Source organism: Ovis canadensis, chromosome 14 (genome assembly GCF_042477335.2).
Source record: "Ovis canadensis isolate MfBH-ARS-UI-01 breed Bighorn chromosome 14, ARS-UI_OviCan_v2, whole genome shotgun sequence".
Taxonomy (NCBI): domain Eukaryota; kingdom Metazoa; phylum Chordata; class Mammalia; order Artiodactyla; family Bovidae; genus Ovis; species Ovis canadensis.
Window position 1 is genome coordinate 31,720,518 of NC_091258.1, and position 112,938 is coordinate 31,833,455.

Genomic DNA, 112,938 nt, shown 5'->3' on the forward strand with positions numbered 1-112,938 from the left:
TTCCAGAACCTGATCCTCCTTTGAGCTACCCTAGAATAATAAGCTTTTTTTTCTTTATTTTAAATTTCTTATTTTGTCTTGGGGTATAGCCAGTTGGTAATGTTGTGATAGTTTCAGGTGAACAGCGAAGGGAGTCAGCCATGAATATACACGTATCCATTACATGTATCCATGCTCCCCCAAACTCCCCTCCCATCCCAGTTGCCACATAGCTCTGAGGAGAGTTCCATGTGCTATACAGTAGGTCCTTGTTGGTTATCCATTTTAAATACATCCATGTGTATGTGTCCATCCCAAACTCCCTAACTATCCCTTCCCCCCGGCAGCCATAATTTTGTTCCTAAGTCTGTGGGTCTCTCTGAATAAACTATTATTAATAGCCATTCTCAATTTCTGCTGCTTGCAACCTGAAAACCCTGATCCTTCTAGTACTTTTCTGGGCACATCCATCTATACCTACATGAATATATTCTTTCTACAACAGGAACACAATGTTTAGCAGCTTGGCTTTTTTCTTTAACAGTAATTCAGAGATGTCATGTCAGAATTGTGTTTAGGTTTTAGGGTAAACCTTGCTTCTTGAACAGGAAAAATCACTTCATTTCCACATAAGAGTCTGTTAGATCTCAGTCTGATAGATTGGGGTGGTTTGCTTTTCTAGGCCGCCTCTTTTTTTTTTTTAATTGAAGTGTAGTTGGTTTACATGTTGTATTAATTTCTGCTGTACAGCAAATTGATTCATACACACACACACACACACACACACACAGACATGGGCTTCCCTGGTAGCTCAACGGCAAAGAAACTGCCTGCCAATGCAGGAGATGCAGGTTTGATCCCTGGGTTGGGAAGATCCCCTGGAGAAGGAAATAGCAACCCACTCCAGTATTCTTGCCTGGAAAATTCCGTGGACGGAGGAGCCTGACAGGATCCAGTCCATGGGGTCACAGAGCTGGACATGACTGAGCCTGCACACACATATATAAACATATATATACATTCTTTTTAATAATTCTTTTCAATTATGGCTTATCACAGGATATTGAATATGGTTCCCTGTGCTACACAGTAGGACCTTGTAGTTTGTCTATTTCATATATAATGTGGAATGGATATTTGCATCTCTAGGCCTGTTCTTGAGACAGCACTTTTAAACATTCGTTTGAGTCTTCCAGTGATTTGGAGAATTGAATCTCCTCATTTGTTGGAAGCAATCCCAAACTTGTATTAAAAATAAACCCAAAAGAACTATAAGATGGAGATGGAGCTTTTTAGAAATCTAGTACTTATACTATTATACAGTAGTAATTCCTAGCCTTTTCCAGGTCATTAATTATGCCGAGAGTCTGATAAAAATCATAGACCCTTCAAATAAATGCACTGCATTAGTAGTTATCTCCTGTGTAACAAGTTATCCCAAATTTAATAGCTTAGAGCAATAAAATTTATTACCTCACAGTTTCTGTGGATCAGGAATTCAAGAGCAGCTTAGCTGGGTGGTTCTGCCTCAGGGTCTCACAAGATTGCAGTAAAGATATTGCCCAGGGCTGCAGTCAGCTGAAGGCTTGACTGGGCTGGAGGCTTTCTTCCAAGGTAGCCCATTCACTTGGCTGTTGGCAGTCAGCCTCCATCCTCATGACACAGCAAGTGGCTTTCCCCAGAGTCAATATTCCAAGAGAGAGAGAAGGAGAAAGCGGTGATGCCTTTTATAATCTGTTTTCAAGAATATGAAAAAGAATATGTATGCATATAACTGAATCACTTTGCTGTACAGCAATTAACAGAACATTGTAAATCAACTCTACTTCAATAGAATTTTGAAATTAAATAAAACTGTTTTCAGAAGTAGCACACTGTCACTCCAGCCATGTTCCATTTGTTGTAAGCAAGCCACCAAATCCAGCCACAGTCAGGAGGAGGGAAACTAAGTCCCATATCTTGAAGAATGGAAGAGCAAAGAATTGGCAGACGTATTTTTAAACATACATACCTTTATTCTGCATCAGAGAAGAGGTTGTTTTTGGATTTTTCAACTCACTCATGGACATTAGGTTGAGTTTTGTGATTTTATACTGAGTTGCTTACTCTTCCAACTTTAAGTCAAAAAGTATTCTGAACACTGCTAGATTCAATTGTCTATTGAATTTTTTAAAATTTTATTGAAGTATAGTTGATTTACAATGTTATGTTAATTCCTGCTGTATAGCAGAATGACTCATTTGTATATATATCCATATTTTTTCATAGTCTCTTCCATTATGGTCTATCACAGGATATTGAATATAGTTCCCTCTGTTATATAGCAGGACCTTGTTGTTTATCCGCTCTATATACACCAGTTTGAATCTGCTAATCCGAAACTCCCAATCATTTTCTCCCCTCTTCCTTGGCAACCACAAATCTATTCTCTCTGGGCATCTATTTCTGTTTTGTAGATTGCAAATTGCAATAATGTAAACAGCATTATTTCATTCTTTTTTATAGCTGAGTAGGTAAAGAATCCACCTGCCAATGCAGGAGATGTGGGTTTGATCCCTGGGTCAGAAAGATCCCCTGGAGAAGGAAGTGGGAACCCGCTCCAATATTCTTGCCTGGTAAACCCCATGGATAGAGGAGCCTGCTGGGCTACAGCCCTTGGGGTCACAAAGAATTGGACACGACTTAGCAACTGAACAACGACAAGCATTCTACCACATCCTCTTTATCCATTCATCTGTCGATGGACATTTAGGTTGCTTCCGTGTCTTGGATACTGTAAATAGTGCTGCTATGAACATAAAGATACATGTATCTTTTCAAATTTTAGTTTTGTCTGGATGGATGCCCAGGAGTGGGATTGCTAGATCATATGGCAACCCTATTTTTAGTTTTTTGAGGAACCTCCATACTGTTTTCCATAGTGGCTGCATCAATTTACATTCCTACCAATAGTGAAAAGCACCCTCTCCAGCATTTATTTGTAGACATTTTAATGATGGCCATTCTGATTAGTGTGAGGTGATACCTTATTGCAATTTTGATTTGCATTTCTCTAATAAATTAGCAATGATGAGCTAGATGGAATTGTCTATTAATAGATTTCTTTTATTCATTCAACATTTTATGTTTTATTAAACAAATATTGCTCCATTGTTATATTTTCTCCACACTGGAATGAGATTAGTCTTTTTGAAATATGAGTGAACTCATGTTGCTTCCTTGCTTTTTAGTCTTAACATTTCAGTGGCTTCCATAACCCAAAAGATAAAAGTTTGAAATCCTTGCCATCACCTGCAAGTATGCCCAGGTTTGCCTATGAGTCCAGCATAATTACTAATAGGACTCTCTTTGACCATCAGAAGTGCTCTAGAATAAGAGGAAAGGAAACTAATGATCCAGTGTGAGATTCAGAATAGGGTCCAGGACCAGGGTAGAAGCAGCTGCAATGGACGTAACAGACAAGTGACCAAGTTGAACGTGTCCTGTGAACTAGATAATAGTATTTTATCACTGTCTAATGTCCTCATTTGATCACTGTGATTGTGAAAGGGGTGTTCTTATTGTTAGAAAATGTACACTGAATCATTTAGAAGTTAAGGAGCAAAATGTCTCTGTGTGTGTCTTAGTCACTCAGTCATGTATGACCCTTTGTGACCTCATGGATTGTGGCCCATCAGGCTGCTCTCTCTCCGTGGGATTCTGCAGGCAAGAATACTGGAGAGGGTAGCCATTCCCTTCTCCAGGAGATCTTCCTAACCTAGGGATCGAACCCAGGTCCTCTGCATTGCAGGCAGATTATTTACCATCTGAACCACGAGGGAAGCCCTTTGATTTACTCTCAAATGAGTCAAAGGGAAAAAAAATCATTTATATATAAATGTAGAGAGAAATAAAGCAAATGGGACAAAATGTAAACAGTACATTAGGTAAAGGGTACGTGGGACCTCGCTGAGCTATTCCTGCACTTTTTTCATCAAGTTTGAAATGTTATCAAAATTCATTGTTGTTCACTCAGTCGTGTCCCCCTCTTTGTAACCCCATGGACTGCAGCACACCAGGCTTCCCTGTTCTTCACTATCTCCCGGAGTTTGCTCAAATTCATGTCCACTGAATCGGTGATGCCATCCAACCGTCTCATTCTCTGTTGTCCCCTTCTCCTCCTGCCTTCAATCTTTCCCAGCATCAGGATATCAAAATTAAAACGTAGGAAAGTAATGTTTTTAAATTGGGGAAAACAAGTTCTTCAGTTTAAACAGTAAATTAAAGAGTCATCCCTACATAGTCTGGTCCTGCTTGACCCTCTCATGACCCCTGCTCTCCTACCTGCCTTGTTCTCTAAGTTTCGGCCTTCTTGTCCTTTATTTGATTGTTTGAATGTTCCATGTTCTTCGGTATCATGTGTATGCAAACCTACCATCTGATTGCTTTTCCCCCTTAATCTAGTTAAGTCCTATTCATCCTTCAAAAGTCAGCCAAATAGCAGTTTCACAGGGAAACTTTCACAAATCCTTCAGACAAGATTTAGACACTCAGAGGGTCTTGTATTGTATACCCTTCCTTCGTAGCACTTCATTCTTCATCTGAATGTTAGTGTTTGCCCAACTGTGTCCCGGGTCAGGTGGTCTGGTATTCTCATCTCTTTCAGAATTTTCCACAGTTTATAGTGATCCACACAGTCAAAAGCTTTGGCATAGTCAATAAACCAGAAATAGATGTTTTTCTGAAACTCTCTTGCTTTTTTGATGATCAGGCAGATGCTGGCAATTTGATCTCTGGTTCCTCTGCCTTTTCTAAAACCAGCTTGAATATCTGGAAGTTCACGGTTCATGTATTGCTGAAGCCTGGCTTGGAGAATTTTGAGCATTACTTTCCTAGCATGTGAGATGAGTGCAATTGTGTGGTAGTCTGGGCATTCTTTGGCATTGCTTTTCTTTGGGATTGGAATGAAAACTGACCTTTTCCAGTCCTGTAGCCACTGCTGAGTTTTCCAAATTTGCTGGCATATTGAGTGCAGCACTTTCACAGAATCATCTTCCAGGATTTGAAACAGCTCAAGTGGAATTCCATCACCTCCACTAGCTTTGTTTGTAGTGATGCTTTCTAAGGCCCACTTGACTTCACATTCCAGGATGTCTGGCTCTAGGTGAGCGATCACACCATCGTGATTATCTCGGTCGTGAAGATCTTTTTTGTACAGTTCTTCTGTGTATTCTTGCCACCTCTTCTTAATATCTTCTGCTTCTGTTAGGTCCATACCATTTGTGTCCTTTATCGAGCCCATCTTTGCATGAAATATTCCCTTGGTATCTTTAATTTTCTTGAAGAGATCTCTAGTCTTTCCCATTCTGTTGTTTTCCTCTATTTCTTTGCACTGATCGCTGAGGAAGGCTTTCTTATTTATCTCTCCTTGCTAATCTTTGGAACTCTGCATTCAGATACTTATATCTTTCCTTTTCTCCTTTGCCTTTGGCTTCTCTTCTTTTCACAGCCATTTGTAAGACCTCCCCAGACAGCCATTTTGCTGTTTTGCATTTCTTTTCCATGGGGATGGTCTTGATCCCTGTCTCCTGTACAATGTCACGAACCTCCGTCCATAGTTCATCAGGCATTCTATCTATCAGATCTAGTCCCTTAAATCTATTTCTCACTTCCACTGTATAATCACAAGGGATTTGATTTAGGTTGTACCTGAATGGTCTAGTGGTTTTCCCTACTTTCTTCAATTTAAGTCTGAATTTGGCAATAAGGAGTTCATGATCTGAGCCACAGTCAGCTCCTGGTCTTGTTTTTGCTGACTGTATAGAGCTTTTCCATCTTTGGCTGAAAAGAATATAATCAATCTGATTTCGGAACTGTGTGGATACCAATAAACTGTGGAAAATTCTGAAAGAGATGGGAATACCAGACCTCCTGACGTGCCTCTTGAGAAACCTATATGCAGGTCAGGAAGCAACAGTTAGAAGTAGACATGGAACAACAGACTAGTTCCAAATAGGCAAAGGAGTACGTCAAGGCTGTATGTTGTCACCCTGCTTATTTAACTTATATGCAGAGTACATCATGAGAAACGCTGGGCTGGAAGAAGCACAAGCTGGAACAAGATTGCCGGGAGAAATATCAATAACCTCACATATGCAGATGACACTGCCCTTTTGGCAGAAAGTGAAGAGGAACTAAAGAACCTCTCGATGAAAGTGAAAGAGGAAAGTGAAAAAGTTGGCTTAAAGCTCAACATTCAGAAAACGAAGATCATGGCATCTGGTCCCATCACTTCATGGGAAATAGATGGGGAAATAGTGGAAACAGTGTCAGACTTTATTTTTCTGGGCTCCAAAATCACTGCAGATGGTGACTGCAGCCATGAAATTAAAAGACGCTTACTCCTTGGAAGAAAAGTTATGACCAACCTAGATAGCATATTAAAAAGCAGAGACATAACTTTGTGAACAAAGGTCTGTCTAGTCAAGGCTATGGTTTTCCAATAGTCATGTATGGATGTGAGAGTTGGACTGTAAAGAAAGCTGAGCGCCGAAGAATCAATGCTTTTGAACTGTGATGTTGGAGAAGACTCTTGAGAGTCCCTTGGACTGCAAGGAGATCCAACCAGTCCATCCTAAAGGAGATCAGTCCTGGGTGTTCTTTGGAAGGAATGATGCTAAAGCTGAAACTCTAGTACTTTGGCCACCTCATGCGAAGAGTTGACCCATTGGAAAAGACTCTGATGCTGGGAGGTGTTGGGGCAGGAGGAGAAGGGGAGATCAGGGGATGAGATGGCTGGATGGCATCACCGACTCGATGGACATGAGTTTGAGTGAACTCCGGGAGTTGGTGCGGAGAAGGGAGTGGCACCCCACTCCAGTACTCTTGCCTGGAAAATCCCATGGATGGAGGAGCCTGGCAGGCTTCAGTCCATGGGGTCGCTAAGAGTCAGACACAACTGAGCAATTTCACTTTCACTTTTCAGTTTAATGCATCGGAGGAGGAAATGGCAACCCACTCCAGTGTTCTTGCCTGGAGAATCCTAGGGACAGGGGAGCCTGGTGGGCTGCCATCTATGGGGTCGCACAGAGTTGAACACGACTGAAGCGACTTAGCAGCAGTAGCAGCAGCAGCCGGGAGTTGGTGATGGACAGGAAGGCCTGGCGTGCTGCAATTCATGGGGTCGCAAAGACTCGGACACGACTGAGCGACTGAACTGAACTGAACTGTGTCCCAGGCACTGCTCCGAGGACACCAAGGTAAGGGAAATGTCTTTACAGAGCTTATGGATTTGCAGGAGGCAGACATAGTCAATTTAATATTACAAAAGTGAAAAGCGCTGTAGAGAGTACACGCTGCTCTGAGGCCATAAGAGAGACTTGCTGTAGATAGTGAGGTCAAGGGTCGTCTTACCGGGATACACAGCAGTAACCTGAGAGCTAGGAGCAAACCAGATGAACGCAGAAACGGGGGCACTAGGAAATGCTTTCGGGAGGAAAGGGCTAAGATTGTGGAATGTGGTTAAGATCCAGAAAGGGGAGAGATGAAAAGCAGCCACTGGTTTAGTGACTCAGATGTCATCAGTGTCAGTAGCAAAAGCTATTTCCGTGGAGTGGTCAGGTCAGAGGTCAGCCTAGGCAGAGTTAGGGGAATATGAGGAAATGAAGCTGGTGCAGAGACCGGTCTTTAGAGAGATTTGCGAAGAGAGGAAGAAATAAGGCAGCAATTGAAGGAAGGAGCCATCCTTGTTCACTAACGATAAATCAATGAATGAATGATTTGGTGATGCACTGAACGTGGTGTGTGAGCATGCTCAGTTGCCAAGTCTGGTCTGACTCTTTTGTGACCCCATGGATTGTAGCCTACCAGGCTCCTCTGACCATGATTTCCCAGGCAAGAATACGGGAGTGGGTTGCCATTTCCTTCTCCTGAGTATCCTCCTGACCCCGGTATCAAACTCACATCTCCTGCTTTGGCAGGTGGATTCTTTTCCACTGAGCCACCTGGGAAGTGCATTGGATATGGACGATAGAGCAAAAGAAAATCCAAGAATGATCCTGGTTTCCAGCTTATGGAACTAATTGAATAATGGTCTGTTTTACAAGATTAGAAGCAAGACCTAAGTTAGGGAGAACATACCTGTAGCTTCGGTCAAGGAAGCTTTTATCTAGAAAATCTTAATTTCCCTTTTAGAGAAGTTGGTTTTTATCTCTCCAAACCTCAAAACCTGCTTACTGCTTCTGTTGGTAACAAACATGGAGAATTTCAAAGTCTTTGTAAATGCTCTTTTAATCTTTTCCCTTCTTAGTTTTACCATCTAACCAGGATAATGTCATATTTTCATATAATGGAAGGTTCTCAAATTTTGCCTTGTTAAAGAAATTTATATCTTTTGTTGAAACCGTTTTGGTCCCCTCAATTGAGCATTTTCTTATTTTAATAAACAGAATTAACTTGAGTCATTTTTTTCTAGGCAGAGTGAGAAATTACAAGCAAGTGGTTTCCAATATTTGCTTAATATATTTTCATCCTCCCTAATATCCTATAGGAATCCTAATTATGAGAACACAGTTGTCCTAAAGTTTTAACATTTTCAGCAATGTATGCCTGTCCATGAAAAAAACAAATTCTTTCTGAATAAAGGAGATATAGTCTTCGATTACTTTCATTTACTGTTAATGAAACCAGGAAAAAATTCTTTCTTTCATTTGTAGGAACCAATTTCCTGAGGTTATTTAACATAAAGATAATTAAAGTTATTCAAGTAAAATAGGAAGAAATGAAGATTTTTTGGGGAACTGAGTGCTATTGAATTAAAAGAATGGTGGATTCATTTTTAAGGCCATGAGATTTAAAATTACAGATAGTGGAATAGGTGCTGAACATGGAGCAAAAATGATTTCACAAAGGTGTTGGAAGTAGTTGCCTTTCTTTTTCTTTTTTATTTCAAAGGTTAGTGTACAAAGTCAGAAAAGAAGCTTGACATCATGGCCATTTTAAAAACATTATACACGCTAAGGAAATAACTCCATATTGTGCAATTCTTTTCATTAAGATTTACTCATGAATTTAATGCGTTTCACAATTTGATAAAAGTAAAGCTGATAAGTCAGCCAGAATTTTTTAAGCCGTATGAAAGTTAACGAAGTTTTCACCTTGGGTCTTTTACTTTGACCTTGAAGTATAAGTTCTGAAAAATTTCATTGGGGGCTTCCCTGGTGGTGCAGTGGTTAAGAATCCACCTGCCAGTGTAGGGGACATGGATTTGATTCCTGATCTAGGAAGATCCCATATGCCTCAAGGCAACTAAGCCTACGCAGCACAACTGTGGGCCCCTGCATTGCAGTTGCTGAAACTCAAATGCCTAGAGCCCATGCTCCGCAACAAGCAACTGCAATGAGAAGCCTGCACCATGCAACAAAGGATTGCCCCCACTCACTGCAACTTGAGAAAGCCCGTGAGAGGTAGCAAAGATCTAGCAAAGCCAAAAATAAAATAAACAAATAAATCTTTAAAAAAATTCAGATGACATTTTCCATTGCTCTATTGGCAGAAGTTTTATTTCCTTTCAACTTTTATTATATTTATTTAAAATTTTTTTTTAATTTAGAAGATTTTAATTTTTGACCATACTGTGCAGCTGGCCGGATCTTAGTTCTCTGACCAGGGATTGAACCTGGGTCCCAGCAGTGAAAGCACTCAGTCTTAACCACTGGACTGCCAGGGAATTTCCTCAATTTTTTAAAGTTATAGTCAATAAAATAGGTATTACATGTGCATTATAAGCAATTAAACAATTCCAGAAAAGTCTTTAAAATTTTTTCTATCTCCCATTTCCTTTCCCCCAAAAAATGTACCCCTTCTGTTTTTACATGCATCCTTATAGAACCGCTCTCTAACTGATAAAGCACATACATGTGTTCTTCCCCATTTTGTAAAAATGTTAGTGTAGTTTTCACACTGTTCAGTATCTTCATGCTGTTAGTCAGTATCTTCAAGATATTTCCATATCAACTGTTATAGAACTGCCCTCATTTTTTCTTTTTTTTGGGGTCTGCACTTCACGGCATGTGGGATCTTAGTTCCCTGACCAGGGATTGAACCCATGCCCCCTGCACTGGGTGTCTTAACCACTGGACCACCAGTGAGGTCCCCCCATTTTTTTAAAAAAAGCGATGCCTTAGAATTCCATTTAAGTGTTGGAACCTTGATTTAATTAATCTCCCCTCAGAGGAGAAGACAGCATCCAGGTTAAGTGTTCAAACTCTGAAGCTGTATAGCCTGGGCTTGAATCCCGATTCTACCACTTCCTCACTGTGCTAAGTTGGACAAATGACCTAATTTCTGTGCCTCAGTCTTCTCACCTGAAAAAGGGAATAATGACATTAGATCCTTAATAGGTTTCTTGTTGAGCATTAAGTGAGTTAATATCTGTAAAACACAGAATAGTGCCTGACACATATTAAAGCTATACAAATGTTTCTTACCTAGATAGATGGCTAGACTGTTTCTAGTCTGGCTGCTACAGACACTGCTGAAGTGAATATTCTAGTACTTACACAAATATCTATGCACAAGATCCTAGAACTTGAATTACTAAAGGATAAGAAGTGTGTATATATATACCCACACATATGTATATATATATACACACACAGTTGTACATATATGGTACATTATATATAATTATAATACATATTAATACATCATATGTGTATGTATATATATATGCATTTCTTATCTTTTAGTAATTGTGACTAATATGTTTATATATAACATATAAAATGATGTCCCTTCCCACCCCCCTCATCTACAATAGCACACCCTTGGGAATTCCCTGGCAATCCAATAGTTTTGTTGTTGCTTAGTCACTCAGTTGTGTCCTACTGTTTGTGACCCCACGGACTGTAGCCCGCCAGGTGCCTCTGTCTGTGGGATTTTCCAGGCAAGAACACTGGAGTGGGTTGCCACTGCCTACTCCAGGGGATCTTCCGGACTTAGGATTCAATCCATGCTTCATGTGTCTCCTGCACGGCAGGCGGATTCTTTACCTTTAGGGCTAGGTGTTTTTCCTGCTGGGGCTATCTTCAATTCCTGGTTGGGGAATTAAGATCCTGCAAGCTGTTTGGCTCAGCCAGAAAAAGTAAATAAAGTAGCATACCTGATGCACACTGTACCGCCTTCCTCTGCTGTATGTTTCTTTTTTGGTACTTATCACCATATGATGTATACTTTTATTTGGAACATTATATTTTTAATTCCGTAAATCAGCCCAGATTTCTTCTCTTTATATTTGGAAAGAAGAATAGCAACCAGAAACCAAAGAAACGTCCTGCATTCTAGGGTTTTTCACTGCTTTAAAGAGGGCTTTAGAAAGAACAAGGCATCTGGAAGCCTCATGTTTTGTAATGCTCACCTGTGCCGTTTCCTGCTTGTGCAGGAGGTCGCTGCTGCTGCCTTTGGAGGCTGCAGCGTCCCTGTAGAGAAAGAGGTGTGTGAGCTTCTGTGATGTGTAATGACATTGGACAGCTGAATAAATTCTGGAAGAAACAGAAAAGAGGCAACTAATCCTGCTTAGAAGTTTTAGGAGGACAGATATGGTGATGTTGTCGAGCAGATCAGCCCTCATCCTTGCCCCTTTGGTGCACACCCGCCTCATATCCAGCTGCCAGCCCGTTCCTTTCCTTGCCTGAGGACTTGGCTTGGCCCCCAGGTCTTTCTTTGCCTCAGCATGACAGGCATGGAGGAAAGTTCCCCCTCCCCAACCCCTCCATCAGTGATTGATAGGAGGAGGCATAATAACTACCCAGCACACTTGCCCCTGGTTAGGGTGGCTCCGAGGTCCTCGCGTGCTGCCGCGGGGTTAAGTCTTAGTTACTCACACTGGTACCCTGCTTGAAAACAAACCCTTCACTTGCTGCCTCTCTTTCCCATCTGGCGTTCCTGCTTCCCACTGGTGTCTCCTGGGATCACCTCCCACATAAACTGTCTGGACTTGAAACCCTGGCTCAGTGCCTGCTTCTGGGAGAATCCGAAGCAACACAAGACATATTTAAGTTGTGTTCAGGGGGGAAAAACTGTGTGTGTGTAAAATCCATAAGTTTATAAATTTATGTTCTGGGTGTGCAAGAGCTTTGTGCATTAGCCACAGCCATGGAATGCAGGATGATGATCTTAGACTACCTGCCTTAGGACAGAAGGGAATTCTCATTTCTGTTTATCAAACTAATTTCCTTCTGCAGATATCAAAAATTAGGTCTCTCAGTTGTGTCTGACTCTTTGTGACCCATGGACTGTAGCCCACCAGGCTCCTCCATCCATGGGATTTTCCAGGCAAGAATACTGGAGTGGGTTGCCATTTCCTACACCAGGGAATCTTCCTGACCCAGGGATCAAACTCTGGTCTCCTGCATAAAAATTGCTTAGGTCAGCCCAAATCTCTATTTAACAGAAATTAATTGATGATTGATTAAATTACATTTCCATCAACTTAGAATCAGAATAATATAGCTATCTGAAAAAAAATGGGTTATAAAATACTTAGTGGGGAAGTACGATGGCACTCCCCACCCACCTGTCATGTCATTGGCAATTTCAAGAGGGAAATCTTTCATCCTAAAGCTCAAAATGACTGGTGGATTCTGAGGATCAAGCAACTAACTTCAAAGCTGATTTTTGAGACCTAATCTTTGAATGTGTGAATGGAAATACTTGCTGAACTACATATGAAATTGCTCTTGAAAAGCTAATTGATAAGTTCTTGTCTAACAGGAATGAGAGGAAATGACATAGCAGAAAATCAGAGCTACACACCTGGTTTGAAAAGTAATGTTTTAATCCAAGAGAGATAACAGGAATAAAACATATAAGAACTTGCTTATCTAAATTGTGCCTGGGACTTCCCTGGTGGTCCAGTGGTTGGAGATCTGTCTGCCAGTGGGGACGCAGGGGACACAGGTTGGGTCTCTGGTCTGGGAACATTCCACATGCTTGGACAACTCCTTGTGGCACTACTACTGAGCCCGGGTGCCTTAGAGCTCATGCTTCACGACAACAGAAGCCACAAGAATGCGAAGCCTGCCCATCACAACTAGAGAGTAGCCTCTGCTCACCCAAACTAGAGAAAGCCCTCGAGCAGCAACACAGACCGAACGCAGCCCAAAATAAATGAATAAATAACTGTGCCTCCATTTCTGTATCTGTTAAGAGGGATCACCTTGATGATTACTTGCATAGGTCTGGGGATTTAGAAAAATAAAAGTCGCTATTAAAAGACCTGCTTTGGGGGCTTCGCTGGTGGCTCAGTGGTAAAGAATCTGCCTGCCAGTACAGGGGACATGGGTTTGATCCCTGATCCGGGAAGATCCCACATGCCTCAGGGAAACTGGGCCCCTCTACCCAAAGAGCTGAGCCTGTGCCTGGAGTTGGTTCTCTGCAACAGAGAAGCCGCCGCGATGAGAAGCCCACGCACTGCAACTAGAGAGAAACCTGAGCAGCCGTGAAGACCCAGCACAACCAAAAATAAATAAGTTAATTCATAAAAAAATAAAAGACCTGCTTTTAAGAGGAAGAGTGGCATAGGCTCCTATGAAGATCTTTACAGCAGTGCTTACGATAGCGAAAGACTAAGATGGGTGTGTGCCTAAGAGAATGTGTGCCTATGTTGAATTGTTACATTTTGTATTGTTTTCTCCCCTACTAGATAGTAAGTCCTATCAAATCACAGACTATGTTTTATGTGTGATGTTCACTGCTCTCTGTACCTTCAGTGTCCTTACCAGATCAGTAGTTATTTTTATTTATGTGTGTGTGTGTGTGTTCCTCTTCTCTTTTTTGTGGTAAAATATACATAAATATATATTTTAATGTATTTAAATATAATGTGAATTTATAATTTTAACGCTTTTAAGAGTACAGTTCAGCGACATAAAGACATTCACATTGTTGTGGAACCATCACCACCATCCAACTCAGATTTTCTTCACTTTCCTCAACTAGAACTCTGTACCGTTACGCATTAACTCCCTTCACCCCACAGCCCCTGACCAGCATGGTTCTACCTTCTGAGTCTGTGAATTTGACATACTCTAGGTACCTCCATGTAAGCGGAATCATAATATTTGTTGTTTTGTGACTGATTGATTTCACTTAACGTTACGTATTGAAGGTTTATCTATGTCTGAGCATGTATCATTTTTTTTAAAAAATCCATTTGTCTGTCACAGACACTTGGGTTGCTTCCACTTCTTGGCTATTCTGATTTCAGTTCTTTTGAGTATATACCGGAAGTGGAATTGCTATACAGTGCGGTAGTTCTATTTTTAGTTTTTTTATGAACCGCCATAATGTTTTCCACAAAAGTCTGCACCATTTTATATCCCCACCAAGAGTGAAAGGTTGCAATTTCTCCACATCCTTGATAACACTTGCTATTTTTGATGCTTTGATAATAGCTATCCTAATGGAAGTGGTCACTAGTTATTTTTTAAATAAACAGTATTTCTAAAATTCAAGTAATTAGGGTTTATTGGATGGCATCTTGTCTAAGGATATTAATGTTACAAAAGAATAACTGTTAGTCACTCAGTGGTGTCTCACTCTTTGTGATCCCATGGACTGTAGCCCACCAGGCTCCTCTGTCCATGGGATTCTCCAGGCAAGAATACTGGAGTGGGTTGCCATTTCCTTCTCCAGTTACAAAAGAATACTTGTATCCTTTTGAGATGCACTCTTTCAGTCAACAATATGAGCATTGGACTTTCCATTTTATACATGATATCTAATAGACCCTAAAATAAAATATAATGCTAGACCCAAATTACTGCTTTAACTATGATAAATATGGTCCATTGCCAGAGAGACCAGACTAAAAGATCTTTCAAGATCCTGTCATATACTGGTCTCATTTATGCAGGTAGCTAAATATTTAAATACAATAAAAAATAACATTGCTCCTCAAAAAGTTGAAACATAGACTTACCATATGACCCCAGAATTCCATTCCAGGTAGGTACCCAAAAGAACTAAAAAGAATTATTCAAATAAAAACATGTAAACAAATGTCCTTAGCAGCACTATTCATGATAAGCAAAAATTGGAAACAAACTAAATGCCCATTGTGGATGAACAGAAAAGCTACATGTAGAGTATTCATACAATAAAATATTGTTCAGCCATAAAAAGGAATGATACATGCTATAATATGGATGTACCTTGAAAATCTTATCCTAAGCAAAAGAAGCCAAGCAGAAAGGCCACACTTTTATGATTCCATTTATAGGAAATATCCAAAGAAGATGAATCCATAGAGATGCAAAGCAGATTAATGATTTCTAGGCTCTGGGTGGGGTGGGAGAGTTATTACTCATTTTGAGGGTGATGAAGATGTTTCAAACTAGAGAGAAGTGATGGGCATAATGCTGTGAATGTCCCTTAGACATTTATGCCCTTGAATTGTACACTTTTAAGCGGTTAAAATGGTGAATGTTTTTCTACGTGAATTTTTACCTTAAAAAAAGAGTAAGATGCCTTCACCTAGCAGTGAGGGTAGTCAAAGTACTAATGGTATGAAAAGGTATAAGGAACAAATTCTTCTTCCTCTTGCCCCTAGTCTACTCCGTAGAGGTAATGATGCCAATGGTTGCTTGTAAATCTTCCAGAAAATAGTGGTGCTTAAACATACTTTTTCTTTACGGAAATTGGATCATGTTCTAGAAACCGCTGTGCACTATGCCTTTTCTACTTAATGGTATAGTTTAGGGAGTTCTCCATGTCAGTGTGTTTAGGGCTGGCTCATTCATTTTAATGGTTGCATAGCAGTATTTTACTGACTGAGTATACCTTAGTTTGACTAGCCCCCCTCCTGATGGATGCTTGGGTTATTTATAATATTTGGCTACTGTAGATAATAGAATTTTAATCATTCTTATTTTTTTTAAGGTTTTTTTTTTAAAATGTGGGCCATTTTAAAAGTCTTTATTGAATTTGTTACAATATTGCTTTTGTTTTGCGTTTTGTTTTTTTTTTGGCCATGAGGCATGTGGGATCTTAGTTCCCCAACTAGGGATTGAACCTATATCCCCCTTCATTGAGGTCTTAACTACTGAACCACCAGGAAAGTCTCTAAACATTCTTATTTAAAGATCCCTGTACACAATGCAAACACAAATGCAGGATAAATCTCCAAAACTGGATTTGCTGGGTGTTATGAACTATACTATGCCCCTAACTCCTTCCCCCTGCCAAATTCACATCTTAAAATTCTAACCATCATTGTGTATTTGGAGATGGGATCTTTAGGGAGGTTAAAGATCCTAATTAAGGTTAAAAGAAGTCATAAGGGTGGGGCCCTAATCCAACAGAACTGGTGTCCTTTTAAGGAGAGGAAGGGACTCCAGAGATGTCTCTCTTCCTGTGTGTGCACATTTAGGACACAGGGGGAAAAAAAATGTTATCTATGAGTTAAAAAGAGAGTTCTCACCAGAATCCAGCCCCATTGGCACCTTGATCTCGGACTTCCAGCCTCCAGAACTTTCAGCCACCTGGTTTGTGATAGTCTGTTGCGGAAGCCCAAATAGACGGAAACACTGGGACAAGGAACACACTCACTTTTAACCTGATAGATGTGACCAAAATAATCCTCAGAAGTTCTGCCCCGCTTCACCCTTCCAAAGGGCTTCCTGGTGTCTCAGTCGGTAAAGAATTTGCCTGTAATGCCGTAGATCTGAGCTCGATCCCTGGGTCAGGAAGGTCCCTTAAAGAAGGGAATGGCAACCCATTCCAGTGTGCTTGCCTGGGAAATCCTATGGACAGAGGAGCCTGGTCCATGTGGTCCTAAAGAACTGGACACAACTTAGTAACTAGCCCACCACCACCACACTCTTCACACACACTGCATGCATGCGTAGTCACTTAAGTTGTGTCCGACTCTGCAACCCCATGGACCATAGCCTGCCAGGCTCCTCTGTCCATGGGATTTCCCAGGCAAGAATACTGGAGTGCCATGCCCTCCTCCAGGGGATCTTCCAGACCCACTGGAGGTGGATTCTTTACTGCTGAGCTACAGGGGAAGCCCTCCACACACAGTAAACAAGGATTTTTTGTCCGGTATCCTCACCAGTACTTTGTATAACCATACTCTTTCATCTTTGTCAATCTGAGAGATACAAAAATTGTACCTAATTTTAATTTATGCATGAAATTGAGATTTTTTTTTTCCTCCCGAAAGTATATGTGATTTTTAGAGTGAATCCTTTATCTTTCCTCTCAATGCCTGGAAGCCCATTATGTGGTATTACATGAAAGCTCATCCAACTCCCCAGGGACATTTCAAATAACTTTCTTATTCACTTTCCACTTCCTTTTGCTTCTTTAATAATTCATGAGTTTAAGTGGCTATAAAAAATAAAGGTAAGAGAACATTAAGTGGGGGGTCTCTCATATTTGGTAGTAAGATATTTAATTCACTATGATTTGGAAAAATGAGCTATAGATCATATAATGTAATTGATGAACAGAGTTTCCATAGAGTCCAATTTTGTCAATTAACTGATTGCCTTATGAAATGTATTTGAACAATTTTAGAACAGAAGTTGTAGTAACAACTGATAGAAGTAGGAACGAGGGAGATGTGCAGTTTTGTTCTTTGAGATATGTTGAGGTAGGTTAGGGCATGTGCCACCAGGACACTCTGCTCCAGGGGCTCCCAGGGGCTCCATTTAAGTTATGCATACCTTCTGCCTGTCCTCCAGGTGCTTGCATTCCAGCCAAATGAGAAATGTTGGGCTGCAATGACATATGGGTTCCCCTCTTGGCTCAGACAGTAAAGAGTAAAGAATCTGCCTGCAATGCAGGAGACCTGGGTTCAATCCCTGGGTTGGGAAGATCCCTTGGAGAAGGGAATGGCAATCCACTCAGTTTTTCTTGCCTGGAGAATTCCATGGACAGAGGAGCCTGGCAGGCTACAGTCGTTGGGATCCCAAAGAGTTGGACACGACTGAGCAACTAACACATACACACACACAATGACATATATTGACGAGAAAACATGCCAACACACCCATGGACCACTGGACTATGAGCAATGCCCCTGACTTATGCCTCTTTGTACATGAGTGTTTAATGTTCGCAGAATGAGTAAATATATATATATGCATGAGAGGATGGCAAAGATACCAATTAGGTAAGTTAAATGTTTCTTGGTAAGGATCTTACTTTGGCCAAGAGGCTGCACACAGCTTTTCACCTTCATAAGATTTAGTCGTGAACTTGTAGCCATATTGGTGAATTTCTTGGCTTGAACTAATTGCACAATCAAACTGATCTATGAAAAACTGAAATGTTTACATACACATATACACACTCACATGAAGTGAACTATGATTTGAGAAGCTGGACAGTGATGATAGAACTGTTTTTAGCCATTGATTCACAGATGTTGATTAATCATTGAACACTCATTATGATCGTGTGTTTCAGATTTAGAACTTTGAACAAGGTCAATAATCTTATGTTGCTGTGGTCATAGTCCCTCACTAATTGCTGAGAGTGAATAATTATGTCAAAACATTTTCTAGAGCACTAGGAGAAAGGCAACTCTTTAATTTGTTACATAAGCTAGTTTCAAAACAGATCGGGGCTACACACTTGAAACTATTTCACTAACCTGAGGTCCGTAGTTTGTTTTTTTAATTTACTCATGTATTTATCTCTGGCTGTGCTGGGTCTTTGTTGCTGAAGGGCTTTTCTCTAATTGGGGTGAACAGAGTCTACTCTTTGTTGGGTTGTGTGGGCTTCTCATTGCAGTGGCTTCTCTTATTGTGGAGCATGGGCTCTAGGATGCAAGGGCTTCAGTATTTGCTGCATATGGGCTCAATAGTCATAGCTCCTGGGCTCTGGAGCACAGGCTCAGTACTCGTGGCACAAAGGCTTAGTCGCTCTGAAGCAAGTAGGATCTTCCCAGACCAGGGATCAAACCTGTGTCTTCTGCACTGGCAGGCAGATTCTTTACCACTGAGCCATCAGGCAAGCCCTATAGGGGTTTTTTAAATTTTCTTTTTGTAAATGGTAAACTTGCCACTTTCTATTTGAGGCACACAGTATATGGCCTCCTAGAGCTCTATGCTATACTCTCTGACTCAGTTTTCCTTGTTGTGTAATGGGTCCATTTGTCCTCAGCCTGCAAATTTTAGTTGGTTTTTTTTTTTTTTCACCTCTTCCAAACCAGTATGGAAATTGACCTACTATCCCATTACTTTGGTCACACTTTTTAAAGCTTATCAGGCCATCCACCTGCCAAGCAGGAGATGTGGGTTCAATCCCTGCATCACAAGATCCCCTGGGAAGGAAATGGCAACCCACTCCAGTGTTCTTGCCTGGGAAATCCCATGGATAGAAGAGACTGGTGGGCTACAGTCCATGGGGTCACAGAGTCGGACATGACTGAGCAACTAAACTACAACAACAAAAACTCCGGGGCAACTTCATAAGTTAAATTATTCACATTTTTCTTGAATGAGATGCCTTTTAGACTGGATACATGATAACAATAAAGGAAAAACTTGGCACCTCTTGTCTTGAATTGTACTGTAGAAAAGGTCCTTGTGGCTTGGCTTACACATGTCTGGAAACAGAATTTGCCTTTCTGCTTCTTTGTGAGGCAGTCAAAGCATGATGTGCAAGTGCAAAATATATTTAGTTCTGTCTGTGGCAATTCTTTTGTTGAAGATGGTTGCCACGAAACATCCTGGAGGGAGATTGGGTGGAAATGAATAATAGACCAGGGTGTTGCTTGGGTGGGTCAGGCAGAGCCCTGCCTAAGGAGTAAATGCTGAAGAAATGCTTTTAGAAATCATTATAATTTGAAGTTACAGGAGCGATTTTGTTCAGTTGTGTATGTGTTTAAGTAATACCTTTATAGCAGAAAAGTATTTTTCAAATAGTTCAAAGGGTTTAAAATAAAAGTCTCCTCCCTTCATGGATTTCTAGTATTTTCATTTTCCTCCCTAGACTTTTGTCAGTTTCTCGTAGACCCTTCTAGAGAAATTCTACATTTATGCGGTTAGCTACACACATATTCACACATGAGTGCTAGCATATTATAGCCATATTGTCCACTTTGTTTTCTTTCTGTTTTGCTTTTTCATAACAATATGAAAAGCTCATATTGTTTGTGAAAACCTCAATTTCATAACTCATTCAACAGACATTTATTGAGCACCTACCTAATGTTGTATCCTGTTCTAAGGACTCAGGAGAGAACAATAAACAAAACAAATTATATTGGTTTTCTGTTGCTGAGTAACAAATTACTACAAATTTAGTAGCCAAGAACAACAGACATTTATTATCTCTCAGTTTCAGTGGACCAAGAGTCTGGGCACTACTTAACTGAGTGTTCTGCTTCACGATCTGGCCAGGCTGCAGTCAACACGTTGGCAGGGCTGCATTCTCATCCGAAGGCTCAGGTGGATTCTTCATCTGCTCCCAAGCACACTCCAGTTGTTGGTAGAATACATTGCCTTGTGGTGACTGGACTGAGTGCTTCAGGTTTTCAATTGGCTGTCAGCCGGAGGTCCTCAGTTCCCAGATGCCACCCTCAGACAGTACACAGACATCAGCTTGCTTCTTCAAGACCAGCAGGAGAGTGAGGGTGGATCTGTGAGCACAGAGGCCCCCAACCCCTGGGACACAGACAGCTCCCAGTCTATAGCCTGTTAGGAACTGGGCTGTACAGCAGGGGGTGAGCAAAGGGTGAGGGAGCAAGCGAAGCTTCCTCTGTATTCACAGCGACTCACATTCCCGCCTGAGCTCTGCCTCCTGTCAGGTCAGTGGTGGCATTAGATTCTCACAGAAGCACAGACCCTACTGCACTCGAATCATCCTCGGAACACCCCTGCCCTCCCACCCCTGACCCCTGGAAAAACCGTCTTCCACGAAACCAGTTCCTGGTACTAAAAAGGTGGGGGAACCACTGAGCTAGAAAGACAGTCTTATATTATGTAACATAATCATGGGAATGACAGCTCGTCACTTTGCCACATTCTGCTGGTTGGAAACAAGTCACAGGTCCCACCCACATGGAAGAGGAAGGAATGAAACTAAGATGTGAACACCAGGAGAAAGTGCCGATCATGGGTGGGGGGGTGCATCTTAGAATCCATCTGCCTCACAAACCAAGCCCCCACGGGAACTCTCCTCATTGCTCTGTGGCAACCTAGATGAGAAGGAAATCCAAAAAGCGGGGACACATGTGTACATATAGCCAATTCCCTTTGTTGTACAGTAGAAACTAGCACAACTTTGCAAAGCAACTATACTCCAATAAAAATTAATCTAAGAAAAGAAATAAAACTAGCAGACATTCTAATTAAAACACACACACACACACAAAAGCAAGTCCTTGCAGTCACGAAGCTGACACTGTAGGAGGGGAAGACAGACAACAAAGGAGTAGACAGATAAATGTTGGGTGCTACAAGTAAGTAGCTAAATGCATGTGTGCATGCTAAGTCGCTCAATCGTCTGACTCTCTGTGACCCCATGGCTGTAGGCTGCCAGGCTCCTCTGTCCATGGGAATTCTTCAGGGAGTGGGTTGTCATGCCCTCCTCCAAGCATCTTCTTGGCCTGGGGATTGAACCTGCCTCTCTTACATCTCCTGCATTGGCAGGTGGGTTCTTTTCCACTAGGGCCACTTGGAACAATAAAGCTGGCTAAATGGAGCAGATGTGCAGCAGTCCGGGCAGGCCTCTCGAGGGGCAGCCGTGTGGGAGCAGAGCCCTGAAGGAAGTGAGAGAGCCACACAGAGAGCTGAGAGAAGTGGGCTCCAGCCTAAGACAGCAAGTGCATGGGCCCTACCTTGTAGGCTTGCTGAAGGCTCCCGCAGCCAGGACTCAGGTGGTAGGACACGAGGCCAGAGAGGAGATGGGGAGAGATGAGGTAGGGCCTTGTGGGTGGAAGGATCTCTGAGCAAAACGCAGAGCTGTTAGAGGACTGGGAGCAGAGGAGAAGCACTGGCTTACCTTTGCAAAAGATCACATGGTTCCTGGGGTGAGAACAGCCTGAAAGGGGGCATCTGTGGAAGCAGGGAGACGAGTTTGTAGGCTGTTTTAATCATCTTGGCAGAAAACAATGGTGGTTTGGATCGAAGTAGAGCTGGTGTATTTCCTGGAAAGTAGGTGGCTCTAGTTTGAGGTGGAGCTTGTCGCCCTAAGGGTGGAATGGATGTGCTTGCAGTGGGAAGAAAAGAGAGCGGTATGGGTGACGGCAAGGATTTGGGTCTGAGCCACTTGAAGAATGGCATCACCATTTACTGAGATGCAGAAGACAGTGGGAGGAAGAGGTTTTGGAAGAAAAAAAATCTAGAACTGATTTTATTATACACTTGAAGGAGAAGAATATAGTCAACTTCGTACTTTTAAAGTACGGTTGACTTTTAAAGTCACTCTGGTTGCTGTGACACGTTGGATTGTGAGGTTAAAGTGTGGATGCTTTGCGATGACAATTGGAAAGGTATTGTGGTAGCCTAGCAAGGAGTGTTGGTGGCCCGGGGTCAGCAGAATAGGATGGGAGGAGGGACTTCTCTAGCGGTCCAGTGGCTAAGACTCTGTGCTTCCAATGCAGGGGTCCCAGGTTCAATCCCTGGTCAGGGGACTAGATCCCGCATGCCACACGTGAAGATCCCACATGCCTCAACTAAGGCCCGGTGCAGCCAAATGAATGAATGAATATATAAATAAATGAATGAAAAAAATAAAGAATAGAGTGGAAGGAGAGGGAAATGAATGGTCTTGCATTTTGTTCATTGTGCTTGCAATATGACCTCCAATGTGTAGAAGTAAAATAGGGCAGATCAGGAAGTTATCTGAAGGTAGTAGGAACATTTTTGTTGCAGGTAAGACCATACTTGTCTGACAGGCATAAAGCAGAAGGTGAGTCTCAAAGTCAGAACAAGAGCAGTTGTAAAACTGGATTCTCCACAGGGGCTTTGGAAACTTTTTTCATGAAGAAGTGTCTTAGTCAGTCCAGGCTGCTATAGCAGAATACCACAGAAAATCTTAAGGTGGGTTATAAACAATGGAATGTATCTCCTGCACTTCTGGAGCCTGGGAGACTGGGGTTGGGGTTCCAGCATGGTCAGGTTCTGGTGAGGATCCTCTTCCAGGTTGAAGACTGCCAGTTTCTTGATATACTCTCCTCTGCTGGAGAGCAGAGAGGAAGCTAGTTCTCTCATGATGCTTATAAGGGCATCGATTCCATTCGTGAGGACTCCATCCTTATGATGTCATCTAATCTTATATCCAACACCTTGGCCATCTGATGTGAAGAGCCAACTCATTAGAAAAGACCCGGATGCTGGGAAAGATTGAAGGCAGGAGGAGAAGGGGATGACAGAGGACTAGATGGTTGGATGGCATCACTGAGTCAATGGACATGGGTTTGAGCAAGCTCTGGGAGATGCTGAAGGACAGGGAAGCCTGGCATGCTGCAGTCCATGGGGTCACAAAGAATTGGACATGACTGAGCAACTGAGCAACAACAACAACAATCTTATACCCACCCCATCCCCCTACTCCTATACCATTACATCAAGTAGTTGAGTTTCAACATATACATTTGGGGAGGACATAAACTTTCACCCCATAATATTCTGCTCCTGGGTCCCCCACATTCATGTCCTTCTCACAAATGAAATACATTCGTTCCATCCCCCAAGTCTCAAAAGGTATTAAACTCATTCAACATCAACCCTAAAGTCTGAAGTCCAAAGTCTTTTCTGAATAGCATCCAAATCAGGTATGGGTGGAACCTGAGATATGATTCGTCCTGAGGTTAATTCCTTTCCAGCAGTGAAATCTGTGAAACCAAACAAATTATGTGCTTCTAACACATAAAGATGTGACAAGCATAGGAACAGACATTCCCATGGTAAAAGGGAGAAATCAGGAAGAAGGCAGGATGAAGGGTTCCAAGCAAGTCCAGAGTCCAGCAAGGAAAACTTCATGAGATCTCAAGACTCCGGAATAACACTCTTCAGCTGCATGCTCTCCCCTTCAGGCCCACTGGGGCAGAAATCCCACGTTTCTGACCCACTGGGGCAGTGGTTCCACCTCCACTGCCTCCAGAGCCCTAGGAAGCCCCATCCCTGAAGCTCTGGGGGGCCCTTCCCCTCTGGCTGTGGGCAGAGGGTGTCTGACCTGTTGGAAGCAAGGCAATGGTTATCTTTCCAGAAACCAAGGAGGCAGCCCTGATGATCTCTGAATTGCCTTTGGGGTCACTTGTCTTTAAAAAATATATTTTTAAATTAACTTGTGTATTTGGCTGTGCCGGGTCTTAGTTGCAGCACATAGGATCTTCCACCTTCATTGTAGGATGGAGGATCTTGAGTTGCAGCATGTGAACTCTTAATTGTGACTTGTGGGATCTCGCTCCCTGATCAGGGGTTGAACCTGGGACCCCTGCATTGGGATCACGGAGTCTTAACCCCTGGACCACCAGGGAAGTCCCACTCTTCCCTTGCCTTAAAGAATAGCACACAATCTCACCAACTAGGCCTATGGTCTCGTCCTATAAAATTCACGAAGTCTGACAGCCTTCCTTCAATTCCTTCCTATTTCCTTCTTCTTCAGTTCAAACTGGTAGTTTTCCTCCTGGGATGGCTGATTCCTCCTGTGGTTCACACCCCTACTCATTTCCCAGTGCCCCATATGGTCACTTGGCCATATCCTTAGTGTTCTCATTTGGGGTTTTTTTTTTGCAATATGGATAGGCTGAGAATTTTCTACATCATTAAGTTCGACTTCCTTTTTGCTTAACAATCTGTCTTTAAGTCATTTCTCTCTGCTTGAATTTTACTATAAGCCACCAGGAGGAGCCAAGCCATACCTTCGACACTTTTTTTAGAAATCACTTCAGTTAAATATAAAATTTCATTGGTTTCAAGTTCTATCTTCCACAAAACACTGGAACACAAACCACAGCTCAGCCAAGCTCTTTGCCACTTCTTACAAGGACTGCCTTTCCTCCGGTCTCCAGTAATATGCTCTTCATTTCTATCTGAGACGTCACCAGAACGGTCATTACCACCCATATTTCTACCGACATTCTGCTTAAGAATCCCCAAAGAAGACTGAGACTTTCTCTACAGACTTCTTTTCTTTGACCTCTCTTCAGAACTACCTTTAAAAAGGGGAATTCCCAGACCTCCCTGGACGTCCAGTGGTTAATAATCCACCTGCCAATGCAGCGTACACAAGTTCCACCTCTGGTCTGGGAAGATTCCAGAGCCTGTGCTCTGCAACAAGAGAAGCCACAGCTCAAGAGTACCCCAACTGGCTGCAACTAGAGAAAGCCTGTTTCGAAGACCCAAACATAAATACACAAACTAATAATTTAAAGAGATCAAACTGCCAACATCCATTGGATCATAGAAAAAGCAAGAGAATTTCAGAAAAACATCTACTTTTGCTTTATTGATTATGCCAAAGCCTTTGACTGTGTGGATCACAACAAACTGTAGAAAACTCTTAAAGAGATGGGAATATCAGACAACCTTACCTGCCTCCTGAGAAATCTGTATGCAGGTCAAGAAGCAACAGTGAGAACCAGACATGGGACAATGGACTAGTTCCAAATTGGAACATATACAGTCAATATACAATATACAGTCAAGGCTGTATATTGTCGCCTTGCTTATTTAACTTCCATGCAGAGTACATCAGGCAAAATGCCAGACTGGATGAAGCACATTGCAGGGAGAAATATTAATGACCTCAGATATGCAGATGACACCACCTTCATGGCAGAAAGCAAAGAGGAACTAAAGAGCCTCTTGATGGAAGTGAAAGAGGAGAGTGAAAAAGCTGGCTTAAAACTCAGCATTCAAAAAACTAAGATCATGGCATCCAGTCCCATCACTTCATGGCAAATAGATGGGGAAACAATGGAAACAGTGGTAGACTTCTTGGGCTCCAAAATCACTGCAGATGCTGACTGCATCCGTGAAACTAAAGATGCTTGCTCCTTGGAAGAAAAGCTATGACCAATCTGCTGCTGCTGCTGCTGAGTCGCTTCAGTCGTGTCCGACTCTGTGCGACCCCACAGACGGCAGCCGACCAGGCTCCCCCATCTCTGGGATTCTCCAGGCAGGAACACTGGAGCGGGTTGCCATTTCCTTCTCCAGTGCATGAAAGTGAAAAGTGAAAGTGAAGTCGCTCAGTCATGTCTGATTCTTAGCGACCCCATGGACTGCAGCCTACCAGGCTCCTCCACCCATCAGATTTTCCTGGCAAGAGTACTGGAGTGGGGTGCCATTGCCTTCTCCATGACCAACCTAGACAGCATATTAAAAAGCAGAGACGTTACTTTGCTGACAAAGGTCTGTCTAGTCAAAACTATGGTTTTTTTCAGTAGTTATGTATAGATGTAAGAGTTAGACCATAAAGAAAGCTGAGCACTGAAGAACTGATGCTTTTGAACTGTGATGTTGGAGAAGACTCTTGAGAGTCCCTTGGACAGCAAGGATATCAAACCAGCCAGTCCTAAAGGAAATTAGTCCTGAATATTCATTGGAAGGACTGATACTGCAGCTGAAACTCCAAAACTGTGGCCATCTGATGCGAAGAACTGACTCATTGGAAAAGACCCTGTTGCTTGGAAAGATTGAAAGCAGGTGGAGAAGGGGACCATAGAGGATGAGATGGTTGGATGATATCACCGACTCAATGTACATGAGTTTGAGCAAGCTCCGGGAGTTGGTGATGGACACGGAAGCCTGGCGTGCTGCAGTCTATGAGGTCACAAAGAGTTGGACATGACTGAGCGACTAAACTGAACTAAATAGTTTAAAAATTGAAAAATAATTTTTTAAAAGGAGGGGGTATTCCCTGGGGGTCCAGTAGGATCCCATGCTTTCATTGCCAAGGGCTCAGGTTTATCTTTGGCCGGAGAACTAAGATCCCAAAAGTCGCATAGCAGGGGGAAAAAAAAAAAAGAGTTACCTTTAAAAGGCCGTTCATGGCAGTGTAAGCTTTTCTAGCAATTGCCTCCAAATACCCTAGTCTCTACCCTTTTCCCAGTTTGAAAGCTGCTTCCATATCTTTAGGTATTTGTTAGAGCAGTACCCCTATTTCTTAGCACCAATAACCTGTAATAGTCAGGGTTGTCCAAGGAAACAGAACCAGAAGGATATATATATTGTCTATTTGGATTTATTATATATTTATGTAATATATACCCAGATATAGAGATTTATATGGAGATTTATTATGAGGAATTGACTCATACAACTGTAAAGTGTGAGAAGTCTCTTGATCTCCTGTCAGCAAGCTGCAGACCCAGGAAAATCAGTGGTCTCATTCAATTCAATTCTGAATAGCTGAGAACTAGGGACGCTAATGATATAAATCCTAGTCTGGGCTGGAAATCATGAGACAGATGAGATGTCTCAGCTGAATCAGCAAGGCATGCAAAAAGAGGTCAGTTCGTCCTTCCTCTTCCTTTTGTCCTATTCAGACACTGAACCCATAAGGCCTACACACATTGTTATTTTATTTTTATTATTTATTTATTTGGCTGCACAGGTATTAGTTGTGGCATGCAGGTCTTCGATCTTCACTGAGACCTGCGAGATGTTTAGCTGAAGCATGTGGAATCTAGTTCCCTGGCCAGCGGCCCCTGCACTGGGAGTTCGAGTCTTAACCCCTGGACCACCAGGGAAGTCCCCAAGGCACTCTCACATTGGGAAGTGTAATCTACTTTACTGAGACCACTGATTCAAATCAAATGATTGCTTATCTCATCCAAAATCATCCTCACACCCAGCAATAATGCTTTTAATCTTGGGCATTCCATAGTCAGTCAAGTTGATACCTAAAATTGGCCATCATACTAAATAACTATTTTTCAAGGAGAAATTCTGGACTACCTTTCAACTTATGTAGGTGCTAGCAAGAGAATGTTCTAGAGCAGCAGTCCCCAATCTTTTTGACCCTAGGGGCTGGTTTCTTGGAAGACAATTTTTCGACGAATGGCATTGGGGGATGGTTTCAAGCACATCGTGTTTATCGTGCACTTAATTTCTATTATTATTACATCAGTTCCACCTCAGATCATCAGGCATTAGATCCCGGAGGTTGGGGACCCCTGTTCTAGGGTGAGCCTTTAATTTTTAGTAAGAGTCTTTGTCTTTAGAAATGGATTTCTCTGCTTGAGTTGTTCGATGATGGCTGACAAAAGTAAATGTGGGTGAACACCTTCCAGGCAAGACTGCCTTTCCTGGGGTCTTCTCTCTCATCTACACACTGCCCTGCAGTGAAGAGTTATAAAAAGAGGTGGTAAAATGCAGAGTTATGTGAATGTTGGATTCTGACTGAGTTTCTGGGCTTTCTCTCCAGAGAGTGGTTGCCCAGGGACCGCCAGCATCTGCTTTGCCCGCTCGAGACCAAGGATGCTACTTCCCTTACAAACAGAAAGACGGTGGAAGGAGTTGCCTCAATAGCCTTGTGGAAACTTAAATTTGAAAAATGTATGGACTTTTTACAGATAGGTCAAGAATTATAGGAAAATGCACTCATTCTGGCAGTATTTTCTATTTTTTTTTTTTTCCCCATGGTCCATTAGGCTGGGCAAGCAACTCTTTGTTGGGGCTTTAGCAGCTACCATGATCATATTATATGAAAACGCCTCTGTTCTCTCAGAACAGAGATTATCAAGGCAAATCAATAGGGATAGAAAGTAGATTAGCAGTTGCCTGGGGCTGGGAAAAGGGACTGGTTGCAAATAGGCCCTAGAAATCCTTTTAGGGTTGGAAATAAACCAAAATTGGATTGTGGTGATGACTGCACAACTTTGTAAATTTAGTAAAAGTCATTAAATTGTACACTTAAAATGAGTCAGGACATCCCCTGGTGGTCCAGTGGTTAAGAATCTGCCTTGCAACGCAGGGGACATGAGTTTGATCCCTGGTACAGGAATTAAGATTCACCATGTCTCAAGGCAGCTAAGCCTGTGTGCCACAAACACTGAGCCTGTGCTCTAGAGCCTATGAGCCCAAACTACACCTGTGCACCCTAGAGCCTGTGCTCAGTAACAAGAGAAGCCACTGCAAGGAGAAGCCTGCTCATGGCAGCTAGACAGTAGCCCCTGTCTGCCGCAACTAGAGAAACCCTGAACACAGCAATGAAGACCCAGTACAGCCAAAATAAAGAGAGGGAATTTTATGGTATAGGAATTATAAAGATTTTAAACACACGCGTGTGTACTGTACACACACGCACACACACACACACACACACACACAGAGATACTTCACTTCAAAAATCCCAGAATGCACACAATTTGAGCCATTTTTTCCCTGAAAGTTAGGAGTGAAGAAATTTTCACTGTGCAGAATGAGATACAGCCTTTCACATTGCCTGTTGTGTTGAAGTCTCACTGAAATTTAATTCCCTACTTGGAATCCTCTTTGTATTCACAAGAGAGGAAACAAACATGGTACAATGGTGTATACTCCATGCAAAAAAGGGAAAGTTGTAAATGGTGCCTAAGCCCCAGGTTATTAATACCTGGAGCAAATGCTTCATTTCCTAAACACAGAAGATACTAATCACTATAACTATGTGACTATTATTCACGGTTTTGTGAACTCCGGAGTGGAGTAATGTAATCACACTAAGATTTAATTATAATGACAATTATTTATAATACCATGTAGTAGTATATGTATGTGCAATTCCCCTTCTGTTTTATTCAAGCTAATAAATCAGCAAAATCATATTTAAATTTGCTTGATTCTTGGGTAACTTGCTTCTCATTTCTCTATTCAATTTTCACTCTGCACAATCTTGGTGTTTCTGTAAATCTTACAAGTTGAGATCATCAACTCAATATTTTCCCCTCTAAGAATGACTAAACAACAACAAAGAACATGAATACTGAGAATGAATAGGACATTACATTATGCAGGAAAATGTCTGGGGTTTTGATAGCTGTATTTTTTGGCTCATCGATTTAATGAAGGTGGTTTTAAAGAATGTAATGTTCTAAATAGCAAAATGAAAAGGTTGAGCAATCAAAATTTATTATTGAAATTGGTATAGTCTTTCTCTTTGCTTACAGTAGTAGATTACTTTGTGATAAAACATTGCAGATTTGTTGAGGAAAGTGAATATATTTTTAGGTATTCTAAAATTCCCTGGGTACAGTGGATAGGAATCCACCTGCCAATGCAAAAGACACTGGTTCAATGCCTGGTCTGGGAAGATTTCACACAACTCTGAGCAACTAAGCCCAGGCACTGCAACCATTGAGCCCATATGCTGCAACTACTGAAGCCCATGTGCCTAGAGCTTGTACTCTGCAATAAGAGAAGCCACTGCAATGAGACTCCCATGCAGAAGAGTAGCTCCCACTAGCCACAACTAGAGAAAGTTTGTGCACAGCAACAAAGACCCAGGGCAGCCAAAAATAAATTCTCTACTGGTTTACTTTAGACCAGATGGTTTTGAGGACACTTCCAGAAGAGACACTCTATGATTCCACACATATTCAACACAACTGCACTGCCTTATCATCCTGCACACAAAGTATATTCCTGCCTCAGGGCCTTTGCACTTGCTATTCCCTCTATTTGATGGATCATTCCCTAGATGGTCATGGTCTACTCCCTAACTTAAGTCCCTGCTCAAATATCACTTCCTCAGAGCAGTCTTCCCTGATTAGCCCATCTAAAAATAGCACACAGTCACTAGCCTTTTAGCTTGCTTGCTTTCTCTGCACAGCATTTAGCTGTCTGTCTGACCTTATATGCTTGCCTTACTAGAATGCAAGGTTCATGAAGGCAGGGACCATATCATGTTCATTGCTATATCCCCAGATTCTTATATATTCCCCACATAATAATTGCTCAAGACATATTTCTTGAATTAATTAAGTGAATTTTAATTTGACTTTGAATATTTGCTTTTTGCCTTCCTAACCAGACAATACCTTCATGGAAGGCAGGGAAAAGTCCTGGTCACTTATGTATCATCTCTAAAATGATTAGTTCAGTTCTGCAAGGATACTAGACATTCAACCAAAGTTTACTGAATGAATGCCTTGGAACATGGGTGTGTGACATGGCTGACTGGTCAGTGTTGCCGGTAGGTGAACAAGAAGAGTAATATCTCACCGTTCAGCCCATATATTACAAAGTATATTTTTATGTATACCAATTCATCTGATCATTTTGTTAATACTTTATTAGGTCTCAAGGTTTGCCTGAAGAAACAAGCACTCAAAGATAACAAGTGTTGATTTCTGACATTTCAGCCAGTTCAGTCTCTCACTCAGTCATATACGATTCTTTGGGACCCCATGGACTGCAGCATGCCAGTCTTCCCTATCCATCACCAATTCCCAGAGCTTGCTCACACTCACGTCCATTGAGTTGGTGACGCCATCCAACCATTTCATCCTCTCTCGTTCCCTTCTCCTCCTGCCTTCACTCTTTCCCACCATCAGGGTCTTTTCAAATGAGTCAGTTCTTTGCATCAGGTGGCCAAAGTTTTGGAGCTTCAGCTTCAGCATCAGTCCTTCCAATGAATATTCAGGGTTGATTTCCTTTAGGATGGACTGGTTGGATCTCCTTGCAACAAGAGATGCCACCACAGTGAGAAGCCTGAGCACTCCAACTAGAGTAGACCCCACTTACCACAACTAGAAAAAGCCCGAGTGTGGCAACAAAGACCCAGCACAGCCAAAAATAAAATAAAAAATTAAAATAAAAAAAGCTAATAAAGACTGTCTTGAAACATATATATGCATGGAAAGATTTTTTGAAAAGCATTGATTAGTCCTCACGGTAGTTATTTCTAGACAGTGGGAACTTGCTATTACATTTTTTGGCTTTGCATTTCTCTCACTTGTATTTTTAAAGCCAATTTGAAGTTATGAAAATAAGTTTTTTTGTATACAATGCTTTATTTTTTAATTTGTCGATGTGAATAGCATAAAAATATCACTACTCATTTTCCTGACTATGTAATTCTCAGAACATAGCAAACTTCATTCTGAGACAGCTTTTAATACTGATTTATAGTAAAGCAATAACAAATAGAATGAACCAAAATTCTTTGTGTGTGTGTGTGTGTGTGTGTTTTCCATATTTATGCCCATGTTATTCTCTGAGCAAGAAAAAAGGTAAAGTGATGCTTTATAATATATTTTCACCTTGGCCAAAAAAACTTTTCCAGGATATTGAACTCCCCAAACAGGCCCAAATCAGGCGTTAGGGACTCATTCCGGACTTTGGACCAACCTTAGAGGGCACACATGAAACATGCTCATTTCTTTTCCTTTTTTCTTTTGATGATTTGAAATACTTAAAACACCCTTTTGCTTATCTTTCACCGGAGGGATTTGTGGAAAATCTCTACTGGTGCCAACAATATGGTCCCCAAATTAGGCTTAAAAGGTTTTGGGTTTTCTTTAATTCTGAACTAAGAAGGGTTTTTCATGGTTGCTGATGCATCTCTGGGCACGTGGTTTCTTCACACGCTGAGTGGCTTGTATGTCTGTCTCCCTGCCTGTGCGTCTGCGTGTGTTTATGAGTGCAAGTCTTTGTAAAGTGCGTTGGGGTGTGTGACGGTGGTTTTGAGCCTATGGCTTACGCACTCTACGAAGAAGCGTGTCCACCCCTGTAGGTGGGAGCAGGTTTCTCCAGTCTCGGGGTCGCGTGGTGAAACCCTCCACCAAGTCCTGCGGCTCCCAGTCCTGGCCAGGGCGCGGCAGGGAGGGCGCGGGGGGCAACCAGGTGGCCAAGCAACAGAGGAACCAGCGCAGCCTGCATCCGGGCAGGGTCCCGGACACGTGCTCTGCTGGAAAGAGGGACGCACTTTCCGCCCTCTGGAACGGTGCTTAGAGCGGAGATCTATCCTGGGAGGGGTTAGAGAAGCCCGAGGATCCGGGCGCTGCAGCCTGGGGGAGGGGACAGTGGGCGGGGCGGCACCGCCCACAATCTATTCCCTCCGGAGCTGGCGGCGACCGGCCTCCGTCTGGCCTCACCCAGCCTCGGGGGCCAGGAAACTGAGACTGGAGGCGGCACGCGCGTCAGGGGCGCCCTGACGCCCAGGTACGTGCGACCCCCGCCCCCCTCCCTAGCTGAGGTCGGGACGGTTAGACCAGGCGGTTGCGGCTCCCAGACGCGCCACACCGCAGCCTCTGTGACGCACGGCGCGGCCTCTGGGGCTGGACTGGCGGCTCGGCCCGGCGGGGGCGGGGCAAGCGCGGGAGGGAGGGGCGGGGCGGGGCGGAGCGAGCGGGGCGGAGCCGACGGAGGCCCCGCCCCGGGCCCGGAGGAGCAAGGACGCTACGGAGCAGGCGCGTCCCCCCTCCCTGCCGCCGCCGCCGCCGCTGCCGCGCCGCAGCCGCCGCCGCCGCCGCTAGCCCTTCTCAGGAGCTGCCGCTGCCGCCGCCATTTGCACGGGGACCCCGGTGACAGGGGCTCGGCAGAGGGGCGGAGGGAGGGGGGAGGGCCCGCAGAGCCCCCGAGGGCGGGAGCGACGCCGCCTGCGCCGGCCGGGCTCCTTGCGCGACCGCGCCGCCCGCGGCGGGCCCCGAGCAGCAGCAGCAGCAGCAGCGGCAGCGGCAGCGGCAGCGGCAGCGGCAGCAGCAGCAGCAGCAGCAGCAGCAGCAGCAGCAGCCGAGGCCGGGCGTGCGCCTGAGGCGCGGCGGCGGCGGCGGCGGCGGCCCTGCGGGCAGCCGGGAGGGGCGGGGGCAGCGGCCGCCGCCGTTTGATGGATCCGAGGATCGCCTGGTTCCAGCCAGAGCAGCTCGGACCGTCCAACAGTCTGTGGATGCAGATCTGGGAGACCACCCAGGGACTGAGGAACCTCTACTTCAACCACCACTGTCACAGCAGCGGCGGCGCGAGCGGCGGCGGCGGCGGCGGCAGCAGCACGGCCACCGGCGGGAGCGGCAGCAGCACCGGCAGCCCCAGCGGCGCGACCCCGGCCCCGGCCCCGGCCGGCATGTACCGCTCCGGGGAGCGCCTGCTGGGCGGCCACGCGCAGCCGGCGGAGCAGCGGGACTTCCTGCCCCTGGAGACGACCAACAACAACAACAACCACCACCAGCCCGCGGCCTGGGCCCGTCGAGCCGCCGCGGGCCCCTCGACGTCCCCGTCCCCCTCGGCGTCCCCGTCCCCGCACTCCTCGACCGCCGTCCCCGCCGCGGAGCCCGCGGACCCAGCTTCGGGCAGCAGCAACAAGAGGAAGCGGGACAACAAGGCTAGCACCTACGGACTCAACTACAGCCTGCTGCAGCCCAGCGGAGGGCGGGCCCCGGGGGGCGGCCGGGCAGACGGCGGCGGGGGCGTGTACAGCGGGACCCCGTGGAAGCGGAGGAACTACAACCAGGGAGTCGTGGGGTGAGTGGTGGCCTTGCGGCCTGGTGGCCTGGCCCTTGCACACGCGCAGCCAGGCACACGCCCACAGAAGGGGGGCTGGGAGGGGAGCCTGGGTGAGGCCCCCCAACCTCGGCCTGCCTTAGTTACTGGTCCTCAGGGGTCTGATGGCCGTCCCTCCTGCGTCGGTCCATACCTTCCCCCAACCTTCGTTAGCAGTCTACACCTTTGCCCCCTCCCTCTCAGCTCCACGCCTTTTCTGGACATCCTCTCAACCCTCCACATCCTCCCCTCACCTCCCTTAGTCATTCACATCCTCCTTCCTAACCGTTCACATCTTCCCTGGACCACCCCCACCCCCCATCCATCCACTCTTTCTTCCCATCCCCCCCTAGTCAAATACCTTCTCTCTCTTCTCTCCCCAGCCCTCCCCACCCTGCCCCCCATCATCACACCCCAAAATGAAGTCGCCTAGCACAGGCAAATCATTCATTCCCTGAGAACATTCCTGTGTTAGTGCCTTTTCACGGTACCGGACCTGAGGTGCTTTCCTTGCCAAGAATAGAAACATCCAGAAAGCTCCTCCCCCTCCCCCAATCCCAAACAGGAATCGTGGCAGCCCTGAAAGGCTTTGCTGGCTATTGACCCTTTGGCCCATCTCTCTATGTTTTATTTCTTAGAATTTCCTATGTTAGTGATGCCTTGCTGTGTCGGGAGTGAGGAATGAGGTGACAGTTAAGCTTAGGCTGGTGGAGATGGTGAGCTCTTCTTTCCAGGCCGATGGAACTTTCTAGGAGTTGATCGTCCTTGGCCGCAGTTTCTCACTGTAAAGTTGTCATCCTGGCAGAGACAGCCAATGCTTTTCATTCTAGGGGGTAACTTTATGCTAATGAGTGAATGTTGCACCACTAATGACTTTCTGTTTAAAGTTCAGCTGTTACAAAATGGAATCTTACCTGACCCCTAGTGAATTATGTACATAAGCAGGGACTGTTTCCAGGTTGATTTCCCCTGTGCTGGGATAGATTACAAAGTCTTACAAAAATTTTGTAAAATGAAGGTTTTGGGGGGTGTGTGTGTGTGTGTGTGTGTGTGTGTGTGTGCGCGCGCGCGCGCGCGTGTGTGTAGCTTGAGTACGGAGAATGAGCTTTAAAATTGCTTTTCACTTTTCAGATCCTTTTTTTCATCATGGGTTACAAGTAGGCAAGTGAAATCACCATTAATAGTCCCTTGTGGAACCTTTTCTTAGATTCACCCATTCATATCTGCCCCGCTTTGGCAAGCAGAGAGAGTTCTGTGTACCTTTTTGAAGGTCTGGTTAAAATGAGTTGGTGGGTTCCATCTGCTTCTAGTGGGCTGGTGTCTGTTCTATGCTACTATTACAACTCCCACCCTTTATGGAAAATCGCAGTTAAGCGTTTTAAGACTGGCATTGGGGGACATGTCAAACCTGTCCTCACTTTCCAGGGGGGATCATTTTGGATTGAGTCCTCTATTGCTAAGCTTCAAGGGCGCTCTCCATGGTCATCTTCTTTCAATAAAAGGCTCATGGTTCCATCCTGATAGCATTTCTAAGATGAAGCATAAACCTGTGGTTTGATGACAGGCAAATTGATATTGAGGGATTCTGATAGTTTCATTTCACAGGAATAAGCTCCAGTTAAGTAATCACTGCCAGTTAAAACCTCCAAGTTCCCTAGTTTCGTTTTACTGAAGCGTCTGCGTATGTATGTAACAAAGGTGTATTATAAATCCAAAATGCTGGCTGCCTCTCTTTGATAGCCTAGAAATTCCTTTTTACTTGCTAATTTAATGTTGAGGTTACTGTAAAAGGCTCACATTTGAACTTAGGTAGAAGCAAGATACTCTTAGTCCTGGATTCAAATACTACATTGTCCTCAAAGGGATTAAGGAGAGGAATTTCCATTTCCAGAGGAATTGCTGTTTAAAAACGGATTATAAACCTATCTTAAAACTGCTTATCGATTCATCATGTCATCAGTTAAATTTTTAAAATTTTCTTAAGTGGGACCTAAGTGTTTTTGTAAGAGTGTCTGCTTAAAAATTCTTGTTGTGATTTATGGACCCTTATTTCTTAACTTTTAGGAAAGTCTTGCTGTTTTTAATACAGGTATTTAAAAAAGTCTGAATTCAGAATGTACCTCAATGTTATGCTATTCTGAGATTAACTATAGTAAAACTATTGAGAGTTCTGGGGATGTGACTGACATTTAGCTAATAGGTTAAAAAACTGTTGTGGTCCTCGGCCTCTGAACTGGCATGACCATCCAGGTAGGGAGAGGAAGCAAAAGCGCATGAACAGTGGCCTGGAACCCTGGGGCAGCTGGATACACACTCTGTCCCACATCTGTGATCTATCTGTGTTCTGTTTTGCCACAGCAGGTTGACTTACTCCCTGAACACTCCAAGATGCAGTTCAAAATCCTGAGTTCATTGCTCATGTTCTTGATTTTTTTTGTACTTTCTCTAAAATCTTATAGTGTTTGTTTCATCTTGGTATAGTTGCTTATGTTTAATTTTCCTTTTATGTATATGTTTTTTCTTATCTACTAGGTCGCTAGTTGAGATGAAACTTCTTTCTTCCTTTCTTTTTTCAGCTGAGGTAAGATGGAAATTTCTTAAATGTGGAGTAAGATGTTTGCGTGGCATTCTGAAATCCTCATAGTCCTCTTTCAAAAGGACTCCTCTCATCTGAGCTTACCGTCTCAGCCTTCTCCAGGAATTGTCCCTGATGCAGGGAGTTTGTTTGTTTTCCATTTTTTCTTTATAAAGTTGCTTTCACTTATTCTACTTTTGGGAATTCCTTCCCTTTCAGTGCTGGCTATGGTGTAGGGAGAAGTCCACCTGCTTCTGGTTGTTCATGAAAATGAGCTTTAAGCCCTTTTCTTTTCAAAGATTTAATTGTTGATCATCATGGGGAAAGAAGAGCTGACAAAAAGTAGCAAACATAGGAAACTTTTGGAGATTCAGAGTCCTTGGTCCTGAGCCCAGGTGTCCAGAAGCTTCCTTTGGAAGGCACTTGGTGCTCAAGCTCATGAGGATAGGCTTATGTGGGCCACGTGGCCAGATCTGTAGATATTTTCCCAAGGCTTGCATGACTTGTTCAAAATAATGTTTTGGAGTATGAATTTGACAGTGGGACATCAAGAAGTCCCTGCTGGGAAACTTGGGTTTAAGGAATAATTTCTTGAACTGGAATGATGGGGTTGGAAATGGGAAAGAATGAATGTGAGAGGTACTACAGAGTAAGAATGGGAAAGATTCTAACTCCCTTCATGGATTTAAATCCATGTTATTAATAACAGCTTTGAATGTGAGTGACTGGGAAAATGTTAATGTTATTGTTGAACACAAGGATTAGGACCACTGGTTTGGAGCAAAAGGTACGGTGATGTTTAGATGGAACTGTCTAGCGGGGGCTAGAAAATTTGGGGGCGATGAAATTTGGGGGCTGAGATACAGTTGTTTTCACTGCAGTGGGGGCAGTGTCCTTCCTTGTGTATGTTGTACAGCGTAGCACAGTTGAGTCCAAGATGCTGACACTGTTCTTTAGCACTGACCTTATGGCCTCTTTCTATTTCTACACAATATGATCAGTGGGATTGATGTTAGTGCTGGCTCCAAAGTGATTGGGCAGATTAACATGAAAGAATTTAGAGGCCTTAGTCCAAGGGCTTGTTCTAAGTATAATTTGGTGGCGCTAGTGGTAAAGAACTCGCCTGCCAATGCAGCAGACGTGAGAGATGCTCAAGCCCTGGGTGGGGAAGATCCGATGGAAAAGGAAATGGCAACCCACTCCAGTATTCTTGGCTGGAGAATCCCATGGAGACAGGAGCCTGATGGGCTGTGGTCCATAGGGTCGCAAAGAGTTGGGCACAGCTGAAGCGACTTAGCACATAATTTTTATGTATTTGCGTATGTAGCCCACAGGAATTCTTCTGTGCACTAGGGCCTTCAGGTTATGGAATTTTTCTCTATTTGGGTGCTGAAGTGTGCTTTCAGGAAGACAGTAGGTTTTCTGCACTGTAGATTCTACACTAACAATATAATTCCTATTTGAGAATCTCACATCTGGTATACCGTGTACAGCTAAGCTGCTTCCATGCCACAACTCATCTGTCTAAAATCTGTGACAGTGAACAGTTGTCACCCTGTCAGAATCATTGGTTTTTTAGCCTGTGGAATTTTTCTGCAGTACCCTTTAAGTTTTTAGGTGTTGAAAGGCAAAACCGAACAGTGACTGGAGCTTTCTGGAATCTGCCCTGGGTTCACACAGAAGGTTTAGCTTCTTTTGGAAATGAAGCATGAGAAAGGGATACCAGGAAAGCCTAAGGTAGGGAGGAGGAGGGCATGTGTGTTCCAGCAATCTGGTCCTGGTGTGATAGATGGCCTTACGTCACAACTTCTTCCATGAAACCCCTATCAGTAAATCCTAGTGTTCGGAGTCTGCAGGGTCCATGGGAAGAAAATATACGCGCTCCCTTGCTGATACTGAACTGATCAAATAGTTGTGGTTAGGCTTATTCTTATACCTGTTGAAGCTGAGAATAAATTAAGGTACTTGTCTAAGGAAAGTAGAAAAGCAAGGTGTTGTGTGATTTTACTCAGCTTTCTATTTTTCCTTTAGAATAAAATTTAGTGGAGAAAACTGTTTCAGGATCACACCCACTGCACTGGAGACTGTTAATCATTAATGCACACTTGGGTATGGAGTAGTCTTGAAGGGGCTATAGGCCAGAGAGGATGCTCATTGGAGAATTAGGGTCCAGCTCCCAGTAGCTGACTGAGACTCCTGTTTTGACTCTTTCCTGCAGAGCTGGCTGAACAGCTCAGCCTGCTTCAGGAATTCAGAGGACGGCCAGTAGAATGTTCTTTGTAACCCTCAGAATATTTGTTAGGGACTCAGTTGCTACAGAACACCAAAAAGACTTTCAATTCATTTTTTACCATTTTTGACATGACACAAAATTATTTTTTTCTAAGAGTATTTATTGATGTTGAGGATGCCCTCAAGCTAGACTTTTCATTAATTTGAACCCAAACAGCAGCTGTTAATTTACTCCATCCTGTAAGTTACTTGATGATATTAGAGACCTCTGTATACTTAAGGGCGTTGCGTCATGTTGAAGTTAGAGTTAAAAGATTTTGGGAAAAAAACTGAATGTGGAGATGCTTTTGTTGTGTACTGGCTCCTTAATCACTTGAACAGTGCCAGAATGTGAAAAAAAATCTTGCCATGTGCATAAGAGATTTCATGTAGTATGTGATAACTGAACTCTGGAATTGTAGCTCAAATCATGTTTTCTGCTGAAATAGTTTGAATAGTATACAGAAACCTATGTTTTCAAATTAGTTGCTTTATGAAAAATGCTCTATTCTGTAAAAATGCTCATGGAGCCTTTTTACCATGTTCCATATACTAACATATACTATATTAAGCCTTTTGTATTTGTTATATTTTTCTCGTGCGTTAGCCCCATCTAATTTGTTTTAAACTTTTTATTTTGAAATATAGATTCCCAGAAAGTGGCAGAAAATAATACAGAAAGATCCCATGTTCCCTTCACCTAGTTTCATGCAGTGATAACATCTCATATAACTATTGTTTAATCTCAGAACCAGGAAATTGACATTGTTATAATCCATAGCATTATTCAGATTTCAGCAGTCCTATATATACTCATTTGTGTAGTGTGTGTGTCTAGTTCTGTAAAAATATTACATGTGTAGATTTGTGTGACCACCACCACAATCAAGATATAGAACTATACCATCACCTCAAAGATCCCTCATGCTATCCCTTTATTTTCATGCACACATCCCCTCATTTCTGACCTCTAGCTACTAATCTGTTCTCCATACTTACATTTTTTTAATTTTGAAAATGTTATATAAATGGAATCATATAGTACTTTGACTTTTTTCCAGTTACCATAATTCCTTGAGTTCTATCCAGAATTTTGTATGTGTTAATAGTTCCTTCCAGGTCTTAGTTGCACATGCCGGATCTTTAGTTGTGGCATGTGGAATCTGGTTCCCCAACCAGGACTCAAACGCAGGCCTGCTGCCCTGGGAGTGACTAGAGCACCAGGAGTCCAGTCGTCCCTTCCTCTTTAATGCTGAGGCACGACTGAAGCATCCCAGCAGCAGCAGCTGTGTTCCAGAGGGCTTGCTTGGTGGCTCAGCGGTAAAGAATCCTCCTGCAGTGCAGGAGCGGCAGGAGATGCTGGTTCGATCCCTGGGTCGGGAAGATCCTCAGGAGGAGGGCATGGCAGTCTACTCCAGTATTCTTGTCTGGAGAATCCCATGGACAGAGAAGCCAGGAAGGCTACAGACCATGGGGTCCCAAAGAGCCGGACACGACTGAAGGGATTTAGCGCGCATGCACAGTGTTCCACAGTTTGGAGGTACCACAGTTTAACGATGGAAGGACATTCAGGAAGAGTTTATATATCGTTTTTGGCCTTTGCAAATACAACTGTTTCATGAAGTATACATTTTTTATGTAAATATAAGTTTTCATTCTAGAGGGATAAATGCCCAAAAGTGCTGGGTCATTTGGTAAGCACATATTTTGAAAGAAAGGGGTAAACTGTTTTCCAGAGTCACTGTATCAGATTACATTCCTGCCAGCAATGTATGTGTGATCTGGTTTCTCTGCATCCTTGCCAGCATTTGGTATTATCACTTTTTTTATTTTAACTGTTCTCATATGAGTAGCAATAGTTTATTATGCTTTTATCATAATAACCTTCTCATGAATAACTCCACCTAATTTTATCTTTTTAATTTTTATTTTCAAAACTTCTTGGCAGTATTGAGAACGTCTGCAGTTAAAAATCTAAGTAAAATTGACTTAAAAGGGCCTTATTTTTTGATTTGCTTTGATTTTAGCAATATTGCTTGAACTCTCTTATCTTTGAACTATTTTGCAGTGTTTCCTTTGCATGTTTCTTTTTCTTGGAAACTGGCATGAAGTAGAGTTTTATTTTCATTTAACTAAAAACATATAAAAGAGTAACTGCAGAGTTTATTTCAAAATTTAGAGTCCTTCTTTTCATATGTTTTGAGTAAACTTTATTTTCTCTTGGCTTGGCTGGATTTTGTGGGAGTAAACCCTGTGCTTAGTGGTGATTTTTTTTGTTGATGGTGGTAGGAAGGGTTTGTTTTCAATAATATTTTTATATCTTAACAATGCCTTTAGACTGTGTAGAATAAATATTTTATTTTCATACCTCTGCTAAAATAAACTGTGTTTCATTGGAACCATTTTCTGGACTGAGAATTGGGACCTGGTCTTTTATTTTTTTGTTACCAGTCCCTTGGAGTCACTGTTTCGATTTTGTCAACATAACATAACTTTTAGCGCTGTCACGTTTGTATTATAAATTAAATTTATTACGTTGTAAATTTCTGCCAAAGCAAGAGTAAGAATGCATTAGGATTGTGGTTGTGGAGTTATCGTCTAGTAATTTGGATTTACTAAAATGTTTAGGCCTGTGATGAGGTTTTTAAATTTGATGTCTTTATTCTTTTATTCACCCTTTGTTTTCTTCTTCGTTTGAGGTGTTAATACCACTGTTTGTTAGGATACTTGTTTTTAAAACAGTATATATTTATTTGTTACTTAATAAGTGCTAATTGTAAAAAAAAAAAAAACACAAAAAAAACCCAGAAAAATACAGCTAAACCAAATGAAGAAAAAATAACCCCTCTAATACTACTACCAGCACATAACTACTGTTAGCACATTTTTAGACTTTTTCATGTATGTTTACATATATTTTGTTTTTTCTATCATTATGGACTCCACTATGGGTATGCTTAAATTTTTTTTTTTCCTTTTTAAGGAAAAAAATTTTTTAAAGAACAGAAATGTATTCTCTTGCAGTCTGGAGGCAAGAAGTTAGAACTGATTTCTAAGATTGTTTTCTACTTTGGGAGAAGGGCATCAGACTATTGTGGGCATACTTTTTTTTTTTAAGACTTAAAATTTTCAGAAATTCATTTATGTTTGGTTGCCCAGGGTCTTCGTTGCTGCTCACAAGCCTTGCGGCGAGCAAGGACTGCTCTTCATTGAGTGTGCAGGCTTCTCATTACCGTTGATTCTCGCGTTGCGGAGCACAGGCTCTAGCCACACGGGCTTCCGTAGTTGCAGTACTCGTGCTCAGTACTTGTGGCTTGCGGTCCCTAGAGTGTGGGCTTTGTAGTTGTGGTGAAGGAGGTTTGTTGCTCCAGGGCAAGTGGAGTCTTCCTGAACCGGGGATCGAGCCTGTTTTCCACACATTGGCAGGCAGATTTCCATCCACTCTACCACTAGGGAAGTCCTGTGGGCATCCTTTCTTTGAGTTAAAAAAATTCATTACTGTAACAAGTATCTTGCATATGAAATGCATTTCTACAGCATTTTTAAATACCTCATTACCTTTAGTATGACTCCGTGTACCTACTGTGTGTGGACGTGATATTCCCTTGGTTGAATGCACCTTACTTTATTTTACCAGCTCCCAGGTGAACATTTAGTTTGTTTTTCCAGTCTTTCGCTTTTTATAAAAGATGTGTTTTTAGCTAACCCTTTGCCCCAGAGAGGATTATTTTTTTCCTTATTTTTACTTAGATAAAATTCATATGCTGTCATATTTGCCCTTTTAAAATGTACAACTCAGTGGTTTTTACAATATTACAAGATTGTGTAATCATCACAGCTATCTAATTCCAGAACATTTTCATTACCAAAGAAAGAAACCCTGTACCCATCATCACTCTCCACTCTTCCCTTCTCCTTCAGATCCTGGGAGCCTCAGACAGACTTTCTGTCCCTGTGGATTTATGATTCTGGACATTTCATAAGAATGGTATCATGTAATATGTGGCCTTTTGTGTCTGGCTTTTGTTTCATGAAAACATGTTTTCAGTGTTTATCCATGTTGTAACATGTATCAGTCCTTCTAAATATCCCAGTGTATGAATATACCATATTTTATCTGTTTATTAGCTGGTGGACATTTGGTTTGTTTCCATCTTTTTGGCTATTATAAATAATGAACATGCATGTACGGAATCTTTTGTAGATATGTGCTTTCATTTTTCTTGGGTTAAGTGTCTAGCAGTAGAAATGCTGGATTATACAAAGTGACGATAGTATTTTTCATTCTCACCACCTGCAGTGACTGAGGGTTTCTAGTTTCTCCATGTTCTTGTCACCACTTGTCATTATCTGTCTTTTTGATTATAGCCATCCTAGTGAGTGTGAGGAGAAGGCAGTGGCACCCCACTCCAGCACTCTTGCCTGGAAAAATCCCATGGACAGAGGAGCCTGGAAGGCTGCAGTCTATGGGGTCACTAAGAGTCGGACAAGACTGAGCCACTTCACTTTCACTTTTCGCTTTAATGCATTGGAGAAGGAAATGGCAACCCACTCCAGTGTTCTTGCCTGAAGAATCCCAGGGGCGGAGGAGCCTGGCAGAGTTGGACACGACTGAAGCGATTTAGCAGCAGCAGCAGCAGCAGCAGTGAGTGTGAAGTGATGTGGTATCTCATTGTGTTTTTGATTGCATTTCTCTAATGCCCAAAGGAAGTTGTTGAGCATCTTTGCATGTGCTGGTAGGCTGCATGTATGTCTTCTTTGAAAGTGAGGTCACTCAGTCGTGTCCGACTCTTTGCGACCCCATGGACTGTAGCCCGCCAGGCTCCGCTGTCCATGTAATTCTCCAGGCAAGAATACTGGAGTGGGTTGCCATTTCCTTCTCCAGGGGATCTTCCCGACCCAGGGATCGAACCCAGGTCTCCTGCATTGCAGGCAGATGCTTTAACCTCTGAGCCACCAGGGAAGCCCTTGTCTTCTTTGAAGAAATGTCTATTCAGGTTGCTTGCCCATGTTTTCTTTTTTTTAGTGGATTGTCTTTTTACTGTTTATTGTAAGAGTTCCTTTTATATTCTGGATTATAGACCCTTATCAGATGGGTGATTTGTAGATACTTTCCCCCATTCTGTGGATTGTCTTTCTACTTTCTTGATAGTATCCTTTGAAGCAAAAGTTTTGTTATTTCTATCGTATACATTCCAATTTACCCATTTTTTTTCTGTTGTTTATGCTTTATGTGTCATATCTAAGAAACCATTGCGTAATCCAAGATCACAAAAATTGACCCTTATTTTTTTCTTTTAAGAGTTTTACATTTTTAGCTCTTGTATTTAGGTCTCTGATACATTTTGAATTCACTTTTATATATGGTGTGAGGTAGACAACCAACTTCATTCTTTTGCCTGTGGATATCAGGTTGTCTCAGCACCATTTGTTAAAGACTATTCTTTCCCCTTGCCACATGGTTATTTCTTGAGGATGAAGTTTTAGATTGGAGAATGTTTCTATCTTCTAAGGCTTTTGCCAAATTTTCCTGTGGAAGATCAAGTCAATTTACCCTAATGTCAGTAGTGTGCGTGAGTCCAAATTTTCACCAGTGCTACATATTACAAATAAAAACAAATACCAATACAAAAGAAAACAATTTCTTGCCAATTTTATAGGTAAAAAATAGTATCTTACTGATTTCATTTGTGCATGCCTTTCCCTGTCTGTGTATTTTTCTTTTCCGTTTCTTGTTTTCCTTGCCTATCTTTCTTGTGAAAATGTTTGTCTTATTAATTTGTAAGAGCCCTTGATCTGTCCTGTTACAAATACATGTAATTTAAAATTCTGATCTTATGATTTATAGTTTTTATTAGAATATAACTTACATAGAATAAAATTCACTCGTTTAAATTGTACAAGTAGGTGACTTTTGGAAATATATACAGTTGTGTAACCATGACAGTCATTAAGTAGGAAGAAGATACAGAATATTTCCATCACTCAAAAGGTACCCTCATGCCAATTCAGTCATTCCCTTTCCCTCCATCCTTTGCCCTAAGCACCCACTTTTGCCTTTTCTGGGATTTCAATTAAATGGAGTTAAATATACTGTAGATAGTATATAGTCCTTTGCACCTGACTTCTTTCTCTTGATGTTTTGGAGATTCACCCATATTGTGTGTAGTATTGTTGTCTGTCTGTTTTGAATGCCAGGTAGCATTCCATTGTATGGATCCATCACAACAGGTTCATCTGTTCTTTATGACCTGTAGATTTTGCGAACATACCCACTCTTTTTGGTTCTCTATTACTTACTATTTTGTGACTCATCTCTGAACAGACCAGAATGAGCCACACATTTTTTGGTTGGAAAATCAGCTGCTGTATGCAAGCCACTGTGCTAGGCTTTTTGTGGGAAGTAAAGACAGAAAACATTCTCTGCCTTCTAGGAAATTATGGGCTGGTTGGATAAACTATTAATAGATAAGGTGGAGAGGTTTCTTTTGACTAGTGAGATAAGGCAAACTTTGAAAAAAGTGGAGATTTTTGCTGTTTCGAAAGATTGGTTAGGTTTTGGAGGATTGGAAAGGACAAATTGATTATATGGGTTTCATATGATAAACGCTACTGAATAGGTTGGATATACAGCTGTCCCTGGGTTCCATGAGTCCCTGTCAATACCAAAATATGGAATGTGCAATCCCTTATGAAAAATAGTGTAGTGCAATGAATACAGTTGGCCCTGTCTATCCGTGGGGTTTGCATCTGCAGAATCAACTGACTTCAACTGAAATTTTGATCCATGGATATGGAGGACCAATATGTGGTATTTAGCATAATTGAGATAGGTGAGGAGCAGGATCTACTATGATGGTTGACCTTTCTCAGAAATTGTGACATCTAAAATTACTTCATTTCTTTAAACCTTTTTATTATGGAAAATTACAAACAGTATGGAGTTAGACAGAAGAGATAATGAACGTCCATGTCTTCATCACGAAACTTTGACAGTCACCAACCCATGACCAAACTCATTTTTCCTGCATGCCAGTCCATTTCCACCCATCTTTATTTTGAAGCAAATTCCAAGTGTCGCATCATTTTACATAAATATATGTGTCTCTAGATAAGGGTTTTAAAAGAAACCATTATCATAATACCATTATTACACCTGAACGGACAGATTACAATAACTCCTTAGAAAGTGAAAGTGAAAGTCACTCAGTCCTGTATCTGTTCGCTTCTCCAGGGGATCTTCCCAACCTAGGGATGGAACCCAGGTCTCCCACAATGCAGGCAGATTCTTTACCAGCTGAGCCAGAAGGGAAGCCCAGATAACTCCTTAGTTGCGTCAGATATCCAATGTTTATATTTTCTCTCCCATAATTATTTTTTTTAACAGTTTGATCAAATCAAAATCCAGATGAGTTTCTTGAATTGTTATTGGTTGAAATGCCTTTTAAGTCTTCTAATCAACAGCTTCTCTGTCATCTGTTTTCCCTATTAATTTCTTTGTCTAAGAAACTGGGTTGTTTTTCCTATAGATTTTTTTACTTTCTGAGTTTTGCTATTAATAATTGCATTCCTGTGGTGTCAATTTAATATGTTCTGTTGTCCCCCTGTTTTTTCTCTAAGTTTGTAATTAGATCTAGAGGCTTGTTTAGATTTTTTTGTTGTTTGCAAGAATGCTTCATAGACAGTGGTGTGTACTTTCCCCAGGAGAGACATAGTGTCTGAATGTCTTTCTTTTTGTAATATTACTAGTCAGTAATGATCATTGTTTATATGTATTAATTCATTATTAGGGTTGTAAACATTGTGATATTCTTATTTTCTTGATCTTTTCTCAGTTATTAGCTGGGACACTCGTAAAAGGAGAAACTTTTCCTTCTCAGCCATTTGGCTGTGTTGAAATACAATTCTCATAGGGAAAACAGGGTAAGAGTGAGAAAGGGGATATAACTTTTTAACTAGCTAGCTCTCTTAATGAGCTGTCATCCCTCAGGAAAGAGAAGCAGGGTGGGCTGCAGGAAGCTGAAGCGGGCTTTGGGCGAACTAGTGCCTGGTGTGTGGGAAAGGCAGTCATGAGCTGTCCTTGGCCTTTGGGCGGTGGCTGGGACTGTCAGGGGACCCCTTGGCCCATAGCCACACCTGACCTTTGCTTTCAGCTTGTGGTAGCTGAAGAAAACCACGATGGATGTAGTGGCCTGTGAGCCTCTGCTCAGGAGGCGGAATTCTTACAGCCTTACCTCAACAACCAGGAGTAGTACATTTGTTTTTTCCTTTAAATTAAACTTGGATTATGTTGCTTCATCTTGTGCTAATACTCTTTGGTCTTAGGCTAATGTAACCCATACAGCATGGAACAGGAAGGATTCCTGCTGGGAGTAAATCTTTAACACTTTCAGTTAAGTTCAGTTCAGTCGCTCAGTCATGTCCGACTCTTTGTGACCCCATGAATAGCAGCACGCCAGGCCTCCCTATCCATCATCAACTCCCGGAGTTCACTCAAACTCACATCCATCAAGTCTGTGCTGCCATCCAGACATCTCATCCTCTGTCGTCCCCTTTTCCTCCTGCCCCCAACACCTCCCAGCATCAGAGTCTTTTCCAATGAGTCAACTCTTCGCGTGAGGTGGCCAAAGTACTGGAGTTTCAGCTTTAGAATCAGTCCTTCCAAAGAACACCCAGGACTGATCTCCTTTAGAATGGAGTGGATGGATCTCCTTGCAAGCCAAGGGACTCTAGAGAAAGTCTTCTCCAACACCACAGTTCAAAAGCATCAATTCTTCGGCACTCAGCTTTCTTCACAGTCCAAGTCTCACATCCATACATGACCACTGGAAAAACCATACCCTTGACTAGACGGACCTTTGTTGGCAAATTAATGTCTCTGCTTTTCAATATGCTATCTATGTTGGTCATAACTTTCCTTCCAAGGAGTAAGCGTCTTTTAATTTCATGGCTGCAGTCACCATCTGCAGTGATTGTGGAGCCCCCCAAAATAAAGTCTGGCACTGTTTCCACTGTTTCCCCATCTATTTCCCATGAAGTGATGGGACCAGATGCCATGATCTTCGTTTTCTAAATGTTGAGCTTTAGGCCAACTTTTTCACTCTCCTCTTTCACTTTCATCAAGAGGCTTTTTAGTTCTCCTTCACTTTCTACCATAGGGGTGGTGTCATCTGCATATCTGAGGTTATTGATATTTCATCTGGCAATCTTGATTCCAGCTTGTGCTTCGTCCAGCCCAGCATTTCTCATGATGTACTCTGCATGTGAGTTAAATAATCAGGGTGACAATATACAGCCTTGACGTACTCCTTTTCCTATTTGGAACCAGTCTGTTGTTCCATGTCCAGTTCTAACTGTTGCTTCCTGACCTGCATACAGATTTCTCAAGAGGCAGGTTAGGTGGTCTGATATTCCCATCTCTTTCAGAATTTTCCACAGTTTATTGTGATCCACACAGTCAAAGGCTTTGGCATAGTCAATAAACCAGAAATAGATGTTTTTCTGGAACTCTTGTTTTTTTGATGATCCAGCGGATGTTGGCAATTTGATCTCTGGTTCCTCTGCCTTTCCTAAAACCAGCTTGAACATCAGGAAGTTCATGGTTCACGTATTGCTGAAGCCTGGCTTGGAGAATTTTGAGCATTACTTTACTAGCATGTGAGATGAGTGCAATTGTGCTATAGTTTGAGCATTCTTTGGCATTGCCTTTCTTTGGGATTGGAATGAAAACTGACCTTTTCCAGTCCTGTGGCCACTGCTGAGTTTTCCAAGTTTGCTGGCATATTGAGTGCAGCACTTTCACAGCATCATCTTTCAGGATTTGAAATAGCTCAAGTGGAATTCCATCACCTCCACTAGCTTTGTTCATAGTGATGCTTTCTAAGGCCCACTTGACTTCACATTCCAGGATGTCTGGCTCTAGATGAGTGATCACACTATCGTGGTTATCTGGGTCATGAAGATCTTTTTTGTACAGTTCTTCCGTGTATTCTTGCCACCTCTTCTTAATATCTTCTGCTTCTGTTAGGTCCATACCATTTCTGTCCTTTATCGAGCCCATCTTTGCATGAAATGTTCCTTTTCTTGAAGAGATCTTAACACTTTACCTCCAATCAAATACTTTTTTAAAAGCGTCTATTTGCATATTGAAAACCATGTAGCAAGCTGTGTAAAGAAAGCCCAATATGACCTCTGTAAAGGAAGACTCCAAGAAGATGACCTGAACTGAGCCTCTAGGTCATGGTTTGGCTTCAGCTTCCTTACGAGTTTGTGGTCACCCCTTCTGGGGAGTCAGTAGGCAGGGAAAACTGTAAGACCCGGCACAGTGGAGATATTTATGGACATTTCTCTTCTGCAGTGCTGATCTTCTGTCTTTTCTCCCCAAGAGCCCAGTGTGTGTGTTTTACATTTGTGTGTCTGTGTATGTGTATGTTTTACATATCTGTGTATGTGTAATTTTTTTCTTAAGCAGTTTTATGTTTATGGAAAAATTCAACAGAAATTACAGAATTCTCATATAGTCCCTCACTTCCCCACCCCCACCGCAGTTTCCTTTTAATTAACATACTTTATTTGTAACACTCGATGGGTCATATATTGATACAGTATGATTAATTAAAGTTCATCATGTAATTGGGATGAACTCTTTGTATTGTACATTCTGTGGGTTTGGCAAATGTGTATAATGACGTGTTTCCATCATTACACAGAATGATATCCCACAGGATAGTGTCATTAGCGAACTGTCCCGTGTTCTTCCCATTCATCTTTTTCTCCCCCCGAGCCTCTGGCAACCATTGATATTTTTGCTGTCTCCATAGTTTTGTCCTTTCCAGAATGTTATATCGGAGAAGGCAATGGCCTTCTCCGGTACTCTTGCCTGGAAAATCCCATGGATGGAGGAGCCTGGAAGGCTGCAGTCTGTGAGGTCGCTGAGGGTTGGGCACGACTGAGCGACTTCACTTTCACTTTTCACTTTCATGCATTGGAGAAGGAAATGGCAACCCACTCCAGTGTTGTTGCCTGGAGAATCCCAGGGACGGGGGAGCCTGGTGGGCTGCCGTCTGTGGGGTCGCACAGAGCCGGACACTGAAGCGACTCAGCAGCAGAATGCTACGTAGTTGGCGTTGTACAGTATGCGATCGTTTCAGATCGTCTACTTTCCCTCAGCAGCATGAGTTTACGGTTCCTCTGTGTCTTGTCCTGACCTGCTCGCGCCTCTTTTTTGGTTGCATAGTGCTCCATTGTGTGGATGTGCCACAGCTTATGTATCCAGTTACCTGTTGAAGGATATCTTGATTATTAAGCTGAATGCAGCTTTTGGTGTGAATATCAGTTTTCAGTTACTTTGGGCTAGTACCAAGGGGCGTGAAATTCCTGAATTGATGGTAAGAGTTTATTTAGTTTTATAAGAAACTTCCAAACTGTCTTCCAAAGTGGCCGCACTATTTTGTATTCCCACCAGCAATGAACGAGAATTCCTGTTGCTCCACATCCTCTCCAGCATTTGATGTCATCATTGTTTTAGATTTTGGCCATTCTAATAGATGTGTAGTGATAATCTCATTGTTTTAATTTGCAATACCCTAATCATATATGTTATCAGGTATCTTTTCATAGACTTATTTGGCATCTGTATTTTCTTTGGTGAGGTGTCTCCTCAGATTTTTTGTGTTTTTAAAAAATTGAAGTATAGTTGATTTACAATATTGTATTAATTTCAGATGTACAGCAAAGTAATCTGATATGGATTATACTCCATGTTTTGCTCATTTTAAAATTGACTTATTTATTTTTGAGTTTTAAATATTTTGGATACCAGTCTTTTATTAAGTGCGTGTTTTGTAAAATATTTTTCCCAGTCTTTGGCTTGCCTTTTCATTCTCTTGATAGTGTCATTTGCAGAGCAGAGGTTTTTACTTTTGTGAAGCCCAATTTAGCAATTCTCTTTCATATATCGTATTTTTGGTATTGTGTCTGAAAAGTTATGGCCAAACTCAAGGTCACCTAAATTTTTTCTATGCTGTCTTCTAGGAATTTATAGTTTTGTGTTTTACATTTAGGTATATGAGCCATTTTTTAGTTAATATTTGTGAAAGATAGACCATCTATGTCTAGATTCATTGTTTTGCATGTGAGTATCCAGTTCTTCAGCGCTCTTTTCTAAGAAGACTGTCCTTGCTCCGTTGAATTGCCTTTGTTCATTTGTGGAAGATCAGTGACTGTGTTTTGAGTAGGTGTATTTCTGGGCCCTCTCTTCTGTTCCACGTCTAATCTTTCCCCGGTACCACACAGTCATGATTACTTTAGCATCATTGTTAGGTCTTGAAGTCAGCTAATGTCATTCCTCTGACTTTATTCTTCTCTTTCTGCATTATTTTCACTATTCTGGATCTTTTGCTTTTCCATATATATTTTAGAATTAGTTTGTCATTATGCACAAAATGTCTTGCTGGAATTTAGATTGGGGTTTCACTGAATCTATAGATCAAGTTGTGAAGAAATGGAATAGCCCTGTTTCTTTAGGTCTTTGATTTCTTTCATCAGAGTTTTCTTTCGTGAACTTATGTTGTTAGATTTATACCTAAGTGTTTCTGTTTGGGTTTTCTGCTAATGTATATGGTAATTGCATTTAAAATTTTAAATTTCCATTTTTTGTTGCTTGTATTTAAGATAGCAGTTGACTTTTTAAATTAACTTTGTATTCTGTAACCTTACTAGAATGGTTTACTAGTCCCAGGAATTTTTTTGTTGTTTCTTTGGGATTTTCTACATAGATAATCATGTTAATAGCAAACAAAAGCAATTTTGTTCTTTCTTTCCAGTGCACAGACTTTTATTTCCTTATTTAGTCTTATTGTGTTAGGAGTTCCAATATGATGTAGGTTAGGAGTGGTGAGAGTGGACATCTTGCCTTATTCCTAATCTTAGTGGGAAAACATCTAATTTTATAACATTTTTGTAATATATTCTTTATCAAGTTGAGGAACTTCCCTTCTGTTTCTGATTTTCTGAACGTTACTTTTTTTCTTTCCTTTTTTTTTTGGCCACGCTGTGAGGCATGCAGGATCTTATTAGGTTGGTACAAAAGTAATTGCAGTTTTGGACCGTGAATTTTAAATCACTGTATTATAACTAGGCTTAAACAGATCTTATTAATCAAATACAATCAGCACATTTTTGCCACTGAGAAAGAAGTTTGTTTCTATAGTGTAAGAATCCGTGCTTCAGGCTTCAGTGAACTCTTGAAAAGCATTTTCTGCCTCCTGCTGGTTGTGGAACGTTTTGCCTGCAAGAAGTTGTCGAGAGGATTGAAGAAGTAATTCACTGGCGAGAAGTGAGGTGAATATGGTGGGTGAGGCAAAGCTTCATGGTCCAGTTCGCTGACTTTTGAAGCGTTGGCTGTGCAGCATGCAGACAGGCGTTGTGGAGAGGAATGGGGCCCTTTCTGTTGACTGATGCCTGCTGACGTCCTTGCAGCTTTCAGTGCATCTCGTCGATGTGCTGAGCACACTTGTCAGACATCACGGTTTCGCCAGGATCGAGAAAGCTGTAGTGAATCACACTGGCCGCAGACCACCCAGCAGTGGCCATGGCCCTTTCTCTGGTGCACGTTTGACTTTGGCACGTGCTTGGTGCTGCTTCTTGGTCCAGCCACCGAGCTGCTTGTCACCGGTTATCATATAAAACTTGTTGTCACACGTCACAGTCCGATTGGGAAATGGTTCATTGTTGTTGTGTAGAATAAGAGGACACTTCAAAACAACAATTGTTTTGATTTTCAGTCAGCTCAGGAGGCACCCACTTAGCGAGCTTTTTCACCTTTCACCAGTTTACTTCAAATGCCCAGTGACCGTAGAATGGTCAGTGTTGCGGTCTTTGGCAACTGCTTGTGTAGTTGTAAGAGGGTCAGCTTCAGTGATGGTTCTCAGTTGTCGACTTCCAGTGGTCAGACATTACCCTCCTCATCTTCAAGGCTCTTGTCTTCTTTGCAAAACTCCTTGAAGCCCCGCTACTCTGTATAAACGTGTTGTTGATGTTTCGAGTTGTCTCTGCTGCTTTATGACCCATTTTGAACTTGAATAAAAAGATCTCTAGAGTTTGCTTTGTTTATATTATCATTTTTACAGTAAAAAAACAAATAAAACAGCAAGTGTCATTAGCAAAAAACATAAAGCGAGAAATGTGCATTAAAATGATGTATAATGTAACTACATTTATTTAATAATGTATTTCAATATCAAAGAACAGAATTCAGCAGTGCAAAACCCGCTATTACTTTGGTACCAACCTAATAGTTCCTTAACAAGGGATTGAATCCGCGCCCCTTGCAGTGGAAGCATGGAGTCCCAACCACTGCGCTGCCAGGGAATTCCCTTGCTGAGTGTTTTTGATGGGGTGTTAGATTTTTTCCAAATGCTTTTTCTGTCAATTTAATATGACTACCTGATTTCTCTTCTTTAGTCTGTTGATGTGACGTAAATTTATTTTTGAATGTTGACTCAGTCTTAGATACCTGGAATAAATCCCAGTTGGTCATGGTGTATAATTCTTTTTGTACATTGTTGGATTTGATTTACTCATATTTTGCTCATATTTTTACTTCTGTGTTCAGGAGAGATACTGGTCTGTAGTTTTTTTGTTCTTATAATGACCTTGGTTTGAGGATTAGGCTGATGGTCTCAGAGAATGAGGTAGAAACGTTCCTCTGCTTCTATTTTCTGGAATAGATTGTGGAGAATTGAGATAATTTCTTCCTTCAGTCTTTGGTAGATTTCCCTAGTGAACCCATCTGGGGTTGGTGCTTTTTATTTTAAGTGGGTTGTTAATTATTTAATAGATAAAGGCCTATTTGTTGCTTTTGCATAAATTCTGGTAGATTGCCTCTTTCAAGGAATTGATCTGTTTTTCTAGACCAAAATTTATCAAATTTGTGGATTCATAATGTTCCTTTATTACCCTGTTAATATCCATGGGATCAGCAGTGATGACCCTTCTTTCATTTCTGATATCAGCAGTTAGTGTTGTCTGTCTTTTTTCTCAGTTTGGCCAGAGGCTTATCCATTTCATTGATGTTTTGAAAGAGTCAACTTTTGTCTCATTGATTTTTCTCTATAGATTTCTGTTTTTCTCTGATTTCTACTCAAATTTTATTTTTTTATCCTTACTTTGAACATAATTTGTTCATCTCTTTTGGTTTCCTAATGTAGAAATGTAGGTAATTGATTTTTATATTTCTCTTTTTTAATTGCATTAGTAAATTTATGAATTTTCCTCTGTGTTCTGCTTTCCCTGCACAGCACAAGTTTTGATAAGTTGTATTTCCATTTTCATTTAGTTAGGACAATCTCTTGAGACTTCTTCTTTGACCCAAATTTTATTTAATTTCCCAAGTATTTAGTGTCCAAGTTTTGTATATTTAATTTCCAGATACTGTATTTTGGGATTTTCCCACTGTTTTTTAATTACCGATTTCTAGTTTAATTCTGTAGTGGTCTGAGAGCATACTTAGTGTGATTCATTCTTTGGAATTTGTTAAGATGTGTTTTATGGCCCAGAATGTGGTTTGCTTATAGGACTTTTTTTTCTTTCCTCCAAAAGAATGTACTGGTATAAGGTTTTTCCCTTTTATTGTATGAGACTTCAAAATAACAAACAAAAAATCAAAATGAAACAACCTGAGTGTTCATTGATGGATGATGTGGTAATAGACACACAGTGGAATACCGTTCAGCTTTATGAAGGAAGGAGAGTCCAACGCATGCTGTGACATGGATGAAACCTAAGGATGTGCTGAGTGGAAAAAAGCCAGTCACAGAAGACAGATGCTGAATGATTCTACTTCTGAGAGATATGTAAGGAGTAGGTAAAATTCATAGAGACAAAAAGCAGAACAGTGATTGCTAGGGGCTTAAGGATGAGGGAGAAGAGAATGGGAGTCAGTGTTGAGTGAGTGCAGAGTTGCATTTGGGGAGATTGAAAAGCTCTGGAATGAATTCAGGTATGTAATATAAACAAGTTCTGAAGCTCTGTACAGCATATGGCTATAACTAATAATAATCTATTGCGTATTATGATTTGCTAAGAGAGTATATCATTTTTTTTACATATTCTTACAACACATTAAAAAATTAAAAGGGGGCAGGAAGAAACTTTTGGAAGGTGTTGGATATGTTTCTGGCCTTGTTAGTAGGTGATAGTTTTACAAGTCTAACATACATTAAATATTTTATGTGTCAATCATACTTCAATAAAGTAGTTTTTTTAAAAAGTTCTGTAGATAACTAGTGGTGATAGTTACACAAGGTGTGTATATCTTAATATCATAGAAATGCACACTTTAAATGATTTAAATGGTAAGTTTTAATGTATGTTTTACCACAGCTTTTGAAACTGGAGAAAAGAATTTAAATCAGAACATTGACAAAAGATTAAAGAGTTATTTTTTAAATTTCTTTATTCCAAATGTTTGTATTTGAGACATGACTAGTTTAATTTTCACTTGTGATTGATTTGCTAGAATCTAATTATGTTCACTTAGGAATTCTTACGGTGCCATGAGGAATAGAACTTTTATGTAGATTAGCACAGAACTGTATATATGATGAACTGATACTCTCAGAAGAAATTCATGCATTTATTTAAGGACACTCTGCCTATGGACTGGACTGATTTGTAGCCACATGGTAGAATCATCATGGAGTTTGAGATCAGAGACTCTTCAGAGGTAATTTGTTTCAGTCCAGTCCTTTAAAAAATCAATAATTTGAGCCTCAGAGAGGTTAAAGGACTTACCAAGTTTGAGAATGAAATTGGGGGTTGACGTTTCACCTCCCCCTCTGGCTGCCGTTGGGTCTCCTACAGCCGGTGCAGATAATGGTACTCTGCTTAATGAGCTTGGTAAGAGCAGTTCCTAAACCAGTTACTTCAACACAAGAGTTCTCAATCCGAGGAAGTTTAAAAAAAAAAATTAAAAAACAAAACCTCTGATGACTGGAAGCCATTCCTCAGAGACTCTGGCAGAATAGGTCTGCAGAGGGTGATGGGGCTTCCCTGGTAGATGACCCACCTGCCAGTGCAGGAGGTGCAGCAGAGGCAGGTTCGATCCCTGGGTAGGGAAGATGCCCTGGAGTAGGGGATGGTAACCCACTCCAGTGTTCTTGCTTGGAAAGCTCCGTGGGCAGGGGAGTCTGGCGGGCTCCAGTCCACGGAGTTGGCAAAGAGTTGGACATGAATGAGCACACACAGGGGGTAATCATGGCTGTCATGTCATATTTAAAAAATAGGAATCATATTCATGAGGATGCATGCTCAGCCATGCCGCGTGGATTGAAAAGAACTGCTTAAAAGGATCTTTTTAAAGCATGGTTCTCAAACCTGTCCAGTGGTCAGAATCCCCTGGGGAGCTCGGAACTCTCAGACCCCCTGCTGTTAGAAGCATTCCTAGTTGGGGGTGGGAGATGAGACGCTTGAAGTCCTTCATGGTTACACTCTAGATGGAACGGCTTTTGCCTTCCCACTAACTTTCCTGTATTGTTTAAAACCAGACCAAGTGAATGAAAGGACTTCAAGATAGTTCATGTGGGCAACAGACAGCATCTTAATGAGGTGAAATTTGGCTCAGGCTTTGTAACACTTGTTTTTTGGATGAAAAGTAAAAGTGCTTATTAAGGAATTTGAGATTATTAAGAGTTTTTAAAAACTGGATCTCATACTTGAAGTGCTTTCCCCCTTTTTTCTGTGAGAATGGTGTCTGGGTTATTTTTAAGGTCGAGTATTTATTGTTGGAGAGTCAAGTGCCTTTTTGTATTTAAATGTGAAGATGGAGCACCTTCAATGCACTTTATTAGTTTAGAGTCAAACCATCTGTGTTCATATAGAATTGAATTCCCTTAATGAAATATCTGATAAATCATGTACAGTTTATGACCCAGGGATTTTTGTTAAATTATTATTATGTAATAAGTAAGGCACAAATTTTTTCTCCTTGTAAAAACTCAAAACATTACAGAAAAGTCAGGAGTGTGGCCACCATTCTTTTTCTGTTCTTAGCCCCAGCTTCTCCCTTGGAGGTAGTGATTGTCTCCAGTGTCCTGTGGATCCTCCCAGAACTTTTCCTACCAGGTAGACTGGCCAAAGGAAAAAAAAAATATTATTTTGTAAATTTTCCTTTTTACCACATATCTTGGAAATTTTTTCATGTCAGTTCATGTGCTGTGTAGAATTCAACTGTATAGTTCAGTTCCGTCGCTCAGTTGTGTCCAACTCTTTGTGACCCCGTGGAGTGCAGCACGCCAGGCTTCCCTGTCCATCACCAACTCCCAGAGCTTGCTCAGACCTGTCCATTGAGTCGATGATGCCATCCAGCCATCTCATCCTCTGTCATCCCCTTCTCCTCCTGCCTTCAATCTTTCCCAGCCTCAGGGTCTTTTCCAATGAGTCAGTTCTTCACATTAGGTGGCCAAAGTATTGGAGCTTCAGCATCAGTCCTTCCAATGAATGTTCATTTCCTTTAGGATTGACTGGTTTGATCTCCTCGCAGTCCAGGGGACTCTTTAAGAATCTTCTCCAACACCACAGTTCAAAAGTATCAATTCTTCAGCTCTCAGCTTTCTTTATTTTTCAGCTGTACCATAATTTTTAAAGCCATTTTCCCTATTGGTGGTCACAAATGTTGTTTCCAAATGTATTTCCTATTCCAGTACTGCAGTGGACATTCCTGTGGATGCCTCTGTGTGCAAATGTGCTGTGGTTGCTGAGGCAAAATGCTAAATTGTCCTCCTGCCAGGCCATGCTGCAGACGTGTTGGACTGAGAAAGAGACTCAGGAGAATTTTGAAGTCCTTGAATTTGCAGATATTTGAGTTGAAGACACAAATGTAGCAGAACATAATCTTTTTGTTGTTGTTGTTTATAATTGTCAAAAACTTGAGGAGTGTATGGGGTTTTCTATGCAGACCCTGAATGTCTGCACGCCCGGTGTCAGTGTGCTGACTGCTGACTTGGAAATAGTTGATAAAAAATGCTGAATTAGGTTAGTGATGTGAAGATGATTAACAGATAATGGTAGCCAGAATAATTGTGTTAAAACAGCAAGAAATATCAAGAGAATTTGATGAGTTCTGCATTTTCTTTGGTGCTTGCCTTTCACAGTAATGTTAGAAACTTTATGTTGTTTAATAATTTTTCTTGTGTATTTGATTCACTTGACTATGAAATAACAACTATGCCATTTCAAAGAAGCTCTTCATTGAAAAGTATCAACTATACATTAGTCCCCATTAAGCTCTTTATTTATGTCATTGTAAAAGATCCATTTAAAATCTACTATTTTCTCCTACTTGAAAGATCTTATTGCTTCTCCTAGTTTACATTTTGCCTGGTCTTTTCCATGTATTTACATAGTCTACAATGTAGGTTTTTGGGGTTTTTTTTGGAAAAGGTAGAACATATTTTTGTAGGTGATTCTACCAAGGTTTACTTAAGCGCTCCCATATTGTTAGACATCTAAGTTGCTTTCTGTTTTCTGTTGTGAATAAAGCGTGAGAAATATAAGTGTTGTTTACTTTTTCAGCTAGCTTCTCCATCTGTCTTCCTCAAAATAAAATTGCTGGGTTTTTCATTACGTGTTGCCAGAAAGACTGTGAGGGTTAACAGGGGATGAGGGAACCTGTCACCACTTCTCTAAAGGCTCCCAGTCTTCTTTCCCCGTCCCCTCTCCCGCCACCAGTAAGTTAGGCTTTAACAGTTTACTTATTTTTGTCTTAAAATAGTGGGTTTGAGATTTTTTGCCCTGTGGGTTTGTTGGTATATGTGTTTGTGTTTTGAAGTATGTGTAAATGTGTTAGCTATATTTTTATTCCACTTTGAAGTTTCACTAGTGCGTTAATGTTCTAATTTTTCTTACTCATTTCACTTTCTTATCTGCAAGTAAGGTAATAGTGAACTTGGCACCGTTGAATTAGAACACTGGCAGTTTGTCCTTGGCCATAAGATCATATGCCCCAGGATCAGAGGTAAGACGAAGGATTCAGCAGTTCCAGAAACGGGTGGTGGTTGTGTCTTCCTATGGAAAAGAATGCCAAAGAGCTCTTCAGGTTTCTGTAACTTTCCATAAAGTGAGGCAGGGCTCCCTAAGCAATGGTAAATTTAAGGACGTAAGCTGTGTGCTCATTGGTAGGGAAGCTAATGATGAAAGAGGGTTTTGTATTTGCCTTTCTGTGAATGCTTGAAGATTATCTTGTGAAACCAGCTGTGCCCAGGAGGGAGCAGAGGTGGGCAGGTGAAGATTCAAAGGACAGGTGGGAAAGCTGTTGAGACTCTCAGATTAGACTGATTCTGCATTAAAAGTTCTGAATGCCTTATATACGTGTTGACCCTGGGATTTCTAGGCCTCTTTGGTGGTCTTAATATTTTCAGTATTTCTAAAAAGGTGACAATGTGCCTGTTACCTTGGTCCACGTGCTAAGTAAAATGTCAAGTTGTTTTGTTTTGGGTTTATGTTAAGTCATTTATTACCTGGATATACACATCTTCTTTTCATTGACTTACAGATTCTCCTTTTCCTCTTAATTTTGCTTTGTGGTAACATACAAGTTAAGGCAGAATCTTTTTAGGGCTGTAATGGCAGCTTGTCCTTTCTTTCTGTTTTTTCCCTAAACCATCTCATTGAGATATGTACAGTTCAGATATTTTCTCGTATATTCACAGAGTTGTACAGCTATCATCAGAATAAGTTTTAGAACATTTTCATCATCCCCAGAACAAAGCTCTTATCCACCTGCAGTCACTTTCCATCTCTGCAGGTGTGCTTACTTTGGACACTGCATATAAATGAAATTGCATAATACAGGTGTCCTTTTGCGTGTACCTTTCTTCACTTAGCATGTTTTTAAGGTTCATCCATGTTGTAGCATGTTATCATTTCTTTATGTGGCCAGTAATATTTCAGTGTGCCCACGTTTTGTTTATCCATTCATTGATTGGTGGACACTTGGATTGTTTCCACTTTCTGGCTATTGAGAATAATACTGCTATGAACAGTTTTTGCGTGGGCATACAGTTTTAGTTCTCTTGGATAGATACCTCAGAGTGTTCCCACTTTTGGTTCTTGGTGTCGTTTTGAGCCTCGTGTACTTTTACATTTCACATACTTACATGGAAATAGTGTTTTAGCTAAAAGAAAAGAGGTCTAATCGTGTGTGTGTGAGAGAGAGAGAGAGGAAGAGAAATACAAACGACTATGGATGGCGCTAGGATTATTTCCACCCTGATCTTATTTGTATGGTTTTGCTATAACTGGCAAAGTAGCAAAGCTCCAAGTTGGAGTTGTTGCCAAGTTCTGGCTTATTTGGGAATTTTTGTCTTTTATTGACAGTTTTTAGTTACCTGCAGTAAGTAATTATGAACCAGTCTTAACTGTAATACTTAGCCTGGAATGAATTTAATTGTACGTTGGTAGAAATGCTGCAGTTTTTACATAAATTCTAATGGGAATTAGTGTTTCTTTAACTTGTGATTTTGGAGGCAAGCAAAAATTATAGGAACAGTTATGGTCTCAGAGTGAGAGATGGGTAAGTTTGGCTGGTGAATGCTGATTGACACTCACTGCTTGTTGACTGCTTCTTGATGGCAGCTTAGAGCCGTGGGGTGAGGGCTGAAACAGGAAGTGGAAGGTGTTCTTGATGGTAAGCTGGGCAACATGGCCTGTGTCTGGGCTGTCTGCTCATTTATTGTGTAGAACAGCTAAAAGAAGTTTCAATTCCTTATTATGTAAACTTTTGTTTCTTAGTCATTTCAAGTTTTTATTATTATTTAACATGTGGAGAGGATATAGAATATCAACAAACCCCTTAGTGTCCATCACCTGGAGAGAATAAATTTGACTTTTTCTTCCCTCCCCGCTTCCTTCCCTTTTTTATTCTTCCTCTTTTTTTCTTAAGGAGTTCAGCTTTTCAGATGTGCTTGAACAGCCGTTTGGCCTCCTCTCCTGTTTGCCTCCCTCCTTTCCCAGAGGCAGCCATCCTTGCAAGGCAGATGTTTTTATGCTTCTGTGTTTATATCCATTGCAATATATGCCATTGGTGTCTGTATTTTTAAACATTACATAAATGGTTTAAATTTTAATTCTACCTCTCTAGCAGTATTTCTCAGGATGGTCATCAAATATTTTTGATGGATATCCAGTATTAGCTTAAGTTTTTCTTACTGTGATAAAATAATACATGACATAAAAATTTACCATTTTTAAGTATACATTCCAGTGGCATTAAGTACATTTACATCATTGAGCAACCATTACCACTGTCAGTTTCTACAATTTTTCATCATTCCAAACAGAAACTATCTACCCATTCCCTGGTGGCTCAGATGATAAAGAATCTGCCTACAATGAGGAGACCTGGGTTTGATCCCTGGGTCGGGAAGATCTCCTGGAGAAGGGAATGGCAACCCACTGCAGTATTCTTGCCTGGAGAATTCCATGGACAGAGGGGCCTGGTGAACTACAGTCCACGGGGTCGCAAAGAGTCAGACACAACTGAGCAACTAACGCTTTCTGCATGCCCCATCCCCCCATCCCCTCCAGTCCCTGGTAATTAACCTCTATTCTACTTTCCCTCTGAATTTGCCTGTTCGAGGTACCTTATATAAATGGAAACATGCAATATTTGTCCTTTTGTGTCTGGCATATCTATTTCACTTAGCATAACATTTTTAGCGTGCATGTGACAGCATGTATCAGATTATCCTTCATTTTTAACGCTGACTTAATATTCCACTGTATGATTGATTACACTTCATTTTGTTTATCCATTCATCTGTTAATGGACATTTGGATTGTTTCCACCTTGTGGCTATTGTGAATAATGCTGTGAACATTGGTGTATGAGTTTCTGTTTTCATTTCTTTGGGTTTATACCTAGGAATGGAATTGCTGAATCATATGGCAGTTCTACTTTTTGAGGAACTGCCAAACTTTTCCATTTCAGCTAACCATTTTATATACTTGCCAGCAATGCAGGAAGGTTCTGATTTTTCCACCTCCTCACTAACGCTTGTTAATTTCTTTTTCTTTGATAATAGCCATCCTATTGGGTTGAAGTAATCTGGTGGTATTGATTTGCATTTCTCTAATGACTAATGATGTTGAGTATCTTTTTGTGTGCTTATTGGTCACCTGTATATCTTCTCTGGAGAAATGTTCATTCGGGTCCTTTGTCTGTTTTGAATTGGGATGTTTGGTTTTGTTGTTGAATTGCAGGAGTTCTTTGTATATTTTGGATATTAATATTTTGAGTATTAAGCCCCTAGGTATATGTTTTGAAATAATATTACCTCCCCTTCTGTTGGTTGTCTTTTCACTCTCTTATTAGTATCCTTTGATGCACATAAGTTTTCAGTTTTGATGAAGTCTGATTTATATGTGTTTTTCTTTTGTTGCCTGGGCTTTTTGGTTTTATAGCCAAGAAATCTTTGCCAAATTCTGTCATGACTCACCAGTGTTTCTTCTAAGAATTTTATAGTTCTCTAGCTCTGAAGTTTAGGTCTTTGATCCACTCTGAGTTAGTTTTTGTATGTGGTGTAAGATAAGAGTCCAGTTTCATTCTTTTGCAGGTGGATATCCAATTTCCCTAGCACCGTTTGTTGAAAAGACTGTTACCCTAGCTTAAGTTCTTTTCATTATAATGTAAGAATGCACACAAGTATAAGTTTCTTATGCTTCAAAGCTTACAAAAACAAAACAGTTAATCAGCTAAATACAGATAAAATAGCAGAGTCAGTGAAATTAAAATGAACTGTACAGGACAGATGATGTTTTACTCAAGTTGCTACTCTCACTGGTGAGATGGTATTGCCTGCTGTGGTGCTGGCAGAGCTTGGGAAATGCCTTTATTGCCTTGCCATGCAACAGCTCATTTCTTTCAACACTTTATTCTGAAAATGGTAAAATTTTTCAGGGCGCCATTTGACCTTTGCTTGGCATATATATGTGAAACGTGTATCAAATCTGACCCTGTTCTTGATTGTTAGTACAGACCAATTGAAATTGTATTGTTTGGCCTTGGCCTGATGGTGAATACAAGCTGGCTGGGCAGCTCTCTGTGTCTAGGGAAGCATCTGGATGGTTTAGAACAAACTCATGCTAATGTTATTAGAGTAATATTGAAGTAGAAATTTAAAAAATTATCATAGAGAATGTATGGACTTGAAAGAAGTGTCTACAGGCCCAGTTTGAGACATGTTTCTTAATATTTGACACCATTGCCATATTTCCTGTGCTGCTTATAATTCGCCCCCTCCCCCCCCCCCCACCCCCGCCTCACATTTAAACAGTTGAGATAGAGATGCTGATACTCAAGTACGGTAGGAAGATCTCGTTTTGCCTTTTTCTTCCTTTACTTTTTCTACAGCAACCATTTTTAGGGCATCTCAGTGTTGTCTACTTTACCTTTACCTAAAGGAAAAGGATTCCTTAATCTGTTTTTTTTTTTTAAAGGTGGTCCATTTCTTTTTCTTCATTGCATTAAGTTGAGTTATTTTTATTATAACTTTAGGGTTTTTTGTTGTTGCTGCTTATCTTTACTGCTTTTCCTCTTGATTACAACCAAAATAAAAGCTGGTATTCTTCATCTCAGACCATGATATATGTGTTTAAATATAATTTTACTGCCAAAAATGTGTCAAGTTGGCTTTTTATTTCCTGCATTTTCTTTTATGTGGTTAACACGGCCCTTGAATACCATTGTCTTCTCACCGTTAAGTTCTCAACTGAGTTGTCCCTATTTAGAGTGTAAGGCTGCCGGTTTGTTTTTGAAATATTGGAATGAATTATGGTGAGTGAGATAGAGCTATGAAGAAAGAATCTTCACGTTCCTCTGGTGTAGATGCCTTTGGCACTTGTTTCTACTTGAAGACAACTTTTATCTAAGGCTAATGCTATTTTGAGGGAAGAATTTCTCAACTTTTCAAACTAGTCTGAGGGAAAGTGGCTAAACGACATGAAGCAAAACCCTGGGCTCTCTTGTATCAGGAAATCCCCTTCACACGCTCAAGTGTCTCAGTGTGTAAGCACATTTCCTGTTGGTGTGAACTCTGACATTTCGAACCTAAAGTCAAACATTTATCTTCTATGCATGGCATGGAGTCATACCCTAATCTAATTCTTAGATGTAATTAGATATTTCTATTAAAATATAGTGGTTTTCTAAACTTGAATCAAGAAGCAACCAGAGAATCATATTTATTAAGATAATGACCTTTTTGGTGTTTCTTTTCCTCAGACTAATAGCATTTATGTGACGTGACATATTTCTGTGATTGATAATAGAATAGAACCTAGTTCTTCAGAGATGTGTCTAGCTACATGGTATCTCAGTGAGCTGTTGGCTTTTTTTTTTTTTTTGAGAATAGTGCACTTTTTTGTTGTTATTTTAAATGCTGTTAAGAATTGTAAAATATGTAAAAATACAATTTATTTTTATAATGTATACACTTTTAAAGGTATAATTTAGACGTATTAAATACAGTTGACCCTTGAGCGACATGAGTTAAAAAATGTGTCTATTGAACATCCCTGGTGGTGCAGTGAGTGAAGAACCCGTCTACCATTGCAGGGGACAGGGGTTCAATTCCTGGTCTGGGAAGATCCCACATGCCACAGGCAACTAAACCTGTGCCCCGCCACTGCTGAGCCCATGTGTGGTAACTGCTGCGGCCGCGCTGCTCTAGAGCCTCTGCTCTGCCGCAGGGGGGGCCTGCGCACCGCTCGAAGGGAAACTCCCACTCACTGCAGGTAGAGAACGCCCGTGCAAAGCAGTGAAGACCCTGTGCAGCCAGAAATTAATACTTTTAGAAGTAAATAAATGTTAAGAAAACCTCTTTTTTAAAAAAAATCTCTGTATAATTTAAGAGTCAGGCCCCTGACCCCATTCCTCCCTATCCACAGTTCTGCATCAGAGGATTCAGTCAACCTCAGGTCCTGTATTTATTGTTGAAAAAAATCCTCGTGTAAGTGGATCCGTGCCTTTTAGATCTGTGTTGTTCGAGGGTCAGCTGTACCATCACGATGTGGTACAGCCATTGCCACTGTAGTTTCAGAACATTTTTACCCCCTACCTGTTAAGAAGTCATCCCTCATTTCCCTTCTCAGCTTCTGGCAACAAATAACCTGCCTTCTGTCTCTGGATTTGCCTGTTCTGGACATTTCCTATAAATGGATTCATACAATGCGTAGTCTTTTGTGTCTGGCTTTCACTTAGTGTAAACAATTTTTATAGAGTTTTTCCATGTTGTGGCATGTATCAGTGCTTAATTACTTTTCATATCTTTTGTATGGTATATCACATTTTATCAGTGTTTGGGTTAGCTAAACTTAAAAATTGTGGTAAAAATTACACGTAATATAAACTTTGCCATAAAGTTCAGTAGCGTTAAGTACATGTACTTTGTTGACAAGTCATCCCTATTACTGTCCATCTTCAGAAATTTTTCATCTTCTCTAACTGATACTTTGGAGAAGGCAATGGCACCCCACTCCAGCGCTCTTGCCTGGAAAATCCCATGGATGGAGGAGCCTGGTAGGCTGCAGTCCATGGGGTCGCTAAGAGTCAGACACAACTGAGCGACTTCACTTTCAGTTTTCACTTTCATGCATTGGAGAAGGAAATGGCAGCCCACTCCAGTGTTGTTGCCTGGAGAATTCCAGGGACGGGGGAGCCTGGTGGTCTGCCGTCTGTGGGGTCGCACAGAGCCCAACAGGACTGAAGCGACTTAGCAGCAGCTGATACTTTGTACCTGTTAAGCTCTAATTCCCCATTCTCTGCTTCCCCCAACCCCTGGCAACCACCATTCTATTTTCTTTTTCTATGGCAGAGACTTGACTGTTCTAGGTACCTGATATAATCTTATGGTGTTTGTCCTTTTTTTAAATTAATTTTTATTGAAATATAGTTGAATTAAAGTGTTGTGTTAGTTTCAAATGTACAGTAAAGTGATTCAGTTATACATATATACAAATACATATATTCTTTTTTTATATTTTCTTTCACTGTAGTTTATTATAAGATATTGAGTATAGTTAGTAGGTCTTTATTGGTTGTTTTATACTTAGTACTGTGTATATTTTAATCCCAAATGCCTACACATTTATCCCTCTTCTCCCCCTCCCTTTTGTTTTCTGTCTGTTTGAGTCTGTGTGAGTTGCTGCCGTTCTGTGAGTCTGTTTCTGCTTTATAAATAAGTTCGTTTATATCTGGTATTTGTCCTTCTTATTTCACTTGGGATAAATTCCTTGATCCATTTTGCGGCACATGTCAGAATTTTCTCCCTTTTTTAGGCTGGATACTATTTTATTGTGAGATGTATAGATCACGTTTTGTTTACCCATTCTCCTGCTGATGACACTTGGGTTGCTTCCACCTTTTGGATATTGTGCATAGTGCTGTTGTGAACATGAGCATACAAGTATCTTTTGAGTCTCTACTTTCAGTTCTTTTGGCTGTATACCCAGGAGTGAAATTGCTGATCATGTAGTAAGTCTGTATCTAATCCTTTGAGGACCAGCCATACTGTTTTCCATAGTGCTGAACCATTATGCATTCCTGTCAGCACAAGTAATAATGAATTCTAGTTTCTCCACATTCTCTGTTGCAAACCTGCTGTTTTCTTGTTTTTTTTTGGTAAGGAGCAATCACAATGGCTACTTTAAAAATGTGTTTTTAAAGTATAGCTAAGCACTGTCTTTTTTTTTTTCTTTTTATATCAATGACAAATATACCCTTAGTTGATGCTTTGATATGAATTGGGATGGGTGCTTAGAAGATGTTACTATGGTACTTCTAACAATTATGTGTGGTTCTGTAAGTTTGTTTACCCCTAAATAATGTACAGGGTGGTGCATAGAAATAACTTGGTAGAGTTGATCTATCAAGTTAATCTTGGCTATCTAAAGGAGCCCACCTATAAAGCAGGGGTAAGAAAACTTTTTTCTATAAGGGTAGTAAATATTTTCAATAGCTGTGTTTGGTTCTAAGCTTTCTGTCTCGACTACTCATCTATGCTATTGTAACGTACAAAAGCAACCACTGACAGTTTGCAAATGAGCAGGCATGGTTATATTCCAATAAAACTTTATGTACACTGTAATTTGAACCGCATATATTTTATACCTATCCCAAAATATTATTCTTCTTTTGATATCAACCATTTAAAAATGTAAAAGCATTCTTATCTTGTGGGCTGTACACAAACAGGAAGTGGACTGGGTTTGAACTGTGGATGTGTTTTGTTGACCTCTGTGTAGAGGAATAAGTGGATATTAGAGGTAGAGTGGAACTTGTGTGATACTTGAATTATTTGTGGAAATATTTTGGAGATAGCTTTTTGGTCCAGGGAAAGGGTCTAGAGCTAAGGGAGTCGGACTGCTGGAGAGGAGTAGTAAACTCAGAGTAACAGATCCGGAAATTTCAAATGCAATTTATTAATATGTGTCTGTTATAACAAAGGTTAAGTGATTGAACCAACATCTGGCACAGTGGTTGGCACAGCATCACCTTTCATAAGTCTTTGTGGAAATGCAGATAATGAGGAAGAAGAGTGAAGGGTGGTCTGAAAAGATAAAGCGGGGCGGTGGGCTGGTGTGGGGGTGGTGGGCGGATGGCTGCTGTGTTAAATGACTTTCTGTTTCGGTGGACCTGTCTTACCGAAGAGACTAGTCATACCCTCTTACTGTCTTTGTGTATGTTTGAGCTCATGAAGACCCAAAGCCTGAGTCAATAGGAAATATAAAGTATATACTCAGTGCCAGATTGGGATACCACTGCAGACTGACCGAGCCGCTGAGTGAGCATTCATGTCCCTGTTTTATAGATGTGGGAACTGAGACTGAGGGAAGTTGGTAGCTTCCAATAAAAGATTCTTCAGTTAGAAATGTCTTAGCTGGGATTTGAGAGTAATTTTACCTCTGTGATCCTGATGGTGTGTTAAAATGAGGACATCCCGTCCCATCAATATTACTTTGAAAGCCTAGTGCAAGGACTGGGTACTTGATTCTTTGGAGAAACCCTGAAGCTCTCTGTGAGTTTACTTTCCTTTAATATCTGTATTAATTATAATGGAAGCTAAAAGAGAAAAGGGATGGCCGTCAGAATGTCATGGTAAGAATGAACTGGTAGCGAAGCAGCAGGGCCCACATTTAGACCCCAGGCTGCTCTGATTGATGCTGGACAGCTACCGGTGCGCACAGCGATGGCCCAGAGTTAGGAGGACATAGGGAACGGTTTCAGTCATAGTGATGTAGCATATTTTTCATCATTATTAAAGTTTTAGTATGTAGAGAGGAAGGTTTGGCAGTGCTTATGTTTCACTTCTGTTAGTGAAGAAGTATTGTTTTATTATTGTTAGTGTCTCTTTAAAATTATCGAAGTGTTCACAGTCTTCCAAAAATTTATGTATGAATACATATAGATTGGTAGGTTATCAAGATCTCTTTATATTGCCCGTAGGTCTTAAATTTTTAAAATTATTTTCAGGGATTAAGGATGAATTTAGTGGCAGTTTTTACAAGTTGACTTACAAGTTGACGAGTAAGCGTTGTTGTGATCAAGTGCTATACCGCCAAGAACAGACGTATTAGAAATAGTCTTGAAGTAGTAATCATCAGGCTTTACTTTGGAGTAGAGGAAATAGTGTAGAGGAACTTAGTAGTGCTTTGTAGGTAGATGTGACTGCTAATAACTTCATATTTTAAGAGAAGTTAGATGGTAAATGAAACCTATGTAAGCTGACCTTTGGATAGCACGGAGGTTAGAGATACTGACTCTCTGCAGTCCAAAATCCATGTATAACGTAGTCGGCCCTCTGAATCTACAGTTCATCAGTGTCTGCAGTTCCTCCATATTTACTATTGAAAAAGAAATCTATGTGTAAGTGGACCTGCACAGTTCAGACACGTGTTATTTAGTTGCTAAGTTGCCTCCGACTCTTTTGCAACTCTGTGGACTGTAGTCGGCCAGGCTCCTCTGCCCATAGGATTTCCCAGGCAAGAATACTGGGGTGGATTGCATTTCCTTCTCCAGGGGATCTTCCTGACCCAGGGAGTGAACCCACATCTCCTGCACTGGCAGGCGGATTCTTTACCACTGAGCCAGTAAGGAAGCCCCTCAAACATGTGTGTTTAAAATTTATCTGGTTTGAGAGATTTTAGCATGATGAAACAGTACCAGGCTCAGATAATTTTTACAATCGACATTTAAAATTTTATGTATATCCTGAAAATATGACTTCTTATGATCTGCTGGTTGGCTGCTCAATGAAAGTATCAAGTTTATTGTTGCTATTTTGTTTGATGTTTATTGGATTTAGAAAGTTACCAGGTTAGGAATATGGAGGGGTTGATTTATCAGGATAGTGGGTTTCTGTTTGACTTTAAATATTGTTGTTGTTACTGTAATATTAGTGGCTTGTTTGTGAAATTTGTTTGGCAGGACGTTAGAGTTGCAGTAGCTTTTCCTTTAATCTCTATCCATCATTATCATTGTTATCTTGAAAGAAAGATGCTACCATGTTGGTTTATTCTGGCAAAAACTATAACATACTTTGAGGGAGGCCTTTGATAAAATTTGTTAAAAAAAAAAAGTACAACTTGAGTAAACTAGGAGTATGCAGACACTTCCATAACCTGATAAAGACTGGCACTTTCAAACCAGTGTACAATATAGAAACATTTCCTGTTGAATCAGGAGCAAGACACTGATACCTGCCTTTACCTGTGTTATTTGGTCTTATCTTGGTAGTTTTCCCCCATGCAGTTGGGCTAGAAAATTGGCTGGTTAGAAAATAAACATATAAAAATCATTAGCTTTTCTATAGAACCGTCAGAAAATATAATTTTAGAAAGGAAAAAGATTTCACTCCCTACAGCATCAAAACCTCTAAAATTATTTAAAACACATCTAGAAATGTGAAAAAAATTTAAAAACATTATGGTGGATGGCATAACAGACTTGAAGATGTTAAGTCAACTCATTAATTTGTTAATTAATGTAATTTAAATATAAATCCCAAATAATTTTTTCAGAGGGGAGAGTAACTTGTGAAAGTGATTCTGAAGAGTTGCTGAAAGAATAAACAGATAAGAATAGCTGAGAAAACTGTGGTATTGAAAACTGTACGTGAGTTTGGGGAGGCGTAGTTTTGTACTATTAACTGTTTGTTGCTTTATACACAAATTTTAAAGTGTAACCTGAGCCCTAGAATAGGCAGAAATAGCAGTAGATCTGAAAAGAAAGCCTAAAACCTGACCCAACTGTGCATGAATTTAATACATTATCAAAGGCTTAATGTGTGTAAATCAGGGTTTTTTCGAGTGCAAGGGAAAGAAAATGAACCATCTTGGTTTCAGCAGAAACCAAGCAAGACACTTACTTTGTCAAGTACCTGGGATGCCCTTGGGGTGGCATTTGCTTCAGTTGTTCCAGAGGCTAAAATGCCCTGTCTCTCCCTGACTTTGCTTCTTTCTCAGAGTTGGCTCCATTCTCTTTTGCTCATGGGCTTCCTTTTTGCAGCTAGAGGAAAAGGAGGTGTGGTTGTTGTTGATTCCAGGCTTCTATTTTTAGAGCTCAAGGTCAAAGAAGAAAGTGACCTTCCGTAGTGTCAGCATGTAAAGTCCTAAGGAAGGACATCACGTAGAGCGCTGGGGTCGCATGCCCACCCCGGGCCGTGTCTGCCGGATGCTGCACTCGTAGGGTCACCCATGGCTGCGCGTCCCCAGAACTCCACTGGCCCTGCTGTGCAGTCTCATCAGAGTCGTAGGAACACTGGGAGAGGAGTTGCTCCCCAGGGGAACTGGGCGGGTTAGAATTACTGAGCGGGAAGCAGGGGACAGGCCATTGGACAGACTGGGGCAGCAAGTGTTGTTAAGAAACAGGATGGCATATTTAATAAAGGACACTGGATACTTGATTAACTGTTTGGGGAAAAAATTATATCCTTGTCTTTCACCGTGTTCAGTTAAATTCTAAATAAATAAATGGTAGTTAATTTGGAAAAAGGAACAAATTAAATAACTAGAAATATAGTTAGAATTTTTAAAGTAAACTTTATTTTTTTGAGGAGTTTTAGGTTCACAGCAAAATGAATGGAGAGTACATAAATTAATTCCCATTTTCCACCAGGGCCATAGATTTATTGAAATCAGTGAATTAATCATCCAAAGTCCATAGTTTACATTAACGTTTACTCTTGGTGGTGTCCACTTGATGGATTTGGGTAAATGTGTAAAGACGTGTATCCGCTATTATATCATTCAGAACCGTTTGTCCTAAAAATCTTCTGTGCTCGGCCTGTTCATCCCTGCCTCCCCTCAGCCTCTGGCAGCCAATTATCCTTTTCCTCTCCCTAGTTTTGCCTTTTCCAGAATGTCAGAGAGCTAGAGTCCTACAGGGTATAGCCTTTTCAGGGCTTCCCTGGGGGCTCAGTGGTAAATAATCAGCCTGCCAATGCAGGAGACACAGGTTTGATCCCTGATGCAGAAAGATCCCACACGCGGTGAAACAGCTAAGCCCTTGGGCCATGACTGCTGCGCCTGTGCTCTAGAGCCTGAGAGCCTCTGCCACTGGGCCCACACGCCCTGGCGCCCCTGCCCCACAAGAGAAGACGTTGCAGTGGGAAGCCCGAGCGCGCAACTGGCGAGGAGCCCCCGGCCTCTGCAACTGGAGGAAGGCCCATGCAGCAGTGAAGACCCAGCCGGAAACAGGTTTAAAAAGTAGATAGAGCTGAGAAGCCCTTACAGATTGACTTCTTTCACTGGGAAATATGCAGTTACCTCTGTGCCTCTTCATGGCTTTGATAGCTCATTTCTTTTTGGTGTTGAATTACATTCGTTGTCTAGATGTACCACAGTCTATCTCGTTACTTACTGAAAGGCATCTTGGTTGCTTCCAAGTTCTGACAGTTATGAATGAAGCTGCTATAAACATCTATATGCAAGTTTTAGTGTGGACCTCAGTTTTTAGCTCATTCAGATTAATACCAAGGAGCGTGCTTGCTGGATCATATGTCAAAACTGCCAGACTGTCTTCCAAAGGGGCTGTGCCATTTCGAATACCACCAGCAATGGATGAGAGTTTTGCTGCTGCATGTCCTTGGAGCATTTGCTATTGTCAGTGTCTTGGATTTAGGCCATTCTAATAGATGAGGAGTGGTATCTCACTGTTGTTTTAATTTGCAGTTCCCTAATGGCACATTATGTCAAGTATCTTTTCATGTGCTTATTCATCATCTGTGGGAGTTTGGTTTTGTTTTTGGTGAGGTATCTGCACAAGTCTTTGCCCATTTTTAAGTTGGGTTTTTTGTTTTCTTACTGCTGAGTTTTAAGAGTTCTTGGTATATTTTGGATATCAACCTTTTATCACAGGGGTCCCCAACCCCCCGGCCGTGGGTAAGTTGTGGTCCAGGGCCTGTTAGGAACCTGGCTGCACTGCCGAAGATGAAGATGAGTGACGGGTCTGAAAGTAGAAGCCTCATCTACCGCTTCCCATTGCTGTCATTACAGCCTGAACCTTCCACCCCACCACCCGATCACACACACCTCCATCTTCCATGAAACCAGTCCCTGGTGCCAAAAAGTGTGGGGACCACTGCTTTTTCAGGCTATGTGTTTTGCAAATCTTTGTTCCGAGTCTGTGGCTTGCTTGCCCTTTCCCTTGATAGTTGAGTATCTTTGTAACCTCAGGGTAAAAAAGCCTTTTGAAATACACAGGAAAGGGAGGCCTGCAAGCAGAGATTGTAGACTGGTGACCCAACGGCTAGATCGGACCTGCACACGTGATGTTTTGCCTACGCTCTTTGGTTTATCTTGTAAAAACTGTGTCCAAATTTTAAAATGAAGATCTTACCTAGTAGTCCAGATTTCTGGCTTATCTTAAAAGATGGGAAGTGTTGGCAGTGCTGGACTCACATTGCCGAGTGGCAGTCAAGTGGCCAGCCCCAAGTAGCTGCTGCTTCCGTCTGTGGGACATGGGCTTTCCAGTTGGCGCCTTCTCCACCACTGCCTAGTGAACCCTAGCACTACAGTTGGCATGTGAGTTGCCTTTTCTTGTTATATTTATTTACCTTAGCTGTTCTCTTCAGGCAGAGACTCATAGGTATAAATCTGTTTTTTTTTTTTTAAGTTTTTATACACATTAAAAAAGCTTTGCAAAATGGAAGACTAATCAGAATTATTTGCTGTCTATTTCAGAAGGCTAATAGCCATAATGTATAAAGAATGCTAATGAACCAATAAGAAAATAAGACATTCAACATAAAAAATCTGAATAAAAATTTATTTTTAAAATTAATTCCCACTAGACTGTAAGCTTCATGATGGCAAGGACCATGTCGGTCTTATTCAATGGAGTATCTTATCACCTTACTCAGTGCCTCATACTTCAGGTGTTTATTAAATTGTGTTTGTCGTTTAATCGCTAAGTTGACTCTGACTCTTTGTGACCTCATGGACTATATAGCCCACCAGGCTCCTCTATCCATGGGATTCTCTAGGCAAGAATATTGGAGTGGGTTGCCATTTCCAGGGAATCTTCCCAACCCGGGGATCGAACTGGTGTCTCCTGCAGGCAGATTCTTTACAACTGAGCCACCAGGAAAGTCCGTTTAATAAATAGCCAATGTTTATTGAGGTTTACTGTGTGCAAAGTAAGCGGTAAACCCTATGCCAAGCCCTTTCCATATTCTTGTTTAATCCCTATAGAAACTCTTAAGATTAGTATTATTGTCCGCACTTTGCAGCTGAAAAAGGGGCCACCGGGAGAGGTAGCGTACCTACCCGGGCATACCTGTCAGTGGGAACGCAGAGGTTTGATCCCAGCTCATGTTCTTTAAATGAATGGGCTTTCCAGGTGGCTCAGTGGTAAAGAATCTGCCTGCTTATGTAGTGGACGTGGGTTCAATCCCTGGGTTACAAAAAGTCAGACACGACTTAGCGACTGAACAGCATGCTCTTTAAACTGCTTTTTAGTTTCATCTAATAGTTTGTTGAAATGAGTTGAAAAAGAATACGAATGTCCAGTAAGCATGGAGAAAATTCCTAACCTTAATAGGAATAGTCTGGCGTGCTGAAGTCCCTGGGGTCGCAGAGTCGGACACTGAGTGACTGAACAATAACAATAGGAATCAAAGAATAAAACAAAGCACTCCCCGTTGGTGTGGAGGTTGGGGAGGGACGGTCGTGCATTTCTGTGGGAGACTTCGTCATCTCCCGTCCTGGTGGAGGGTGTTCGGGGAGTAACCTTCAAAAGCGTTGAACTGCTTATGCCTTTCACAAAAGGCTTCCACTTGTAAGAATTTATTAGAAGAGAGAAGTTAGTTGATCACAGGTTTATGTACAAAGACAGCGTTATAATGTGAATTATAGAAGTGGAAAACTGGAAACAGCTTAAATGCTTAGTGATAAGGGATTGGTAGAATAAATTAGGGTATACAGGGGTACCTTGGGCATAATGCAGGTTTGGTTCCAGACCACCACGATAAAGAGGAGATGGCAATAAAGCAAGCCACACAGGTTTTTTGGTTTTCCAGTGCACATAAAAGCTATCTTTTACTATTCTGTAGTCTGTTACATGTGCAGTAGCATTAGGTCTTAACAAATAATGTACATAACCTTAATTAAGAAATACTTTATTGCTAAAAAATGCTAACCATCATTTGACTACGTGGTTGCTACGGGCCTTCAATATGTAAAAAAAGACAGTATCTGCAAAGCGTAATAAAATGAGGCTTGTCTGTATTTATATGCATTTATATACAGTCATTACAAATAGATTTTTGTCGTAGCAGATGACGTGTGCAGTGGCCGTGGCGTAGTCACTCTGTTTGTCCTTTAAAGTGGCGTGTGGAGTGAAATAGTTTGCAGCAGGTACTTGGTGAGTGTTTGTTTTCTGGCACATAGTCACCGCCAGCTGTGTTTGCTGCTTTTTTTGGGTAGAGCTATAGGTGGTTTTCAAGTGTACCCCCCGCCGTGTGCTTTACAAACCACTGTAAATTTCCTTATTTATTTCAGAGTTTATTTTGTTGTTGTTAAATTTGGAAGAATATGGGACCTCAGAAAGTCAACCTAGGTTTATAAACATTATGTTTTTGGTGTAAATGAACTCTTTGTGAAACAGTTTGTCTTTATTTTTTCACTTAAGCTTAAAAAAATGTTGTAAACAGTATCAGGACTTACCCAAAAGATCTCAACAGTACAGGAAAAAAAAAAAGCGTAAATTATAAAAGCCGTTGCTGGTTCTGTGCCTCTTTTACCAGTAGTTTAACACAGCAGGAGACACTGCAAGTGCTCATGTATTTATACAGCAGTGTCTGTTCTTAAATATCAGCAGCACCTCCAACCAGAAATAAATAAATGAAAAATAAAAAATAAATATTTTTGTATGAGAATTGTATGGATTAAACACATCTACATTTCATTATGTTTAAAACTATAACAAACTTCTGTAGAATGAACTATTCTTGTTGACATTTTAACCTGTGAATAAAGAAAGATTCAGCCTCTTTAAAAAAAAAAACTCTTCACATATTTGAGGACCTTCCATTTGGGGGATAAATCTGATAACTGAGCTTTTATTTCAAGGTAGTTATCCTTAATTGGGAAATACTATCAACTATTCTTTGAGCTACCCAACTTTATCCAGGTTTGGTTAGATCCTACTCAGAGTGGCAGAGGGAGTTGGGAATTTTTGCTGGTAGAGGGAAGAATGAAGGACTAGGATTAAATAAAGCAACTCTCAGGTAATCGTTTCTTTCCTCTTGCGTCCCTTTTCTTTGTCTTTATACTTGCTTGAAAGTAGTAGCAGGGTTGTGTGGCAAAAGTTAAGAGGCTTAGAGGAAGTCAGATGGTTTTCATTCTCTCTTCATAGCAGTAAAAAGGGAAGGAACAGGAAATCAGAGGAAAACCATCCTTCTGAAACACTGGCCTAACAAAACTGTGATCCCAAACCTGAGAGCAGCAACAGATGATGACATTTAAAAGGAATGCTCTAATTTCTAGGCAAGCAGGTGTGAACACCTCTTAAAGAAGAAAGAAAGGAAAACTTTATAATTTAGTATCCATTCTCTGTAGTTTTACTCCCAAGTCCTAACCAAGGAGTTGACATAGCAAATAGCACATTCTTCAACTATGAATAACAGTTTTAAATGCCTACGAAGTTTGCAAACCTAAAGTGTGTATTTTAAATGATTTTATGTTGTCATCCATGTTTTCTTTCTCCCCCCCTTTTTTTTTTAAATCTTAGTTTATAGTGAGAATTATTTGGGGTGTGAATACTTTTCTACATAAAGAAGAGTTCGAGGGTTTTTTCCTTTCCACTCTGATACTGGTGATCCTCCTTGAAATATTTCAAAACTTCAGCTTTTTTTTTAAAAAAACTACATGCTCATTGTGGATATTTTCTGATAGCCAGATCGCTCTACACATGCAGACGTATTTCCTTAGGCTACGTTCTGAGAAGTGGAGTTACCCTCTCTGAATCTAAAGGACGTCCGTAGTTTGGGGGCCAAATTGCCCTTCTTTCTGGTTCTGTCATTTTTCACTGTGTGAATGTCAGTTTCCTTGGATCCTGGTCCTGAGCTTATTTTAAGGTGTATATACTATCCCTGCTGTGACATGTGGGCATGATCATGGTTGGATGTACGAAAGTCATCTGAGGTCCCTTCCTCTAGAAGCAATTATCTGTGCTGCGGCCTATTTGGGGACACAGAGCTGAATCGGAGAGTGGAGTCAGCAGGGAGGCCTGTGAGCCAGGGATTCACTGTGAACTCACTGGGGCTGACAGCTGGACAGGAGGTAGGGTCAGGAGCATTGAGGAGGAGCTAAAGTAATGCTTTTGGCAACTTGACCAAGGAGGTGCCAGCTGAGCTCTCAGAGGCTGAGTAAGAAGGTACTCCAGGTGCAGGGCCTGCCTGTGCAAGGGTGGGGCTCTTGCAGAGATCTGGCATGTTCCAGCACAGTGCCTTGTGGCTGTACTGGGGAGAAGAGGCATCAGGAAGTGACACAGATAGCTTGAGGAAGAGTGATCATGTGGAAGATGGCCCAGGAAAGGGAGAAGCTCGGGGCAGTGAGATCAGCTTAGTTTCCATTTTGGGGAAACAGTAACTCAGGAAAATCCAAGAAGGAAGATTAGGTTTTTGGAAAAAGACAAGGAGTTTCATTTTGAACTTACTGAGTTTGAGGTGACATTTACGTAGACGAGTCTGGCTGGCAGCTGGAAATACAGAATGGGTGTGTGTGTGTGTGTGTGTGACAGTTTCTTTGTGTGTGTACTTAGTCACTCAGTTGTGTTTGACTATTGTGACCCCCAAAGACTGTAGCCTGGCAGGCTCCTCTGTCCATGGGATTCTCCAGGTAAGATCCTCCTCCAGGAGATCTTCCCAACCCAGAAGTTGAACCCAGGTCTCCGGCATTGCAGGCAGACTCTTTACTGACTGAGCTACGAGGACAATTTCTTTGTAAAAATCAAATTTTAGAGCCTCCTGAAGATGTCACTGAGACTGCTCTAGGGATCACACTAGGGCTTACTGTTACTCACCGCTCTTGGTTCCTACTTGCATTTGGAAAACATCATATGGTGCAAAAGAATATATAAATCCCTGCACCTCAGACCTCAGTTCCACGCCCCAGAGGAAACTACTGCGACCATGCATTCTTCCTGAAATTTCTCTTGCGTATACACACTCATTTAGGTTCCTAGAATGGATGAGTCAGACACCAAGAGAAACTTACTACTACACTCACTGCGTCGTGTCCTGCGTGCAGTAACTTCCCAGATTCGTCCTGTGTCTGTTGCTGCATGCCTGGCTTTGGGGCCCCTTTCTGTTCATATCTTCCAGGTGCCTGGTTTGTGACCTTTTGGTCTGCAAAACTAGATCATTAGAATAACTTGAGTCTTTTGCCTTCAAGCGTTAATTTTCTTTAATGATATTTTTCCTTGTTATAAAAATATCTGATAGTACTTAGTATGCATTTTAAAAGATAGACTGTATACATCAATGTATGTGAGCTATGTGAAAATCACTCAGTTGTGTCCAACTCTTTGCAACCCCATGGAGTATAAGTCTATGGAATTCTCCAGGCCAGAATACTGGAGTGGGTAACTGTTCCCTTCTCCACGGGATCTTCCCAACCCAGGAATTGAACCCAGGTCTCCTGCATTGCAGGTGGATTCTTTACCAGCTGAGTCACCAGGAAAACCAAGAATACTGGAGTGGGTAGCCTATCCGTTCTCCAGCGGATTTCCCAACCCTGGAATTGAACCGGGGTCAGAGAAGGCGATGGCACCCCACTCCAGTATTCTTGCCTGGAAAATCCCATGGATGGAGGAGCCTGGTGGGCTGCAGTCCAAGGGGTCCCGAAGAGTCAGACATGACTGACCTCACTTTCACTTTTCACTTCCATGCATTGGAGAAGGAAATGGCAACCCACTCCAGTGTTCTTGCCTGGGGAATCCCAGGGACGGGAGAGCCTGGTGGGCTGCCGTGTATGGGGTCACTCGGTGTCGGACATGACTGAAGTGACTTAGCAGCAGTAGCAGCACTTTAAACAAAGTGAGTCTCCACCCCCAAGTTCTCTTATCAGGTTTAATAATCATACACAGTATGGCATATAGACCCTGTTCTGTGAAGTGGAGGTTGGGGGAAATATACATGCATGCACACGTGTGCATTTTCACATGCGGAAATTTAAAGAAGATGCAAATGACTGTAATCTCTCCAGAAAGATAATAATGATTCTTGTTGGAAAAGCAGACAAACAAATACACACTGGTGGTTTAAAAAAGTTATAAAATTACACACAGTGATAGGAAATAAAAAACTAAAGGTCTCCCTAACTCGCCCACCATGCCCTTCCCTAAGGTGATCACTGATAACGGTTCTCCTTCCAGAAAACTTGTAATGCAGGTAGAAACGTGTTGTGACTTTCTCTTGTGTGTTTGCGTGTGTGTGTGTGTGTGTGTCTTTTTTAATGTACATGAAAGGGATCCTTTCTTTTAAACATAACAAATCTTAGATCTTTCTCTGTCAACTCAAATGGCTCTTCTTCATTCTTTTTAATGGATTATTGGCTATAATTCAAGGGAAGGTCAATGAGTGTTCCTATGATTATGTAATTGGACCCCACTGATGGACACTGAGGCTGTTTCTAAATTATTTAGTATTCCAAATCATGCTGTGGTGAATATCCTTGTTCCCTTATGGAAATATTCTTGGAGGATTAAAAAAAGGGGGATTTGTTTTTAAACAGCTTTGCAAAAAGCTGCACATACTTAATACAGATATGCAAATTGATGAGTTTGGATGTATGTTTACTCCCATAAAACCAAGGTGGTGATATACCCAGGGTAGTAGATATTTGAGCTTCCCAGGTGTAGTGTTGAAGAATCTATCTGCAATGCAGGAGACGTGGGTTTGATACCGTGGTTGGGAAGATTCCCTGGAGGAGGAAATGGCAACTCACTCCAGTGTTCTTGCCTGGAAAATCCCAGGGACAGAGGAGACTGGCAGGCTACAGTCCATGGGGTGGCAAAGAGTCAGACACGACTGAACACGCACGCATCCATCCATGCAGTAGACACATCCAACAGCTCCGAAAGTTCCTTGTGTCCTCTCACTCGCTTGTGGTAAGAATACCCTGAGATCTACCCTCCTAACAGATTTTTAAGTGCGCAACCCAGTATTGTTAACTGTAGACACTGTGTTATACAGGATATCTCTAGGACCTGATTCATCCTGTTTGATTGAAACTATATCCGTTGAACAACTCCCCATTCCCTACCCCACTCAAGCCCCTGGCAGCCGTCATTCTGTGCTCTGCTTCTGTGAGTTGGGCCGTTTTTCGAGCGTGAAAGTGGAATCACACAGTATTTCTCTTTCTCTGATTGGCGTATTTCACTTAGCATGATGTCCTTTCAGGTTTGTTGGTGTTTCACATGGCAAGATTTCCTTTCTAAAGCTGAATAATATATAGTGTTTCCTTTGGCGGTTCATCTGTCAGTGTATATCTGGGTTGTTTCCATATCTTGACTATTGGGAATAATGCCGCAGTAAACATGGAGTGCAAATACTCTTCCAGATCCTGATTTTAATGAAAGATGGGGGATTTTAAAGAGTATTTATATAAATATTATTTATCGCTTATACAACAACCTCTCAGATTGTAGTGATTTACATTTTTCCATGCAGCATGTGAATGCCTTCTCCATATGTCCTTGTAGAATTGTTTATTGTTAATCTTAAAATTTTGCAGGGGAGGAGTATCTTGTTACTGACAGTAACTGAATAGAACTTGGTCATTTCCCTGGGGGCTCAGATGGTAAAGAATCTGCCTGCAAGGCAGGAGACCCGGATTCGATCCCTGGGTTGGGAAGATCCCCTGGAGAAAGAGACGGCAACCCACTCCAGTACCCTTGCCTGGAGAATCCCACGGACAGAGGAGCCTAGCGGGCTACAGTCTGTGGGTCACAAAGAGTCGGACACAGCTGAGTGACTAACACGTGCCATGAGTGCCTTCATACAGATCTGAGGTTACAGTTAATGAGGACTTCAGTTATGGAACCGAATGGCCTGACCTTGGTGTGACATTGTCCTCAGGCACATTGCAAGCTGGGCAGGTGTCCCCCAGGAAGCGGTGGTAGCCCCTGAACAGATTTTGGGGGAACTGCAGGGGGCAGTCTTGAGCAGAGGGGCCAGCAGTGGGTCATCTGCCCGCCTTGGCCTGGCGGTATCAGGGAGACTGCCATGTTGATTTTGGTTCTGAAGCTGCAAGAGCTGCTAAGAGACTCACACCCCACCCTGAGTTGCCCAGCTGAAAAGGTGTGAAGCAGTTCTTCCCTTTTATAGCCTGAGAAGTTGAGCCTTTGAGGACTGTTTTGAAAGGCTAGCATATCTCCTCTGGTGGAACTCTTCTCAGAGCAAAAGTGATTTTTTTCATGTCTTTATGACCTAATTATCTGTGGGTTGTACTTTTTAAAAGTACAGAAGCCATTTTTTAATTGATATTTCTTATTTGTTCCATTACATTTTTGTATTATCATTAATTTTTGAGTTTAAGTTTTACCCCAGCAAATTCATTTTGAGTCTCATTTTCTAAAAGTTTTGGGTTGTGGCATCCTCTCCAGTTATATAGAGGCACTTATTTTATCATATTGCTTTTATGTACTTTTCCTTTAAATGCAGGAAGTGGGTGTGCCTTCTTGCTCACTTTATCGTTTAAGAAGACATTGATATCCTAATAGAGGGCGCTGTGTTTTGGTCACTCAGGAATTCTGATCGCAGGAGAGTTGTGTTTTGTAATTTTAAGATGAGAAACTGTAAGGTTGAGTGTGTAGCCCACAGCAGTATTTGCTAATTTAACTAATACCAAGTTTTAACCCAGATGTGGAGGAAACTGAAGTTTTCTCTGTGTAGTTGATATCAGAGGTGTAGTTAACGTGTGAGAGCGAACTTGCAAACTTTCTCCAGTTTCCAGCCTTTATTAGGTCATCATGTCACTCAAAAGTGTGCCAGGCATGTAGTGGGCACTCCAAAAATGGGACTCAGTTCCTTTAGGATTTTTAAAGCACCTGGATATATGTTGTACCATGCCAGTCAAATTATGCGGTCCACGGGGAAAGAGCCCCTCAAAATTATCTTAAAATTTTCATTGGAAGTTTATTTCCTGATTGTACCAAGATTTCTCACTTAGTTCTTTAATAAGCATCTTACAGATAGTAGGTTAAATATAGATGAGATAGGTAAGAATGTTTGTGTTTGGCTTGGGTAAGGAGATGACCCTGGCAGGCCTGAGATGGTTACTCTGGTTCTTACTGTTCAAATAGTTTTTTGTTTTAACAGCCCTTCTTTTTCCGCTTACTCCTCTTTCCCTCCTTCCAGTATGGTGAAGGCAAAGTAATAAGAGAGGGAAGATAAGCTGTAGAATCATATTTTCCTAAATAGGAAGATGGTTCCATGGATTATTAAAATTTAGGATATTTTTTTCTTTCCATAACAGCTTTATTTTTAATAACTGTTAACTGCTAACATACCAGCTGTCTCTCAGTAGGAGAATGCGTCAGCAAACAGTGTTAGGGTGGTCTTTCCCTCCCTACCCCAGTAATTATTTTTTTAATTATGAAAGTATGATAACACATTTACGGGAGACTTGGAAAATACAGGGAAAAGTTACATATAGTTCCACTGTATATTACAGTTATTTTTAAAAGCAGATAAATAGATATTTTAGTTGGCATTTCAATATCAAACTCTCCCAGGTTATTAGAATGAATAGACAGGAAAGTAGACGGATATAGTGCACCTGAAAGGCACTGTGAACCAATTCAACATAATTAAGACTTATGCAATTTTCACACAACAGCAGGGCACAAATTCTGTTCAAATTCCCATGGACTATAAATTTGGAGACACTGGAACATATCCAGGGTCATAAGAAATGTGTAAAACTTCCATGGTCTGTCTGACGTATTGGAATCATAGAGTCTGTTCTCTTATCGCTGTGAAAGTCTGTTGGAAATTAACATCAGAAGATATGTGAAGATAACCCATGTTTCCAAGTGCAGGCTGACAGTCACCAAGAGAGCTCTTTAACTTAGCCATTCAAAGTGTGGTGGGGTGATCTTGTTTCAAGGATTTGTCGCGTAAAACTATCATGCCTTTCCTGCAGATTAATGTGTGCTAATTAGAAAGTTGACAGCCTGGTGATAAACAGGAGTTCTAGAATCTTCTCCACCTTGTAATAGTGCCGAGTTCAGGAATCCCTTACAAGACCTCTGTTTGCTTTGTGGTCATCTGAAAGTGACTTGAGGTGACGAGGACCTCACTACCCTGCAGGGCGACCTCTCTGCAACTCCGGAAGCTGTCATAGGAAAGCACTCTTGTTCGTCTGCACCCTGCCTGTGGGGGAGCAGTGTGGGCTATGTGGATCACACGCGCACAGCTACTGCACATCTTGAGTATTTGTTTTCATCATTAGATGGACACCACCCAGGGCAAGGACCATGTGTGGCTGTCTGTTTTCCTTCTAATACCTTTGAACATAGATACTCAGTAGTGTTTGGAGGATGAGTTCTTTCTTAGTTTCATATGACTTAAAGATTAACTAGAGGTTGGGCTAAACATTTTTTGCCTGTTATTTGTTATAAAATGTGTAAGTTTCTCTGAGATCTGCTCTTCCTGAAGTGGATGAGTGGTGAAAACAGCCTAATCCGAGCATCAGAAAAGACCCCTTAGTCTGCCTGATGCATGATCTCTATAGTTCTGAGAAGCAAAGGGTAATTTATAATAAGGGGTGTGTGTGGGTGTGTGGGTGTGCACGCGCACGCGTGTGCGAAAGTGACAGTAGATGACTGAGCACTTAACTGATGGGTGGGTGAGAGCTGGCTGGGAGTGTGTGTGTAGCAAAAGCTGATCAGTTCTGAGCAATGATGAAAAGGTTTTACTACAGATCTTTATAACTATGAAGGTTTCTACACTTGATCTGAGCTCAGAATTTTTAAAAAAAAAATGTGTAAGTGGGCCTTTGTAGAGTAGCTAACAGTCCAATTTAGGAGATTTTCCCCATTGGTTACAATGGAAGTATTCTACACGACGTGCTTTCAAACCACAAATAAACTCTGATAATTCATAGCAAATGATCTAGTTAGATAAGAAGTCCATTGTTTGGTTGTTTATTTGTGGTTCTCATCCCCACCAAAAGTGCAGAAGAGTAAAGCAAGCCATAAACTCTCTAATGACTAATCATTTTAGCTGTTGTCTATCAGAAACCAAAGGGGATGTGACCTTAGAGAATATATTAAAAGCTGAGAAGCTTAAAAAAAAAGTCTGAATATACTAGGGTACCTGGAAGGCACCTACTTAAGTCAAGGAAGACTTGACTCCACTGGGAGTCTCTGGGTTTAGCAGCAGAACTCCCTGGAGTTTTAAAATCCAGTTTTCCTACGGTATTGCACAGTGAACAGGCACATCACTGCTGTCAGTCATTCCTGAGCAAATGGCCCAGCCTTTGGAAACCAAGGGCCTGAAAATGCTCCTGGGTGCTGTGCCCTAGGTTGTGCCTGAGAACTCTGAGGCCAGAAAAGGAACACAGCTGCCCTCAGGCAGAGCCTGAGTATGGAACTCAAGTGTTTTGACTCTAAAAAGAAAACATCAGAAGAAGCAGAAACTACTGATTAAAGTTTACTCTGACACATTCTGATAACAGCCAGTGGATTTTGAGATTTGGTCCTTTCTTTTCCTTGTAACCATTTTGGGTCTCGTGGTGTTTGTAGGTTCCTGGGGATCCCGGACCTGCTCTGGACCAGAATGGGCTTGCAGCTGCGGGCACACCCCTCCTTCTAGATTTTGTTACTTTGAGGCTGCCCTGCCTCCCACTGCCGCTCCCCGCCCCCCACCCCGCCACCCACATGCTCCCCTCTGATGCTTGGCACCCATTGCTCTTTAACTGGTGCCCTTCTCCTGGCTTCCTGGTTCATTGCAGCTGTGCTAGACTGAGATAGCTACCAGAGCATCCTCAGTCTGGTATATTACCTCCAGCGACCTGGAGCCGGGCCTGCCGTCTTGTCTGCATCCAACCCAAGTTTTGCAGATTTCCTCCCATTTCATACTCAGGGAAACTGCTGGTGACTCAGACAGTAAAGAATCTGCCTGCAATTCAGGAGACCCTGGGTGGGGAAGATCCCCTGGAGGAGGGCATGGCAACCCACTCTAGTATTCTTGCCTGGAGAATCCCATGGACAGAGGAGCCTGGCGGGCTACAGTCCTTGGGGTCACAAAGAGTTGGACAGGGCTGAGTGACCAGTACTTCCTTTCCCTCCTAAAGGAAGCTCTTCACAGCTGCGCCACCTTGTTAAGAAGTGCTATTTTCACTTTCTTCTGTTTGGATTCTTCGTTTTCTTCTGTAGTAATTGACTGCACGCAGCTCCCTAGCCAGCCTACTTAGCGTTTCCTTCCACCTTGTTCATCCGTTCCCACAGCGCCTCAGACCTCAGCCCTTGCAGGCACCCTCACTCTTCTCTTCCCATAGCTGGTCCTGCCCTGGGGCCCCGCCATTGTGTCTGTGTGTGCGTGTGGCATTTCTGAGCCCATTTCCTTCCTGCCGCCATTCTCCAGACCTTCAGCCAGCCCTGCACTCGCAGTAATCTGTGAGCCATTCTTGCTGCATCCAGCCTTGTCTCTTTGCCAGCCCATTGTTGGCACCATTGCCAGATCTTAAAATGCTCCATTTCTGAAGTCAGCCTTTCCCTGGTCCCTTTCAGAAACATTTAAATAGTTCCCCGTCACCATCCAGGAAGGTCTGAACTCGCGGTGTGTCGCTCAAAGCCTGCTGTCGTCCGGTACTGCCTTGCTCTCAGGACCTGCTCCTCCCTCTGCTCCTCCCTCTGCCACAGGCCGTGCCCTCCGCTCGGTGCTCCCCGAGGGGGCCTCGTACCTCTCGGTCTCTGCAAGTCCTTTTAGCTCCTTTATGGAGCCTTGTCCGCCAGCCATTCCTTTTAGGTCTTTGTTGATACTCCCTGGCTGACCTATTCATGTGACACTTAATTCACTAAGCAAACATCATGAAAGACATGCTTTTTTGCTCCTGTGAGGAATGGATTTCAGAGGGGCAAGGGGGTCACCCCCACTGCCCAGAAGCTTGTCTGTGTCTTCTTGTGTTTATATCTACTGGATCAGAAGTGTAAAGGCAGAGTACAAAGGCCTTCACTTGAAACTTAAGAAATTTTGAAATCACCGGCACTCAGCAAGTATTCTGCACAGGCAGATAATAAATGCTGTGAGAGCTGCTAGTACACTTCCAGTAAGACTTCTTGGAATTTGGAATTTCTCACTTTTAATTACTTTTGCATTTTGATTAACATTTGTGCATTCCCGTTTTAGCTTAGCATGAATTATAGCATTAAAATTGAGGTGAGGAATGTATGACTGTAAAACCTGCAGATGACTTTAAGACTTAATTGGGTAAGATTATTTAAAATAGTGATTTCTCATTGGATTGGCCTTGTTCGTATTAACGTCTCTGCTTCTTTTCTTCAGTCTGCATGAAGAAATCAGTGATTTTTATGAATATATGTCTCCAAGACCAGAGGAGGAGAAGATGCGGATGGAAGTGGTGAACAGGATCGAGAGTGTGATTAAGGAGCTCTGGCCCAGTGCTGACGTGAGTACCCGTCTGGGTGCTTAGGTGGTATCCCTGTGGACGTGCATCTGTAGAATTGTGGTCTAATGCAGTTTCAAAAACAAACCATTTTCTCCAGCCTTGAGATAAAATTTGGGGCTTCCTAATTATTTGCATTGAGTTGAATGACTGACTTAAGACTATTTCTTTGCGGTACTGCTAAAGGCAAACTATATTTAGGAATCATTAGTATAAAGAGAAGAAAGACAAATCAAGCCTCTTTGTGTTGATAGCAGTGGGTTATTTGGATGTGATGTATCAAAACTCGGTTACTGCTTTGTTCCAGCCTGTCAGTATGAACATTGCGTAGTTGTTTATAGCTGAATGGAGATGTCAGGTAGAAATTTATTGAGTCATTTGAAGTTCATTTTCACAGTCTAATGTAGGCGTGTACTCTACGCTCCTGAAACTGCTGTTTCCTTCTCTTTTTCTTATCTCTCCTTGTCTCTCAGTATAACCCTCACCCAGTGAACAAAACTTTTGCCCAAGATTTCCTCTGCTTGTTTGTGGTTCTTATTATTGATGGTCACCTTGGGGGGCTCCTTTGAGGGTTTATTCTACAGTTTTGTTCATTCAAAGAAGTGACTTATTGGAATGCCGTCCTTTGCATTATGTAACTTTTCTTTAGACTGTGTCATGGGATGGCAAGAGCAAATCCAGGGAAGCTTTTTTGATCCAATTGGCAAAACAGAGAAGCTTCAAATAAGATAGGTACAAGGAAGAGCGCATGCGAGCATGCTCAGTCATGTCAGACTCTGCGACGCCATGGACTGTATGTACCCGCGAGGCTCCTCTGTCCGTGGGAGTCTCCAGGCAAGAACACTGGAGTGGGCTGCCGTTTCCTCCTGCAGGGAACCTTCCTGACCCAGGGGTCGAACATGGGTCTCCTGCATTGGCAGGTGGATTCTTTACCACTGAGCCACCTGGGCTTCCACAGGGAAGAGGGAACGACCCTACCGTTTTCTCGAGCAGCTGCTCTGTACCACGTTGTTGCTCCTGCGTGACCTAGACTGGAGACTCCTGGGAGGCATTTGGCAGTGTCAGAGCCATTTTTGATTGTCGTGACTGGTGGGGTGCCCCTGGCACACAGTGAGCAGAGGCCAAGGAGGTGGCTAAACATCACAAGATGCAAGGACAGATCTTCACAGCAAGGGCTTATCTGCCCCAGCTGTAGAGCTGAAGTTGAGAAACTCTGATCTGAATCAGTCCTCCTCCGGACCAGGGCGGTTTTAGAACATGAGGCTGTGATTGAGTCCCTTGGTGCGTCTCACCTCACAGGCTGAACTGTTTTTGTGGTTCATCCCTCACGGCAGCTGCTGGTGTGCACGCGTCTGCCTGTGTCTCCCACTGTTCTCCGTGGGTCGCGATGGGCTGTGTGTGTGCTGGTGGTGTGCCGCAGCGTGCTGCTACAGCGACAGTGCCTGGGGTTCTCTGTGGGGACCGCCTGCAGGCCGCCACTCGATGGAGGCAGTCGGCCGTAATCCAGGAATCTGTGAGGAGGTCCTCCTTAGGGGAACAGAAGTTAAGGATTGGGGATTGTGTCTTTAGATTTTTAGGGCAGCAGCAGCAGTGAACATTCCTTTTGAAAGGTTTCTGTTTAAGTCCACATGTTTGATATTTGAACCTAAGAAGTTTAGACTAACTTTCAGAAGTAGTGCTACTTAATACTGCTTTCTGTGAGACATGGAGTCCTGCCTGCTTCCACGAAAGCGTGGTGGTAGGAAAAAAGTACTAAAAACGACCAGTAGAGGGTAGCAAAGCCCTGCAGTTCTCCATGGTGTGGCCTTTCATCTGATATTTTTTGTTGTTCAGTCGCTAAGTCATGTCCGACTCTGCAACCCCCGTGGACTGCAGCACGCCAGGCCTCCCTATCCTTCACTATCTCTTGGAGTTTTCTCAAACTCATATCCATTGAGTTGGTGATGCCATCCAACCATCTCATCCTCTATCACCCCCTTCTCCTCTTGCCCTCAGTCTTTCCCAGCATCAGAGTCTTTTCTAGTGAATCGGCTCTCACGTCAGGTGGCCAAAGTATTGGAGCTTCAGCTTCAGTATTAGTCCTTCCAGTGAATATTCAGGGTTGATTTCCTTTAGGATTAACTGGTTTGATTTCCTTGCTGTCCAGGGGTCTTTCAAGAGTCTTCTCCAGCACCACAATTTGAAAGCATCAGTTCTTTGGTGCTCAGCTGCCTTTATGGTCCAGCTCTCACATCTGTACATGGTTACTGGAAAAACCGTAGCTTTGACTGTACGGACCTTTGTCTGCAAAGTGATGTCTCTGCTTTTTAATACACTGTCTAGGTTTGTCATAGCTCATATTTTAATATAATTTTTTCTATTTCAGGTCCAGATATTTGGAAGTTTTAAAACTGGCTTGTATTTACCTACAAGGTTAGTACATTTATGAAGCTTTCAAGGAATTGTGCATTTTTCTAGAGTTTATTTGTTTTGACTGTTAAATAGGTAAGAATAGAAACAAAACAGATTTATGAAAACTTACTTGTATTTTATTTGAGTTACCTTGAAACAGAGTATCACTACAGCGAACTGTTCAAGCCCGTAATGTAACCCACTCACACAGACGTTAATGTACTATTATGGTAAAAGACCTGGTCATGCTCTGGAGCTCTGTACGCTCAGGAATGCCAGGTCTCTCATTTTTATTAAGAACTCATACTCTTAGCTCCTGTCACCATATTCTGACTCAAAACTTTAGGGCATAGACTCTTCTCTGAGGAGAGTCTTGTTCCTTTCAGACCCCTTGTTCATTTTAATCTTCTCAAATGAGGGCTGCCTTGGCCCACAGCTGGGAGCAAGAGTGGGGTATGTGTGTTGGGGCTGCTTCGAGGGGATAGTAAGACTTACTGAGGATCAAGTACCTGTTCTCCAAGAATTAAACTGCTGTGGTCTTCATTAAGCAAAAACATTTCATCATGCGTTTGTTTTTATTGTGGTAAGAGCGCTCACCGTGAGATTTACCCTGTAACACACGTTCAAGTACCCAGTATGGTGTGATTAACTGTAGGCGTCCATCATGGTTTCCATTTGAGTTTGCTTCAACCTACTTTACCCAAACTTAAAATGTGTTAAAGTGGATGCATCCTAGCAATTTTCATTCTTCCCATTGTTGTCCTAGGCCTACAGAGCTGTGAAATATTCAACTTTGAGTTCTTTAATATTTTCTCCTTATGTAGGTTCTGAGCGTCTGCAAAGCCTGAGTCATTCTTTCTAAAAATTTAATTTTTGTGATCACCTAGTTCAGATTTGAAAAGGGCACAAAAATAAAGACAATGAAAAGTCTGAATCCCACCTCTCTCCCCCAGTTTCTCTGCTTGGAGGAGCTGCTGTTACCAGCTCCTTGCATATCCCTCCAGAGAGATTCTGTACATGTAAAAGGAAATGAGTGTTTCTTCCTTTCTTACACACATGGTGGCATACTGGATATACTAGTAAGCCTGCATCTTGCTTTTATACTTGATAATGTAAGTCACGATTAATCGGTTGATCTCTTTCACTTGGAAGGTCTTAAGGGTTTTAGTACCAGAGGCCTTTATGAACAGGAAACATTAACTGGTGTTTTTGAGGGTTTACTTCATTCAGAATCACCCTGGGAAATAAGTAGGAGAAGTAGGAGGTTGTTAAAATCACCAGCCTCCACTTTCTGAAAAACGGCTCTCACCGACACATTCGGTCTTCACTGGGCAGTGTGAGAGTGAGACATGAGCTCTCACGGTGCTGCCAGTGACGTGCTGGCTGTGGCCTGAAGCAGTGGAGGCGAGCCCAGTGTCTTGCTGCTTTCACCAACTCCTCTCTGTGCTCTGTGCTCAGTGACATTGACCTGGTGGTGTTCGGCAAGTGGGAAAACCTGCCCCTCTGGACCCTGGAGGAAGCTCTTCGGAAGCATAAGGTTGCAGATGAAGACTCGGTGAAAGTTCTGGACAAAGCCACTGTAAGTTCTTCAACACTTCATCCTAAACTCTCCAGTTACTTACGCATGGAACGTGTAAAATTAACTTTTAATTTTGGTGCGCACAGTTGGATTATGGTGCGCACAGAATGATTCCTTCTGTTCATGATCCCAGTGCTTGCACATAAAAAATTGCATGTGTGAGACAAATGAATTGCTCTGGTTATCCATTCCTTTCAAAAATTTAACTCTATTTTATCATATAAAACTGTATAGATTTTTTAATATAAAAAAGTGTAAGTAAAAATATGGATATATAATAAAGTTTTACTTACACAGATATTCTTCTATCATATTTTGTATCTTTGAAGAATTGTCTTAATTGAAATTTTGTAGATCAAGTCATTTTAGCTAATGGAGTGAACATTAAGAATTTTCATGGAAGCTCATTTTAGAAATAAATATGTCTATTTTAGAAGTTTGGATATTTGCATGTCAGGTTTTATTAGAGCAAAACGGGTAGTTTCTTTATTAAAAATTATTAATTTGGAAATCTAGTTCTATATATCAAGTTTGCTGGTCTGAGTTTTCTAATGCGTGGTAGAAGAAGAGCTTTTTTTTCTCTTTTTAAAAGAATTCCTGATACTTCATATAAAAGCATTCCATCATTTTTTCATTTGAGAATAATTATTACATTTTAAGTTCTCTTGTCCGGTTGTTTTTTGGGCTATTTGCAAAACTGACCAAAAATGCCAGTGACTTATTGTGTATGTGACTTAAGAATCTAGCAGTTTTCTTATTGGAAACAGTTTGGTGCTGTGGGCCGACATTCTTAATTCTTGATCTGCTTGTGTTGGAAACTGTTCTCCAAAGTAGATTAATGTCGAGAAAAGTTTTTGTTACTTTGTTTCAAAACTCTCAATCAGTAGAAATTCCAAAATGTACTGCATGACTTTAGATGCTAAATATGCAATATAAGATATCTAGACAGCCAAGTCAACTCTGGTATGGCGTGTTCAGAATACTCAGTGTTTAAAGTCTTCCTGAGAAGGTCAGGATCTCAGCTCTGGTAACTTTCCGTCCTCCGATTTGTCATTTAACTTGTCTGTCTGATGTATTTAAATTTTACCTTTCTTTTCTTTCTAGGTACCTATTATTAAATTAACAGATTCTTTTACCGAAGTGAAAGTAGATATCAGCTTTAATGTACAGAATGGCGTCAGAGCAGCTGACCTCATCAAAGATTTTACCAAGGTCAGAGAATTTACAGTGTTTATTCAATGAAACTATTAGAAAATGGAGTTATGTTTTGAAACTTTGTTGTGGTGGTGTTTTGGTGTACTTGGGTAAGCTATCTTTGTATGTGTATTGCTGACAAATGCTTCTTTTCTGTGAGTGGTTTTTACTTTCCTTGTGTCTGCTTGTCATAATCAGTAATTTATAGTGTGGCCTCAGGTAAGAATTAAGGGTTGAAGGAGCCTTTGAAGAACTTCTCTGCCCTAGATCCTTCCTCTTAGGGAGATTCGGGCTGAGTCACTCCACGCAGTTCACTCCTGTCTGCTTCAGTCTCGCAGGAGTTCAGATTAAGACCCTCTCTAGCCAGCCTTTTCTAGGTCTTAATCCCCAAGTCACCTGCACGGTAGGTCCTGCAGATGTCCTTCCCTTATCTTGGAGTGATTTAAGTCTATTTCTGATTGTTCTGTTTTCTTCCCAGAGAATGCACAATTTGTCAACGCTGTCTTCAGCTGGATGCATTGGCTTTTTTCTCCCTAAACTAAAACTCTGCACTGCTTTGGCTTAAATAAAATATCTTCTCTCTCCACTTGATTTTTTTCTTTAGCAGTTCTTTGAGTTCAGAAAAAATTGTAACTCTCATGTGATAAACATTATATTCTCATGTAAATGTGCAGAAAAAGAAAAGAAATATTATCCGTAATCCCATTCTTTTGGAGATACTGGGTGTGTGTACATTTTCTTTTTACCAGAAAAGAAACTTTTTTAAAAATTGAGAATAATACACATGACTTAAAAAAAGAAAAACCTTACTATTATAAAAGGGTAGGAAAAAGTGAGTTTACCTTGTGTGCTTAGATCAGCTACATAGGATTTGCCTTCATCGACTTCTTTGTTTATCCTCTTGAGATTTTTCACAAAAGAAATAGCACACCATATGTATGATGTACTTTTTTTTTAAACTTGCTGTTTCGGAGGATTCATTGGCCACCCTCATCAGGATGGACTATGCCTCTTGCAGGCAGCTCTTCCCCAGTGTTGCTTCCAGCGTCTTCTGCTCTTACAAAAACTGCTTGGTGAACATCCTTCCACGTCTGCATCTTTCTTTACACTAATAAATTGTCTGTAAGAAGATTCCTGGAAATGGAATTTCTGGGTCAGAGGATATATGCAGAGAAAATTCTGTTGGCAGTTTGCCTAATTGTTCTTTAAAGAGACTACATCTATTTCTGAGTTCAACCATAGTGTTTAAAAATGATTATTTCTCCATATTTTTGTTGTTTCTCACGCTCCCTTACTTTGACATGATTTGCACAAGTATAAACGCTTTTTTTCTCAAGGAAGCAGTGCGTGTGCGCTATAAGCGTCAGGAAAAGAATGGCGATGGCGAGTAACTCTGCCGTGCTTAGGCAGGGGCTTCCTTAAGGCTCCCTTCTCCACGTGTGTTGCCAGCTTTGTTCTCGGCGTCCCTACCCCGGGGCCGGGCTTGCGGAGAGGACTTAATGAGAACGACCTTGAGTGAAAGATGGACTCAGGCTGTCCTCCCTGCCTCCGTGGGTGTGCTGGCCCTTGCTTGGGAGGCACAGAAGGTGGGCTGCGTGTTCACCTGCCCTCGCCGAGGACAGCAGGCAGGGTGACCTGCTCTGGGCTCTGCAGGGTCACCTGGAGGGGCTGGTCTGCCTGTGCCGCTCTGCTTACAGAAGTGGTTCTTTAAAATCCTGCGGACTGACTGCGCTGAGAGTTGAGACGTCGTCCCGTACCGTTTATGTTACCTATTTACGATGAGAATTGTTCAGTAAATCATGAGATGCGTGTCACGCGATAGGCATTGCTAGTGTTCTGTCCCGTAGTGAATGCTGGGGTGCTCTCTGTGTTTGGGGTTTTAGATGTGAGGACACAATCCTCAGTTACTTAGAGCTTACTTTTTTATAGTTTGTTTTTAAAGTGTGCAAGTATATAATGTATCTTAACCAAAGTTTGTCATGTAAGGACCAGTTTATACTGAGAGACCATTTAAGCTATTAATGCTTCCAGCTATTACTGATGAAGGAATTCATTGAAAATGTAATTTTCTTTTCCAGAAATATCCTGTATTGCCATACTTGGTTTTAGTATTGAAACAGTTCTTATTACAGAGGGACCTTAATGAAGTATTTACGGGTGGAATTGGTTCTTATAGTCTCTTTTTAATGGCAGTAAGTTTCCTTCAGGTAAGTAAGTTATACCCTGCTAGTGTACGCTAAACATTTTTTGTTAAATAAATCAGCTGGGAATCATTTTGGAAAAAAATTTTACTCAAGCTCTAATTAGAATACTTCCCTTGGTTACTGACAACTTTTCCCTTTAAACTGGATACCTTTTTTATAATTTAGCAATTAAATATTTTAAAATCCCAAGGAAAGAATTTTTTTTAAAATTTCATGTGTTCTAATGTTTTTGAGACTTTCCACTACAAATTTTAACACAGAAAGTATGGTGCAGTTTCCATAGGTATACATAGTAACATAAATGCCAAAAATAAGAATGTCTTTCTAAGCAGTTACTATTCTAAGTGGAGACTTACAATTGAGTCTCAGCTCAGTTGAGACTCGCTGTCTGGGTAAGATGTGTTGGAAGTCTTAATGTCGTCAGTGAGCATATTCATGTGGTACAGCAGTGTTGCCAACTGCCTGACTCTGCTGGTGAGTCAGAATGACTTCCTTGATGTTGGGCCAAGCCGACTCTCTCAACATCCTGGGCAGCTGTGAAATCCAGCCTCGTAAATTATCCCCCACACCCGTGGGCTCCACCTACACCCTTGGGATCCCCCTGCGCCCATGGCGCTTTCGGTTGTCTGTAACAGAAGTACTGTTACAATTAGTCTGCTGTAACTCTGTTACCTGTTGGCTGCTCTGTGAAACCAAAATTATAATAATATTGTTTATAGAAGTTAGAATGTCATTCACTATCCTCACCTTGAATTCAGAAAAAATCCAATGTAAATTTTTTTTTTCTTCTCGTTTTAGTTACATCCCAGGGAAGATGCTTGCATCCCCAATACAAACTATGGTGTTCTCTTAATAGAATTTTTTGAATTATATGGACGACACTTCAATTATTTAAAGACTGGCATCCGGATAAAGGATGGTGGTTCTTATGTGGCCAAAGATGAAGTACAGAAAAATATGCTAGATGGTTACAGGCCATCCATGCTTTATATCGAAGATCCTTTACAACCAGGTATTGAATTTAGGTAAATTTATGGACATTCAAGAAGAGGGCATTGGGAATTCCCTGGCGGTCCAGTGGTTAGGACTTCAAGCTTTCACTGCTGAGCGGGTTCAGTCGCTGGTTGGGAAACAAAGATCCTGCAAGCCACCCAGCTCAGTCCAAAAGAGGCTTAGTCATTATATTGTACTTTAAACTCTCTTCGGATGAAAAATTAAGGATTAACTTGTAATTGTAGTCATTCTTTTTTCCTCAAGATATTTTATAAGCAAACACATGAACGTAAACACACACACCAGAAAAACACGCTGTATGCTTGCACATGAGTGGAGCTGGGGGTAAAATTTATTTGAGTCTTGAAAGCAAAGGAGAACAGGTATTAGCTGTTTGGGTGGGCTTATGCATCTCCAGTTCGATAGCCATTTTCAGTTCTTCTCTCTTTAGTCCTCGCTGCCCCTGAGCCTAACCAGTTGTCAGCCCGGGATGTAAGTGAGGATTCTGAGACACACTACGTGTTTCAGAGTTCGTGAGAAAGAGGGTACCAAGAGACAGTTTATTTTCCTTTTGGACCCTTCTTCCTTCTTTATTTTTGCATAGTGTGCTTTTCCCAGCTTTATGTTGGCTTGAAAGTGAGTGGAAAATTAATTCCTCCTCTGCTTTCATGAAGCTCTGTGTTGCTTGCTTGTATTCTGATTTTTCTGGACAATATTTTTTCCTAGTATAATTGTAAAATATTTAGATTCTGCATTATTGGACGTCAGTAGAAATGCTTTTAGTCATTTGCTTTAATGTGTTGACTTTGAATATACATATATATATAGGCTTCCAGGGTGACGCTAGTGGTAAAGAACCCACCTGCCAATGCAGGAGACTTAAGAGAGCCAGGTTCGATCCCTGGGTCAGGAAGATCCCCTGGAAGAAGGCATGACAACCCACTCTAGTATTCTTGCCTGGAAAATCCTGTGGACAGAGGAGCCTAAAGGGTTACAGTCCACAGGGTCGCAAAGAGTCAGACACAACTGAAGTGACTTAGCACGCATGCACATATTGACTTTGAAAATAAGTAAGAAAAAGAAACTAAAAGATAGAATAGTTTCCTAGGAGCCCTTTTCTGGCTGAATGAACCATCTTATAAACAGTAGTAGTTTATTCATTGAGTAAATGTTCTTTGGAAGGCAACTCTACGTAAAGGACACAAAGGATTTTTTCGGTAAGGTGGTCCTTGCTGTTTAGGAGCCCATTATTTAGTGCAGGAGAGGTTTATAAAGCTAACAGACAGACAAACAAATAGGTGTTTCTAATTGAGTTTTGCTTTTGTTTCACCCTTAGGAGAAAATAGGCAGTTGCTTCTTTTATTTTCATAACTGGGTAAGGGCTAGTCCCTGTTGGGCCAGAAGACATTTAGGCAATTTATATGCCATAATGACACATTTATGCATGATCCACATGTTTAGAGCCTGAGGAGCTGTGGGGCCAACTAGCGGCTCATATTCTGAGGACAGTGATTGGCCTTGCTCTCCCAGAAGAGGGCTCGTGAACTTTTAGTTCATATTAAGCCGCAGTAAATTTTAATATGTTATGTATATATTTCTTTTGAAGGTAATGATGTTGGAAGGAGTTCATATGGGGCCATGCAGGTGAAACAGGCCTTTGATTACGCCTACGTTGTCCTGAGTCATGCTGTATCACCAATAGCAAAGTACTATCCCAACAACGAGACAGAGAGGTAAAAGTTTCACTAAAATCAGCCCATTGGGTCAAAGTTGTTTGCAACTTCTTATCTTCAAATTAATGTACCTTCGTTCTTTTTTTTTCTTTTTTAACACTTGCAGCATATTAGGTAGAATAATTAGAGTAACGGACGAAGTTGCCACATATAGAGATTGGATATCAAAGCAGTGGGGCTTGCAGAATAGGCCCGAGCCTTCGTGCAATGGTAAGAGGTTTTTTCATTGGTCAATTGACTGAGTATTAGAGCCTTTTCTGTGTTATGTGTGCTTAATGGGAAGAAACGTTTTCCAATCTTTTGCCACTCTTTCAGGAAATGGTGTTACCTTGATAGTAGATACTCAGCAGTTAGATAAATGTAATAATAATCTATCTGAAGAAAATGAAGCCCTTGGAAAATGTAGAAGTAAAACTTCGGAATCTGTTAGTAAACACTCTTCAAACTCTTCATCAGGTCCAGTGTCTTCCTCTTCAGCCACACAGTCCAGCTCTAGTGACGTTGTAAGTATGAAGATACGGTTTTCTGCACCTAGCCTTGTAGGGGTTCTGCTGCTGGGATAATTCTGTCTAGAGAGCCATGGCTAACTCATTTTCTTATTTGTTCCTCGGAAATTTTAATAACTTTAATGACTGTACTTTTTCTCAACATTGTGTTAAAATTTTCAAGCATATAACAGAAAGGGAAAGAATTTCAGTGAACATCCGTATACACGTCCCCTAGACTGTCATTAACATTTTACTGGCTTACACAGAGCTATCCATTCACTACTTCATCTTATTCTTGAACACATTTCAAAGCATCACAGATGTTAGGATACTTCCTACAAAGTACTCTCCTGTGCTTGTCATTACCCACAGTTCAATGTTTGCCCAATTTTTTCTTTTGATATAAAATTAACATATAAGGAAATCTTAATTATACATTTAACAAATGCATACACATGTGTAACCCAAAATCCTAACAAGATGTTGACTGTTAACATCTCCCCAGATGTTTCCTAGTCAATCCCCAATCTTACCGTCAGATGTAACCACTGTTATGATTTTTCTAATAACATCAATTAGTTTTGTCCTTCAAAATTTTATAAAAGTGGGATATATATATATATATACTTCCTCAATCACCATTTATAAATGTATAATTTAAGTGGGGTTTTTTTGGGAATGTTTATAATATTGTATAGCCCTCACCACTATCTAATTCCAGGACCTTTCCATTACCCCAAAAGAAACCTTTAGTAGTCCCTAATTTCTTCTCTACCCCCACGCCCTGGAAATCCCTAATCTACTTTCTCTCTTATCCTCATAGAATTTTCTAGTATCAGTTATACCTACATTACTTATCCTTATCAGAGTTACTTTTGAGTTTAAAATTGAAATCTAAAATGGCCTTTATTGACTTTTATAAGTATACATGACAAAAAGTAGCCTCAGTGTGAAAAAGACAGTTTTCTGTTGTTGATGACCCTTTATCATCATGGAGTCATAAATCCTCACATGCGCAATCTGCCTGTGTGCTGTTCTGGTTCCCAGAGCAGAACCTTGGAGGACAGAGTGCTGAGCTGGCTATCACAGACACGGGGCGGAAACAGAGAGGCCATGAGAGGGAGCTCTAGGGACTGAGAGTGTGTGTCTCCGAGCTGCTGGGCAGGGTGCGAGGGCCAGGGTAGACCTGGGGAGAGGAGCAGTCAGGCCCAGGCAGCCCGCAGACGGGTGGGGCTCGGCCTGGCGTCTCTGGGAAGTCCGGTCCACTCGGCGTGTTTTTTGGAGGGAGCACTGAGTTGTCATCGCTCTCAGAGAGTGAATCTTGTAGGGTGATTGTTTTGTATTTGGTTGAAGACATTGAATCACTGGACATAGGCCCTCACTCTTTACCATGCTCGCTCCGCTGTACCATGGTCCCTTTTTGTAAATAAGAATGCAGATAAACTTGGACCTCTGGGAGCTCCTTCAAGGCTGATTAACAGGGTCAGGCGTGGTCAGTGGATTTAACAATGAACAGAAACTCTCTGATAAAATAAGCCACTTTAAACCTTTGGAGGAGAACTTAAGCAGTTAATTTTATAAATTCCTCAGCGTGCTTCCTTTTACTCACAGATGTTCAGATTTAGTCCAGAGAGTGCTTAGCTGAAGTTGTTTTCCTTTCTTAATGTTGAACGTCTAAATCATTACTCTATCACATTATAACTCATGTGACTTGTGTTAGGATTCCGACGCGACACCATGCAAAACCCCGAAACAGCTGCTCTGCCGTCCGTCCACTGGGAACCGGGTAGGGTCGCAGGACGCGTCCGTGGAGTCCTCTCAGACAGGCGGGAAGATGCAGAGCACCCAGACCACTAACACACCCAACAGCACCAACAAGTCCCAGGTGTGTGCAGTTTGTGTTTTCAGTTGTCAGTGTTGAGTGTGGAATATTTAGAGTTCTGTACATGCATGTACATGCACACACGTGTATACACACGCATTATGGCTTTGAAGAAAGCCCTGGTTAAAGAACAAATGTATTTTATTCTAAGAGGTTCCAGAACATGACAGTGCTTCCAGTTACAGGGTGTCCCGATTATCCCATGTAACATAAACCTTTGTGGAAATCTAGCGACTGGTCCTTCTTTATAAGACGTCTGGTCTAGCCAACCACCTTACTACAGATATACAGCATAAAAAATGTGCTTCAGGTTATAAAAAGTTTCAGTTGTACTTGAAGTAAACGCACATGAAATTTTGGCATGACCTCCCTGTCATGTTGCACAGTCTGAGAAGAACATATCCTTTTTTATTTTAAAATCCAGTACCTGGTTGCTTGTGTTGAAATGATCAGATGCAGTCAGCCATGGTCAGCTGATGAGCTTTAGCTTTGACTTTAAAAGGCCACAGAGACACTCTTGTAAGCTTTATAGGTGCCTAAAATTTTATTCATCTTTAGTAATGAATCAAAATGAGGGGAAGAAGCCATTTCATACTGGACTCCGGCCTAAGGCCATCACGCCCTCTCCAGTACATCAGGGACCCTGGGGAAGGCCCCTTGACAGTAGAGATTGACCGTTAAGTCAGTCACCTCATGTCTGACTTAAGTCACAGAAGCCACTTTATCTGTACAGTTTTACACATGTGCACACGTGCACCAAACGCAGACTCACTTAGAAATGGCCGTTGAAATGGCACATGATAGTCGGAAGAGTGGCTAGCCGTGGTGACCCCTGACCTGGCAGCACATCTGCATATCTAATCTAACAGCGCCTTCCAGTAATGCCCTCTATTATGTGATGTATTGATTGATAGGTTCCTTAAGAAAAACTTAAATTCCATGTACTCCATTAAGAAGTGGTCTTACGTTTTTTCATATTTCCATTAAAAAATGATGTAGAAGTTTTTGAGCCCCAGAGAGTTAACCCCTTAGCATGGTTTTCTGCCTGTTAGATAAGTCAGTGTGTTCCTAATTATGAAAGCTCCCAAGGGAGGTCTTTCTTAAAAGCGCTGTGTTGAATCGCAATACTGATGTCCTTCTGACTGCTTTCCTTCTCCGCAGCATGGATCAACAAGGCTCTTTCGTTCTTCCAGCAAAGGCTTCCAAGGTACAACCCAAACAAGCCATGGTTCCTTGATGACAAACAAACAACATCAAGGGAAATCAAATAATCAGTATTACCATGGCAAAAAGAGGAAACACAAGAGGGACGCCCCCCTCTCAGACCTTTGCAGATAGTCGGCGTCGTGCGATGGACTGTCTTCTGTGTGCAATGATCTCACGCGCAGGACAGTTGGATAGGGACTCCTGGGAGACATTCGGGAGCCTTACCCTGTTCAGACGTTGATTTAGCAACTGCGTTTTTTCCCAGCTCGCCACGGAATGGATCATGAAGACTGACAACTGCAAAAACAAAAAGGAAGCAAAAAAGGGGAAAAAAATAAAAGGCTGCTCATTTGATAAGTCATATGCTATAACAGGGTCATTTTAAGATTTAAAGCTTGAATGTAAAATAAATCTATTTCTCATTGGCTTTATGCAGAGTTATAGGGGATAGTATTCAGTGTGGGTAGGGTGATAGAAACAAGAAAATTTCAGAGGATGGGGTGGGGAAGGAAAACACAGGTATCATATAGGAAGTCCAAATTTTAAAGGGGAAAGTGATCTGTGCATGGTTTTTTTTTTAATATTTTTGCATATATTTACCATTTTATTGTGTGTATATATAGATGACCATATAGGAAATTGATATTTGTAATAGTGGATTTGTTAATACTTTTTACATAACAACATTACTGTTTAAATTGTAAACAGATTTTTCTCAGGATTAGTTTGAAAAATAATCTGAATTGTCATCTTAACATCCATCTATAGGGAAGTGATTAGTTCTATTACTCAAATTCGTTTCCTCAGCATTGAAATGACTTAATAGAACCCTCGTGACCTGCTGCAAAAATTTTCCTCTAAAGAAAAGGTTATGGTGGCAAATGACGTTTATTTTATTTTGTAAAAAAAAAGAAAAAAAAATATGTGCTATGTACTTTTCTGTAAACACTGAAAAATCTCTAGTCATCTCTAAGAATTAACTTGCAACTGTTTCTATAGTGCTGTCGTCTTGGGCAGTGGGCAGTTACATGACTTCGTGTTTGTTTCCTTTGCAGTCTTTTTTTTTTTTTTCTTCCTAATAGGGAAAAAAAAAAAGGCCACCCGCATCTGGTCCCATCCCTGTTGCAGTGAAACCTCGAGTTCCACAGACTTCGCATGCTGGCTCCTCTAACCCTGTGTGCTGCGTGTGCTTGTTTTTCTCATCTCTTATTCTTTTCTAAATTCATGCTTAACTACTGTGGGAGAGAGTAACTGTAAACAGCTTTAATTAAATCATACTTATAAAAAACTATTTTCTTAAACTCCACTTTATGCTTTTGGTATTGTTGATCTTTAAAAATTAAATGGTCTTTGATAATGGATCTATTTTGTATTGCCTTATTAAGACCAAATACTTCTTGTCATCCCATTCTTTATCCTCTCCTTTCATGGAATTGTTATCTTTAATTAAACCTTTTTTAAACATTGGCTTGTTTCAATCATACTGTAAATTTTGGTTGTGGTCAGTTTTGAGTGCAAATGAGATGTATCATTCTGTTATTCATCACGTGTTGAGTTTGAAACTCAGTTGGAAATATTTAATAGAATGTAACTGGTATTTCTGAAAATGCTTTCTTTCAAGGTGAACGCTCTTACGTTTAGCATCAGTGTCTATGGCTCTGTTAATTACAGCCATTTCTGAGATGAGATTCTTTTATATATATATACATATATACATATAAAGTACTATTATTGGCTTTTAGGAATTTCTTTTATATACATTTATGAAATACTGAAGACCAATCAGACCGTTAATGGACACTTAGTGCAACTTTTTATAAAGAAAATAATGCTAAAATAAGACCAAAACTGATGTCATCACTGAAATTAACAGTTTCCAATATGTTCGTATTTTAATTCACAACGGAAAAATGTGTTCCAAAACTGGAAATTCATAATACTTGTGTAAAGCGTGGAAGATTTTAAATGTGATGTTATTTTGACAATGTTTGAAATTTTAGAGTCACATTTTATTCTGATCAGAATTTTTATCAGGATGTTGAGCTTTTGTTTTTTTGAAACTAGTTTGTCATAACATATTGTGCATAATCACAGTATTTATTTTCTAGGATTATTGTGAATGTGTAGACTTATGTTTACTGCTAAGGGAACAATTATTTATAAAATAATATTAAATCCAGTATTAGCTGCCTATTTCAGACATTTAATACTTGCAGAGATCCATGTTACATTTACCACACTGAAGTTTTGTTTTGTTGTTGTTTTTTTTTTTTCAAGAATCACCTTCATTGTTGAAAGTAAATGTACTCTTAGGGTGCGGATATTAGTGTTCCAATAAGCATGTGATTATATTAAGGTGGTGGTAGCGGGAAGATAATCTTGATTCCATTGGGAATCTTAGGTTTTCGTAAATTTATTGGGAAAATAGTTTTTCCTGTACTGCTGACGTTTCTTTTTGGTAAACAGTATCTTTCTAAAAGAAAAGCATGAAGGAGAAATTGAGGTGTGTACATTTCCTCAAATGACCAGCATTGTATTCGTGAATACTGTGTATCTTGCAATGAACAGCGTGGAAGCTGTTCATTTTTCAACCTGAAGTAAAAAACTTTCAAGAACTTTTAGTTTGCCTGCTCATTTGTTTTGTACATTTCATCTCTGTATTTGACTCCTGTCTTTTTTTATTTTTTGAGTTTAAATACTTTCTCTAAAGATTCTGTGACTGTGTCGGAAGCGTGCCATTTAGATATTACAGTCCATCCATATCCATGGGGCATAACCTTCCTGTGCTAGTGCTTGCAGAAAGGGACCTTACAAATTCTGCCTTACTGTAGTGACGTTTCTCTGGCGGTCACGTATGTGTACCTGGCCGGTGTGGAAACTCCTTAAAAAGTCACAGTAAGCTTTTCAATACTGGTTTTTAGAGGTGCTGAAGTGTCAAAGAGGTGTCCGTCAGCGCAAAGTCTGAGTGGTTATGCTTTGATGATAAAGGTTAATGCATTTTTTTCTTCTGAAGGTGCCCAGTTTTTAGTCGGTGATTTGTTTGGAGATGCTGCACGTGGTTTGCAAATCGAACTTTGACCTGTGGGATCTACCGGTTTTACATGGAGTTGCCTTCCAGTCTTTAACAGTTGACCATATTATATTTTTGTTCTGAGTGTTTTACTTGGAGTTTGAACCTCTCATTATTATTTAGGTTATCTGCTTTGGCTCCACATATTCCTGGATAAAGTCTTCACAGGCAACATGTGGTAGGGAGAGCATTTTAATGGTCTTTTTTTCTGCTGGAGTCTCATATCTCCATGCCTTCTCTTTCCATTCCGTTCCCCATGTTATGCTATGTGTACGCTGTATTTCCCTTAACCTATGGACTAGTGTTTGGGGGCTCTGAGCTGTAGGTGGGTCACAAGAGAGTGACGGCTCTGAGCTACAGGACTGTATTGTTGGACATATATTCATTGCAAAGACCTCTCTAGTGACAAAGATGTAATTTCTTAGGTTGCTCTGTAGAAATCCCTGGGACTCAACATCATAGGGTTTTGTTGATAAGTTTTGCTGATGTTTTTATTGTTCGTGGCTTACCTTCCCAATTTTAATATTGATCTGAAGCTTGAAACCAGTCGGTTCCTTCAGTTACCACATGCTGTTGATTTCTTAAGTGTTCCAGTCACTAACTCTAGATTGTTAATAGGAAATTAGTTGCTTGTTAGTTAACTTTTCAAACATTAAATGGTAAAATATCAAAAGAGATATCCCCAGTTTTGCTGTGATAAATATTTAAATGTCAAAATGAATAATCAGAAGAGTGTATGCTTGTCCATCAGTTCTTACTCTCATTAACTGAGTTAGTGGAAAGCCACATTCTCATATGGTATTTTGTGAGCAGCGTAGTCAATAAATGACTGTTAAACCTGAGTGGGCAAGTTATATTTTATAGTTACGGTTTATCCTGATTGTCATCAGTTGACGTGGTTCATCTGGTGAAGTGTGTAGAGAGTGACGTGGTACTGAAGTGAGAGCAGAGATATGTGTGAGCAGTTCCTTGGAAAGGCTGCTGATCTGTCGGCTATCCAGAGTGAGATATTCACTTAAGGAGAATTTTTGGCTAATAAACTGCTATTCTTCTAAAGTTGGTTTTACTTGTGTCAGGTTGGGTATTTTGGTTTTTTTTTTTTCCTGAATATTTGGCTTTACGTTTTCTACTTGCGTGTGTGTATGCCTTACTAAGTTTAAGTGTAGCCCAGTCCACAGTCTGCTCGCTTGAAGGAGGTAACACTTTAGAAAGCAGTTGAAAACAGCAACAGAGATAGCGCATCCTCTTTGATGACTAAAAACGTGAGGTGTTTCCTGGATTTTCTGAGAGAAACGTTAGCCGTGTCAGTAGAAACAGGGAAATCAGGTGTTATCTTATTCCGTGTATTTCAGCGAACATGTTGATTGGTATTTGCACATCATCTTACGTTTTGCGTTTTAATTTAAGTCCTTTCGGTTCCACACAGTCGTGGCTTCTTTTCATTGCAGCAGCTTCTCCGTGTCCTGATTACAGGGAAGGTCTGCACCACGGAAGCAGTCTGGGAGAATTTGTTAGGAGTGTTGTTTTCTCTTAAAGATGCTTTTGGTAACAAGAGATTATGAAACAAGCTGGTCCTTACCACTGCTGGGGTGTGTGGGAGGGGAGATGGAGGAGGCCCAGGAGAAGCACGCTCTAAAGCCAGTAACTAGGTGAAATTCAGTCCTTGTCTCTCGTGGGTTAGTCCGCCATACCTTCTTAAAGAGACTGAGATCTGTGGTTATCAGCCACATTCTTTGAGTTTCAGTTTATCTTCACCTTTGCACTTGGGTTCTGTGCAGTTCATGGCTGTTTCCTAAATCATTTCATACTACTTTTATATTTGGTTGCAGTTTATGTTGTGTGTTTCTTTGTCCCTAAACATAATCTCTCTCAAAATTTAAGATCGCCTCTCTCTGGTTTTTACATGTTGAAATTTAAAGAAAGTCTTTTGAAAGTCCTGTAATTATGAAACATTTCAAAGACTTGTTATAAATATCAGAGTCTTCACACTATACTCAGGACTATACTCAGGACTAAAAAGCACCATCTTATCAACGTGGTGTTAAAGATGAGAAGTTAGGTAGCAGCTAGTGTCGTTTCTGGGTATGAAATGTGAAGGACTATTGAGATAAACATTTTTTAGTGGAATACACATAGAAACATGTATTTAGCAGTTTGATGAACCTATGTTTGTTTTTAATAACCTTTTATTTATTTCCTTCTTTGATTAGCATTGCCTTCTGTGTTAAGAAATGCGGACTCCTGTGAGGTGCTGGAGGTTTGAATCATCCTTGTCTAGTTACCGCTGCAGAGGCACTAAGGAATTTACCAGAAAATGAGATTTGATACAAATGATTTATGAAATCTCGACATTTCCTGAGGTCTTATCACTGGGCACCAGTTACCAATGCTATGAGTGAATTGCACATCTGGAAGCTTTTTTCTTTCTTAAGCTAACAACAGTTTCTTCAAAGATGTGAATTGTTTGCCTTAAAAATTTTATAAATTACATTTCTATACACATCTGCCCCCAGTGCTTACCATTGGGTTTATTATTCACCATCTGCAGTTCAATAAAGGCTTTGTGCTTTGATTTATCTTCAAAACCTCTGGTATGAGCCTTTATGTAAGATTTGAATAGTTACTTTAAAAATTACCTTGTAATTCTAAGGACAGCCCAGTTTGCACTGGTAAGAGGTTGTCTTGTATGTGTACAGATAGCATTTCTGTGGGTTTTCATTTTTTTTAATGCCAGCAGAGGAGTGGAAGAAGCTTGAAGATGCTTTTCTTTTTCCCTCCTGCCCATGCCCTAGCTTCCCCGATGGCTCAGCAGGTAAAGAATCCACCTGCAATGCAGGAGATGTAGTTTCAACCCCTGGGTCAGGAAGATCCCCCGGAGGAGGAAATGGCAGCCCACTCCAATATTCTTGCCTGAAAAATCCCATGGACAGCGGAGCCTGGCAGGCTATAGCACAAAGGGTTGCAGAGTCAGACATGACTGAGCTCACGTATCGTAGCCGAAGATACCCTTTTGGCCTCCTCATAGGCATTGTAAGACTATGGTAACTGACTCCTTCGAATTTGGATATTGGCAAGTACTGGCATAGTTTTATCCTTTGCTTTAATATAAAGGGTTGTGCCTGCTCTTCTAAGAAATTGAGTCACCATGTTCAGTGGAGCAGATCACAGAGACAATAGAGTAATGAAAATGTTAGGTTCTCCGAAGAACAGAGAGAAGCAGGGTTAATAAGCGCAACCAAAGCGTGCGTTCAGAATCCCTGCTCGCCCAGGGAGCAGAGCTGGCAGCCCTATGGCAAGGACTTGCTTGCCTGGAACCCGACTGAGTGGTGGTGGGGAAAATCCTGGATTGTTTGCTTCGGGATAATTACAAGCTTCGTTTCGGGTGAAGAGTCGCTCAGCAGTCTGTAGGCAACTGGCTGGTAAAACCAGACTGCCCACTCCAGCAGTGATTTCTTCTGTTCACCTCTTACATTTTTACTGGAAATGTTCTTTAAAAAAAAAAGTATAATCCTGTTAAACAGCATCCCAGAAATTTCTCAAACTAAATTGGAAAATAAACTGAACGTACAGGACGATTTTGTCCATATACCCAGACAGTGAATTTACTTCCATTCCTCAACGAATATATGAGTGTATGTTACATTGTGAAGAAATGTAATATGTAAATATCTACATGAAAGGAATTATTTACCCTTCACCCTCTTAATCCCTCAGTATTAGAGCCAGCTACTTTAATATTTGGGGATGTGTACTCCCAGTTTTTAAAAAGTACATTTTTATACATAAATATATCTGCACAAACATAATTTCAGAGGGGTCTTTTCCCCATCTTACATAAGTGGTATTCTGTAGTAGTCTGCAAATCCCTACCACAGAGAGAGATCTTTAGCGGTCTTTCCATGTCAGTGCACATCCAGATCTACTACTTTTTTATATGCTGACATTTGCTTGCAAGTAGCTTTGGTAAATTCACATGTCAGATGCCCCAAGGCTCTTAAGCTAATAAGCACTTATGAAATGTCCAGCACTTTTCAGCTCAACTTGGATCGGGGTTTTATAAAATACAGCTGTTTGATGGCACTTTCCTTCTGAACTTTTACTGAGGGAAAAGAAACAGTCCCCTGGTTTATCTTTTAGGTGAATTTTCATGAATTGCTTTTCGATACTTTTGTTAGGATTTAAATGTTATAAATGTGGGGGCTTCCCTTATAGCTCAGTTGGTAAAGAATCTGCCTGCAATGCAGGAGTCCAGGGTTTGATTCCTGGGTTGGGAAGATCCCTGGAGAAGGAAATGGCAACCCACTCCAGTATTCTTGCCTGGAGAATCGCATGGATGGAGACGCCTGGCAGGCTATACAGTCCATGGGGTCGCAAGAGTTGGACACGACTTAGTGACTAAACCACCAAACCACCACCAAATGTTATAAATGCAACATGGTTGGTTGAAACTACACTCTGCTACTTTTTTCTATATTTCCACATTAAAAAAAAAAAAAAGGCTCTGGCAAAACTGATGATAGTTGTATTGATCATTTTCCACCCACCTGCCCCCTAACTTAATCTTTTAAGACCCTGTCAATAACTAGCAGCAACATCCATAAAATTCTCTCTAAAAATAAGTTGTCTTAAAGCAGAATGAATCATACAGTGAGCCAAGAAAGGGAACTTCCGGAGAGGAAAAGAATCCAGCTATTTGGGTCAGGAGAAAGCAGAGAACGGCCTTGGATTTTGTTGGGAAAATCTACTGGAAAAATTTGTTGGAAAAAGGATGAACAGTAGCTGTGGGAAACTTCAGATGGTGACCTCTGTAATCTTTCAGTTCAGCTCAGTTCAGTCGCTCAGTCGTGTCCAACTCTTTGCGACCCCATGAATCGCAGCACGCCAGGCCTCCCTGTCCATCACCATCTCCCGGAGTTCACTCAGATTCACGTCAATCGAGTCCACGATGCCATCCAGCCATCTCATCTTCTGTCGTCCCTTTCTCCTCCTGCCCCCAATCCCTCCCAGCATCAGAGTCTTTTCCAATGAGTCAACTCTTCCCATGAGGTGGCAAAAGTACTAGAGTTTCAGCTTTAGCATCATTCCTTCCAAAGAAATCCCAGGGTTGATCTTCAGAATGGACTGGTTGGATCTCCTTGCAGTCCAAGGGACTCTCAAGAGTCTTCTCCAACACCACAGTTCAAAAACATCAATTCTTCAGCACTCAACCTTCTTCACAGTCCAAGTCTCACATCCATACATGACCACTGAAAAAACCATAGCCTTGACTAGACAGACCTTAGTCAGCAAAGTAATGTCTCTGCTTTTGAATACGCTATCTAGGTTGGTCATAACTTTTCTTCCAAGGAGTAAGCCTCTTTTAATTTCATGGCTGTAGTCACCATCTGCTTTGATTTTGGAGCCCCCAAAAATTAAGTCTGACACTGTTTCCACTGTTTCCCCATCTATTTCCCATGAAGTGATGGGACCGGGAGCTATCATTTTCTAAAGTGCTACTTTTTTATCATGTGATGGTAGGATTGCTGCTATAGTCTGTTCATTAGCAGTAAAGTCTGATGAGATGGTCTATATTTAGCAGGTTAGCTTAGGAATACAACAACTTCGACTTTAAAGTTGGGACCATTTTTTATGAAAAAAAAATGCTTTATACTTCTTATCTAAGAAAACCACTTAAAATACCAATGAGATAAAAAATGCACATTTTATGGCAAGACACAGATTGAAAGGTAAAAGTTTACTCTGCCTGTTTGGACTGCCTCCCTCCCCTCTGTGTGCATCGCCATTATGCAGGAACCAGACACCCCCAAGAGCAGAAATACCTACTGAACCATGAAGATCAATTTTTCTTCTTTCTGGTGCCAGCCATGTAACTCCTTAAAAGGTAATATTCCTTTCTCAGTCCTGTAAGGTGTCACGATAATTTGTACATGCAGACATCTTTGGTAGACTATGTACGATGCCAATATATTATTTTCCTTAAAGATGCCAATCGGTGCAAAACGCACTGGTCAGACGACCTGGAGAGATGCTGGGCTGTACCTAATGGAAGTTCTTAAAGACTTATGACCTTATTAATGTTACTAGCTATATTACTTGTATTTTGCCTATTGTACAGGATTACTGTTTCTTCCATTACCGAACGTGTGACTGAACTGCAGGTAAAATTAATGATTGTTATTGTTGTCCAGTTGCTAAGTCGTGTCTGACTCCTTGCGACCCCATGGACTGCAGCACGCCAGGCTTCCCTGTCCTTCACTATAGCCGATGATTTAGGCAACTTGAAACAACTGATCAAATAGATAATTTAATAGTGTAACTCCATATGTGGGAAGAAGCAACAAGAGGGAACCGCTTTCTGGGCCATAACAGACTAGTAAGACAGGCGGCCCAGAGGTTTCTGGCTCCTGTTAACAGGGCCTCATCCGGTAACAGCAAGTTGAGTGGCCTATCAACGAAATCCTCGCCTGACTTGGGACCAAGCATTCTTGGTGCCATGAGACAAATTGGTCACAAAATGCCTCCCAAAACTTGGGTCAAAATTAAGGCCAAAAGGTAAGGGGTTGTAAAATGAAGAGTGTGACTCAGCATCCAGTCATCAGCCACTGCAGCTGCTGACCCCCAGTACATCCTGAAAGGGATTCAGGGTAAAGATCACCATGAGGCACCCTGTGCTCTGAAAAAACCAACAGACTGGCTCTCAGATATTTTCAGGTGAAAATGTTATGGCCCTCGCATCTTGTCATGCACATCACAACATATCTATGTTATGATCTTGCATCTTCCTATACTTAGAAAACCATTAACGAAGACATTTCCTCATGGCCAGCAGCAACCTTCTACTGAGACGGGTGCTTGGTTGTAGGTACCCACTTTGCCAGAATCACATCTGTGCTGGCCTCCCTGCCTAACATCCTAAGCAGTTCTCAGAGCTCTCTGGAGAACTATAATCCTCAGTTTGACCTGAATAAAATTTACCATTTCTTAGACTGACTTTTTTCATCAACAACCCAAGCTAATATGTGAAGCCATCTGTTTGGGAAATAGCATAAATTTGTGTTATATGTGTGTTTAGAAAGCAAGTAACTAATTCAGACTTGAAAACAGGATTAAAATGTTGATGAGAAACCCATCAGAAATAAAAACGTCAATTCTTTTTAAAATTATGAAAGTATGATAACACATTTAAGGAGACTTTGAAACTACAGAGCAAAGTTATATATAATTCCACTGTCTATTACGGTTATTTAGGTAAATTAAGACTTAGATGGAGTTTCAATATCAACTACTCAAAATTTAATAGAATGAATAGAAAAGTAGGATATAGTAGGCCTGAGAAGCACTATGAACCAATTCAACGTAATTAAAATTTATATAGTTTTCACACAACAGCAGGATACATTCTATTTAAGTTCCCATAGACTGTAAACCAGGAAACACTGGAACATATCCAGGGACATAAAGAAAAGGTGCAAAAATGTCATGGTCTAAAGGTACTGAAGTCATATAGTCTGTCCTCTTATCATTGTGGAATTATGTTAGAAATCAATATCAAAAGATGTGAAAACAACCCACATATTTCAAGTGCAATGTGACCAAAAATGTCAATGTTTAATGCCAACATTAATATGAAAGGTAAGGAGAGGGTTAAAAGTATCAAGTGGCCTAATCAAGTGGTGTATCAATCAATACTCCAAAGAGTTATTGCTCCATTTGGATTGCAAATCACTTTTGTACTTAAATCACTTAGCAGGTATCTTGAGGAATGTGGTTTCATGCAAGCACTCAAAATAGTTGAAAGGTGGTTACATCATGCATCTTATTTTTAAAATCCAATTCAAGAAAACAGTGCTTTCACGTAAGTAGGCAAGGCATCTCTACAGGAAGATCCAAGTGATGGGGGCAAGGTAGCACAGAACAGCCTGTGGAGAAAGTGTGTAAGGCAGCCAGGCTGGCACAAGGGGGTCCTGACAGGTTGGGCTGGGCCCTGCCAAGGTGAGAAGCAGGTGGATCAGGCCAGAGCAGCAGTTTTGTTCATCGTTTGAAACCAACAGTTCTAAAAGTTTGTCTCCATTCCCCCTGCTTTCTACCTCCCCACGTTTTGGGGGAGTAGAGTGTTTGCTTTCATGTCTCTAAATAATATACCTCTAATACTCTTCTTGACTTTTTTCATACTTGAAATTATGTACTGACTTCCCACCAACCCTGAATTTCTGTGCCCCAGCCTCCCAACAGTTACACTGAATTTTGCTTAGCAAATGTACAGTGGTTACACTATCATTACTGTGTGGATGCTATTCTCATCCACTGAGATGTATAACTCTCTTTCTTTGTACAATTTTTGTTTGTTTCTCCTGGTGTTTTGTGTGTGTGTGTGTTTGTGTGTGTTTCCATGTTAATTCACCATCAGTTCAGTTCAGTCGCTCAGTTGTGTTCTACTCTTTGCGACCCCATGAGCTGCAGCATACCAGGCCGCCCTGTCCAACACCAACTCCCGGAGCCCACCCAAACTCCTGTCCATTGAGTCAGTGACGTCATCCAACCATCTTATCCTCTGTCGTCCCCGTCTCCTCCTGCCCTCAATCTTTGTCAGCATCAGGGTCTTTTCAAATGAGTCAGCTCTTCACATCAGGTGGCCAAAGTATTGGAGTTTCATAATTCACCATAAACTCTGCCAATTTTCCAAGTCTCTCCAAATGCTAAGGTACATCAGAGGCATCTCCCCTGGAGCTTCTGCCCTGCTGTGCCTGAGCATATCACCCTGGTCTGTCCCACTTCCCACCTGGACATTCCCTTCATGTTCCCTGTGTTGCACCTCTTATTCTCTGTATCCTATGCTTCCCTCTTTTCGGTAAACTTTCTCCTTTCATTAGCACACATCCCCCAGTAGTTTGGGCTTCCTTCATAGTTCAGTCAGGAAATCATCGGCCTGTAATGCAGGAGACCCAGGTTTGATTCCTGGATGGGGAAGATCCCCTGGAGAAGGAAATGGCAACCCACTCCAGTATTCTTGCCTGGAGAATCCCATTCACAAAGGAGCCTGGTGGGCTACAGTCCGTGGGGGTCACAACTTAGCAACTAAACCACCACCAACCAGTAGCTTCCTGGAAAAGGGTACACAGAAAATAAACACCTGAAAATGTCTTTGTTCTTCATTTATGCTCAACTGATTGGCTGGCTGGGTATAGAATTCTGAGTTGGAAAACATTTTTCCCTCAGAATTTGAAGGTATTCCTTCATCTCTCTCACTGTTGTGAGAAAAGCTGGTTGTGACCTTTTTTTTCCCCCTTTCTTTCAAAATGTTTAAGATCTTCTCTTTGGTTCTCAATGGCCTGAAATTTTACTACTATGGAACTTTGGTGGTTCTGTTCTCAGCAGCTGTACTTGGCATTAGATAGCATCACATGACCTTTAGTACTGAGAAACCTTGAATTCTTATTATCCCGTCTGGCATCTCATGATCATTTTTACTGGAAAATCTTGCATTTTTTATCTTCCTCTCTTCTGTTTTCTTAAGAATGCCACAGGTATCCTGATAACTGTGTCTCCTGGACTGATCTCTCATTTTCTTATCTCTTTATTTTCCATCTCTGACTTTTTATTCAACTTATCTTCCAACCTTTTTAATGGCTTTTCATTTTAGCTATCATGTTTCATTTGAGGTGTTTTTTTTTCCCCCCTCAGATGCTCCTTGTCAAAAAGTCGTATCCTATTTGATTTTGTGGTTATGACAAATTTTTGACTCTCTGAAAATATTAGTGATACAGTTTTTGCCTGTATAGT

General features: G+C 41.3%; 1 protein-coding gene and 2 non-coding genes across 9 annotated transcripts; all 3 read left to right on the forward strand.

The window, feature by feature from the left end:
- The first annotated feature begins 32,926 nt into the window (after positions 1–32,926).
- TENT4B (terminal nucleotidyltransferase 4B) lies at positions 32,927–100,428 on the forward strand. Of its 7 annotated transcripts, none has more exons than XM_069549804.1 (13): positions 32,927–33,068; positions 33,858–34,364; positions 86,298–86,421; positions 88,784–88,830; positions 90,268–90,388; positions 91,493–91,600; positions 93,661–93,789; positions 94,585–94,798; positions 96,386–96,512; positions 96,619–96,722; positions 96,828–97,015; positions 98,721–98,885; positions 100,044–100,428. In XM_069549804.1, the coding sequence occupies exons 2-13, from the start codon at positions 33,967–33,969 to the stop codon at positions 100,218–100,220; spliced, it is 1,902 nt and encodes a 633-aa protein (XP_069405905.1). In that variant the 5' UTR covers positions 32,927–33,068; positions 33,858–33,966; the 3' UTR covers positions 100,221–100,428. The 7 variants fall into 7 exon arrangements, with proteins under 7 accessions (XP_069405905.1, XP_069405906.1, XP_069405907.1 ...); XM_069549805.1 differs by having other exon boundaries at positions 32,942–33,068; positions 96,969–97,015; XM_069549806.1 differs by having other exon boundaries at positions 32,963–33,068; positions 33,855–34,364; positions 96,969–97,015.
- Positions 83,450–83,531, forward strand: LOC138419846 (small nucleolar RNA U2-19). The gene has a single exon (XR_011249103.1). It is a non-coding gene; the product is annotated as a small nucleolar RNA U2-19 (small nucleolar RNA).
- Positions 83,685–83,754, forward strand: LOC138419845 (small nucleolar RNA U2-30). The gene has a single exon (XR_011249102.1). It is a non-coding gene; the product is annotated as a small nucleolar RNA U2-30 (small nucleolar RNA).
- Positions 100,429–112,938: the final 12,510 nt, after the last annotated feature.

Bases quoted from the DNA above. Each gene is read 5' to 3' on its own strand.
- TENT4B (XM_069549800.1), top strand. From the start codon at position 33,733: ATGGATCCGAGGATCGCCTGGTTCCAGCCAGAGCAGCTCGGACCGTCC. The intron at 86,422-88,783 runs GTGAGTACCCGT...TTTCTATTTCAG, and splicing joins AGCTCTGGCCCAGTGCTGAC to GTCCAGATATTTGGAAGTTT. The intron at 97,016-98,720 runs GTAAGTATGAAG...GACTTGTGTTAG, and splicing joins AGTCCAGCTCTAGTGACGTT to GATTCCGACGCGACACCATG.